At 54.9% G+C, this 137,977-nt stretch overlaps 3 protein-coding genes across 14 annotated transcripts; all 3 read left to right on the top strand.

The window, feature by feature from the left end:
- Positions 1–24,561: 24,561 nt before the first annotated feature.
- On the top strand, positions 24,562–102,302 carry TCF3 (transcription factor 3). 11 transcript variants are annotated; one of them, XM_084221145.1, is made up of 20 exons: positions 24,562–24,774; positions 26,845–26,946; positions 33,945–34,017; positions 68,175–68,248; positions 69,271–69,367; positions 78,697–78,764; positions 81,770–81,899; positions 83,480–83,529; positions 89,229–89,331; positions 89,873–90,012; positions 90,140–90,266; positions 91,034–91,092; positions 91,760–91,838; positions 92,668–92,741; positions 93,363–93,566; positions 94,958–95,081; positions 95,813–95,975; positions 96,858–97,096; positions 100,808–100,952; positions 101,870–102,302. In XM_084221145.1, the coding sequence occupies exons 2-19, from the start codon at positions 26,872–26,874 to the stop codon at positions 100,948–100,950; spliced, it is 2,022 nt and encodes a 673-aa protein (XP_084077271.1). In that variant the 5' UTR covers positions 24,562–24,774; positions 26,845–26,871; the 3' UTR covers positions 100,951–100,952; positions 101,870–102,302. The 11 variants fall into 11 exon arrangements, with proteins under 11 accessions (XP_084077271.1, XP_084077263.1, XP_084077272.1 ...); XM_084221137.1 differs by lacking the exon at positions 96,858–97,096 and adding an exon at positions 99,890–100,113 and having other exon boundaries at positions 83,459–83,529; positions 95,813–95,960; XM_084221146.1 differs by lacking the exon at positions 96,858–97,096 and adding an exon at positions 99,887–100,113 and having other exon boundaries at positions 83,459–83,529; positions 95,813–95,960.
- Positions 102,303–110,854: 8,552 nt separating this feature from the next.
- On the top strand, positions 110,855–114,529 carry UQCR11 (ubiquinol-cytochrome c reductase, complex III subunit XI). The gene is made up of 3 exons (XM_084221051.1): positions 110,855–110,958; positions 112,107–112,241; positions 114,292–114,529. The coding sequence occupies exons 1-2, from the start codon at positions 110,909–110,911 to the stop codon at positions 112,225–112,227; spliced, it is 171 nt and encodes a 56-aa protein (XP_084077177.1). The 5' UTR covers positions 110,855–110,908; the 3' UTR covers positions 112,228–112,241; positions 114,292–114,529.
- A 5,393-nt stretch (positions 114,530–119,922) lies between these two features.
- MBD3 (methyl-CpG binding domain protein 3) lies at positions 119,923–136,497 on the top strand. 2 transcript variants are annotated; one of them, XM_084220896.1, is made up of 8 exons: positions 119,923–120,140; positions 123,966–124,022; positions 125,999–126,158; positions 128,211–128,348; positions 130,975–131,065; positions 131,946–132,123; positions 133,383–133,580; positions 134,683–136,497. In XM_084220896.1, exons 1-7 carry the CDS (start codon positions 120,127–120,129, stop codon positions 133,573–133,575), a joined length of 831 nt encoding a protein of 276 aa, XP_084077022.1. In that variant the 5' UTR covers positions 119,923–120,126; the 3' UTR covers positions 133,576–133,580; positions 134,683–136,497. The 2 variants fall into 2 exon arrangements, with proteins under 2 accessions (XP_084077022.1, XP_084077023.1); XM_084220897.1 differs by lacking the exon at positions 123,966–124,022.
- Positions 136,498–137,977: the final 1,480 nt, after the last annotated feature.

Here is a 137,977-nt window from a genome sequence, read left to right as displayed (position 1 = left end):
GGGGGAGCTGGGAGGGCCCCGAGCCGGTGCTGCCGGCCCAGTACCGGTAAATGCCGGCAGTGCCCCGCGGGGCGGGGGAGCCTCTTCCCAGCAGCCCCCTCCCCTCCCCGGGGCAGTGTGGTTGTGCTGGAGACACCGAGTCTGTCCTCCGCAGGCTCCAGCCCCCGAGCAGCGCTGGGGGGAGCGCGGGGCTGGGGGAGCAGCGGCAGAGTTCTGGGGACAGCCCCTGCCCCCGCCCCAAAGCCATCCCCCAGCTCCGGGGGTCCCTCCGGGGCTCGGGTTGGGGGACAGGGGGTGGCAGTGCAGGGCCCGAGCAGCCTCTGCCGTGACCTGGTGGCATTTTGGGCTGGGACCTCGTCCGGGGGTGGCTGCACCCCTGAGCCATGGAGCATCCTGAGATGGGAATTGCACACGAAGTCGGGGTTTCCATCCCGCTGGCCTCTCTGAGGGGTGCCCCCTGCCATGGCAGCCCGGGGACTTCCCCAGGATCAGCAGCCGGCTGGGGAAGGTTTGGGTGCCCCATCCCATCCTATTCCATCCCATCCCCCCGGCTCTGCTGTCCAGCTCAGCCCGGCCCAGCCCGGCCCGGCCCAGCCCGGTTCACCCGGCAGGGCGGGCAGGGATCCGCTGGGAGATGGCGCTGCTGGGCCCCGGGCAGCCGGGACGGCCCGCGGCCGGGATGAAACCCCAACCCACGGGGACACGGAGAGGGTGAGGAAGGTGAGGAAGGCTCAGAGCAGGGGGGGTGAGGAAGGTCGCCATCAGCTCCCCTGTTCAGCAGTCAGAGTCCCCATTTTGGGGGGCTGCGGGGCTGTCTGCCCCCCTCCCCTCCATGGCCGGGGGAGCTGCTGGGCTGCAGCAAAGCCCCCTCTCCCCCAGCCCTTGCTGACGTTGTCTGGCAGGACGTGGGGAGCCTGGGGGGAGTGCTGGTCACCCACATGGGCAGCGGGTTTGGGAATTGGAAGTCTTCCTACCCTGCCCAGGGACCCCCACCCCAGCACACCCCTCTGTGCTGAGGTCCCTGCAGGGCCCCGGAGGGACCCATCTCGGGGGACACTGGCACAGGCTTTGGGAAAACACCTCTGAGCTGCTTTTCTATCATTTTGCCCCTGTTTTGTTGCTTTTCCCCCCTTCCCGGGCTGCCAGCCCTGGCACTCTGGAGCTGAGGAAGGGCTCTGTGCATAGCAATGAGATTGATTGACCCCCTGACCCCGGCCAGGCCCGGGGCTCCCTCCAGGGCACCCGGGTCACCGGCTGCTGACCAGCTCCGGTTGCCACGGTGACACCAGGGGTCCCCAGGGAGGGGTGGGGGGCTCTGGGATGCAGGGGGCTGCTGGGGCGGGTCACAGTGTCAAGGCTGCTGCGTTAGTGGGATGCTGCTGGTTTGGGGAGGGCGAGGGTTAAATTGCCAGCCCAGGTGGGACCCGAGGCGTGCCAGATCACCTGTGAGGGTGGGTGTGGTGTTCTGTGGGGAAACTGAGGCAGAGAGGGACACCTGGGTGGCACAGCAGGAACCCAGGAGTGATGGGAGCCAGTGAGGAGAGGGGGGAAGGGAAGGGAAGGGAAGGGAAGAGGGGGAGCAGGGAGAGGTCAGGGGAGGAGGTTTGGGTGGGGAGTGTAGGATGGAAGGTGGAGGCGTGCAGGGCAGGATGGACGGTGCAGGGGTGCAGTGTGAGGGGTTCTGGGGCGCAGGAGCAGGAGTGGTGGGGTGCAGGGGTGCAGGATAAGAGTGCGGGGGGGACGACAGGAGGGAGGGGTGAAGTGCGCGGGGTTGTGGGGGGCGGTGTGAGAGTTGCAGGGGTGCCCGGGGAGGGGTGCAGGATGCAGGTCCCGCCCGGGGATCCCAATTCCTGGGCTCCGCTGCCCTCTAGCGGGCAGGGCCTGCCCCTCCCGGCTGCGCTGTCCCGCGCCGTCCCCGCGCTGTCCCCTCTCCTGGGGGTCCCTGCGCCCTGTCCCCAGGATCCCGCGTGGCACCACTTCCGTCCCCCGGGGGGACATGTTGGGGACAGGTCCCCGGGGTGAAGGGATGAGGGGAGCTGCGAGAGGCTCTGGAGCTAAAGCCACCCAAGCCATCCTCGGGGATCCCCCATGGGGGCCCGGGCCAGCGCGGGGTTCCCTGTGTCCCCCCGGTCCCTCCGCGCCCCCCGGGACCCCCCGGGCCCGCGGCCCTGCAATGCCCCCAGCGGCCGCCAGGTGGCGTCACGAGCCCTCCCCCGGCCGGCCGTATGCCTGTCCCTGTCCTGTCCGTGTGTCTGTCCCTGTGTACTGTCCGTGTGTCTGTCCCTGTCCTGTCCGTGTGTCTGTCCCTGTCCTGTCCGTGTGTCTGTCCCTGTGTACTGTCCGTGTGTCTGTCCCTGTCCTGTCCGTGTGTCTGTCCCTGTCCTGTCCGTGTGTCTGTCCCTGTGTACTGTCCGTGTGTCTGTCCCTGTCCTGTCCGTGTGTCTGTCCCTGTGTACTGTCCGTGTGTCTGTCCCCGTCCTGTCCGTGTGTCTGTCCCTGTCCTGTCCGTGTGTCTGTCCCTGTGTACTGTCCGTGTGTCTGTCCCGGTGTACTGTCCGTGATTGTCCCCGTGTCAGTCCTTGCTCTGTCCCTGTATTTCGGTTCCTGTGTCTGTGTGTCTGTCCCTGTGTCCTGTCCCTGTTCCCGTTCTGTAACTGTCCTTGTCCTTCTCATCAGCCCTGCTCTTGTGCACTGCCTTGTCCCCAGCCCTGCCCCTATCCCCGTGCCCATCCCTGTCCCTGTCCCCGTGCCCATCCCTGTCCCTGTCTCCGTCCCCAGACCCAATTCTGTCCTGTCCCTGTGTCCAGCCCTGTCCCCGACCTCGTGTCTGTCCCTGCGCCCTGTCCTGGACCCGTCCCTGTCTTCGGCCCCGACTCGATTCCTGTTCGGGTCCCCAGCCCCGTCCCCAGCGCTGTCCCTGTCCCCAACCCCATCTCCAAGCCTGTCCCCAGCCCCATTTCCAGCCCTGACCCTGTCCTGTCCCCGTCCCCGAGCCCAGCTCCGTCCCTTTCCCCGTGCCCAGTCCCGTTTCCAGCCCTGTCCCCAGCCCCGTCCCTGCCCTGTCCCTGCCCACCCGACCCCTGGCGCTGGTGCTGGCGCTGGGGGTGTGATCCCCCCCATCCCTCGGGGGGTGTCACAGCCCCAGCCCCTCTTGGTGGCACGGGCCAGGCTGAGTCACGCTGGGCAGCCCTGGCTTGGTGGCACCTGTGTCACCCGGCGGGCGGACACGCGGCCACACCTCGGCCCGGGGACGGGAAACTCTCGGTTCTGCTTCGGCCCCTGCGGCGTGGGTGAGACACGGGAAGGGAGCGGAGACCCCGCCAGGGGCTGGGGTCGGGGCACATCTGGGCACCACATCTGGGCGCCTTCGAGGGCTTAGCGGGATCCCGGCAGCCGGGACGGGCCCCAAACACCGCCCGGGACAGCGACAGAGGGGCGGGTGGAGCAGGGGCGCAGCGCCCCGAGGAGAGGCGGCAGAGGGCTCAGCATCCCCCACCCCCGGAGCCTTCCGGCTGCCGTCAGAGACTCCGGGGAGTGACCTCTGCACATCCCAGGGCCAGCGGGAGCCAGCGAGGCAGAGCCCCCGGCCCCTCCCCGAGCTGCGGTTGAAGCCATGGACTGGAAGTAACAGGCGGTGACACCGCTGCCCAAAAACCGCCACCAGAACAATGGGCGGGAGCGCGGAGGACGCAGGCGGCCACGCCGCCCCCAACGCTCGCCAAGAGCCGGGGACATCCTGGGGACACCGCACGGGCACCTGGCCTGGGCGTCCCAGCCGAGGGACACCCCAGCCACGGGGCTGGGTGGCCCAAAGGGGTGGCGGAGGCACCGCGGGGAAGGGCTGCATTTCCCGAGGGTGGCACTGGCACAGAGAGGGGACAGCGCACCGGGCACACGCCCGGGGACACCCGGCCAGCCCGGGGCTGAGCCGCCTCCGGCCCCAGCGGGGACAAAGTGAGGGAACAGAAAATGGCAGGAGAGACAACGGAGGAAAGAGGCTGCTTTGCCTTTAAAATAATGCAGCAAAATTAGCAGCTCTGCAGTCATTAATATGCAAAAATGCAAATGAGGAGGTAATTAAGCTGCAGTCCTCCGGAGGATATTTCCATCATAATGAATTCTATTGTCAGGGAAAGAGCAGCCAGGCAGATTTATGGTGCTTACATGAATAAAAAATATGAGTATCCAAGTGGTGTCCTTGCTGCTGGCTGTGTGTCCTGCCCCAGCTGAGGAGGGCACAGGGCACAATTCCGGGTCCCCAGCTGAGGAGGGCACGGGGCACTGAGGAGGTCTCCATCCCTTGTGCCATCCCTTGTGCCATCCCTGTCGCCGAGGCACAGCAGCAGCCGGGAACTTGGGTACCTGCAACAGGGCAGGGGAAAAACAACTCCTTCCCTTCCTTCCCTTCCCTTCCCTCCGTGCCACAGCCCCGGCAAACTCCCAGCGCCAGGGCCATGCCGGTTCCCCGGCGCCCACGGAGGGACTGGGGACACCCAAGCCAGGAGGTGACTCTTCCCTGCGGGGTCCCAGCGTGGTGGGGCTCTCCCAGGGACACCCTGGGCTGGCTGGTGACACGGCTCTGCCCGGAGCCGGGCTCTGAGCACAGCGGGATGCTGTCGTGCTGCTCCCCTGAGCGCTGGACCATCGCCTGCTCCATCCCTCTCCTCCCACCCCGCCCTGCGCTGGGGGCCTGGACCCGGTCAGGGCTGGCACAGGGACACAGGGACACCGGGAAGGTGGGGACTCCAAGTGGGGGGCGACCCACGGGTACCCCCAGGATTTGGGGAGCTCTCAGCCAGACCTGCGAGCCGCGCAGGTGATGCCCCAGCCCCAGAGCCGCCGGTCCTCGGCCGTGGGGTCAGCGCCCTCCCGAGCCGCCCCGGGCAGCCCCCAAACCTGGCGGGCGAGTGCTGGGGCTCAGCCTTCCCCTTTCATTCCCGCCAGCGGCGTCCGCCACGGAAAACAAACCGAAACCCACCCAAAACGAAATAGTTGGCGGCGTGCCAGGCTGCAGCTGCCGGCTCCGGCTCAGCCTGGCATTTTTCAAATGTCAAGGCAAAAGGCTGCGGGGCCGCCCGGCTCGGGGGGCTCGGCACCGGCGGGGGGCTGGGGACGGGAGGGGGACGGGAAGGGGTGTGCGAGAGGGGGAAGGGACACCCGCCACCCTCGCAGCTGTCGTTGTCACCCCCGAGGTGCGGTGCGGGCTGGGGGAGGCGCGGGGAGCCGCGCCGGAGGGGAGGGAAGCGGCTCCATCTTAGCGTCGGTGCGGCCGAGGCGAGAGAAGATGATTAAAGAAAAAAGGGAATAAAAGCAGGAAAGGAGACAGGCAAACAGGAACAGCTGCTCCTGGGGATGCAGGGCTCTTTTTTTGCTTTCAAAGCCGCAGAAGTTGCTGCTCGCAGGCTCGGGACCCCCTCCCGTGGTCCCCCCGCACCATGCTGTGGTGGCGAGGGTGGCCCGGCAGCTGCGGCCGGGGGCTGGAGCCTCGCTGGCTCTCGGAGGATCCGGGGAGCCGGAGCCGAGCTCATCCCCAGCCCGGGCATCCCCCCGGCTCACTCACGGCCATGGGTCCTCGCAGCCCTGCACAGCGCTCGGGGCTGGCAGGGGACGCGGGGCTGGAGGAGCTGTCCCCAGCAGGACAAGCCTCATGCACAGCCGGGTGCCCTGCCCAGGGTGGCAGACACAGCCCCCGGTCCCCGTGTCCCCAGGGTGGCAGACACAGCCCCCCGATCCCCGTGTCCCCAGGGTGGCAGACACACCCCCCTGTCCCCGTGTCCCCAAGGTGGCAGACGCAGCCCCCCGTCCCCGTGTCCCCAGGGTGGCAGACACAGCCCCCCCGTCCCCGTGTCCCCAAGGTGGCAGACACAGCCCCCTGTCCCAGTGTCCCCATGGTGGCAGACACAGCCCCCTGTCCCCGTGTCCCCATGGTGGCAGACACACCCCCCTGTCCCCGTGTCCCCAGGATGGCAGACACAGCCCCCTGTCCCAGTGTCCCTAGGGTGGCAGACACAGCCCCCGATCCCCGTGTCCCCAGGGTGGCAGACACAGCCCCCTGTCCCCGTGTCTCCAAGGTGGCAGACACACCCCCCTGTCCCCGTGTCCCCAGGATGGCAGACACAGCCCCCTGTCCCCGTGTCCCTAGGGTGGCAGACACACCCCCCTGGTCCCTGTGCCCCCCCCGCCGGGTTCCCCGTCTCCCCCCAGCCAGCCCCACCTGCGGAACCACAGCCCCGCAGCTCCCGCTGGAGCCGGGCACGGGGGGCGGGCAGGGGGGCACGGGGAGCGGGCAGGGGGGCACGGGGGGCGGGCAGGGGGGCAGCACCGGCCGGGCCTCGGTTCCTGCACCCCCCTCTCTCCCTCTGGATGGCTAGCAGCGGGAAATCGCCGCCTTTTCCCGAGGGCAGCTCAAAGCCAGGCTGCTCCATGCCTGGGCGGGTGGGCGCTGTGGCTGCTCTGGGGACACCTGCGCAGGTGGGTGACAGCTCCACCGAGAGCATCGGAGCTGGGGGACCGCAGCGGGCACCGCCACCCCCTCCGCAGCATCCCCCCCCCCCCCCGAGCCCCGTTAGGGTCAGCGGGTGCCCGCGGGGCTCTGGGGGTGTTTCAGGAATTTAGGGGTGACTCGTGGCCCCCTCTTTGCTGTGCCCCAGCCCCACACCCGGGGTGTCGCAGACCCTGATGTGCTCTAGGGTCCCGGTCCGGCTTTCAGGGTTCCTGTGCCCCAGGTGGGCTGGGGAGGGATTCCTGGATTACGGATGAGAAGGAGGGATTTGTGGCGGTGATGGGCAATAAATGGGTATCAAAGCAACTCTCGAGGAGCCCAGAGGCAGAGAGGGCTGAGGGCAGAGCTGCCCCATTTATGTTCCCCTTCCCCAGGAGCTTGGGGGTTGCAGGGTCCCCACCCATGGTCCCAAAGCTCCCAAATCCATCTCCCGGTGGATTCGAGGGGCCGGGGCGCGGTGCAGACCCGAGAGGGGGGACACCCTCATGCCACCAGCCCAGAAGGAGCCCTGAGGGATCAGAACGTTTCCTCCAGACACGGAGCCCCCCAGCCCTGCCCAGGGCGGTGTCCCCACCCCGCTGGCCATGCCCTGCCCCCCGGGGGACTGCGCAAGGAGGCGGCTGGGAGAGGAGCGCCCGTGTTTACACTGAGTGCCTCGAAACCCCCTGCAGCATCCCGGCCACCCTCCCCCCGGCAGCAGCTCCTCTTGAGGTTTGAGGTGACATCCTGCCTTCTGCGTGTCGCTGTCACCCTGCCCGGGGGGCCCAGGAACCGCAGCGGCAGAGGAGGCAGGGCTGGGGGCGCGGCTCCCCCTGGGAAAATGGAAATTATTCACAGCAAAGCCCTGCTGGAGCCCCGGCTGCTGGGAATTTCAGACTCTCTGTGCTGCCAGGCACTGACCCCCAGGAGAACACTGCATTGACCTGAGGCTGTGGAGAAGGCTTTCAAAATGGAATGATAAAACTGAGATTATGGGTGTGGAGTTTGAATAGAAGTGTGTAACATCACATAGTAGAAAACTTGGAGTTTATAGTTTTAAAATACAGTAATATAGATGAAGCAAGATAGAAGCTTTGAGATAGAAGTTAATCCTTTCTCTTCACTTTCTTCATGAGTTTAAGTGATATTCTATAATTAGATTTAAAAGTCCACATTACAAGACACAGGTAGTTAGTTATTGGTAGTTAGTTATAAAAATAATTCAAGTGTCATTTCCTAATTAGACATTTTATCCTTTAAAAGCCTTACAAAGAAAAAGATAGATCTCCATTTTTTAGTTTAAGTACTGTAAAACTCACAGTTTGTGAGATTGTAATAGAAATAAAAACTAACAAACATCTAAGTCTGAACAAGAAATACCATCTCACACATTTAAACCCAGCCCTAACAAAAAAAGATTAGAACTCGACACCCACCCTTCTTGCACATCTTGGGGGGTGAAGGGCTCTCAGATTCCTTTCCTGAGAGCCCCATCCCTGTCTCCTGCCACTGTTCTGGGAAAACCACACCAACATTTGGGTTTATAAAGGAGCAGGCAAGGACAAGAGCAAGGTCTGAGTCCCAGAGGTGTCCTGCTGAGGAGAGGCTGCAGCCTTTTGCAGGGGGGTTTGTTCTGCTGGGGGGCAGGATCAGGGATAAACCCCAGGCTGTGCCCCACAGCTCAGCACCCAGAGGGACTGGGCACCTGCAGAGCTGCAGCACAGCCAAAAACCAGAGATGGGGGGAGCAGGACAGGGCTGGGGCTGGCAGCTCATCCTCATCCTCATCCTCATCCTCATCCTCATCCTCATCCTCATCCTCATCCTCATCCTCATCCTCGTCCTCGTCCTCGTCCTCGTCCTCGTCCTCGTCCTCATCCTCATCCTCATCCTCGTCCTCGTCCTCGTCCTCGTCCTCATCCTCATCCTCATCCTCATCCTCGTCCTCGTCCTCATCCTCATCCTCATCCTCATCCTCATCCTCATCCCTTCCTGGGGCGCTGGCAGCTCATCCTCTGGCTCCTGGGGGCTGGAGGAGGAGTTTGAGCCCTGGGAACATCCCTGCTCCCCTCTATGGAGCAGATGCTCCCCATATGTGTCTCCTGTCCCTGTGCTGAGCTCTGGGAGCTGTGCTTCAGTGGGGTGGGTGTCCCACGGGTGCTGGGGGTGTCACCTGGGGTGATTCGGGTGTCCCACGGGTGCTGGGGGTGTCACCCAGGGGTGCCATGGGTGTCCCACGGGTGCTGGGGGTGTCACCCAGGGGTGATTTGGGTGTCCCACGGGTGCCATGGATGTCCCATGGGTGCCGGGGGTGTCCCCCAGGGGTGCCATGGGTGTCCCACGGGTGCTGGGGGTGTCACCCAGGGTGATTTGGGTGTCCCAAGGGTGCTGGGGGTGTCCCCCAGGGGTGATTTGGGTGTCCCACGGGTGCTGGGGGTGTCCCCCAGAGGTGATTTGGGTGTCCCACGGGTGCTATGTGTGTCCCACGGGTGCTGGAGGTGTCCCCCAGGGGTGATTTGGGTGTCCCATGGGTGCCATGGGTGTCCCATGGGTGCCGGGGGTGTCACCCAAGGGTGATTTGGGTGTCCCACGGGTGCTGGAGGTGTCCCACGGGTGCTGGGGGTGTCCCCCAGGGATGCCATGGGTGTCCCCCAGGGGTGCCATGGGTGTCCCACGGGTGCCATGGGTGTCCCACGGGGGTGATTTGGGTGTCCCACGGGTGCTGGGGGTGTCCCCCAGGGGTGATTTGGGTGTCCCACGGGTGCTGGGGGTGTCACCTGGGGTGATGTGGGTGTCCCACGGGTGCCATGGGTGTCCCATGGGTGCCGGGGGTGTCACCCAAGGGTGATTTGGGTGTCCCACGGGTGCTGGGGGTGTCACCCAGAGGTGCCATGGGTGTCCCATGGGTGCCGGGGGTGTCACCCAAGGGTGATTTGGGTGTCCCACGGGTGCTGGGGGTGTCACCCAGGGGTGCCATGGGTGTCCCACGGGTGCCATGGGTGTCCCACAGGGGTGATTTGGGTGTCCCACGGGTGCCATGGGTGTCTCATGGGTGCCATGGGTGTCCCCCGGGGTGATTTGGGTGTCCCACGGGTGCTGGGGGTGTCACCTGGGGTGATTTGGGTGTCCCACGGGGGTGATTTGGGTGTCCCACGGGTGCTGGGGGTGTCCCCCGGGGTGATTTGGGTGCCCTGGCAGGCAGGAGCAGGGGAAGCCCAGGCCCTTGGCACTCTCGGTGCAGCACAGCTGGATGCAGAGATAAGATGATAAGATGATAAGATGAGATAAGATGAGATAAGATGAGATAAGATAAAGGTGTCTGAGGCTGCCGAGGTGAGCTGAGGTCACTGCAAACCCCGGCAGGTGAACACATCCCACAGCCCAGGCTGTGCACACAGAGCCCCAGACTGGTTTGGGTGGAAGGGACCCCAAAGCCCCTCTTGTCCCACCCCTGCCATGGGCAGAGACCCCTTCCAGCACCCCAAATTACCCCAAGCCCCGTCCAACCTCTCCAACACCTCCAGGGATGGGGCAGCCACAGCATCCCGAGCACTCTGTATCTCTGGGCAATATCCAGGTGTCTATTTTCATTTTCAGCTGATTTTTGTCCCTTCACTCATCTCCTGGCACCTTTTCCTACAGTGCCAAACCCTGAGCAGAGCCGATGGCAGGGCCAGGGGGTTCCAAGCTGCTTTTTTGCCTGGTTTTGCTCAAAATCTGAGCAGGATGCTCTGTCCCCAGCAGCCCCAGCACTGCCAGCCCAGGCACCGAGAGCAGCTCCAGAGCCGGCCCAGCAATGTACTTTTTCCTTCCTTAAACCCCTGTTTTTAAATAAAATTCTCCTGAAACCCCCTGACTCCTTCAGCTGCAGCTTTTGGGAGACCTCGAAAAAAATTTTTTGTTATAGAGTATTTTAAAAACTTTTTAGTTAATAGCGTGTTGCTAAAGTTTATAGATTGTTGTTTTGGCTCAATAATAAAAGTATATGCATATTTGTTTTATATAATGCTTCTGGTTTTATTAATAATACAAAATATATTATGTATAAGAGGAGGATATAAGATTATATAGACAGAAATCCTTATATATATATCTTAAATAGATGATAAATAGAATATATATGTATAAGAGGAGGATATAAGATTATATAGACATAAATTTTTATATATACACATCTTAAATATATAATAAATAGAATATATATGTATAAGAGGAGGATATAAGATTATGTAGACATAAATCTTAATATATATATCTTAAATATATAATAAATAGAACAAATTGAATATATATGTATAAGAGGAGGATGTAAGATTATGTAGACATAAATCTTTATATATCTATTAAATATATAATAAATAGAATAAATATAATATAATAAATATTATGTATAAGAGGAGGAGATCAGATTCTATAGAAATAATATTTTTATATATATCTTAAAGATAGAATATATAAATATGTATGTGTGTGTGTGTATGTATATTTATATATTTATTTATTAAGAGGAGGAAGCTCTTGGCTGCCCGAGCTCTGGGTTGGAGGTGAGCTGGGTGCCCAGGCCGGCTGGGAACGGGGGCACATCCAGGGCTCAGTGCAGGTAAAACCCCCCTGGCACCCCCCGTCCCCCCCGGATGTGGCTGGCAGGGTGGGGAGGGGCTGCGGGGGGGGGGGGGGAGGCCCCGCAGGCGGGAGCTGCCAGCTGGGGCTGCCCTACATTTCACATTTCGTTATTCTGCTTCCTGCACCTCCCCCAGCTCCCCTCTGCCGGGCAGGTGCCCCCTTGGGAACCCCCCAGCCCACGGGCACAGCACCCCCAAACCCTGAACATCCCTCGGGCACAGCCCAAACCCAGCCCCGGGGTGCCCATGGCCCCTCCTTGTGAGAAATGTTTAAAATTTAACAGAGTGATTACATTCTTAATTATTGAATTATTAAATTTAATAGCATTATTGAATGTTTAAAATTTAATAGAATTAAATATTATATTATATTATATTATATTATATTATATTATATTATATTATATTATATTATATTATATTATATTATATTATATTATATTATATTATATTATATTATATTATATTATATTATATTATATTATATTATATTATATTATATATCATATCATATCATATCAAACCATATTATATTATATCATACCATATTATATTATAATATAATAATTAAATAATAGAGAATATAATTAAATAATATACACTATATACTATATATTATATGTACTAGATATAAGATAAAATCTATTTTTATATTTGTATAGAATATATATGATGAATAATATATGATATTTTTAGGTAAATTTTAATATAAGAAATAGATTTAGAAATCTCATAGAATAAGATAGATATAATTAAGAGAAAAATAGAAATCGAAATGAGTTTTAAAAGACAGTTTTATGAAAAAGTTTAGATATTTTAGAAAAATAGAATTATAAGATATATTGCAGTAAGATTTAGAAAAGACTTACTCCAACACCTGCTGAGCCCCAGTGGCAAATCCTGGGCTCAGCTGGGGCACGGGGTTGTGCTGCTGGGTCCTTTGCATGCCCAGGGCTGAGAATCTCTTCAGCCTCCTCCTCTTCCTCCTTCAGCATCCCTTAACCCCATTTGGGTTTCGTGCCCCACCTTCCACAAAGCCCCGAGTCCAGGGGAGGGGCAGCACCCTAAAAAATGCCAGGGAGGGCACCCTGAGCTGGGGTGGTTATTTATTTATTTATGAAGGGGATGGGATTGTTGGGGTATGCTGGTTTGAGTTTTATTTGTGGTTAAAAAGGGGTTTATTACATGGTAAAGATAATAGGAAGATGGTAAAGTTTATGTATGGTTAGTGATAGTTAAAGGGTTTTTTGCTATATTTAAAAAACATTTTAGTTAATATTGTATTGTTAAAGTTTATAGATTATATTTTAGTTAATTATAAAAAATATATGTATATTTATTTTATATATTTTTGGGTTTTTTATTAATAATACATAATATATTAAGTTTAAATTTTTTACTGTTTTCTTAAGTATATTTTAGGTAGTTTTAAGCTTTACTTTAGTTAAGTTTAAAACATAAGTTATTGTTTAATGTTTTTGTTTGTTATATTATTGTATATTTTTATATATTGTTATATTATTGTATATTTTTTTATATTGTTATATTCTTGTATATTTTTTATATATTGTTATATTCTTGTATATTAGATTTTGTAGTTGTAGTTAATTTTGGGGGGTTTATTGCAATTTTTGTTTGTTATATTATTGTATTTTTTCTACTTTTAGATTCATAGTTGCTAGTTTTTTGAGTTTTATTGTAATTTTTATTTGTTATATCATTGCAATTTTTTCTATTTTTAGATTTTTTTATTGTAGTCAGGTTTTTGCCTTTTTTTGTTTTTAACGTTTGTTTTTTCAGCTTCCTAACAGGACCTTACAAATGGAGGACTGGTGTTCTGCTGAGGACAAACAAACCTGCACAAGCCGGACACGTACTCCGAAGCACGGGGAGGGTCTGCTGGGCTTGTCCTGGCACTTTGGCCCATTTCCTCCCTCTCCTGTCCCCCTGCCCTGGGACCTCCACAATGGCTTCAGTGCCACCCCCGTGTCCCCACACCGCTGCTGGGGGGGTGTGGGGGCTCCCTGCTCAACCCCCTCCCCCCGGCAGGGTTTAACTCTCCCTTGGCTTCCCAGTTGTGCCGGGCTCGGCTCCCCCCGCAGCATCCGAGCCTGGGGAAGTGAGAGCCGAGCGCCCAGACACGGCACAGACGCAGCTGCAGGGGCTGGGGAGCCACAGCACCCTGCGCCCAGCCCTGCCCGGACAGACGGACGGATCTGGGGCTGTCCTAAGGGGGATGCGGGGTTGTGTCCCCAGAGAAGCACAGCCAGCCCGGAGCCCCTTGCTGGGGAGATGAGCCCTGAATTTAGGGTCACTCAGGGGTGACACACCGGGAGTTTTCAGTTCTTCCCCCCGAGGCTGCTGGGCACTGCCCAGGCTCCCCAGGGAATGGTGCCAAGGCTGCCAGAGCTGCAGGAGCTCTCAGGGCTGCTCAGGGTGGGGGTGTTGGGGTGCCTGTGCAGGGACAGGGGCTGGGATCAAGGATCCCTGAGGGTGCCTTCCCACTCAGGATATTCCAGGATTCCACCCATGCCAGAGTCACACACAGTGGGACAAGGACATGGTGCAGTGTGGAACAGGACAGAGCCAGGGGATGTCCCCAAAGCCAGCAGGGCTGGATCCAGCAGAGGGACAATTCAGCAGATGGGGCAGGTGGTGCCCACAACACCCCTGGGCTGAGAGCATGAGAAAGAGAAGTGGGGCTGAGATGGGAAATGGGGCTGAGATGGGAAATGGGGCTGAGATGGAACATGGGGCTGAGATGGGAAAATGGGGCTGGGATGGGAAATGGGGCTGGGATGGGAAATGGGGCTGGGATGGAACATGGGGCTGGGATGGGAAATGAGGCTGAGATGGGAAATGGGGCTGGAATGGGAAATGGGGCTGAGATGGGAAATGGGGCTGGGATGGAACATGGGGCTGGGATGGAACATGGGGCTGGGATGGAACATGGGGCTGAGATGGGAACATGGGGCTGGGATGGAACATGGGGCTGGGATGGGAAATGGGGCTGAGATGGGAAATGGGGCTGGGATGGAACATGGGGCTGGGATGGGAAATGGGGCTGAGATGGGAAATGGGGCTGGGATGGAACATGGGGCTGAGATGGGAAATGGGGCTGGGATGGAACATGGGGCTGGGATGGAACATGGGGCTGAGATGGGAAATGGGGCTGGGATGGAACATGGGGCTGGGATGGAACATGGGGCTGGGATGGAACATGGGGCTGGGATGGAACATGGGGCTCCCCTTTCCTGGCTGAGCCCTCTCCTGCTGCAGCAGAGCGGTCCCTGGGATCTGGTGAGCCCCTGCCATGGACTGGGGACAGAGCCTGGAGCAGGGACTCACCTCACTGGGTGGTTTCTATTACTCCTCACATGAAGCTGAAACCTGACATCAGGTCACAAAACCCACTAAGTGAAGAAACAGGGGAGGGAGGGGAAATCCCCCACTGGGTCCCCAAGAGGCACCACTCTCCTTCCCCCTGAAGCAAAGGCACAAAGGCCATCGTGGGCGCAGCGTCCCAGGGCTTGGATCAGCTCCACTTCAGGGCACCTTTGCAGGCTGAAACCTCCTGATCCTCTCCCATGGGAACAACGGATTCAGTGAGCTGTTCTAGCTTGAAGAACCAGGAAAAGTGCCCCAAGAATGGCACATTCACATCCCAGTGACATCCAAAACTCCAACTCAGCCAGGCAAAAGCTCTCCTGTGCCTTCCTCACTGTGGGGCACCCATCCCTGCTGGGGGACTTGTCCAGCTGGCAGGGAATATATGGGCAGTCCTGGGTGCTGTCCCCTTCCCTGGGCAGTATTTACCCTCAGGTGTGACAGCTGCCTCAGCCCCTGCTGTTTCACCTGTCAAGGTGCTGGATGCCCCATCTGCCATCTTGGACAGCCTCTGTGGGCAAGGCTCCTGTCCCTGTCCCTGTCCCCTGCTCCATGCCTAACTCCGATGACAGCCATCTCCTTTGCTCCATCTCTCACTTTCCTCCTCCCCCCTTCCCTCCTCTCCTTCCCCCTGTCCCCATCCCCTTTTCCAGAGCCTGCTGCCTGTGCCCAGACCAGGTTCCCCCAACCCTTTCTGGGTTTCTCCCACCACACTGTGCCTCCGCCAGCCCTCGCCCCACACCCTGCTGGGGGAGCACGGCCCCACCGGGGCAGCCCTGGAGATCCCCCGGCCTCGGGGGTGGCGCTGAGATGGTTTCTGGGGGCGAGGGCGCCTTTCCTTTCCATTCAGAGGAGATTTCCCCGCGCCGTGAGCACGCACTGAGGGTTTCCTGCCCGTGGGCGGATTCTATCTTGGGCTGCAGCCGCGCCGGGGGACCCCACCTGGGGCCGGGGATGCCGCGTTTCCTCCTCCACCTCCACACCATTGCCGGGGCGCTCTCACCCGCCCAGCTCATTTCTTGCCGATTTTAAAGCGTTTTCCAAGCTCCCTTGGCAGGGTCGAGCTCCCAAAGCAGCTCCCCAAGGATCCCCAGGCTCTGTTGTGCCTGTGTGGGATGATATCCCACTGCTCTGTTATCCCACGGGGAAAATAGAGTTGAAGGACCTGGTCCTCACCTAGGTCACCTGGGGGAGATGGATCTGTAGAGAAATAAAATTTTAAAATTTTTTTAAAAATCAGACTTTGAAAATTCTCTACAAATCTATTTCCCACAGTCACCCAGGGTGGGATTTCTGTACAGCCAGATCATCTGAACGTGGCAATTTGGGGACCACTTTCCTTGAGCCCCGTGAGTGTCCCCAGGGCTGGGGTGTGCTCTGCCGTTCTCCATCAGCAGATGAAGGGATATGGGATGATCATGGTGGGGATGAGGAGGGTGAGCAGCCCCGTGGTGGCTGTGGGAGCTGGCTGGAGGGGTTTTGTCACAGCAGCAGCACAGCAAAGGAGCACTGCTCCATTTTTCAACACAGCACAAAACACGGGGCTTGCACTCAGAATTCCCCTGAGAACTTTCCAACGAGCTGCCCAGAGAGCCTGGTGTGGGGTGGAGGAATTTCCATTCCAGCTCTGCCCGGGCTGGGGGCTGGGTCCCAAGTGAGGATTCCAGGCCTGTCCCCTCACTGTGTCCCCTCCACCCCACGGAAGAGGACGTGGCCCTGCCTGGCAGGTGCCTGTGGATGCTCAGTGCCCATCCCCCTGCCCTTGCCTCAGTTTCCCCAGCTGTAAATGGGGCTGGGGGCTGTGCAAACCCCCGGGGCAGTTCACACCAGAGCTGTGCCCTGCCCAGCCCGGGTCCCTGGGCACACACGTGGCCCTGGCCATGTGCAGCCATCAGTCACACTGCCAGGAGCAGAGCCCAGCGGAGGGGGTGTCCTGGGGGTGACAGGGACCCCCAGGTGGTGGCAGTGGGGAAGCTGAGCCACTGGTGACCCTGCTCTATGCCGTGCCCAAAGGGAGAGAGGAAGAAGAGGGTCCCTGATGCCTCCTGGCAGGGAGGACAATGAGGATGACGATGCTCCCAGCATCGCTTCTGTCCCCACAGCTGGAAGGAAAGGAGTGAAAGAGGCTGGAGAGAGGGAACCGTCCCTGTCATCAATGTCCTAATGGATGTCACCATCCCTGTCACCAACATCCCGCAGGTGCCCTGTGGGGCAGCCCCAGCAGGCAGGGATGAACTGGACCTGTCGTTGTCTCCAGTGTCCCACGGGGGACAGTGACTGTCACCACTCAGCTGGCAGCTCGGAGCAGGGGCTGCTGGTGACAAACGGCACCCGGAGGGAGGACGGCAAGGGGAGCCGAGGGTGCTCCGAGGGAGCTGCTGTGGCCCGTGCTGGGCTCACCCTAAGGTGCAGGAGTCCCCGGGGGTGTCAGGAGGGTGTCCCAGCTCTGCGGGGGTGGCCAGGAAGGAGGGGACACCCTCGGGGGGGAGGGTGCAGTGTGGCCAAAGCAGCCAAGCCCAGAAGTCGCCCCCGCTGGGCTTGGCCCATCCCGGGGGCTGCTCCTCAGCACAGGGGCTGGGAGGGAGCTGGGGACAAAGTCGCTGTAATGTGAGAGATGGGCGGGCTTTAAAAAGAGGGGGGGAAAAAAAAGAATAAAAGGGTTTTGAGGCCTTTCTTCTCTCTCGCTGTTGTTGTTGTTATCCATAAATAATAATTAAACCACCATTTCCAGCCCAGGCCACTTGTTTTAAATTTCCTGGCTAAAGTGATGTAACAGCTGTGCGTGATGCAACGCCATGTGGAATGCATCATCCAGGAAACCAAAAACAAAATCGCCTTTCTGGCCAGGAGCTCGGCACGGCTCCTGCCCCCAGCCCCCGGTGCGGGGGTCCTGCAGCCCCCACGTCTGGCCTGGATACTTTGATGTCCCCGTGGGAGCCGGCTCTGGGTGCGGGGGGACAGCAAGGGGGGGACACAAGGGGGAGGCAGCTCCTGCTCCGAGCCTGCCGAGCTCCAGGTCAGTTTTAATTAAAAACTTTACAAATGGAGGACTGGTGTTTTGCTGAGGACAAACAAACCTGCACAAGCCTGACACGTACTCCGAAGCACAGGGGAGGGTCTGCTGGGCTTGTCCTGGCACTTTGTCCCATTTCCTCCCTCTCCTGCCCCTCAGTTTTGCCCTGCCCTGGGACCTCCACAATGGCCAGGGGAGCCAAAAGCTGCTGGTGGCTTCAGTGCCACCCCCGTGTCCCCCCACCGCTGCTGGAGGGGTGTGGGGGCTCCCTGCTCAACCCCCTCCCCCGGCAGGGTTTAACTCTCCCTTGGCTTCCCACTGCTCCAGGGAAGAATAAATCTGACGGGATGCCCCTGCCCACCCCTCTGCCCCATCCACCTGTGCCCTGTGCCAGTGACCTGCCTTTGAACTGGGGCTGGCCAGAAAGGTCAGAGAAAGGGAAGAGAAGGAAGAGAAAGAAGAGAAAGGGAAAGGAAAAGAGAAAAGAGGAGGGAAAAAAAAACCCAAACAAAAAGAAAATCAAAAACCAACCCAAGGCTGCAGTGGGAAATCAGAAGTCAGAGCTGAGGCATTTCGGCAGCCGGGGCTGGAATGTCTGACTCACACTGTGACTAAATGCAAATATGAACTCAAACCTGCTCCTTAAAGTCCTTGGGATCCAGCGAGGAGCCCCGGGCTTCCACCAGCCCCTTGCTGGCCCAGCCCGGCGGGACAGAGCCCTTCCAGGATGGGCCCTGCTCGAGCAGCGCCCCGCAGCCCCGCTCTGCTCCACCTCCCTGAGAGGGAGCCCGGGCAGCATGGGGCTGCCACACCTCGGCTCTGGGCAGGACACTCTGCTTGTGCCCCTCGCTGTCCCCACGCTGAGGGGACCTCCTCGGGCTGTCGGGGGCTCAGTGCAGCCACCGGCCCCGCTGGGAGGTCCTGGCCCATCTCCTCTGGACCAGGCACCAGGTCTCTGGTTCGGGGGGCTGTCACAGTGTCTGCAGTCACTAACAGAAGGAAAAAGGGTCTGGGTCCCTGGAGGGGGCAGTGCCATGGCCAGGGAATCACAGGGTGGGAACCCAGCCCAGCTCAAAGAAAATTCCAGCGAAATGGGGATTTTTCTCTAGTATATATATAATTTTTTCTAAAGCCCATTTTGTTGCCTGGCACTGACTTGTAATTTATTAATTCCCAGTTTTGTACGAGGGGGTGGGAGGCTCTGAGGGGAGTTGCTGGTGTCCCACAGCTCCCACTTGGGACACACTTCCCCCACCCATTTCCACTGTACAGAGGCTGGACCAGCTCAGCATTCCCAAGCTCTCCTGGCCAAGGCTTCCCCAGACCCTCATGAACCCCTGGAATGCACCCTGGGGACACTGACAGGCCAAGGTGGGGGGTCAGAGGCAACCTGCCCCAAAGCTGCCTTTGAACAATCCAATCCTCCATCCATCCATGGATCCATCCATGGATCCATCCATGGATCCATCCATGGATCTATCCATCATCCATCCATCCATCCATCCATCCATCCATCCATCCATCCATCCATCCATCCATCCATCCTCAGGTCTCAGCCTTTCCTTCTGCACCAGCAGCTCTGAAGACATAAATGGAACCTGCACCTTCCTGATCTCAGTGACCTCAACTGGTTTTTGGCTCTGGGAATGGGCCCAGGACACCTCATTCAGTCCCCCTGGGTCAGGCAGGTTCTGCCTGAGGCTTGTTCAGGGCTCCCCTGCCCAGGGATGCTGGGCTCACAGCCAACAGCACCTACAATGGTCTCCAATGGTTCCATGTGAGCAGAATGTGGCCTGGATGTCATCACACAGAGGGGAAACTGAGGCACAGAGACCAGGGATAGAGGTAAAAGCCCAGCCAGAGGAACTGCTCCTCTTGCAGCGGGGATCACAGAGTCCTGGGATGCTTTGGGTTGGGAGGAACCTCAAAGCCCATCCAGCTGCACCCCTTGACATGGGTAGGGGCACCTTCCACTATCCCAGGCTGCTCCAAGCCCCATCCAGCCTTCAGGGATCGAGGGGCAGCCACAGCTGCTCTGTGCAGCTGAGCTGAGGATGACATTGGGGAGGATGACCTGTCTGTGGAGGAAGCTCTCCATGCTCTCCTTTGGTCAGTGCTGCCTTTGGAGCCTCCACTCCACTTTTCTCCCCCGGCATTGCCAGCTCTGAGCATTGCAAGAGCTGCTGTGAAGCTGCTACATTTCAGTCACAGCTCCCAGCACTCAGACACAACCTCAGCATTATTTTCTTATTATCAGCTGTGTGTTATCAGCACAACCAATTGTGAAGATGGTGAAAACTGGTACCCCCATCCCAAAGGTCCAAGGGATGGAAACAATGAGAACTCGAGCTGTTCTTGGGGTTCTTGGGAGAATCTTGACAGTTCTTGGGGCTGTGCAAGGCCAGGAGCTGGACTCTGATGATCCTTCTGGGTCCCATCCCACTCAGGAGGTCCCAGGATTCTGTGGTTCTGTGTTGCCCATGCTGTGTTTTTTGCCCCTACCCCACATCACAAGGTGCCCAGGGGGTGCTGAAATTGCCCCTGTGCCTCAGCACTTCTCCAGGTGGGGAATGTCACTGGAGCCCCTCTGCTGTCACCTCTGGGTGGACATGTCTGCAGAGCATCCCCGTGGTGCCCCTTGTGCATCCCCTCATCCCCTCTGCTTCCTCCTGCCCGACCAAAATAGCCTGAAATGGGAAACTGAGGGTGCCATGCTGTGAACTGGAAGGGGGAACTTCTCAGCTTCAAGAAAAAACCCCACAATGTCCGAGGAGTTTTAAGCCTTCCTGGTCCCCACGAGCAGGCCTGGGGACACACTTTTTGCCATGATGCTGCCACCCACCAGGAAGGAGGCATTATTAATTATAGACTAATTAATCACAGGCTGCAGAGCTGGGTGGAGAGAAGCCTTAGGAGGTTCAACAGGGCCAAGTGCAGGGTCCTGCACCGGGGAGGAACAGCCCCAGGGGCCAGCAGGGGCTGGGGGTGACCCTCTGGAGAGCAGCTCTGCAGAGAAGGACCTGGGGGTGCTGGTGGATGGCAAACTGTCCCTGAGGCAGCAGAGTGTCCTGGGGCCAGGGGGGACCCTGGGGGCAGCGGGAAGAGCGTGGCCAGCAGGGCAGAGAGGGATCCTGCCCCGCTACTGGGGGGGGGCACATCTGGGCTGCTGTGTCCACTTCTGGGACAAGAAGGACAAGGAGTTACTGGGGAGGGTCCAGTGGAGGCCCCAAAGATGATTTGGGGTCTGGAGCTTCTCTCTGATGAGGAGAGACCATAGGAGCTGGGCTTGGTTAATCCAGAGAAGACTGAGAGGGGATCTCACCAATGCATACAAGTATCTCCAAGGGGTGTCAGAGGATGTTCCAGACTCTGTTCTGGTGCCCAGCAACAGGACAAGGAGCAGTGGCCATAAACTAAACCACCAGAAGTCCCACCTCAACATGAGGAAGAATTTCTTTCCGTGAGGGTGGCAGAGCCCTGGAACAGGCTGCACAAAGAGGCTGTGGAGTCTGCCCAAGAGAGGGAAACTGCAAAACCCACCTGGATGTGTTCCTGTGTCACCTCCTCTGGGTGACTCTGCCTTGACAGGGAGTTGAACTGGATCATCTCCAGAGGTCCCCTCCAAGCCCAACCATTCTGTGAAACACAAATTCTATTTTCAACATAGAGCAAGGGACCAAAACAGCTCAGAGCAGGAAAATCTCCTCTCAGCTTTTATCCCACACTGTCCTGGCCATGAATGCCTGTGGAAAACCAGTGAGGCCCGCCCCATCCCATCCCATCCCATCCCATCCCATCCCATCCCATCCCATCCCATCCCTCCATCACTTGGCTTTGCTGAGCCACCAGCAGCAGAGCGAAGCTCAAAGGTTTAATTACAATTGTTGACAGGGAAATTATGGCCACAGATGCAAAATTAGAATATAATTGTGTTAGGGAAATGTTTCATCTTCTCCCTGTCATCCCCGGGAGCGGAAGGCGGAGGGGGAGCAGCAGGAGAGGGATGAGGTTGGCAGGAGGCCTCACAGTGGGGGGAGTGACAGGGCTGGGGGTGCTGGGGGGAGATGCCACCCCCAAGGGCCACTGGGCCCAGAGGAAATGTGGCAGAAGGTGGTGAATGGCTCCTTTTTACAGAGCAGCAGCAATGAGGCAACGCTGGCCTTCCTTCACACAGAGCTGCAGAGGGACTGGGGACAAGGATGGAGGGACAGGACACAGGGAATGGCTGCCACTGCCAGAGGGCAGGGCTGGATGGGATCTTGGGCAGGAATTGTTCCCTGGCAGGGTGGGCAGGCCCTGGCACAGGGTGCCCAGAGCAGCTGTGGCTGCCCCTGGATCCCTGGCAGTGCCCAAGACCAGGCTGGACAGGGCTGGGAGCAGCCTGGGATAGTGAAAAATGTCCCTCCCCAGGGCATGAGGATGGAACAAGATGAAGTCTAAGGTCCTCTCCACCAAAACTGTTCCACGATTTTATGATTCCATGTACCTTGGACCAGCACCTCACTGCCAGCCCACATCCCCATCCTTGCTGAATTGGGGCAGGGGCTGTCCTCACCCCTGCAATGATCCATCCCTGATGACAGGAGATTACTTTGGTCAGTGACCCCATTTAAATGCAGGCAATTCTTTCCACTTTAAAAAAAAGAAAATAAAAGCCAAATGGCGCAAAGCTGCAGGTGACAGCTGGCCCCAGATCTGGCTGCAGAGGGGTCAGGCACAGGGAAACCCAAACCAGCACTGCTGACAGATGAGCCTGGAGCTGCCTGGACAGGGCAGGAGAAGCAGCTTTTGCCAGGGAGAACAGCCCAGCTTCTCCAAGATCCCCGTATTGGGATCCAGGGTGGATGCAGGGAGAGGAGGTGAACCCCTGCCCACACCTGCTGCACATGTTTGTGCCTCTGCTCCTGCACCTCCAGAACCTCATGTAACCCGGCAAAGCACCATCTCTCCACGCCCACACTGAATCCCAGCTCCTCAGCTAAAAACCCACTGGAGAGGAGGTGGGGGAAACAGCACCCAAGACTAGGGAATGATACAAACTCCCTCAGCCCAGAGAGCCAGGCAGACACACATTCCATGGTCCCATTGGCACCTTTGATCCCAAGCACCTGCCAGCTGCTTCCAAGTGCCAGCACTGGCTACAACAGCAAAGTGGGCAGGGAAATGGGTGGGGAGGTGTGGAGCTCTATGGGCGACATGAGCAGTGGGATATAGGGCACCTGGTGACACAGAGCTGTGTTGTGGGGTCATACGCTGGACAGAAGGGATGGGGAACCACAGGGGCCTAGATGGGCTGGAGAGGAGGGATTGTGCCAAATCATGAAGTTCAACAAGTTCAAGTGCAACGTTCTGCACATGGGTCAGGGCAATCCCAAGCAAAAGCACAGACTGGAAAAAGGATCAGGAGCAGCCCTGGAGGGAAGGACCTGGGGTGTTGGTGGGTGAGAGGCTCAGCCTGCCCCGGCCATGGGCACTGACCCAGAAACCCCCCCTGTGCTGGGCTGAGCCCCCAGCCTGGGCAGCAGGGGAGGGGGGGATTCTGCCCCTCTGCCCCTGTGCTCAGGTGAGACCCCACCTGCAGAGCTGCCCCAGCCCTGGGCAACAGCAGCAGGAGGACGTGGAGCTGCTGGAGCCAGGCCAGAGGAGCCACGGAGATGCTGCAAGGGCTGGAGCCCCTCTGCTCTGGAGCCAGGCTGGCAGAGCTGGGGCTGCTCACCTGGACAAGAGAAGGACACAGGGACACCTCAGAGCCCCTGGCAGGGCCTGAAGGGGCTCCAGGAGAGCTGGAGAGGGACTGGGGACAAGGCCTGGAGGGACAGGACACAGGGAATGGCTGCCAGTGGCAGAGGGCAGGGCTGGATGGGATCTTGGGCAGGAATTGTTCCCTGGCAGGGTGGGCAGGCCCTGGCACAGGGTGCCCAGAGCAGCTGTGGCTGCCCCTGGATCCCTGGCAGTGCCCAAGGCCAGGCTGGAGGGAGCTTACAGTGACCTGGGATGGTGAAAAGTGTCCCTGCCATGGCAGGGGATCGAACAAGACGAAATTTGAGGCCTCTCCCAACCCAGCCCACTCCGAGGCGACTCCAGGTGTCACACACGGACTCTCCATACAAGCCCCACGGCAGGGCCCGGCCGGGGCCGGGTGGCAGCCGCGCAGGCCGGTCCAGGTCTCGGCGCTCCCGGGAGCCCCCACAGCGGGGCTACGCCGGCCCCACCACCCCAGCGGCTGTGCTGTGCCAGGGGGACCGCCAGCCCCGGCGGCGCGGAAGGTGCTACCGGGGCCCCCGAGGGGGCGGCGCGGCCGGGCCACGGCCGCCACGCAGGTCCCGCGGGCACCTGCGGCCCCTCGGCGGCGGTCCTGGGGGGCGGCGGCTGCGAGGCAGCAGCTGCCGGGCGGGGGCTCCCGAGGCGGGACCCCCCGGGACCCCGGCCCTGCGCGCCCTGCCCCGCCGGGGGCCCCGTCGGCGGCGACGGCAACCAGCGGCCACCCCCGGCCTGCCGCCCCGCCCCCCGCTCGGTGGGCGGGGTGCGCGACAGCCCGCGCTCTGGTTGGCCGCACCAACTGCCAATCACTGCAACAGAGCATTATCATTGGTTGGGGCCCCGCTCCCTTATCAGTCCATCTCGCGGAGCTCCGGTGTCGTCATTGTCGCTTCTCCGCCGGCCGCCCGTCCCCCTCCGCTAGAAAATATAGTCCTCGCCACGGTGGTGCCCCCGCCGCCCCGCCGGGGCCCTGCTCCGCTCTCTTGGGCGCGGCCACACACGTGCCGGTTCCGCGAGGTCCGCGCGTGGCGGCATCACCCCCCCGGCTTCCCGCTGTTTGTGAGGGCGGCGGAGCGATACGGCGGGGGCGGGGCGTGCGGCCTCGAGTCGTGAGGGCGTGCGGGGGGGAAGCGGCAGAGGCGGGCGCGGGGGGGAGCCGCCGTCGCTGCTGCTGCCGCCGCCGCGCGGGGAACTATGCAGGGACCGCGGGGCGGGCGGGCGGAACAGCGGCGGGAGGCGGAGCGGCAGCGGCGGCCCCGGCGGCGGCAGCAGCAGCAGCAGCGTTAGGGCCCGGCCCGGCGCGGGGCGGGGCCGCGGGGCGGGCCGGGGCGCACGCGCCGCCCGGTGCGGGGCGATCGCGCCGCTTCGCTACATTGTATCCGCCGGCGGCGGAGAACAATAGGCGCCGCCGCCGCCCCCGGGCCTGGGCGCCGCGGCCGCCCCCGCCCCCGCCGCGACCCCCGACACCCTTCATGCGCTTCCCCTGCCCCGGGCGCGCCGGGCCTGGAACAGGTAAAAAATAAAATAAAATAAAATGTAGGAATAATAAAATAATAACCAAGCGAAGCCGGCCGCGCCGCCCTGGGGCTGCGCGGAGCGGGGGTCCCGGCGCAGCGGGCGCGGGGGTGCCGGCGCTGTGGGTGCCGGCGTGGCGGGGCTCGGAGCGCTCGGGGTGCGGGCGCGGAGCGGGACGGGACGGGCTCGGCGCTATTGTCCCCTCGGCAAAGTTTGCCGGGGCCGGGGGAAGGGGGGCGGCAGCGGCGGGGCGGGCTCGGGGGTCGTGCGGGCCACGGGGAGGGGGTGCGCGGTCCCCGTCGGGGAGGGGGGCCCGGTGCTCGGTCCTGCTGTGAACTTCAGCCGAGCACAGCCCTCCGGCCCGCCGCGGGCCCCCCCGGGGGTCCCGGAGCCCCTTCCCGGTTCGGGGGCTGCGGGACCCAGCGCGGGGGCGGCAGCTTTGGCTTCCCCCCGGCAGGGAGCGGGCTCCTGGGGGCCGCTTCGCCCTCCTGCGTTCCCGGTCTGGGCGGGGGCTGCCGGCCGGGACCCCCTCCCTACGGCACGGGGGTCGCGGGTAGGGGGCAGCGAACAACTTCATCCCCGGCCCGCGCCCGTCCCGAGGCAGCTGAGCCTTTGTCCCGGCTGGGGAGGGGACCCCGGGGGTGCGGAGACATCTGGGAGGGGGTCCTGGCCCGGCGCCCCGGCCCCGCGGGCTGCTTTGGGGTCAGAAAATGTGCGTGGAATAAATAAAAATAACCCTCCCAGCCTGGCTTTGGGGAGGCCAAGGGTTTTGTTCACGTTGTCCCCGGGTGCTTCGGGGGTGCAGGGTTTGGGGGGCTGGGAAGAGATGTACCCTCCTCCTTCCACGGGTTCCCCGGGGTCTCGTGTCCCCCAGCCCCACTTGAGGCACCGGGACAGAAGGTTGGGAAAGTGGCTTTAAAAACACTGACCAGATGCACTGATGACACTTTGAAAAAGGCTTTTCAAAGAAAATGAAAATAAGGAAAAAAAAAAAAAAATTCCCGGGCTGTTTTTATAGTGGTGAAGGCTTTACACGCTGGGCTGATTTCAGCCTTTTTAAATGAAACTTCATTGCAATGTAGTGGCTGAGCCTACAAACACTTTGGATTGTATGGAGTTTTCTTTTTTTTCTTTTTTTTTTTTCTTTTTTAACCTTACAATTAATGAGTTAAATTTATTGGCCAGCTGCCCTTTGTAACCATGAATGAGTTCCTAAAAAAAAGGCCAAAAAAAAAAAGGAATCTTTTATCTCATCCCAGGCCTCTCTTCTTCCCTCCCAAAGAAATATTTTTCTATCATAGCAAGCTGGCCAAAAAGATCAATCTCCCTTTTGAAAAAAAATAATCTGTAAAATTAGGAAGAATAATATTTACCTATCTTGCAAGGTTGCCTGGAGGGCTTCATTTTTGCAAAAACACTCCGAAAACAAAATTTTTTTGTTTCCAGCCCCTTTTGGGAGTGGAGAGGTTCAGTTCTCACTGAGCACGGCCTGGCTGGGCATCCCCAAACACAGCCCCTGAAAAAGCAGCTGCAGGTGCTCGGCGACCCGAAGGAAAGAGCTGTAACATCAGACTTTTTTTTTTTTCTGGTTTTTTTTTTTTTTTTTTTTTTAAACAAAACTCGGCAAGGACAAGAGAGCCTCCTGCGGGGAGCAAGTGTGGGGGAAGGCGAGGGGGCGAGCTGAGCCAGACAAGCGCCTGAGTGATAACTTGCCTGAACCCTTTGATAAATGAGTTCACTCTTTTTTCCCCCCCCTCCTTTTTTTTTTTCTCCTTTTCCCCCCTTCATTCGCCACACGCCAGGAACAGAATTGGCCTGAACTAGTGGAATTGGCAGCAAAAAACTAACATACAAGTGTGTCTGGTCAATAGAACGCTTGTTCCTGCCGCTGGGTGCTGTGTGAGGACTCCGACTGTGCTCTGGCCCCGGAGTTGGACGCTGCCGACACGCTCAGGGTTTTTCTTTTCTTGCCCCTCCACTCTGTCTTTTTAAAATATTCATCAGTGGGGTGGGTAGTTTGCTGTAGTCATTAAAATATCTCTCTCCCCTCCCCCTCGCTTTCTCCAGGACTGCCACTGTTGAGTCTGTGGGAATATGAATCAGCAGCAGCAGAGAATGGCTGCAGTTGGGACAGACAAAGAGCTCAGTGACCTGCTGGACTTCAGTATGGTGAGCGAGCGCGGCCGGGGGGCTGCACAGCCCCGGGGCTGGGAGCTGCACAGGGGAGGAAATGTGAGCCTGTAAATTGGACATGATGGGTTTCAGATGTGCCGTGTTTGTGTGCGTGCACATGTGCTGCAACTTGTTTATTTTCAAGTTAAAGCAAAGCCTCTGCCCCTCCTCTCCCCCTCTTCCCCTCAAACGTGTGTTGTTCCCTTGCAGGGAAGGCAGAGAGGTTTCTTTTCTGGATGGGAAATTTTGGGGGAATTAACAGAGTTGTGTGTTCTCTGTTTAAATGCTCACTGGGTGACTGTTTCTGCAGCCGTGCAGAGATGTAACTTCAGTAGCTGATTAATTGAGCTTTTTTCCTCTCCCTAGATCCAGACTATTAAACTTTTGCTCCCACAGGTTATTTTGTCACAGTTTGAAATGTGTCCAAGCTCTCCAGCGCGTTATTTTTGCAGGAGTTGGACACTTGTGCTCCCCATGCTCTGCTCTTCTGTATCCTGGAAACCTTGAGCTGCATTTAGGAGCTGTTTATTTTCAAAGAAACAGGACCTAAGAGTTCCCCATGAAGGGTGTGCACAGCTCGGAGGGAGGAGAAGTCCCTTTAGTCACACAGAGCGGGGTTAGTCCCTGGCACATCCCGCTGTGGCACTGGCAGCGGTGCTGCCTCTCCTTGGCAGGTGACTCGTGGAGGGCAGAGCTGGTGCTCAAAGGCAAATAACTGTCTGTTGGGTTCCTGTGTTGTGTGCTGCACCCTCATGGCACTCCAAGCGTGTGTCTTGCTGTCGAGATAAGCAAACGTGCTGCAGAGATAGAAACAACAGCTCCAGGAGGGGGAATGGCCATGAGAGCCACCCAGCCTGGGTCACCCAGCCCACAGCCCTGCTGGGCTGATGTTCCTGCCCTGTGCAGGAGAAGGGACAAGAAGTGGTGGCAGAGCTAGGGTCACCTGCTGTCCCGGTGGCTGTGGCACCTGGGGGTGTACTGAGGCTTATCTGCTTTTCTGCATCCGCACACTGAGGTTCAGCCCTGGGAAATAAACCTTTTTCTACAGCTGGGGGTTGTACCTGTCCTGTACTGGGGGTTGTACAGGGCTCTGTGCTGGAGGGGGCAGGGGAGTATCAGCCCCCCAAGAGCAATTCTCCTGCAGAAGAGGCCCAGTTCTCCCAGTTTCATACTTCTGCTGGGAGGCTGGTTCTATTAAATTACTGATAATGGGGCTTTTCTGGCAGAATGTTTTAAAGTGGGTACAGGGATTGCAGTGATGGTATCCCTGTAAAACCAGGAATCTGTTCCGGGCTTCCTGTTGTATTCTGTCCCTCTCAGAGATCCTGCAGGTTGGCAGGAGCCCTGGGGCTTTCTATCAACTGCACTTCGGATCAGTAACCCAGAATCTGCTCCTTGACAGGGGCTGCAGCTCCTGCTTTGCTTTTTCTCCTCCTTGGAAAAAAATCAAATGCCATTCACCATTTAGAGCTTAAAAAAAACCCCAAGACCTTATTTTCCAATGTAACCAGCCATCCTCATTTGCATGCCTAGAGCTGTATTCCCAGGAGGAGTCTTGACCTGGTCCCTCTGTCCATAAATGTTTCTGTCCTTGGAGGTGTATCCACACCAAAAAGCTAAAATTTGGGGTTGGATTCAGTGCTCTCTACTGGTGTAATTCCAGGAAGGACCAGAACTCATCTTGTGCCCTCCAAGGCTGGTGTGGAGGTGCTGGGGGTTGCTGCTCGCAGCAGCAGGGCCTGTGAATGTCATTTGCCAGCAAATGACTCGAAGACGTTCCCCGCAGGATCCGTTGGCCGATGGGCTCCGGCGCAGCCTGGACTGCAGCCAGCTCTGTTTCACAAACCCTCATCTCCACACACCCTTCTCCTCTCTTTGCATAAAGAGAATATTAACAGCTCTCCTCAAGAATGAGGAGCTGAAATGGAAAAGCTTCCTAGACAGTAGACGGGTCTGTTGAAGAGGTGCTCCATGGTTTGCTCTCTCTGTGTCCTTGGGATACAGGATTTTTGACCACAAAGCTCGCTCTTTCAAGTGTATTTATATTTTTCTTTGAATAAACAGGAGTGGAGCATTGGTTCAGTAATCCTCTCCAGGAGAGAAGAGGGGAGGGAAAAGTAGAGATACTCAGAGCAGCTGGAAGCATTTGCTTCAGATCAGTATTTTGATTCCTTTTTTCTAGGGAAAATGTGTTCAGCTCCACCAGTCTGTGGTCCAGCCCTGCAATGTGTTTTGCTGTGCAGGGAGAGAATTTTAAGGCCCTAAGGGGGTGGCATGGCCTGCCATGAGTTCCTGGGGTCAGTAAATGACAGGGTTGTGTGAGATGCTGCAAGCTGGGCTTGCAGTCCTGAAAAAAGAGACTCATCCTCTCTTTAATAGATTAATCTATTAGGTAGATATTGAACTCCAAAGCACTCTCCAAAAGCTTTGTGCCACTGTAATTTGCCAAAAAGGGCAAAAATCAAAGGAATATGTAAGTGAGGAGGAGTCAAAGGCAAGGCCCAGTGATGGTTTGGGGTGTGCATGGCAGCACACTTGCCTCTACCCCCAGATAAATTGCCTTTTCTAATTACCCCAAAGTGCAGGTAATTTGTAAGCTTGCCTTCACCACTGCTCCTTGGCAGCAGGCCCAGATGGGCTGCCAAATCTGGAGAGGAGCTTTCGAGAAAACACCCTGCCTATAGACCTGAGTGGACAGCTCAGCCTATTGATTAAGCTGGGCTTTGGTGGCTGCCAGGCTTTGCAGCTCTGCTTGATGGGCACAGGCTGGGTATGGGGGGAGCTGCCCTTGGCCTCTGCTGGTGGGAGATGCTCAACCAAAAGGACTTAGATATGAGGAAAAGGTTCTTCCCCCCGAGGGCGCTGCCCAGGCTCCCCAGGGAATGGTCCTGGCCCCAAGGCTGCCAGAGCTCCAGGAGCGTTTGGACAGCGCTCTCAGGGTGGAATTGTTGGGGTGGCTGTGCAGGGACAGGGGCTGGACTGATGATGATCCTTGTGGGTCCCTTCCAGCTCAGGGTATTCCAGGATTCTAGGACTTTTTGTGGTTACTGGTTATCCGAGGCAGTGTCTCAGCTGCGCCAGTGCTGGTGTGCAGTGGGAGGGTGCCACACAGGTGTCCTGGCTGGGCTGGGCTGCTCTGGAGGACAGGGACACCCCAGGCAGGGGACAGAGGTGCAGAGCAGCCCTGGGTGTGTTGGTGCCACCGAGCGCCAGCCGAGTTGGGAGCGGCCGTGTGCCAGTGCCAGCCGGGGGCTCTGGCAGGAGCGAGGTGCTGTTAACAGCCATGATTATTAGCAGAGTATTAACCATATGCTGCGGGGAGCTGCCTGGCAGAGGGGGTTTCTGGCTCACTGCAGGGTGGGCAGGGGCTTGAGCAGTCACACAGGACCTGCCGCTCATTGCTGTGCCCGCGGCTGCTCCCGCTGCGCCGTGACTCGCGCAGCTCCAGCCCCGGATCCGGGGGTGGGAGCCAAAGTGTTGGCAGCAAGCAGGGCTGGAGCAGCTCCTGCTGCTCCGCTGGAGGATGCTGAAGCCGTGCCCTGCTCCGGCCAAGGCCCAGCGCCTGCATTTCCATGGTAAAAGGAGTTTTGTTCAGAGTGAAGCAGCTGTGGAGTTTAAAGTTTAACTACACATACAGTGGGCATTTGGGACTGTAGTCAGGAAGGTCTGTCTTAAGTGAACATGTATAAAATGTCCTGCTGGCAATGTATTTTGATTGTCAATTCCCTCTTCTCCCCAAATTAACAGCTGGATGCTTTCTAAGCTGCAAAATAGATTTTGGGTTTGGAGTTCAGGCCCGAGGTTGGTTCAGCCTGAAGTTCATCAGGTGGGAGAGGAGAGAGAATGAGCACTGATTTAATTTGAATAGTAGTGCGCTTCTAGACGTGCACAATAAATGACATGCTGCTTGATGTTCCTCGTTTCTGACAAATTCCCTTTCTTTCTTAGGAGTTTGCTGTATGAAGTGTGGGGTTTCCTGGCTATAACCTCCTCAGGGGTTGGTGCAGGCATTTGGATCTTCTCATGTTCTGGATTTGCCTCTTTTACCCAAGGAGAAATGAAAGGAGAATAAATTCTTTGGAAGGGGTGGAAATTGAGCTAGGAGGGAACGAAGACGTTTTTGTCAGCTCTCAGGGAGGCTGGAGATAGGACTTGAAAAACCAAACACAGCAACTTAAGATAGGGGATTTTACATAACCGTTCAAATCTACATTATTCAAATCTAACAAAGGCCAAGTAATGACCCAATTCAACTCTTGAGAGCTCATGCCTAGGTCCCTCAATGCCTGGGTCCCCTGGTAGGTGCCAGCTCCGGTTCATCTCCTCCCTCCCCCCAGTTTATTTTTAAAGCAGCATTTAAAAGCAGAAAGGAAATTTGCAGTGGGTGGATGAACTTTGCCTCTGAGCAACACACGCCAGCGAAGGCACTTCACGTATGACTTGTGCCGGGCTCCTCGGGGCAGCTTCAGCCCACACCACAGTGGAAAAAGAGGCTGGGAGCAAGAAAAAAGGCCAAAACGCCTCCTGTGGTTGGCAAGTGATAGGTGTGGAGGGGTAACCTGGTGTTCTCTGCTCCCCATCACCCTTCTTTGACAGCATGAGGTTGTGCCAGGGCTTGGCATGGAGCTCAGGGAAAGGTTCTTCCCCCCGAGGCTGCTGGGCACTGCCCAGGCTCCCCAGGGAATGGTGCCAAGGCTGCCAGAGCTGCAGGAGCTCTCAGGGATGCTCAGGGTTGGGGTGGCTGTGCAGGGATGGGGGCTGGGCTGATGATCCCTGTGGGTCCCTTCCCACTCAGGATATTCTGGGATTCTTTCCTTTAGCATCTCTACTTGCCCTGCTGCAGGAAGGGGTCCATGACTCCTAAATCCCCAGGGGAGGGAGAGCAGGAAGGTGTTGCATCAGCCTCAAAATCTCTCTCCAGGCAGTTGGAGGAGGGGAGGGGTTCCCTGGGCTTTGTGGGGGTGTTTTGGGGGTGCTGTGCATTGCTGTCCTGAGGGGACACTCCTGTTCTGCAGAAGCAGAAGGTGCTGGGTGCAAAATGGAACACGGCTGTTCCTTTTCTCTGTTCGTTTGCTGCTCAAACCTTGTATTTTTCAGCCTCAGCGAGTGCTGAGCAGAAGTGCTCATGAAAAGAGCCAGCAGTGCCGTTTTTTGGGGGGGTTTATTTGTTTGGTTGGGGTTTTTTTTTTTTGTTTTTCTTGTGCGAGTGTGCTTTTTGCTAGTCGGTTCATGGTGCATCCCTTCCCCCCTGCTCGTGCATGCAGACCTGCCCCTTGCCACTTGGCAAAAAGAGAGTTTGATCTCAATCTTCCCTACCTTGAGAAGAGGGAGTGAGCACAGGCAGGGTGGGATCAGCCACCTAAGTTCAATTTTCAGCATGATTAGAGATGTTTGCAGAGACCCCCTCCTGCCCTGAAAGGGGGAGGGGATGCAGGGAAGCCCTGCAGCAGTGCAGAGGAAGGTGAGCTGCAATCTCTCTCTTTGGGGTTTGTTTTTATTTTCTAGCCCAACTTCCTGAGGAAACAAAGCTCATCTGATGGTGGGGCTGCTGGGCCACCCCAAACACCTCGGGAGCCCCTGGGGTGAGCAGCAGCCTCGGGGCACATCTGAGGGGGCCAGGGAGCCGTGTGCAGGCAGGTGAGGGCAGGTGTGTGCAGGCAGCTGGGATGAACACTAAACACTGTTTACACCTTCATTTAAATCCGTGTATAAAACATCTACACCCTGCACATGCATATATATGATCCCAAATTTGTGCTCTTTATGAATGGCAGTTGGTTCCTTAACTGCTCTCTTTGCATCTCTACCACATTTAACTGTTTTTTGTTGTTTTTTTTCTCTTCCCCAGCATTTGTGAAAACAAAGCTGGGCAGACGATTCTGTACAAAGGAATGTTTCTGACCACAGCCAGACATCAGCTATGTCAGGGCATGAAACGCTGCCTTTCTGTAGGCTCTTGTGCCATTACATTGTTTAATCTTCAAAGCATTAAACTTTTGAGTTATTCAGACATTACAAAGCTAAAAATAATAAAAATTCAAATGACTTGGTGGTGAAAGTATCTTGAGTAGAAAAAGGATATTAAAATGTTAATTCACTAAGCGTTTTCCCACCAGTTGTTTTATTGGCTGGAGCTCCATTTGTGTGCAGGAGAATTAGTTTTCTTTTCTGCTGCACGCAGGTGCATGTAAATTATTAAATAGCAGCCTCTGCAACTCTCCCAACTTTTATTAAAAATATTTATACAGGTTAGGTGGCGAGGTATGTTTTTGAGGAAGCTCCTGGCAGGAGAGGCTCGGTTGTGATAATGAAGCTGTAGTGTTAGAGCAAACAAGTCCCCAGAGCGAACAATTCTGTGAAATACATTAATTTTTTAAAATCATGAGTAACTGTATTTGCCCTTGGAGCAGCTTCCTCTCCCCAGGCCCTGGGGCCGTGTCAAGCCCTGGTGCTGCTGGAGCCCCCAAAGCAGCAGGGTGGGGGCTGCTCCATGAGGCTGGGGGCTCATCTGCGAGCCAGACCCACAGGCAGCCCTTGTCCTGCTCAGGCACTGCACGTGGCTGGAGGTGTGGGATGGGACCAGGACTCCTGTGGGAGCTGGGATAGTGAGGGATAAAACAGCTTTGCTGTCGTTATCCTGCTGGGCTTTTGTCATGGAGTCGGCCTTTCCCCAGGGCTCACCTGTAGCCGGGGTGAGCAGCTTTGGGGTGAAACTGGTGGTTTGGACCATGGCAGGGTTGCTCCTTGGCTGGTTTCCAGCTGCCCCTGCAGAAGCAGAGGTTGTTCATGTGGGGATGTGTGTGAGAGCAGGGCTGTGCCTCCCTCCTGCCCCTCCTGAGTGATGGAGCAGGGACACAAGGAAAGGTTTTTGCATCAATAATGGGCTGCCTTCCCCTTCCCCTCCCCCAGTGTGACCCCTTTGCAGCAGCACAGTAATACCAACATACTGAAATCTCTTTTCTCTTCTCTTCTCTCTCATCTCCTTGTTTTTCTAGATGTTTCCCTTGCCAGTGGCTAATGGAAAAAACAGACCCACGACCCTTGCGAGCACTCAGTTTGGAGGATCAGGTACTGTCATCTTGTTTTTCCCCTTATACCATAATGTTTCTTGCAATAAATTTGTGTTTGGTTCCAGAGATGCCGTAGGGGAGGGGGTTCTGTATTTTGGTGATGTATTTTTCGGGTGGTGCTCTGCTGCTCTTTCTCTGGATGGTTTCCTTGTTGCTCCATTGTCTCTGGGTGGGCAAAGCTGCTCTCGCTGAGCTGTCTCCCATTAGGACATTGCTGCCTGAGCTGGAGGTTGTTGTCCCGCTGCTCCATGAGCCCAGGAGCAGACAGGGCTGCTCTCTAAGCTGCTTAGATGTGTCTGCACTGCCCTGGAGGACTTTGCTGCTCCCCTCTGAAGACATGTGGTGGTGGCTCATTCCTGGCACACCTTGAGGGTCTGCTCCATGCAGCCCCTCCAGCAGCTCGCTGCTATTGGGTGGGATCTCAGCATTCCCAAAGGGATCTTGCAGAGCATTCCAGGGTGCCAAGAGGGGACCAAGGATGCCAGCATCCAAGGGCTTTTGGAGCAGGGCAGTGGGGAGTAGTGGCTGGAGAAGTGGCTGCAGTTGGAGGCTGAAAATGGGCTGGTTGGTTTGAGGCTCAGGGGGAGGATTGCTGGACAGTGCTGGGCCAGGGTTTTAATGCTCAGGGAAGCTGCTCTGTGCAGGGCTCACACAGCCCCTGGCATGAGGGAAGTTCAGCTAATCTGCCCTCCTTACTGAGTACTTTGTGGATGGTTAAAACTCAACCTTCCCTGCCCTGGGCTGCCTCCAGCTGTGCAGGGAAAACTCCTGGCTGTGCTGTGACACAGGGAGCATCCCAGAGAATGGGCTCGGATTTCTGGAGAGCAGCTTTGATGCCCCGGTGGGGCACTGGGAACCTGCAGCAGCAGGGTGGGAGCTCTGCCCTGCCTTGCCCTGCTCTGCTCCTGCCCTCCTGGAGCAGGCAAATGTGATGCTCTCCAACTGAGCTGTTTAGCTGCGTGTCAAGATGGTTTTGAGCAAACACTTTGGCAGGGAGGGAAGCTGTTGAGTGGGTGCTGGAGGAAATTGGAGGGGAGAAAACTCTCGGGTTAGCCCAGATGGAAGCTGATCTCTTCAGCGAGTGTTCCTTGTGTGCCTTCTGCTGTTAAAATAATCCACAAAAGACGTGCTGCACACTGGGGGGAGTAGAGCAGTGCAGGAGCTCCCATTAACCCGTTTCCTGCTCAGAGCCTGCCTTGGCTGCCAGCTCCATGGTGCTGGCCAGGAGCAGAGCTTGGAGCGAGGCCCTGCGGCACAGCCAGACCCCCCTCCAGCCCAAACGACACCAAATCTTTGATTCTCCCCCCAGCCCTTCTTTTCTTTCGGGTGAGTGAAAGGTAATGTTGACACCACCCTTCCTCTGGGCTGCTGCTCTCTGGGCCTGACTGGGAGCAGTTCATAAAAACAGAGCACTGGTGTTATACAACTGCACTGAGGGACATTGCACAATCTCTGCTGTCCCAGCCTCGGACACAGCAGATGCTCCCTCATCCTGCTATGGGCACCCTGCCTTGGGAATGCAGCTCAGGGCTGGGTGTAGGGCAAGAGCTTTGCCCCAGCAGCAGATTTATCCCTTGGTCCAGCCTTCCTTGGCCTCACCTGGAGTTCAGGGGACAAATTTCATCTGAGTGTCAGCTTTGGGACTTCGTGCTCCTGCATCTTTGGCTTTTTGCTGGTGCGTGAATAACTGCAGTAAGACATCAGCAAGCTGTGCCATGCAGAAGGCTGTGCCCTGCCTGTTAGAAGGATCCAAGGTGTCTAAACAAGGCCCTAGAAAATGGCAGGAGGCTGTTCTCAGAGATTGTTGGTTTGTTGGTTTAGCTTTATTCGCAGATGCAATCAGGTACTAGTTAGAATTGCAGAATCATGGAAGGCTTTGGGTTGGAAGGGATCTTAAAGCTCATCTTTTTCCACCTCCTGCCATGGGCAGGGACGCCTTCCACTAGACCAGGCTGCTCCAAGCCCCTTTCAACCTGGCCTTGGTCATCCCCCAAGGTAGTTCATCCCCCAAGAAACAGGCAGTCATCCAGCTCAAAATTTGATTTGAAGTGGAGTTATTATTAGCCTTGATGTGGTCAGAGGGTGAAGAGCAGATGGTCCTTGGATTTGGGGATCTGGACTTGCAGGGGGAGCAGAGCACCTCACAGCCACACCATAATCTGGACCTGGAGGTGATCACCCTAGATCTTGCCACACAGGGAGGCCTGGGCTTCTTCTTTATTGTACCACATGTGTTCCAAGTACTTCTCAGTCTGGGGCCTGGACCAGCAGTGAAGGCAGTGCAGCATTTCCCCTCTGCCTGCAAAGAAGAAGCAGACACTGATTTGTCTGAGTCTTAGCTTGGTGCTTTGCACCACAGCGCCAGGATCTCTTTATTTGGGCTTGTTGTGGTAACCTCAAGATAACAAACTGATGCTGTCTCGTGTGCCAAGAAATATTGGTGTTTTATCCTTCCCCCAGGATGGGAGCCAGTCACTGGGTTGGTGTAATTGGGTTGGACATGGGAATTCATGATCTCCCTCTTCCCATCTCCTTGTGGAAATGCTGGGGCAGTGTGCAGCTTTTATTCTTTTTCCCCTCCAAAAGAGCTGTTATCTCCAGGCTGTTTCCTCCCCAGGGAAGTGAGGAGGGAAGGAGGGAAGGGAGCAAAGCACTGACTGATCAGTCCTGGCCAAAATGAGATTTTTGCTTCCAAAGCCCAGCTGGTAAATAAAGGAACGGAAGAATTTGAAACAGGCAGTCCCAGTGATAAAATTGTCCCAAATTCAAATCCTTTTCAAATTCAAAATTTCTTTACCACAAGTGTTGTTAACCATTGGCTGCCCAGAGCAGGCATGGAATCACCATCTCTGGAAGTGTTCAGAACAGGTGTTGATGTGGCACTTGAGGACATGCTTTAGTGGTGAACATGGTGCTGGGCTGACAGTTGCACTTGAACATCCTAAAGATCTTTTCCCACTTTAACAATTCCATGTTTCTAATAACTGCCCTGCCCAAGCTGCTGGTGGCCTCTTTACCAAGGGAACCCCTTTTTCTCCCTGAGGCCAAAAAAATTCAAAGTGTTCATGCAAACCGTCCAGCTTTGACATCCCTTTGCTTTCCTATTTGCCTCCTGCTTTTATTTTAAGCCCTGCCACTGTTTCCCTCATTTCTGTCCTCAAATGCTCCGGGGAGGAACTGGTTTCGCTCCCCCGCCGCATGGACAATTCAGCACCTCCGCTTTGCCTTTTCTTGGCAAGGAGAGACCCAACAATTGCCACAAGGATGGAGCTGACGTCACCCAGCCCATGGCTGCAGCATTTATAGCACATATAGGTCACCGCGGGAAGTTGGTCTTCCTGGGGCTGGGAGCTGCAACCAGTGTTTTCCAGCATGGGCTCTTTTCTGCTGGGGTTTTATTTAGCCCATGCCTGTTGTCCTGCTCCTCAAAGGGGTTCACCTTCCCCTCCCCAAAGTGTGTTTGTTACTTGCAGTAGCAAAACATCTCTAAGCGTGTCCCCTGTCGTATCATAGTTCATAAATGACTAATCTGAGCTGCAGCAAGCTCCCTCCCAGTGCTTCATCGAGCCCTGCCTCAAGCAGGAAACCACTGGGGCTGAATTTCACATGGAAATGACCATTTTAATTGACATCGAGGCAGTGGGAGTGGCCGGAGGCAGCAGAGTTGTGCTGTGGCCTCGTGGCTGCTGAGTTTTCGGCCGGGTTGGTGCGTGCCGGCTGCACCTTTGCTCCAGCGAAGGGGTTTGGGCTCTGCACAGCAGGGAAATAAAGGCAAGGCATGTGGTTGTGTGTGAAGTAAAACATCTCCTGGAGCAGCACACAAGCAGCACTTCCACCTGTGGTAGTGTGGAGGGTGTGCAACCATCTCCCTTACAATCCCAAATGCTGTGGGGTGCCAGGACTGGGTCCTGATGGGACCGGAGCCATGGGGTCTCCTGCTGACAAATTATTCTGCTCTCAGCAAGAAAAACCTCTGTTATTTTTTTTTTTCTTTTCCTCCCCTTTTCAATAAGCGAATTCAGCATTAATGCCTTTTTCTTTATGCTTTGTTCCAAAGTGGGTTGGGCTCTTTGCTTGGGCTCTCAGGTGGGTTTGGGAGGGAGAGTCCCCTCCTGGCCAATGCTGTGATTCCCACCCCCAAAATTCATTGGGTGCTTCCTTGCTTGTGAGCTGAGGCTCCCTGTGAGGGAATTGCTTTGATCAGGGGAAGTTCATCAAGTCCATTTGAAGCTGGTGGAGCAGGGAGTTTTTCAAAGGCTTACAAGCTGGTGCATGTAACAAATTTTAAGTTATAGTCTGGTGAACAAAGCAAATGGATTCTCCCTGGAGGGAGGCGAGCCCGGATCCCCTTTGAAACTCTCTTTAAACAACGCACAAACTTGGATACCTGTGGCAACAGCACCAAGAGTCATAAATTCTCTGAAAGCTGGGGTTGTCTCTTTAATTGGTGCTATGGGGGAGCTGTTTGAAGGTTTAATTATTTAGAGTGTGCAGGCAGCCCTGCTTTGGGAAGTGCCGAGTGGGATGGGCAGGGTCTGGTACAGCAGGATGGTGCTGGGCTCCCCTCTGCCCCTGGAGCTGGGTGATTTGCTGGGACACCACAGCAGGCAGGGCTGGGAAGAGCCAAGCGCAGCGATTCTGTCACCGTGCTGTCAGCAGTCGAGTCCCAGGCTGCAGAAACCCATTTGCAACTGTTTTCCATAGTGAGGAAAGCAGGAGCTTTTATTAGCAAGGCTGTATCACGTTTTCCTACTAACTGCCTCGAGTTCCCACATGTTTTGCTTATGCTGAAGTGGGAGTGCTGGGCTCCGCTTGCTATTTTGATGGATGATGAAAGGCAGACATGAGGTGTGCAATATGGGACTTGATATTTAGAACTGGCACTTCCCGTTCGAGTTTGGGATCCGGGCTGCATGTTTTTGTGGCGTGCCCGTGCAAACTGTCACCAAACACACCAAACACAAAGCCACCACAACAGAAAAAGGCAAAGCAGGAAAATTCACTTGCCAGGCTGTTGGTGTGACCATTTGTTTCCGAGTAAATGTTATTGTTTAGCCATTATCAACTGAAATCAAAGGAGAGCTGGGAGTGTTCACCTGGAGAACAGAATGATCCAGGGAGAGCTCAGAGCCCCTGCCAGGGCCTGAAGGGGCTCCAGGAGAGCTGGAGAGGGACTGGGGACAAGGATGGAGGGACAGGACACAGGGAATGGCTGCCAGTGCCAGAGGGCAGGGCTGGATGGGATCTTGGGCAGGAATTGTTGCCTGGCAGGGTGGCAGGCCCTGGCACAGGGTGCCCAGAGCAGCTGTGGCTGCCCCTGGATCCCTGGCAGTGCCCAAGGCCAGGCTGGACAGGGCTGGGAGCAGCCTGGGACAGCGGAAGGTGAACCTGACCACAGCAGGTGTTTGGAAGGAGAAGAGCTTTAAGGTCTCTTCCAACCCAAAAACCATTCTGGGATTTCACGGAAAATCCTTGCCATGGGCACGTCCACCTTGCAAAGCCAAGCGGTCTCATTCCTCCAAGTACAGTCCCTGCCACCCCCTGCTCTCCACAGTGCTGGAGCCTTTCCATTGCTGCTGCTGGCAGAGCCCAATCCTGGGATGCAGGAGGATTCTCCAGCTATGGCAGGGACACACCTGTGTGCTGCTAGCAAAGCCTGGGCACTCTCAGTGAGTTCATGTCCTCTGTGCCAGTCGGGCTTTCTGCTTGGGTTTTGTCTTTGCCCTTGGGAAGCTCCTGTTCTCCTCCCTCTCCCTTTTCTGCTCTGTTTTTCCTGTGGGGCACATCCCATTTACCAGGATATGGAAAGCAAGCTCTGGAGGAAAAGAGTTGGAGGGCCCAAAAGCTGGGGCCAGGGAGTGCAGGTCAACAGGAAACAACATGTTTGGGGCAACAAATGGCAGGGGAAGGTCTTCACACCTGTGTGCCTTGATCCAGGGTCACACCCCATCTCTGATCCTCCTGTCCTGGGGTGCATGTTTCTGCTCCCAGGGATTCCCCACCTGCTCAGAGGCTTCTCCTGTGCTTTTGCAGTGACGTTGAAACACAAACCCAGAATGATTTGGACCGATCTCATTCCATCTCCTGCCATGGGCAGGGGCACCTTCCACTATCCCAGGCTGCTCCAAGCCTTGTCCAACCTGGCTTGAAATATGAAGGGCTCTCTCTTTCTTGCAATTAATTGCTTCCCCTTGAATTTTATTTTATTACTGGGAGTAAGGGTGTCCTGTCCTGCCAGAAGACAGCTGGTTTCTAATGGACACACAAGGAGCGAGTCTGGGAAGACCAGGAACGTGGTGACAGTGCTGTGGGGATGCTCAGGCAGCAACTCAGGGCTCCTCTAGCAGCTGGGGAGAGGCAAATACAACCTAGTCCCTGTCGTAGTGTGTGTTTAACTTGAGGGGTGAAGGGTACATGTTTTCAAGGGAAGGTTTTGGGGGGTTCTTTTGGGGTTTTTTTTGTTCATCTCCCACCTTGAGAAGAATTCTCCTGTCTGGGTTTAAGATCTTTAACTGGGAAAGAGTATAGAGAATGGATGTGCCAGAGCCAAAGCTGTACTGAGATAAGTGACAGCTTTTGTTTAGAAACTGCCAGTTTGCCACAGACCTTGTTTAAGCACAGTTTTAACTTTGCCAGAATTGCTGAGACAGTGCAGGGCTCTCTTCCCAGCAGAGCTCTTTCCTCCCATGGATGAGGCAGTTCTGGTGGGATCAGTGTGTCTTGTGTAAAAATCTGAGGGGCTGAGGGGAAGCTGGGCTTGTGTGCATCCTCTAAAAGAGCAGGTACAAGCTCCAGCACTGCCCTGTCTTTAACAAGAGGTCCTGGTGGGCAGCAATTAGTAAGTAAAGAGAGTAAGTTCAGCTTAGATATTGGGAAGAAATTCTGCCCTGTGAAGGTGTGAAGCTGTGGCTGCCCCTGGATCCCTGGCAGTGCCCAAGGCCAGGCTGGAAGGGGCTTGGAGCACCCTGGGGTAGTGGAAGGTGTCCCTGCCATGGCAGGGGTGGAACTGGATGGGTTTTAAGGTCTCTTCTAATCCAAACCATTCTGGGGTTCTGTGAATTCCCTCTGTCCCTGCCCTGTTCCTCAGGACTCTCATCTCCATTCTGAGCTCTTAGATGGTCTCATGGGGGACAGGACTCTGGGGTTTGGTGCAGCTCTGTCTGAGCTCACCTCCAATCCTGCCCCAACCTGGGGCTGCCTGAGCAGCGCACCTTGCCTCAGCCTTCCAGCTCCAGGCCTCCACGCTCCTTGTGCCCTTTCCAAAGGGGAGAGATGGCTTTGGAAGGGGCCCAGCAGGTCTGGCAAGTGTTACTGCTGGACCTGGCTGCTGCCAATTTGCAATTCCTCATGCCCTGTGGGGTGCCCTGCTGCAGCACGTGTCCCACGTGTGACCAGCTCCGCAGCCTGGTGCATCTCCATTGTTAATGGTTGTGTGCAGTGACACTCAAACTGCAATTATTAGTAGGATTTTTAATTAGAGGCAACAAATGGGTGTCTTCAGGAGGTGGATTTCATGCAAAGTGATATTTTGTTACTCTGGAGGGCCTTATCTCTCACCTGGCACTACATTCCCCAGTAAATACCTGACTGTTGTCTCTGTTGTCTTGGTGGCCTGGAGAAGATCCTCTTCACTCCTGCCCAGCCTGTGCTCCCTGCTCTGGGTGCAGGATGGAGGGATTCACCCAGGCCATTTCCATCATGGGTAGGGAGGGAGCCCAGAGGGAGCCAGTGCTGGATGTAGGGACAATAGAGCTGTCTCAGAGATGTCACAAAGTTTGCCCACCCACCCCGTGGAGAGGAGGCCACGGAGATACTCCAAGGGCTGGAGCCCCTCTGCTCTGGAGCCAGGCTGGCAGAGCTGGGGCTGCTCACCTGGACAAGAAAAGGCTCCAGGGAGAGCTCAGAGCCCCTGGCAGGGCCTGAAGGGGTTCCAGGAGAGCTGGAGAGGGACTGGGGACAAGGCCTGGAGGGACAGGACACAGGGAATGGCTGCCAGTGGCAGAGGGCAGGGCTGGATGGGATCTTGGGCAGGAATTGTTCCCTGGCAGGGTGGGCAGGCCCTGGCACAGGGTGCCCAGAGCAGCTGGGGCTGCCCCTGGATCCCTGGCAGTGCCCAAGGCCAGGCTGGCCAGGGCTGGGAGCAGCCTGGGACAGTGGGAGGTGTCCCTGCCATGGCAGGGGGTGGGAATGAGCTTTAAGGTCCTTTCCAACTCTAATCACTCTATGGTTCTCTCTGCCTGTTGGGTCCCCATCTGTCTGGGCTGGGGTATCCTGCCCTCTCCCAGCACCTCCAACAGCTGGGAGTGGGGGCACTGAATTGCCCACCAGTCCCTGTGTGGCCAGGACAAGGGACCTGGGCAGTGCCAGGGATGGGTGCCATGGTTTCCCTGGCATATCCCAAGCTCAGCTGGATCTGTGCAGCAGCCTCAATCTGATTAGCCTGGGAAGGCAGGATGGCAGTGATCCTCTGGGTGCCCCTTCTCCCCAGGGGAGGCATAGGGGCAGGGGCTGAGCTCTGCTCTGGGACAGGGACAGGGGGCCAGGAAGGGCTGGAGCTGTGCCAGGGCTTGGCATGGAGCTCAGGGAAAGGTTCTTCCCCCCGAGGCTGCTGGGCACTGCCCAGGCTCCCCAGGGAATGGTGCCAAGGCTGCCAGAGCTGCAGGAGCTCTCAGGGCTGCTCAGGGTGGGGGTGTTGGGGTGCCTGTGCAGGGACAGGGGCTGCACTGATGATCCCTGAGGGTCCCTTCCCACTCAGGATATTCTGGGATTCTGTAATTTCCAGCTAGTGGGCAGCTCCCACACCCTCAAAGCCCTGGGATGATGAGTTGGTCTCAGTGCAGGTGCCTGGTGCTGGTGGAGGAGGGCTTGTATTTTAGGAAATCTGAGCTCTTTCAGAGGCTGATGGCTTTCCCTGTGCTTGGACAGTCCCTGCTCCCCCCCAGGCAGAGCCCATCGTGTGCACACTTCAGAGCCCCCTCTGCCAGGAGGTCCCCAAGTACCTGGCAAGCTTTGATTAGCACATTAGCTTAAACAAATTGAGTTATACACCCACGGAGGGAAGAGGTGCTGCACTCCTTCAGTGGTGACTTAGAGTTTAATTAATTTTGTTGCCAAATGAGGCATGAAATACAGTTTGAAATACATTGTGGTGCTGAATGTGTAATTGTACAGGGGCCTGGGAGCACGGCTGAGGATCAGGGATCACCTGAGGCAAGCCAGGCACTGAGCTCTCGTGGCCCCAAAACGGGGCTGTTTGACAGCAGAGAGCCCATCTGGGGGACAGACAGAGGACAGAACCCCCATAATGCTCCCCAGTGGGGACCAGGCCAACTCCCCCATCACAGCAAAGATGTCATTGTGTCCACAGGTGTGGCACTGTTTGGGGTTTTCTGCCAGAAGATGCAACTCCTGGGCAGGATTCAAACTGGTGGCAGTGTCCCCTGGTGTGTGTCCCCAGGAGCAGCCACTGTGGCCATTCTGTCCTTGCCATCCAAACAGGGATTTGCCTCAGGTTTGGGGGAGGATGGAGGGTGGGGGTTTTGCCAATGGGTTGCAGGGATCCTGGTCTGTCTGTCCCTGTCTTGCAGGGTGGAAGTACGTCTGAACAAACATCAGAAAGGGAAAATCTGAGCCATGAGAGGAGATTTCTTGGTTCAGCTTTTGAGAGTTTCTGCAGTGGCTGTTTGGATGCTCTTCTCCCTGCCCTGATTAACGTTTTTGGTGAGAAGTTGCCTCCAGTGCCTCACTCCCCCAGTAAAGAAGGGAAAGAGGCAGTCCAGGACATCTGCCCTCATTTTTTAATCCTGAATTTTTCAATTAACTCACCAGGTAGGCCCAGCTCCAAAGCCAGCAGGGAGAAAAATCTAAAAAACACTGTCCATCTGCCTGTGAAACCTGGGAAGCACATCCCCACCTCCAAAGTGACCTCAGGCAATGTCTTCCTCTAAATTTAGCTGGGGATTGCGTCAGGAGTAAGAAGGAGGTGAAGTTAATGTGGCATAAGCTTTTTCTAGCAGGGGAGTTTGCCTGGTTAGACAGGGACTGAAAATAAATAAATGAGCTTTGGATCAGAGCCTCTGGGGCCAAGGCTGGGAAGGAGGGCAGCCTCCAGCACACAGGGACATGAGGAGGTGGCTTTTTTGGGACCAGGGAGGGCAAGGGACAGTCATCTATAAGCCTTGACTTGTCCTAGCTGGGAATAACCTTCCAGGACAGTGGGTGGGCACTGGCTGTGGCCAGCAAGCTCTGGGGTCACCTCTGGTGGTGGCACCTGCCTCTCCTGGGACAGGTTTGCTGGTTTGCTGGGCACTGCTCAAAGCAGAGCTGTTCCTCCCCTTGTCAGGGAGTTCTGAAGCATCTTCTGCCCGTCATTGCTCCATCCCTGGCCCCTGGGGTGAGGAGTTGGTGACATTTTCCTCCTCCAAAAGCCCTCCCAGATGTGTGTGTGTGGCACCCGGGGACAACCTGACCTGGAAGAAGCCAAAGTCCTTCAGGACAAGTCTTGGGGTCACTGCTGTTTCCAACTCCCTCTCTTACCTTTCTGCCTCTTCCTTGCCAAGCTGGGGGGACAAATCTCACTTTTGACAAGTGACAAAACCCATCTTGGTGGTGGTGAGTGCGTGACCTTCCCTGAGAGCGGGGGTGGCCTGGGCCCCTTCTGCTTTCTGGGACATTTTATTCTGCAGTGATGTGGTCTCCCTTGCAAAGGCTCCTCCTGCCCTGTTAACATTGTTATACAAAGCAGCAGTTTGCCATCTAATTAGGAAAAATAAGCACTAACCTCTACCATATGTTGCTCTCCTCCTCGGATTTGCATTTGAAAGTCCAGCTGAATTTCAATGTGAAACTGGATTTTATCCAAATAATGAATGGCCCAAAAAGCTGTGGGAAGGTGGATGTGCCTCCCCATCACATATGGTTGGTTGGTTTTCTTTTTTTCATTTTGAAGAAAAAATTTTAAAGCAGGGTTCCTTCATTTCTTGTCCCATGGTTCAAAGTGTTCACACCTTTCCTCCCAAACTGGATCTGTCTGGCTGGGTCATCATTGCAAGGCCCGTGAGGTGCTGGAGCTCCAGCCCCACGAGGGAGAGGGATTAGATTTACTCTTAGCAACTTGGTTTTTGTGACAACTCCACTCCTGGCTTGTCCTGGGCTGAGCCCCCAGCCTGGGCAGCAGGGGAGGGGGGGATTCTGCCCCTGTGCTCAGGTGAGACCCCACCTGCAGAGCTGCCCCAGCCCTGGGCAACAGCAGCAGGAGGACGTGGAGCTGCTGGAGCCAGGCCAGAGGAGCCACGGAGATGCTGCAAGGGCTGGAGCCCCTCTGCTCTGGAGCCAGGCTGGCACAGCTGGGGCTGCTCACCTGGACAAGAGAAGGACACAGGGACACCTCAGAGCCCCTGGCAGGGCCTGAAGGGGCTCCAGGAGAGCTGGAGAGGGACTGGGGACAAGGCCTGGAGGGACAGGACACAGGGAATGGCTGCCAGTGCCAGAGGGCAGGGCTGGATGGGATCTTGGGCAGGAATTGTTCCCTGGCAGGGTGGGCAGGCCCTGGCACAGGGTGCCCAGAGCAGCTGTGGCTGCCCCTGGATCCCTGGCAGTGCCCAAGGCCAGGCTGGACAGGGCTGGGAGCACCTGGGACAGTGGGAGGTGTCCCTGCCATGGCAGGAGCTGGGATGAGATGGGCTTTAAGGGCTTTGAGGTCCCTTCCAACCCAAACCAGGTGGCTTCAGTACATTTTCCCAGCCCATTGGGTGGGTTTGTGCAGGAGCCCCTCACGTTGCTCCTGCTGCTCCCTGCAAGGGCCCTGGCTGCAGCCCCAGGCTGGGGATTGAGGCTTTTTGGTTTTTCCCTTCAGTTGGAGCAGTGGCTGCTCCGAGCCCCTTCCCACACTGGGCTGTGGTTCGGGCAGTGCTCCCCAGGTACCCGAGATCAGGGCAGGGCTTTGCTGCTGCTGGGGCTGCTGAAGGCTTTGGGAGCCCAAGGATTGCTGAGCCAACTCTGCACATCCCCACAGTCCCTCAGAGCTGCCTGGACTTCCCACTTGGCTCGAGGCTGGATTTTTCCCCTTGGCTGAGGTCTGTTTAAGCTGAGTTAAGCTCTGTGACAAACTCAGCGTTACGTTGCTGAGCTGGGTGTGCTCACATGGCTCTTACTGACCTTTTACCTCACCTACCTGGCAAAAAGAGCTCTTAAAAATCACATCACATCCTGATTATTTCACATCCTCCATGAATCTGTTGTCAGACAGTATCTTGGGTGTCGGGCTGGCCATGGTACTCACAGGGGGAGCTGCTTGCTTTGGGTTTCTGACTTTTGTTCTCCTTTCTCTTCACTCCTTGGAGATCAATTCAATTTTTAAGACAGTTTTTGTTGGTTTTTTTTTTTTTTTGTTGTGTTAATGCAGCTGAACTAATATGATTACATTTCCAGATTTGGGTAATGGAATAACAAGTCAGGAAGCTTTTTTTTTTTTTTTTAAGAATGGAGAACTTATGTCACTTCCAAGTCCCCAGTTGGGAAGCCCTTTCCCTTTATCAGTAACTCAGAAAGCTTGGGGGCTGTCCATCCCTAGAAGTTTCCAAGACTAGGTTGGACAGGGCTTGGAGCACACTGGGTAGTGGAAGGGGTGGAATGAGGTGGGCTTTGAGGTCTCTTTCCACCCAAACCATTCCTTGATTCCATATTCTGCTCTTGACATAAGGGCTCCTGGGGGCTGTGGCCAAGCAGGGACACCCTGGTCCTGGGGGCTGCACTTTGTGCTCCGTGTCCTGGTCGGCCACAAACACAGAGAAGTGACAAAGATGTTCTGGGTGCCCAAAAAGATGCATCTTTCCTTTGCCCTGAGAGCTGCCAGGCCAGAGGAGCAGTGTCCCTCCAGCAGGGCTGTGCTTGGGGCAGAGGCCCTGGCACACCCGCCCTTCCTGGGGCAGCTCCACCAGCATCTTGAGGCATGATGGCTTTGCTCACCTCTGTGCTTGCTCTCAGGTTCATAGAGAGATCTGTAAAACAGCTCAGCCAAAGCATCTCACAATGGCAACTTCCTTTCTAAAAAGAGAAGGATGTTGTGGAGTTGGTGGCTTCCCATTATTTTCCCCAATTTGAGTTTTCTTGCCACTGATCCCGCAGTGTCAGAAGGATCCAGAGCTGGTGGAGAGTGCCCAAAGGAGGGACACGGAGCTGGGGAAGGGGCTGAGGAGCAGCTGAGGCCACTTGGCTGGTTCAGCTGGAGCACAGGAGACTGAGGGGAGGCTCCTCGGGGGCTGCAGCTCCTGCCCAGGGCAGGCACAGGGGCAGGGGCTGAGCTCTGCTCTGGGACAGGGACAGGGGGCCAGGAAGGGCTGGAGCTGTGCCAGGGCTTGGCATGGAGCTCAGGGAAAGGTTCTTCCCCCCGAGGCTGCTGGGCACTGCCCAGGCTCCCCAGGGAATGGTGCCAAGGCTGCCAGAGCTGCAGGAGCTCTCAGGGCTGCTCAGGGTGGGGGTGTTGGGATCTCCTGCTTAATGCCTGGATGATCCCTGAGGGTCCCTTCCCACTCAGGGGATTCCAGGATTCTGTGATTCTGTGAGCATCAGGTTGTGTGTCCTGCCCTGTTCTGGGCTCAGCCTCATTGCTGCTGGAGCTTGCTGTGGCTCAGGGTGTCACATGTTGTGTCACCACCTTGTGTCACCACCTTGTGTCACCGAGCTGCTCCTGCCCTCGGGATGGGGTCCTGGCCAGTGGAGCAGAGCAGGAATGGGGCCATGGTGTTTTCCCTTTTTGGGAATGCTGTAAGAAGGTAGTGACTCACTTTCCATGGAGCTGATAGTTACCCTGCTCCTGTCTTGGATTTGTGTTGTGTAGCCAGCAGGATTATTTATAACTTAGCCAGCATCCCGAGTCTATTGTTTCTGCAAAGAGCAGGAATGACTAGATGACTTCCTGAGATTTTTTTTTTTGCCACCCCCTCATTTTTTATTTTTTTAAAAATCTACTTTTCCTTCCAAGTATTATATTTGCCAGTTGGATGCTTTCCCCCCACATCTTCCCCTCCTGATTGTGCATTTGTGCTGCTGACAATCCCACTACCGGTGTTGCTTTAACTCTAAAATCTCTCCCAGGAAAGGCTGGGGGCTGTGCCCCAGGAGGGCTGGGGCACCTTCCCATGGCATGAGAGGCTCTCTGGCCCCATAGGTGCTGGGCACTGACTGAGGCAGGAGGCTCTGGCTGTGCCATTATTGGGAGGACTGTCACCTCTGTACCCTGTGGATGCTTTGGGATGGGAGGTGCATCCCAGGAGCAGGGTTGGTCTGGTCTGGGATGCCACTGTTGAGCTCTGGGTCAGCCTTGTTGTCTTTGCCTCTCTGAAGGGTCACTTGGGACATTCCAAAGGTATCCCCTGAGCCCAGGGACGTGCAGAGCAAAAGCCATCTCCATCCTGGCACAGCCAGCCTTGGGCATGTGGCGGGGGTGGGCATGGAAGGAGTGGGTTCTGAGCCCTGTCCTCAGTGTGTGGCTGCTCTCCCAGTGGCAGTGATCCCATCTGGGCAGTGTTTGCCCCAAGCCCTGGAGCTCTCCTCATTCTTCTCCCCCTTCTCTTTGCCCACCCACCTGATTCACTGTTGGTATCATGAAGTCCAGCAGCCATCACCACTTTAATTAATTAATTAAGCACTTCCATGGAAATCAGTGGGGAGTGACGGTGCAGGATGGAGAGAAAGGGCAGGGTGGGTTTGGCCAGCTGAGCTGATCTGAACCTTTGGGGGGGGGTCCTGCATGTTGAGCTTCCTTGGGGAGCACCCCCAGTGCCCCAAGGCTGCCATCCACAGCTTCTCCTCACCCAAACCGCTCCACTTTGCACCTTCTTGCTTGACCCTCACGCCTGAGACTCCAGATTTGGGTTTGGTGGAATCCAATTCCCTTTTGACCAAGTGTGGAGGCTCAGTGGTGCCCGTCCCAGCTGTGCTTCCTTCACTATCTGCAGCCTGGCTGTGATGTAAGGAGCAGCCTCTGAGGACAGGGCGGCTGCAGAAGCGACCGGGGGTGAAACAGCTGAAGGGGAAGGAGCCTGGGCTGCTTTGGGGGCAGCAGAGCCCCTGCTCAGGTCCTTTCAGTTTCCATCAGTTGAGAACTCAGAACCTGGGGCTTGTTGAATGTTAAGCTGCTGTTTCTGGCTGAGGTGCCTGGAGGTCTCTGCCCGGCCTCTCCCCATGGGTCACCAGGAGCTGCCTCCTGTCCCCTCCAGCCCCGGCTCCTTCCCAAGCTGCAGGGGAGCCCTGGAAGAGGCTGGCAGTTCTGGTGCTCCCTCTTTGCAGGGCTCATGGCACTGAGGTGTTGCTGTCCCTGTGCTGACTTTCCAGGAACTGCCTGGCTCTGCAGGGAAGCGTGAGGTTGATCCAAGTGGAGTTCTGTCATGCTGGAAACACCACTTGGATATGAGAAGCTTGGAGTGGAAAATGAGTCCTGAATTCTGTCCTGTGGGGTTTTTACATGCTCTTCACAGAATTCCAGACTGGTTTGGATGAAAGGGACCTCAAAGCTCATCCAGTGCCACCCCTGCCATGGCAGGGACACCTCCCACTGTCCCAGGCTGCTCCCAGCCCTGTCCAGCCTGGCCTTGGGCACTGCCAGGGATCCAGGGGCAGCCACAGCTGCTCTGGGCACCCTGTGCCAGGGCCTGCCCACCCTGCCAGGGAACAATTCCTGCCCAAGATCCCATCCAGCCCTACCCTCTGGCACTGGGAGCCATTCCCTGTGTCCTGTCTCTCCATGCCTTCCTCATGGCCAGTTTTGCTCTTCCAGGTTTCCTGTGCACAGACCACCAGGTGTAGGTCAGAAACTGGAGGAGTGTCTGTCACCTGAGATGCTGGGCTTGGGGGAGAGATGATGCTCTGAGAAGGGTCTGGGAATTGAGGCATCTCAGGGATGTGATGTCTGGAATCATGAGTTCACAGCAAACTTCTGGGGTTCTCTTTGGTTGCTGTTTTAGTCACCACTGGAGGTTCCTTAGGCCTGGCCCTTCACTTGCTTCCTGTGGGAGCTGCTCCTGACACCCTTGCAGCCCGAGCAGAGCAGGTTTGTGCATCCCAGAGGGTGCCTGTGCTGGGCTGCTCCTCCTGCTGCTTGTCTTCATTCCTGTGAGGTTTTCCAGCTGCCAGGGCACCCTTGTGCTGGCTCCTTCCCATCCCAGACACTCAGTGATTTGGGGTTTCTCCCTGAACTGGAGCTTACAGGCACTGAGTGATGTCCCAGGTGAAGGCTGGTACAGTTCATCCCATCTGGCTCACTGCAGGGTTTCCCTGCAGCACTGGGCAAAGTACTGGGTGGCACTGAATTCCCAATTCCTGCTGGCCCTCAGGTTCCTTTAAATTGAAATGCATGGGAAATAAAGCTGGGTGAAAAGATGGGGAGCTCCCTACAGCCCCCATGGCCAGCAGGACCTGAGAGCCAGGCAGGAGCATCTCCCCCAGCTCCCTGCCCTGCCCAGCACTCCTGGGTCAGCTCAGAAATAGAGAAGAGCCCTTCTCCCCCAGCTTGCTTTGTATTTTTAAAATCATTGTGGTTTTTTGTTCTGTATTCTTTAAATAATTTTCTAAAAAGCTGAAACTATAGAACTGGGGTTTTTTTTGAGTTGGTTTTTTTTGCCTTTTTTTTTTTTTTTAACCCAAAAAAAGAAAACTGAAAGATGGGTGAGACGTTGTGGTTTGGAGCACCAGTTGTAAATAAATTTTTGGGTGCTCCAGCATGGCAGGCTTTCCCACCTGGAGAATGAGTGCTTCTCCCAGGAGCTGTGTTTGTCCATGCAGCTCTTCCAGAGATAATGTGTGCCACTGTACTTTGTGCCAATAAAAAGCTGAACTGGCTCAGCTCTGGGCTCTGCTGCCTCCCTTAGCTCTGCCCTCATTTTTGGGCAAGTCTCTCCATCTGTACAATAGCAGAAAGAGTTTTGTTCCCTGGAGAGGCTTCAAGGTTTAACATTTACAAAATGCTTTGAGATTTGCAGATAAAGGAAAGCCAAACAATAACCAGTGCCCAGAGTTGTGCCAAAGGAGTCCCTGGATCACCGTGGCAGAGCTGTGTAGGGTTGGGCGGAGGTGGCTTTTGTGAGAGGGCAAAAACTGCTCCAGCTGCAGCACTGGTGCTTTTAGACCTGGCCTTTAAAGGGCTCCTGGCAAGGAGATAACGAGAACATTATGGGATCACAGAGTGCTTTGGGCTGGAAGAGACCTTAGGGATCATGCAGTGCCACTCCTGCCATGGCAGGGACACCTCCCACTGTCCCAGGCTGCTCCCAGCCCTGTCCAACCTGGCTTTGGACACTGCCAGGGATCCAGGAGCAGCCACAGCTGCTCTGGGCACCCTGTGCCAGGGCCTGCCCACCCTCATAAGTGGATCAGAGAAGACTGAAGCACTTGGGTGATTTTTTTTCCAGGGCTCCCTAGGAACAATCCTCCTCTGGAAGAGATGCTGTCCATTTGCTCTTTGCTCTCCAGACAGCGCTTCATAAACACCCTGGTAAACCTGATCCACCCCCTAAACGTCATTAACTTTCCTTTCCCTGCTCTGCCTGTCCCAGCAGTGAGCTCTCTGCAGTCCCCAGACAAAGGCAGGCGGTGGTGGGCAGGACAGGACAGCGGCACCGGGAGCTGCTCCTCCCTGCCGGGGCTGGGCTCCTGACTGCCGGCGGCGCGGGGACATGGCAGCCCAGAACAAGCTGGCCAGGGGTACGTGCTCCTGCCACACAGCTGGCAGGGTGTCTGGGTAAAGGCTGGAAGGATGGAGTGGGAAGGGGTGGTTTGTAGTGGGTCAGTTGGGAGTTGGACTCTCGAGGGATTGGGTGGGCTGTGGAGGGGCAGCTGGAATTGTGCAGGGATCTTCCTCGCGGTCTGGGTATTTTTTGGTGCTGTTGGGCAGGAACTGAGAGCTTTAAAGCTGCTTGATGACACCCAACCCTTTTTGGGAGCAGGAACAGCTCAGCTTTGTCTGCTGCCTCCCCTCTGTGTGTGCCCAAGTCCCCTAAAGCTGTTACAGCGGTGGGTGACGAGGGCAGGGCTGCAGGAGGAGAGGGGTCTGTAGGTTGGGGACACAGTACCAGGTTCAGGTGCCAGCTGAGGGTGTCCTGTGTAGGGTCACCCATGTGCCCCACCCCGTGAGCCCATCGCTGGCACAGTTAATTGCTGTATAGTTAATTGCTGTATTGTTAATTGCTGTATTGTTAATTGTTGTATTGTTAATTGCTGTGGGGACACGGCCTGGGTGTGGGGTTTCTTTGCCCTACAAGGGGTTTGTGGGGTGGTTTTTATTTCAGGTGGTTTTAGATACGAATCAAATAAGGGACTGCTTCCTGGAGGTGGTCTGGCTTTGATTGGAGTTTTCTGTGTGTGGAGTTGTAACTTAAGAGGAACCATTTAGTCTGAATCGCTGCTGCATGTGGTGCCTGCTTTGAACTGAGGTGGGGTACAGGGACACCTTGGGAAATCTGCACCTCTGAGTTTTAAATAAACATGGCTTGTGTGTAGGTGAGGCAGCATCCTGGGTGCAGACTGGGCTCTCTGGGGTGCCAGGGAGCAGCTGAGGCTTTGGGATGCTACAAAATCAGGGGGGATTGCAGGGTGGACAGAGCTATGCAAGCCCAGGAGCAGGTTCCCATGAGCACCCTGGGATAGTGAAAGGTGTCCCCACTCATGGGTAGGGACCAAGGGGTGGAACAAGATGAGCTTTAAGGTCCCTTCCAACCCAAACAATTGTGAGACTCTCTGAGAGAGTTCAAGCTCTGTGCCCGAGATGAGCAGAGGTTGGTGTGGGCTCCTCGCCCTGACCACAGCAGTGTGGGCAGAAGCTGGGTGAACAGCCCAGAGTGTGGAGGATCCTGGGCACCAGAGAGATTGATAACAGCTTGTTTCCCCTTGATTCTGTTGGGAGATGAGGGCTCTGGTGGGAGCAACCCGGCAGTTCATTTCCGCCAGCCTGTCCCTGCTCCCTGTGCCATGGTGGCACCAGCGCTGGGGCTCTGAGAGAATAAGGTGTGGGGCTGTGGTTTTGCAAACCAGCTGCCAGCTGAGATCTTCCTCTTCCCGTCCATCCTGGCCTGCCCCATCTTGGGGGCTTCTGGGGCACGTTGTGCTGCAAATGGGGAACTGATTTTCTTTGGGTTTCCTGCTGCCTTACGTGTTCAGCAGCCCCTGGAAAGTCCAGCAAGCCCAGAACTCACTCAAGAGAAATGCAGGGTGGGAAGGGCCCTTTCCTCCCACAGCAGCAGTGCTGCCGTGCCCTGAGCCACTCAGGAAACTGGTGCAGTGAGCATCTGGAGGGAGCTTTGTTGGGGCCAGCATGGCCCTGGGTGTCCCCGGAGCAGAGGTGGGAGCTGCCAGCAGAGCTCACATGCTGGAGGCAGTCCAGGGATTTGGGGATGACTTTGGTCTTTGTTTTCCTTGAAGCACTGGTCTGAGAATGGCGTGCTTTTTTTTTCCCATTCTCATTTTTATACATATAATTTTTAATTTTTTTTTGTTTCAAACTTGCATTTGCAAAATGCAGCCACTTTCCTTCAAAACAGCAGCTTCTCATCCACAGTGGTGATCTCAGCTCTCACCATCCCAGCAAACTGCAGTTCCAGGTTTTTAACTGCTGCAGCTCTTTTTGTTCATGTAGGAAAACATTTCTTTAAGCTTCTGATAGTTAAAAGAAAGCAATCTTTGAGCAAAATATCAGAGGAGCTTGTTAATGGTCAATTTTCCTAGACAGTTGTATTAGGATTCCTGATAAGGAGTGTTAGTGCTTGGCTTGACAAAAGCACCAGAAATCGAAGGCTCATGTAGAAGAGACACAGACAAGATAATCTAATGGGTGTCTTTTTGTCTCCAGCTCGTTCTGAGCAGCAGAGAGCCCTGGAGGGGCTGGGATGGGCTGTGAGGCCAGGCTGATGCTGCTGTGGGTTTGCCACGCTGGCTGTGGAGCAGGGAGAGGAAACTGCCTTCCCCCTTCCCTGGGTCAACTATCCACAACCCAAACAGTGATCACTATGTGCCCAGGGTAACGTGAGAGATGTCAATAAAAATCATGGAATCTGCTTTCCTGACATCTCTGGGGCTTCCAAGGGGCTGGGCAGTAGGGATTTTTCAGGGCATTTTTTGTTGCCCAGCACAAGGGATGAGACCAAGGAACACCAGCTCCTGCCAGCTGCTGTTGACTGCCAAAGCTGCACCCAGGAAATGGTTTGAAATGTGCAGGCAGGAGAAAGTTGCTGGTTAGTCCTGGGAAAGAGCAGGATCCGTGCTACTTATTGAGTGCCATCTACTGGCACCTCACCCATGGCACCGTTTGCCCAGGGGCAGTCGGTGCCCAGCCTGCAGGGATGGTGAGGGGGGGCTCCCTTTGCTCCTCCAGCCCTGCTCTCCCTGGCCCCGTAGGGCAGGAGGAGCCCGGCAGCGCCTGCTGAGGGTGGCAGGTGCCAGCCAGAGCTGGTGCCACCAGGATCCATCACACACAGGCTGGATCTAGGCTGCCCTTGGCTCTGTCCTGTCCTCCCTCTGGGGCTGCCCCAAGCACTTCTCTACATCTCAGGTGACACATGGACACTTATAAAACCTTCCTCCCCACCAGCTCCGTGCCTGAATCCCCCCACCAGTGTTTGGGCACTGCTTGGAGATGCGTGGTGGAGCTGGATTTAGGGACAAGGGGATGAGGGCACAAGGGGCTGGAGCAACTTTTTGGTGTCCCCTGTGCAGTGTGTGGCAGGCAAGGTCTGGAGGGCTGATTGGCAACCTAAACCCACAGTGCCATGCATCAGTGACTCCTGCCAAGGTCATGGGGGCTGGTGGCCCTGCCCCGTACACACCATAGGCCTTGGTAGCCTTAAAGCTGATGGGTTGGGATTTGTCTTCAGGTAAACTCTTCCTGTGTCTTGTCCTTTTGGCTTTAGGGCTACAAGAGGAATTTAGGGCATGGGGTATGGTTATACAAAGATGTAGATCCTTTCAGGGCAAGGGACAAGTGAACATCTTGAAGTGTTTATGTTTAAAGAGGGGGGAAAAGAGTTCTTCATGGAAATGGTGCTTTGTAGGAGCAAGTGGATTGAATTCAGCCCTTTTAAATGCTATTTAAATAATCAATGGTCTATTCAATTACAGAAATATTTGGCAGAGCTCTAAATAGGTCACATCTGCCTTTAAATTGTTCTTCAGGTAAATACCTCCCTGTGTGATGTCACATGGACCAGATTCTGTAAGAGCTGCTCTCTGGGAGGGAGAACTCCTTGGCTGTACATGCAGTTATCCCCAAAACTCTGCACCTGGTGTGCTCTGACCCATGGATTTACTTTAGGGATTCCTTAGGAAGCCTGGCTCGTATATTTTGGGTTCTCCAGCTCCTGAAGTTTGCAGCCCTGAGGTTGCTGGCTGTAACTGGACAAGGCCAGGGGCTTTGTTGGCAGATTCTGTGTTGCTCTTGGGGGCCAGGATGGAATCCTGAGCCCACTGTGCCCCAGGAACGCTCACCTCGGGAAAGGGGAAAACAAAAACACCAACTTTTGTTGTGGTGACCAGAGGCTCGAGGTTACTCGCGAGCAGGAGCCGGGCTGAGGGAGGGAGGCAGGTGGTGCTGAGAACGCTTTGTTTGGGAAAGTTTTCCTCATTGTGTCCAGCAATTCTTCTGAGATGATCCTTCCTGTGGGCTGAATCATCGTCTGGGCCAGTGCTGGCTCTCGGGGCCGCGGCCGCATCCTGCGCCCTGGGGGCATCCACAGAGGCTCAGCACCCCCCAGGATCACAGGATCACAGCCCCTGGGTTGGAATAACCACCCCTGGCTGTCTCCCTCACCCTCTGGGGTCTGTTTTCCCCGAGGAAGCTCACGGGGACTCGTGCATTAGTGCACAAGTCATTCCCCACCGTCGCTCTCCCCGCTGAGAGGAGGCTCACAAACAAACTGCCAAGGCCACCCTGGTGGGGTGTACGTGTGTTTGGCCACTTCCCCGCGTAATTTCCACATTATTTGGAAGCCATCCTTAATTTGTCTAATTTTTAACAGCCCCTGGCCTCCCTACCTGTGGGGCTGCAGCAGTGCAGGGCTGGGAGGGCTCACGTACACACGGCTGGCACTGCCTGCCTGTTTGATCTCAAATGCCTCTCTAGCAAACTTCTGGGGGTTTTTCTGGTCACTTGTAAGTAAACAAGCTTCTGTCCCCATTTGTCTTCTTGGTGAGTAATGGAAACCAAGTGGGAGAAGATTTCTGTTCCCCGGTATTCCGGTTGCATCTCTGTGGCTGTAATTCGATTTTACATTGCAAATTAAACAATACTTGGAAAGATGCAAATCACAGCGGAAGTAGAGGTGGCTGCTGCTAAGTGGAGTAAGTGGGGGTGTTGCAGCTCCTCTGTGCATCTGTGGGGGTGTGCAAAACACCCCATGGCTGGAGGAACATGAGAGGTCACTGGGAGTGTCCCAGGGGACTCAGTGTGTTTCAGTCCTCGCTGCCTTCAGGCTGCTGATTTCCCTTGTTCACTCAGCAGAATGAGTTTTGTCTCTTTGGACAGCAATCCATGTGTGAGTGTGCAGTGTCTGCCCTGCCATGAGTGTGCAACTCTGTGTACAATAAATGACCTGGAAAAACCAGGATGTGGATTTACACTCAGCCTTCTCCCTGAAGCTTGCTGTTTAATGGAATATAACCCCTGGCTTTGGGAATTACCCCATATCTCCTGAATTTCAATTGTTTTGTGATAGCAAATGTGTTGATGTTATTGAGTGCGTGTGAGGCAGAAATGAGGAAGATTCTCCATGGGGCTGTCTGTGTGTTTATGGGAGAATGGATCAGGAGCAGCCCTGGAGGGAAGGACCTGGGGTGTTGGTGGGTGAGAGGCTCAGCCTGCCCCAGCCATGGGCACTGACCCAGAAACCCCCCCTGTGCTGGGCTGAGCCCCCGGCCTGGGCAGCAGGGGAGGGGGGGATTCTGCCCCTCTGCCCCTGTGCTCAGGTGAGACCCCACCTGCAGAGCTGCCCCAGCCCTGGGCAACAACAGCAGGAGGACGTGGAGCTGCTGGAGCCAGGCCAGAGGAGCCACGGAGATGCTGCCAGGGCTGGAGCCCCTCTGCTCTGGAGCCAGGCTGGCAGAGCTGGGGCTGCTCACCTGGACAGGAGAAGGCTCCAGGGACACCTCAGAGCCCCTGGCAGGGCCTGGAGGGGCTCCAGGAGAGCTGGAGAGGGACTGGGGACAAGGATGGAGAGACAGGACACAGGGAATGGCTGCCAGTGCCAGAGGGCAGGGCTGGATGGGATCTTGGGCAGGAATTGTTCCCTGGCAGGGTGGGCAGGCCCTGGCACAGGGTGCCCAGAGCAGCTGTGGCTGCCCCTGGATCCCTGGCAGTGCCCAAGGCCAGGCTGGACAGGGCTGGGAGCAGCCTGGGACAGTGGGAGGTGTCCCTGCCAAGGCAGGGGGTGGCACTGGATGATCTTTAGCCTCCCTTCCAACCCAAACCTCTCCATGATTCTGCAATGACAGACATTGTGCTGTGCGACACCTGTGGTAAAGGGGGTACCGCAGGTTTGGGTCTGGCCACCTCCTTGTGGAGGAGCTGCTTTCAGAGCTTGTGCCCTCCCAGCCTCTCTGGTCCCTGTCACCCTATCACAGTGCAGGGCTGGCCAGCCTGGCTGTGGTCCCCACTGTCATCTTACCCTGGGTCTCTGTGTCCATTGCACGGCAGGAGCAGAGCTGCCTCTCCAGAACTCAACTGATCTGAGGGGCAGTGAGGAACAGCGACTCCTCTGACACCTGTTTTGGGTCTGACTTGGCCCAGTGTTATTCTTGGTCTGTTTCCCTGCACTATTGTCTCTTGGACCCTCGTTGACATCCTGCTTCTTGCAGGGCTGTCAGGCTTGGATGGAGGCTGGGGATGAGGGACAGGGATAGGTTTGTCCTGAAGAGGCTGGGGACAAGGGGCACGGTGGGTTCGTCCCGCAGGCTGATGACCTTTAGAAAGCCCTGACTGTGTTATCCTCCATCCCCTTCTCCTGCCTCTCCTTTGTGCTCATGTTTGGTCACTGCTGGCCTTTGTTTTTACAGCTGGGGGAAGTGTTTTGAGCTTTAAAGTTTATTTTCTTCCCTCTGGTTGTCGTCACAGGTTTGTTTTCTTTCTCCGTGTGGCATCTTGCTGGCTCTCCCAGGGGCTGGGAGAGGGACTGGCTGCTGCTCTCGGGGCTTTCCTGCTGAAGGGAGCAGGATCTTCCCTGCATCTGGGAGGCCCAAAAGCCTCTCTGCCTTCACTTCTCTTACTGAATTTTTATCACAGAATCCCAGAATGGCTTGGGCTGGAAGGGACCTCAAAACCCATCCCATTCCACCCCTGCCATGGCAGGGACACCTCCCACTGTCCCAGGCTGCTCCCAGCCCTGTCCAGCCTGGCCTTGGGCACTGCCAGGGATCCAGGGGCAGCCACAGCTGCTCTGGGCACCCTGTGCCAGGGCCTGCCCACCCTGCCAGGGAACAATTCCTGCCCAAGATCCCATCCAGCCCTGCCCTCTGGCAGTGGGAGCCATTCCCTGTGTCCTGTCCCTCCATCCTTGTCCCCAGTCCCTCTCCAGCTCTCCTGGAGCCCCTCCAGGCCCTGCCAGGGGCTCTGAGGTGTCCCTGTGTCCTTCTCTTGCCCAGGTGAGCAGCCCCAGCTCTGCCAGCCTGGCTCCAGAGCAGAGGGGCTCCAGCCCTTGCAGCATCTCCGTGGCTCCTCTGGCCTGGCTCCAGCAGCTCCACGTCCTCCTGCTGCTGTTGCCCAGGGCTGGGGCAGCTCTGCAGGTGGGGTCTCACCTGAGCACAGGGGCAGAGGGGCAGAATCCCCCCCTCCCCTGCTGCCCAGGCTGGGGGCTCAGCCCAGCACAGGGGGGGTTTCTGGGTCAGTGCCCATGGCTGGGGCAGGCTGAGCCTCTCACCCACCAACACCCCAGGTCCTTCCCCCAGGGCTGCTCCCATCCATCCATCCATCCATCCATCCATCCATCCATCCATCCATCCATCCATCCATCCATCCATCCATCCATCCATCCATCCATCCATCCACCCACCCACCCACCCACCCCTGTTTTTTGAGTTTAACAAATCCTGTCCAGTCTGACCCATTCTCCAGGAGGAGCACAGCCCAACAATTCCCTGCTGGTGAACCTTGGCACCCTGAGTCAGGTCCTTGGCCATGTTCTGGACACAGGGAATGGTGGCTGTGACCCAGTGCCACCATGGGCACCCTCTGCAGTCATTTTGCAAGGCCTTGATGAGACTTGGACTGGCCCAAGTCATTAATTTCCTTAATGATGACTTAAATAAAGTCAAGCTTTTATTTTGATTACCATAAAATCACTCTGTGAAATGCAGTGGGGACCTTCCTTTACATCTGCAAATTTGATTCATGTCTAAAGTGAGGGATGGCCAAATTTGCTGGTTGGGTTTTGTTGGTTTTTCCAAAACTTCCTCACCCCTGTGCTGGGCACTGGTTTGTACATTTATTATTGCATGTAATTATTACTGGTTTTGCACATGGTAGGATTGTTGGGGTGTCCTGAGCAGGGACAGGAGTTGGAGTTAGTGATCCTTGTGGGGCTCAGGACATTCCAGGATTCTGTTTCTGGGATGCCACACCAGCACCCCCAAAACCAGCCCAGGGGCTGCCATGGAGCCTGCCCTGTCATTTGAGAGCAGGTTCAGTGATGCCAGAGCATCTTCAAAAAAAGCAGGAGCTGCTAAAGAGCTTCTTTGACTCTTTTCTCCTCTTTCTGTCTTTGTTTGGTTTTGGTGTAGGTTCACTTTTTCCCCATAGTTATCCCTCATGGAAAGCCAATGGGGAATAGATAATTTTCCCCCACTCCATCCCTGGTTCTCTCCTATTTTTCCCCAGCCCCAAACATTTCCTGAACCCCATCTGTGTGTGCAGAAACTGCTGAACTGGAATACAGTGCAGGAGATGCTGAGCAGATGCTGAGCAGAGGAATTAACAATCACCAAAGTGGTGGCATCAGCTTTTTGAAGTCAAAAATTATCCCTGAGTGCACATTTGGGGAGGGGGTGGCAGCAGCAGGTGCTTCCCTGGATCAGGGCTGTGTGTGGGGCGGATGGGCCTGCCATGGTTTGGGTGCTGGGCTGATTGATCATCACAAAGATAAAGGGGCAGAATCTGCCCCAGAAATCCTGCAGGGATCTGTGAGGTTCATGTGGGTGCTGTGTGTCCCCCCTGGGGTGCCTGCTCCGGGGGATGATGTCACTGGGCTCTCCTGGGCCAGAGCATCTGTTTATGGAATCCTGGAATGTCCTGAGCTGGAAGGGACCCTCGGGGATCATCAGTGTCTGTCCCAGCACAGCCACCCCAACACCCCCACCCTGAGCAGCCCTGAGAGCTCCTGCAGCTCTGGCAGCCTTGGCACCATTCCCTGGGGAGCCTGGGCAGTGCCCAGCAGCCTCGGGGGGAAGAACCTTTCCCTGAGCTCCATGCCAAGCCCTGGCACAGCTCCAGCCCTTCCTGGCCCCCTGTCCCAGAGGGAAATGCCACCTGGCCCGTTTGGTGCCCCTGGACAGGTCAGGAAGGGGCAGTGCATTCCAGCCCCTGCCATGGCAGGGACACCTTCCAGTGTGCCAGGCTGCTCCAAGCCCCATCCAGGCTGGCCCAGGACGCTTCCAGGGCAGCAGAACAGCTGAGCCTCGCTGTCCCAACAGCCAGCTCTGGTCCAACCTCACATTTCACAGCAGTGAAGGGGATAAAACATCCCTTGACCTGCCCCATGAGCGGAGCCCTCCAGGGTGGCATTGCCAGGGACCTCGTGCTGCCCTCCAGGTGTTCAGGGTGGGTTTTTTTTTATCCAGCCCCCCCTTATTTTTATTTTAATTGTTTTGTCGTGCACCGGGAAAAGGAAGTGAACAAATTGTATGGTCCCCTCTACAATCGACGTCCTGTAAACAGCTCCCGGCTGCCTTCCACTCACAGCTGTTTTTTCCTATTTGGGGTGGATGGGGCTGGTAAATAAACAGGAATTCTGGGAGCTGCTTCCAGCATCCCCTTCTCCCTCGCAGGGGCTGTGCCAGCACCTCAGAGCTGTTCCTGGGGGGTGCCAGGCTGGGTTGTTCCTCACCGAGTGGAGCAAACTCTCCTCAGGAAAAACAACTTTGCTGGTTTTCCTGAGACTAAAGCTAATTACTAGTCAACTAATTTTATTGATTTCCAATCCCTTTTAGCAGAGATTTTGCTGTGGGGCTGATTGCCAGAGCGATTAGCACACAAAGCTGCTTAATTTGGAAGTGTTTATCAAGCAGCCTTCTGTCACCTCTGCTTCAAATCAAATTACAGTGGCACCGGTGGCCCTGTCTGTGGTGGCTTGTGCTGTCCCAGCCCTGAGGGAGGCAGGTGGGGAGTAGGGCTTCTCTGCCTTCAGTAACCATGGCAGGGTGTTTGGAGCTAGGTGGTCTTTAAGGCTCCTTCCAACCCAAACCATTCCATGGATCTGAGTATTCCATGAGCTGGAAAAGCTGCTGGCTATGGGCTTTTTACTCCCAGCTGCCACCACATCCTTGTCCTGCTCCAACCCTCAGGCACTGCTGTGGCTGCAGAGCTGGAATTTCCCTCCTGGCCCTCAAATCCCCACCATGGGCATTGTGTGGTCTCTCTTGAGGATGGAAGATGCACCTTCATGGCAGCCACAGCTGCTTCCAAACCTCCTCCAGCCACAGGAGGGATTTGGCCTAAATATTTTTAATAGAATTTAAAAACAAAACAAAACAAAAAAGCAAGCCTGGCCCAGTGGTTTTGCTGGAATCAGATTACAGAGGGCAGATTGTGGAGGCCAGGGGGAGGGAGAGGCTGAGCCTGGCTCAGTCACAGCTCCAGGAGCACACAGACCCCAGCAGTGTCCCCCAGTGTCACCCCTGGGGCTGCTGGGAGGGTCCCTCGCTGCCTGCTCCTCCTGACAAGTGAAAACAAGGTGCCTTTGAGACATTTTGAGTCACAAGAAGAAATCCCAGAAATTCCTCCCTGGGAGGGTGGGCAGGCCCTGGCACAGGGTGCCCAGAGCAGCTGTGGCTGCCCCTGGATCCCTGGCAGTGCCCAAGGCCAGGCTGGATGGGGCTGGGGACAGTGGAAGGTGTCCCTGGCCATGGCAGGGGTGGTTCTGGGTGGGCTTTGAGGTCCCTTCCCACCCAACCATTCCAGGATTTGAGCCTGCAGCACTGCAGCTTTCCAGCACTGCATGTTCTCCTCAGGGTACCTCTTGGTACAGGATTTAGGAGCAAAAACTCTGTATTTGCTTTACAAATGGTATCTGAGAGGGTTCAGGAGCAAAACATGCCATTCTCCATCCCTGCATGTCCTCTGGATCCAGAGAGATGGCTGCACACCCCTTGAGCTTTGCTTTGAGCAAGGCAATTGTTAGAGCTGAGCTTGTTCTAAAAGACCTTTCAGAGAATCCTGGAATATCCTGAGCTGGGAGGGTCACACAAGGACCATCCAGTCCAACTCCTGACCCTGTTCCATTCACACAAAGGTTGTGGGGTCCTTGCCTGTGTCCAGGTGGTCAGAGCTGCCTCCAGAGCCACATTCCCTCCCACAGCATCTCCAAGTGCTGTGCTCAGACTGGGGTTCAGAGCTCAGGGCTCAAGGACCAGCACCTCTGCCCAGGTGGGATTGGGGGATCTCGTTGTTGAAACCAGGGCAGCCTCTCCAGGGCAGCTGGAAGGCACAGGCTGGGAACTGAGCTGGAAGGATGTAGGATTTGGGATAGGTCACAAAACCCTCCCCCCTTTTAATGCTTTTACATGGAACCCTGGAATAGTTTGAGGTGGAGGGACCCCAAAGCCCATCCAGTGCCACCCCTGCCATGGCAGGGACACCTCCCACTGTCCCAGGCTGCTCCCAGCCCTGTCCAGCCTGGCCTTGGGCACTGCCAGGGATCCAGGGGCAGCCACAGCTGCTCTGGGCACCCTGTGCCAGGGCCTGCCCACCCTGCCAGGGGAGAATTTCCTCCCAGTATCTGAAATAAATCTGTCCTCCTTTAGGTAAAACAGGTCCCCTTTCCTGTCACTCTCCTGTGCTTTCTTGTCGGAGCTGTGTGTCCAAAGTGGTTCCGTTCCTCCTGGATGGGAACAGCTGTCATGGCTCTGTGTCACTGGACACTTGTCCATAGCCTTTACTGGGGCTCATTGCTGCACTAAGGATGCTTTTTCTGAGCCTAAATGTGGTTAAATTATTTTTATCCCTGCTGAAGCTTAGGACAGCTCTTGTCTATCAGCTCTTCTTGGCTGTGGCAGGAAAACCGTGAGGAAAAAAAAATTACTGTCTGACAGCTACATCTTATTCTATTAGTATGTTTTAATTAGAACATGAGCAAGAAATGTGTTATGAATATTCATGCTCAGGGTTATTAAAATGCACAATTAATCTGTACTCAGTTTAATAACTGTATTAATGGAGAGAGGAGGTAGCTCCTATTTTTGTCATTTCTCAATTGGAAAGTGTGCCTTAACTTGGGTAGCTGGGAAATGGGGTTATTTTAAAATCAGCTTGGCTCCTGCTAGCAGCATGGGCACGTGGGTGTCTCCAAAACTCACACACCTCAGGGTGGGAGAGCACTGGAAGGGTGGCAAAGCCAAGCCCTGCCAGGATGGAGCTCCCTCATGCAGACAGAATTCAGCTCAGTGCCATGGGAGTTTTCAGCCACAGAATCACAAAATCCCAGAAAGGTTTGGGTTGGGAAAGACCTCAGAGCCCATCCAGTGCCACCCCTGCCATGGCAGGGACACCTCCCACTGTCCCAGGCTGCTCCCAGCCCTGCCCAGCCTGGCCTTGGGCACTGCCAGGGATCCAGGGGCAGCCACAGCTGCTCTGGGCACCCTGTGCCAGGGCCTGCCCACCCTGCCAGGGAACAATTCCTGCCCAAGATCCCATCCAGCCCTGCCCTCTGGCAGTGGGAGCCATTCCCTGTGTCCTGTCCCTCCATCCTTGTCCCCAGTCCCTCTCCAGCTCTCCTGGAGCCCCTCCAGGCCCTGCCAGGGGCTCTGAGGTGTCCCTGTGTCCTTCTCTTGTCCAGGTGAGCAGCCCCAGCTCTGCCAGCCTGGCTCCAGAGCAGAGGGGCTCCAGCTCTCAGAGCATCTCTGTGGCCATGGTCTCTCTTTGGTGACTTGGATTTATGGGTTTTTTGCCAGTCCTGTGGGTGTTTTAAGACAGCAGATGTGTCCACAAGTATGGAGCAGTTGGGGTCCAGAAGATTCTCAGGGGATCTCCATTTCATCTGGGGCAGCTCCTGGGCAATGCCCAGAGGCAGGAAACACATTCCCAGGTGCCCCAAGGTGCCTCTGACCCTTCCTGGGCGCCTGGGTCACCTCTACAGCTGCTGGGATGCCCTTGGATGAGCCCTGGGGCTGCTGAGCCCTGTCCTTCCCACCCCAACTTCCTTCTCTTCCCCTTCCTCTCCATCCAGCCTGGCTGCCCCGTGCTCCCAGAGCCAGGGGTGGGACTGTGTTTGGGTGACATTGTGCCCAGGGGCTTTGTGAGTGGAGCAAACCCTGCTGATGGGAGCTTTGCCAGACACACCTGCCCATGGCCAGACACTGGGGTTTTGCAGGGCTGGCTGAGGGCATTTGCTGCCAAATTGTAGATCCTTAGGAATATGAAGGGAGGGGAGAGTGAGCTGGCAGGGAATGTAGGACAGATGCCAGACATTGAAAGAGGGCAGTCTGCTTTTTCCTGGCTCCATCCCAGAAATCCCTGAATTCCTAAAACACCTGCAGGTGCTGAAAATAGGGAGATTTTTTTGCTGTCACTTTTCGAGCCAGTAACTGCAGCTTGGGGAAGGTGCAAGACTTTATTTTCCAGGAGACATCAGACAGAGCTGGCATGGGCACCTTGAGAGGTGCTTCCAGAACCTTAGGATGCTCTTTGCTGTTTTGTGGGAGAGTAGAACCTCACTTCACCTTGGCAGCCACGGGAACTGGAGGCTTTTGTACCCCTGGAGGGTGCAAAAAACCTTTTGAGTTTCCTTGGGAATTATAGAATCCAGACTGGTTTTGGTTGGGAGGGACCTTAAATCCCACTCAGTGCCACCCCTGCCGTGGCAGGGACACCTCCCACTGTGCCAGGCTGCTCCCAGCCCTGTCCAGCCTGGCCTTGGGCACTGCCAGGGATCCAGAGGCAGCCCCAGCTGCTCTGGGCACCCTGTGCCAGGGCCTGCCCACCTTCACAGAGAGGAATTTCTTCCTGAAAGAAAGGCTTGGTTTGCTGTGACCCCATTTGGGGTCAGAAAGGGGCCAAGGAGGGGCTGGGGACCTGCCCTTGCTCCGGATGAGGGGCTCATCCTCTGCTGTTGCTGTTGGAGCACTCAGGGTTTTCCCCTCTCCAGGCTCTGTGCCATGGTGGTGGCACCGTAGGGTGCAGCAGCTCGTGCCAGGGACGTGTCCTTGTCGAGGGGATGTGTGACCCTCAGCCTTCACCCCCTGTGCCACTCGTTGTCTCCTCTCCTTCCCTCCCTGGGGACACCAGGCAAGGGTTTACTTTTATTTTTCAGGAATTTAGGCACAGAATCCCAGAAGGGGGGAGGTTGGAAGGACCACAGTGGCTCATCTGGGCCCATCTCACAGGGCACAGGATTGTGTCCAGACTCTTTTGGCATACCTGAAGAGAATATCTGAAGGGACATTCAAGGGAGGAAGACTCCACAACATGAGGAAAATTTCCCTGGTCTTCCAGGCCCCCTATCTCTCTCCAGAGCCTCCTGAGCATCCTCTGCAGGCATACTCTGGCCTGGGAATGCTGCTCTGCTGTTGGTGGGGGGGTGGCAGGACCGAGGGCAGTGGGAGGGTCAGGGTGATCCAGGGTGACCCCCAAAGCCCATCCTGCATGGGGCAGGGGTGGGAGTGAGGGTCTGGACCCCCACGCCTTGGCTTCCCCTCTGCCTCTGAGGCTCCTGGGGTTCCTCATGGGGACTGTGGTGCTGCAGTCCTTGTCCTTCCAGCCCAAAGGGACCATTTTTCCAACCATGTCCAAGGCTGCTGATCCTGTTCATGTCTTCTCCCCGACCCTTGGGGAGCTTTAAAATCACCCGTGACAGCAAAATGATTCAAAGGAGCGTTTCTGCCTCCTGCCTCGCCAGGGTTTGCAGGGATTGCAGATGAATTGCTTTGGAAAAACACATTAGCAAAGCAAAAGTTTATTCTAGGAAGTAGGAGGTGGGAGAATTGGCAGTAATTCTCCCTAGTATCCAAGGTATTATTAGAGGCTTATCCCTGCTCTGCACAGTAATCACATTGGAAATTTTTGATTAGAAAACAAAATCTAAATGAGAATTATGAATATTCATTAGGTGTAGAGATTAATATGCATAATTATGCAAATTAGACAGCAATTAAACACCAATTCTCTGGGGAAATGATTAACACAAAGGCACAGAAATAGAAGGATGTAATTTGAAAGAAGTTTCTGGTTAAATGAACAGTGAGGGGAGCGGAGGAGACAAATCTGAGGCATGTTTGCCATAATAATCAGCTTTGCCAAGTGAAATGGGAGTGAGGCCTGACCCCCTGCCCCCCTGTCCTTGCTGCCACTCAGCTCCCTGCTCCCAAAAGGGCATCCTGAGGCACCTGGAGGTGCCATCCCCGTTGGAAGAACCAGCACAGGACGGGTCCCCAGAGAGCCACAGGGCCGTGGTGCTGCCGCAGGGCGATGCTGCTGGGAGAGCCTGGTGTCACTCCAGTATGCCCCTGGTGGGGACAGGGGGTGTCCCTGGGTTGGGAGGTGTCCATGGCTGGTCCACCCTCACTCTCAGCCTTCTGCAGATCTGGAATTTCTTCTGTCCAACCCAGCAGAGTTCACAGTGTTTGTGCAGCACCTCAGAAGATGATGGATGGCCCCACCCTGCCCAGCCCCTCTCAAATCCCTGGATTTACCCCCTTAGAACACAAACTGCTGCTCCCCAGCCCCTGGTCACCCACTGGAGGAGGAGATGTAGCAGCACAGTCAGGGATCCTGCAGCGAGTCAGGTTGAGGCTGTTTTCCAGAAGGTTCCTTCTGTGTGGTTGTGGTATCAGCTGGAACTGTGGGAGCTGTGCTGATGCAACATCCCAAGGATTTTGTGTCATGGTGGACATTCCCTTACTGAAGGGGCTCCAGGAGAGCTGGAGAGGGACTGGAGACAAGGCCTGGAGGGACAGGACACAGGGAATGGCTGCCAGTGCCAGAGGGCAGGGCTGGGTGGGATCTTGGGCAGGAATTGTTCCCTGGCAGGGTGGGCAGGCCCTGGCACAGGGTGCCCAGAGCAGCTGTGGCTGCCCCTGGATCCCTGGCAGTGCCCAAGGCCAGGCTGGACAGGGCTGGGAGCAGCCTGGGACAGTGGGAGGTGTCCCTGCCATGGCAGGGGTGGAATGGGATGAGCTGGGTGAGGTCCCTCCCGGCCCAAACCATTCCGTGTTCTCCGAGTGCCCTGGGTGCAGCCCCGGAGGTGCCGCCTGCGTGCGCCTGGCAGGGGATGAAAGGAGCCGATCTCCCACCGCAGCCTGGGCAGAAACATCCAAACCCTTCTGCCTGCTCCTCTGCTGGGTTGGGCTGGATCCCTTCCCTCTGAGGATACTCTGGGGAGGGCTAAAGCTGAGAAGGCTGGGGGTGTGCTCTGATGGCCCCACTTCCCCAGGGGGACCTTGGGGGGCTGAAAGAGCATCCCCGGACAGGTGACTCTGTAATGTTGGACCCCCAGCAATTCCCACCTGAGGATTTCACCTCTGGGCACTCTTTCACTCTGCCCAGGTTGAATAGAGTGTGGCCCATGATCTTGCACCACCATGGGCAAAATTCAAGTCCCTGCTGGAGCAATCAAATTGATGCAATGTGGTTTTGATTTATAGTTCAGTCCCTTTCACTGCCGCTCTCCGGGGGAAGGAGGTTCGTGGGTGCTCTCTGGAATAAAGGAGTTAAAATACTTGTTTCTCCTCTTCCCACTGTCCCATGTTTTGAACCATTTCCAGGCTGTGGTGGGATGTGCTTTGAAGTTTGTGGAATAACTCCCAGTGGGAGTGGGAAGGTGAGGAGGCAGAGGGGAGGCTCGGTCACGCCAAGTGGAAGTGGTTTATTAATGAAAATATTGTTTTGTTTGTAGAAGGAAGAGTTAATTTTATGAGAACACCTTTGAGGCTTTGCTGATAAAGCAAAGAGTAACCTTTGTTCTTCCTGTTTTTCGGTAGGCTTGGATGAAAGGCCGGGATCAGGTTCCTGGGGAACGGCAGATCAAAACAGCTCCACGTTTGACCAAGGAAGGGTAAGGACAAAGCACAAACACCAAGCTCCAACCAAAACAAATGGGGTCTTTCCCAGGCCTTTCAGAGCCAGCTCTAACCCTGGAACAGCTTTTCTTGCCCCATTTTGGACATGGGTTCTGTGAACTCTGGGGTTTCTCCCATCCCATTCTCCCCAGGCTTTGCTGCCTTGAAGTTTCCCCTCCAAAAACCCCTCCCAGACCTGCACTAGGATGGGCTCCTGTGGCTGCTCAGGCATCTCCCTCCCTGCACCCAGTGCTGGTGTGGAGAGAGGGGACCCAGGGGGTGGGACAGGTCCCTGCAGGAGACACAGATGGGTGGGTCAAGGGATCTCAGTGGGTTGAGGGATCTCATCTGATGGCAAAGCTTCCTGAGCATCCACCCCACAAGACTTTGGGAACCTGAGGAGGGAATCCCTGCAATCCACCACATTGTCTGGCCATGGCACCCTTGGTGGGGATGGAGAACTTGGGAAGGTTTTGCAGGGAAGGAGTTGAGGCTGCAACACTCCTAACTGGGGCCTGAGTATGGGAAGAGAGAAATGCCACAAGCTTCATGGAAATTGTGTAATTTTTGTTTTAATGGGTTTGTGTGATTCGTTTTTGCAGTGGCACCTTGCCCTCCTCTCCCATCAGCAGCAGAGCTGGGGCTGTCATGTCAACTCTCATTTGTATATTTAGAATTTATGTATTTATATAAATATATCTAAAAATATACATTTATATTTATCCAACCTTTTTCTTGCCTCTTCACCCCACTGGTTCAGGGAGGGGCTCCCTGGCTCTTACCTGGTGGGTGCCAAAGAGCTGCCAGCATGGGGCAAAGCATGGTTCTGTGTCCCCAGCTGCCATGTTCCCTCCCAACGGCCTCTGCACTGCCCAGCTCTCCCTGGCACGAGGATAAAATCCTTCCCGTGCCCTTTTCACAAGGAGCCCTTGGCCTTGCTCCTTCCTGGGTGAGGCTGGGCCTTGCCAGCCTTGTGTTTTGTCCCCCTGCTGTGTGTGACTGTCCCCTGTTGTCCCAGCAGAGCTATGGTGAAGGCCCCCACTACGGAGAGCACCGGGAGCTGCCATCCCACAACAGCATCTCCTCGTCGCCGTTCCTGGGAGCTGGACTCGTGGGTGAGTGCCTGCAGCTGCCTGCCAGCTCCCCAGGCCAGGGGACACGTGCTGGGGGAGTTGCTGTTCCCTGTGCTGGACCTGCTCCAGGTGTTCTCCAGGCTGTGGTCCAGGGAGGTGGTACCCAGAGGGCTCCATCAGTGCCAGCTGTGCCAGCTGTTTTTTGTGTATGGTAGCACCCTGAGGCAGGGGTGCCCCCTCCAGGTCAATGCCCTCCAGGATAGGCTGAGTGTGCCCCTGGGAGCTGGGAATTAGGGGTGGAAGAGATGCTTATTGTTAAGGATTCATTAAGGACTCGGGATGACCCTGCTTGAGTGGGGAGCTGGCGCCAGATGATCCCACCATGGTCACTTCCAACCAGACCCCCTGGGTGACTGTGACATGCAAGGGGCTGGTGGCTGTGTCACTTCCCAGAGACCTGGGGGTGCTCCCTTTGCTGCAGTGGGGCTTGGGGTGGCCTCTTCCCATATCCTGCCATGCTCCAGCAGCCTTGTCTGGCCCCTCCATCCCCAGCTCCAGACAGGCAGTGAGCGTGAGGAGCTCAGGGATGGTGATCCTGCATGACCGGATGCGTGTGACCATTCACCCTGTCACCTGTCCCAGCTCAGGGGTGGGAGGGGAGATTAAGAGCAGAAAATATCCCTCCTGGAGGGCTTAGAGAGCTCTAATGGCATTAGGTCGGGAATTGGGGTTAGTCCTCCCCATCTTTGCCCACGGAGGGGTGGTTAAAATGCTCCAGCACATGTGGAAGGAGTGGGGCTGGGGCAGGGCTTGCTTGTGGTTAAAAGGGAGGGGTAAGAAAAGGGAATTGTGTTTGAAACAGAAAATCTCCCCAACACAAAATCCCCCCTGTGGATATGGTGGCAAAGGGGAAGAGCAGAGCAGGGTTGTGCTGGGACAGGAGCAGCCACACGTTGGCCCCTCCTGACCTGGGTCGGGGCTTGGGGCTCGCTGTGAGCTCTGCCTCCCCCTTTCACCCCTTGTGCTGCTGGGGAAAATGTTTGGGTGTGTCTTGGGGATCTGTGCAGGGAAAAGCCTTTCTGAGCAGCTCCCCCTTCCCCTCTGCAAGGGAGGATCTTCCTTCTCCCTCTGCTCCCCAGGAGGATGTAAGTGGAGCACAGAGGAGTTTTTGGGTAGCACAGGGGAGCCTTGCTGCAGCTCAGCGGGGCTTGGGGGGATGCTTGGGGGGAGCCATCCCATCCCATCCCCATCCCATCCCATCCATCCCATCCCATCCCATCCCATCCCATCCCATCCCATCCCATCCCATCCCATCCCATCCCATCCCATCCCATCCCATCCCATCCCATCCCATCCCATCCCATCCCATCCCATCCCATCCCATTCCACACCTGGGGCCAAGGCAGCCCTGAGAGTTTCCAGCTGAGAAGGAGCTGCCTGGGGAGGAACAGGGAGGTTTCCCCTTTGATGTGTGCAGGGAAGACGCCTCTGGCTGCCTCTGCAAGCCGGGGCTCCCTGCGAGCCCAGCCCGTCCCTGGCACCTGGGGCCTCCCTGGGGGATTCCAGTGGCTCTGGGGCCCAGGGTGAGCGCTGGCCCTGTGACCAGCAGGACTGTGGCCACACTCTGAGCCCAGGCTCAAGGGCTCTGTCTCCCCAGGTGGGTCAGGGCCAGCACCAGGAGCTCCACCACTGAGATAGGGAACAAGCAGGGGGGAAGGGTTCCTCACATTTCCAAGTCCCTTTTGTTTATAAAATTGAATGTGGTTAAAGTAGAAAGCATTGATTCTGGGAGCAGGTTCCAAAATACATCAATCAATTTTCAGAGTGCTTTGGGTGGGAAGGGACCTCAGAGCCCATCCAGTGCCACCCTGCCATGGCAGGGACACCTCCCACTGTCCCAGGCTGCTCCCAGCCCTGTCCAGCCTGGCCTTGGGCACTGCCAGGGATCCAGGGGCAGCCACAGCTGCTCTGGGCACCCTGTGCCAGGCCTGCCCACCCTCAGAGCCAGCAATTTCTTCCCAATATCCAATCTAAACCTACCTCTTTGCTCATGTGCTGGGAAGGAAGGGCATGGGGAAGTGCAGGAGTGGGATTTTCTCTTCCTCTTTTCCAAGCTGCTTCTGAAAACTTTTAGAGCAGCAAAATGCAAAGGGATAAGGGAGAGGACAGGCAGGAAAATAAAATAATGCTTCTGTAAAAGCAGAGGAAAAATGGGAGGCAAAGGGGAGTTTTGGAAATGTGTCCTCCTGTCTTCCAAGCCCTGGTTACCAGCAAGGTGCCCCTCAGGGAGGGAGGTTCATGTTAATGGAGTGGTTGAGTGGAACCAGGGAATTTCAAAATCTGAGGAGGTGGAGGGAGCAGATGAGGATGAACATGTTGTGGCTGTTGATGGATGAAAGATGTGTGAAACATCTAAGCCCTTCTCCAAGACCAGAATTTTTATCTCTATCCCAGTCAACCTCTACTTCTTCAAGGAGGATCAGGAGCTGTGGGAAGAACCATTTTGGGAGCAGCCTGGATGCTCTGTGTTGGCAATAGTGGGTTGGGCCAGTAGAGAGGGAGGCTGAGCTGGGGCTCTGAGCACTCAGGGTGCTGATGGCTCCTCCTGGGACCCCCATGCTCTGGATTTTGTGTTCCTGCAGTCTGTGCATGTCCCAGGGCCAGGCTACAGCCCCCTGTGCTCTGGGGATGGGCTTTAGGGACAGGGAGCACCTTTCCCCAGCAAAGGGACACTACAGCAGGCAGCACTTGCTGGAGAAATTGAGCAAGTGGTGATTTTTTGCCTCAATTTTCCATATGGAAAAGGAGGCTGTGCTCTGACTAGTCTTTGGTGGGCTGAGGAGCTCCTGCCAGCCTGAGCTTTGAAGCTGTGATCACATCCCTTCCAGGGTGGAGTCTGTCCCTGCAGGCTGGTGGTGTTTTGGGGCCCTGGAGATCCTGAGGGGGATCCCAGATTCAGCCATTGCTCACCCTCCTGCACAAGTTCTGTCACCACTCAGACTGATCTGACAGGAGCAGGGAGCAAGGAGAGAAACTGGCAGGCTGCAGGGTGGAGTGGCCCTTTGGGTAAGGGAGCAGTGGAATGTGTCCATCCAGATTTCTGTGGGGGAGCTGCTGTCACAAACTCCATGATAGGCAGCAAACTCTGTGCCATAGACAGGGCTGGAGGGATCTGCTTGGCCCAGGAGAGAAGGAAAGCAGGTCTGAGTTTGAGGGCAGCAGGACGCTCCCAGCAGATCCCTGAAACCCCTGCAGGCTGCTTGCCTGCCCTTTGGTGTCACCCCAGCCCAAACCCTCTTCCCCTGTTCAGGGTCCCCCTCCCCAGCCCGAGTCCCCTCCCAGGGCAGTGAGGAAGGGGCTGCTCAGCCCCTGGGGTGGAGCTGGGGGCGTACAAAGCTCTGATTTAATCCCTGTTGTTCCCTACAGTGGCCCCAGGGAGAGACTGTCCCTGCTCCTCACCCCAGCCCAGCCCAGTCTCAGAGTGGTGACCTTGTGGGTCGCAGGGTGCACACCTGATCCAGAAGCAGTCTGAAAGGAAAAGCACTGAATTCTGTTCAGCTGTTGAGTTTAAGCTCATGGATGTTCTTTGGATGAACATGGGGCACGCTGGGATCCTTCAGCACAGAGCCAGGAGGGGCTGCACTGACCCAGCTCCTGGGGGAGATGCTCCCCCCAGCCAGGGCTGCCACAGGCTGTGGGTGATGCCCCTCCTGCTCTCATGAAAGGCACAGTGTGAGGGGAACCTTCAGTTACTGCCCTCAGCCACAGCTTCAGCTCCACAGGTGATGGGGAAAATCAGAGCCCCTCAGGATGGACTGGGCAGGGACCTCTGGGCTGTGTCACACTGGATGGAATAACCTAAATTTGTCAAAACAACAAGAAAATAAATTAGAAATTGTTCAAAGGAGGGACACGGAGCTGGGGAAGGGGCTGAGGAGCAGCTGAGGGCACTTGGCTGGTTCAGCTGGAGCACAGGAGACTGAGGGGAGGCTCCTCGGGGGCTGCAGCTCCTGCCCAGGGCAGGCACAGGGGCAGGGGCTGAGCTCTGCTCTGGGACAGGGACAGGGGGCCAGGAAGGGCTGGAGCTGTGCCAGGGCTTGGCATGGAGCTCAGGGAAAGGTTCTTCCCCCCGAGGCTGCTGGGCACTGCCCAGGCTCCCCAGGGAATGGTGCCAAGGCTGCCAGAGCTGCAGGAGCTCTCAGGGCTGCTCAGGGTGGGGGTGTTGGGGTGGCTGTGCAGGGACAGGGGCTGCACTGATCATCCCTGTGGGTCCCTTCCAGCTCAGGATATTCCAGGATTCCATGATTCTAAACCCCTGAATGGAAACACCATCAGTGCTCTGAATGAGAGCATCCCAGGCTGCTGGGTGGGGGGCACTGAGCCAGGTGAGCAGGTGCAGGACCAATGTCTGAGCCCTCCATTGCTCTCTCCTCCAAGTTTCCCAGCTTTGAGCCTTTGGTGCTGCTCCTGGAGGACAGGAAACCTCCTGGGGAGTTCTGAGCTGCCCAGCCTGGGGCGGGGAGAGGTGGCAGGAGCATCCCTGGCTGTCACAGGTCGGTGCCAGGACACCACACAGTGCCAAACCAGCTCAGCTCATCCCAGAGGATGAGGAGGGTGAAGAGGGCTTTTCTAAGTCACCAATTTCACAATTTACCATTCATCTTCAGCAGGGACAGGCGGGGAGTGGGGGGGTTAAACAGCAAGGAAACTGATAAGCCGTAAGAGATTTCTTTCTAGTAATTATTTCTAGTAATTAGCTGCCTTTCAGAGCAGTGTTCCTAATCGGGTGGCTATTGTCAGTGCCTGTAGATTGGGGTCTTCCTGGACAATGGGTTTAATCAGGGGGTGGTCGCTGCTCCTGGTTTTTTAACTTCTTTTTTTCCTCCCCGTTTTTAATCCCTGGCTGTGTTTTGCCTCCCCTTTTCCCCCAGGCCAGAATTCTAATGGAATTCTAATGGAATTAGCAGTGTGGGGCTGGGGGAGGTGCATGGTGGGTGGTGGCTGTGCTGGGGCTGGGGTGATGTGGGGGCACTGGTTCTGCCAGTGGGTGCTGGAAAAACTTGTAGGCAGCATTTAAATAGTTTTTCTTGGCCTGTCAAATGCAGGGCCAGGAGTTGGACTTCGATGATCCCTGTGGATCCCTTCCAACTCAGGCTGTTCTGTGATTCTGTGGTCTGTGAGAGAAATGGCAAACCCATGATTTATTATTATTTAAAAGCAGTTTGCTCTAGTGGAGGTGAGATGCTGCCCCGATCCAGGGTGCTAAAGCCAATCCCTGACACTGCCAGAGTGGGTGGGAGCCTCTGGGGAGAGCAGTTTATATTTTTCCACCTCCTCTCCAAGCTCAGAAGCAGATGTGCACTGGAGGAGTGGCACAAACAGCGTGGGGGGTTCCTCTGGAAAAGCCCTGGGTGAAGGCAGGGAATCTTCCCAGAGCCCCACACAGCCAGATCCTGCAAGAGGGAACATGCTGGGAGAGGAGAGAGGCTGGGAAAGGCTCCTTAGGCAGGGCTGGAGGCAGCACGAGCAGATGGGGGGCAGGAGAAGGAGCTGGCAGGGGGAAAGGCAGGAGGGGGGTGCCAGGAAGATCTGGAAATGCTGAATGCTCTCAGCCAGTGTGTGGGTGCACTGAGTCAAGGTGCCTCGACTGTGCTTCACCTCCTTTCCAAAGGAAACCCCTTTCCTCTTTGAGGATTTATTCCCATTTCTTCTCTTCCTCCTCCCACAAGATCCCTTCACGTCCATCTGCAGGATTTCAGTAATTCTGCTGGGAGCAAAGTGGGCTTTGGGGACATTCCTGGTGGGTTTCTCCCAACTTACTGAGACTTGTCTCCATCCTGGTCTTTGCCTCCTTCCTGGGACTTTGCCACCTTTCCTGGTTGGTGCCCTGGGTTGTAGCTGCCAAGGGGTGACAGGGTGGGTCTGGGCTTGCCACCTGTGCCATCTGCATGCCCACAGAAACAGCTCCTTCTGCTGGCAAGGTCAGCCTTTCCTTGCCCAGCTTGTGCACCTTTTGAATTTCAGCAGGCTTGGGTACATTCCAATCCAGAGAAGTGCCATTCTTCCTTCTGCCTTGTTTTCATAGACAGTTAAATGTAAAATCTCTTGTACTGCTTTTTTCCCTTGTTATGTGATGATGGAGGGTGCAGGAGCTGGGGCTGGCCAGGGCTGCCCTCTCTTTGCCCATGTCCCCCATCCCATGGGGCACCCACAGACCCAAGGGTGCAGCAGATGCTGACTGAGGAAGGAGAGACATCCAGAGAAGGTTGTGGGTTTGGAGCAGGGCAGAGCTGGCAGTGGGTTCACAAAATCCTGGAATATCCTGAGCTGGAAGGGACCCACAGGGATGATCAGCCCAGCCCCTGTCCCTGCACAGCCACCCCAACACCCCCACCCTAAGCAGCCCTGAGAGCTCCTGCAGCTCTGGCAGCCTTGGCACCATTCCCTGGGGAGCCTGGGCAGTGCCCAGCAGCCTCGGGGGGAAGAACCTTTCCCTGAGCTCCATGCCAAGCCCTGGCACAGCTCCAGCCCTTCCTGGCCCCCTGTCCCTGTCCCAGAGCAGAGCTCAGCCCCTGCCCCTGTGCCTGCCCTGGGCAGGAGCTGCAGCCCCCGAGGAGCCTCCCCTCAGTCTCCTGTGCTCCAGCTGAACCAGCCAAGTGCCCTCAGCTGCTCCTCAGCCCCTTCCCCAGCTCCGTGTCCCTCCTTTGGGCACTCTCCAACAGCTCTGGATCCTTCTGATCCTGTGGTGCCCAAAGTGCCCCCAGCACTGGAGGTGAGGCTGCCCCAGGGCAGAGCAGAGTGGGACAATCCCTCCCTGGGCCTGGTGCCCCCAGGACAGGGTGGCCCTTTGGGCTGCCAGGACCCAGCAGTGACTCAGATCCAACTTGCCACTGACCAGGACCCCCAGGTCCCCTCCCATGGCGCTGCTCTCCAGCCTCTCATTCCCAGTCTGTCCCTGCATCCAGGGCTGCTCCATCCCTGGGCAGGATCTGACACTTGCCCTGTCAAACTTCACATGGTTGGGGATTGCCCAGTGTCCCTTCAGCTTCCCACACACATCCAGGAGCCCCCTGGTTCAGCCCAAGTTCTCTGGTGATGGCAGAGGCTGCTGGATGGGGTTTGGAGCAGCCTGGGACAGTGGAAGGTGTCCCTGCCCATGGCAGGGGTGGAACTGAATGAGCTTTAAGGTCCCTTCCAACCCAAACCATTCTGTGATTCTGTGATTCCCCACTGCAGTCACACATGAAAGCTGCAGTGTGTTATCAGATGGGAGGCCTGGCTGCTGCTGTCCAGCCAACCCCCCCAGCATTACCCTGCTTTTCCTCTGCTTTAGGAGTAATCAGAACCTGCCTGATGCTGCAACCTGCTGTGTCCTTTGTGCCTGTGCCTGGTGCTGCAGTGGATCGAGCTCTTAAGCTCTTTTAGAAATTAGGTCATTTAGGAGATCCATCCTCTGACATTCTGACCTTTGTTTACTTAACGTTTAAGCCTCTGAAAGGAAATGGCAGCAGCACCCAGAGCCTCCTGCTGTCACTGCATGGAGGGAGGGGAGGCTGAGCTGTGCCAGGACCTTCCCAGCAGGAATGGGGTCTGGGGCTTGGGGGTCATAGTGGGGGAATCCACTCTAAAATTTTTGGGTTGAGTTCATGACCTCCATGGTAAGGTTGCAAAATGGGCAGCCTCCTCTCTCTTCCCATCTGGCACAGGAATGATAGAATCCTGGAATATCTGTGCTGGAAGGGACCCACGGGTCCATGAGTCCAGCCCCTGTCCAGGGGGTCCAGCTGTGGCTGCCCCTGGATGCCTGGAAGTGTCCAAGGCCAGGCTGGATGGGGCTTGGAGGAACCTGGGATGGTGGAAGGTGTCCCTGCCATGGCAGGGGCTGGAATGAAATGGGCTTTAAAATCCCTTTCAACCCAAATTACTCTGGCCTTCTCTGGTCTCTGGGCCCTGTGCTTCAGGGGGGATGGTTTGAGGCATTTTGCTTCCCCTCCCCTGTTCATCTGCTCCCCAAAACCTCTTAGTGCCATGGGGAGGGTCCTGCCAGCTCAGCGTCGCCCCAGTGCATTAACCTGCATCTTAGTGGCCTCGGGGCTGGCTTTAGGCTAAGCAGATTGACAAAATCCTGCCCCTCCCAATTTTGCTCACTAAGCCAGACCAGAGGCAGGATGTGATCTGTGATCCCCTTTTCAGGAAGGGTCTGGGGGTGAAGGCTGGTGGAGTGCCTGTTCCCCACTAGAAGAGTGTCTGGTTTTGCTTTAGGGGGATGGAGAGAATCCCCAGGGACACTGTTGTACCTCCAGCTGCTGCAGGCACAGCACAGAACCATTCCCTTCTCCCTTCCTCGTGTGCTTTGCTGCCCTGGCACCCCTGGGTGCTGCTGGCTGGGGCCATGCTGTGCCCAGGGCAGTGACCATGAGGCAGGAGAGTGCCAGGATGTTTTGGAGAGGGAACATCCCAGCTGGTGTCTGGGCTCCTTTTTTTTAGCCCTTCAAAACTTTATTTTCAGCTGCAAGTGTGCAGGGTGAGGTGGTTGTGAGAGAAGCCCTCATTGATTCTGAATGCCAGGACAAGGCAGAATGGCTTCCACTGCCAGAGGGCAGGGCTGGATGGGATCTTGGGCAGGAATTGTTCCCTGGCAGGGTGGGCAGGCCCTGGCACAGGGTGCCCAGAGCAGCTGGGGCTGCCCCTGGATCCCTGGCAGTGCCCAAGGCCAGGCTGGACAGGGCTGGGAGCAGCCTGGCACAGTGGGAGGTGTCCCTGCCATGGCAGGGGTTGGCACTGGATGGGCTTTAGGGTCCTTTTCAACCCACATCCTTCTGGGAATCTGTAACTTCACAGGGACACTGGTGGCACGGGGCTGGGCACACACAGATCCCAGCTGGCTGTGAGGAGCTGCAGGTTTTGGGAAGTTGAACCTCCCCCAGGAGAGGGGCAGAAGGTGCCCAGTGCCCTGTGCAGAGCTGGGATTGCATTTCCTGCTGTCTGGAAAGCAGCCCCAGGGTCTGTCACTTGTCCTGGCCCTTGGTGTGCTCCAGCCCTGCCCCTGCCCCTGCCAATCCAGCTGGGCCTCGCTGTCTGCAGGGAGCTTTTGGCTGGGGGCTGACACTGCCAGTTTCCATGGCCAAAACACTCTCCTGTGCCACTGCAGCTCTGGGATTTTGGTGGTTTTGGACCTGCTCTGTGTGAACTTAAAGCAGCTCCTGCTTTAGCAAAAGCTTTTCAGGCTGTCCCTTGATGGGAGGGCAGGGTGAGCTGCCTTATGGGAACAGGATTTGTCCCTTGGTAGGATCCAGGTGCCTGGGGGCAAAAAAAAACCCCTCCACTTCCTTCTTACCCCAAACCTTGTCTTTTCTCTTCTCCTTCTGCAGGGAAGAGCAGTGAAAGAGCCTCATACTCCACGTTTGGAAGAGACACAGGGATGCCAGGACTAAACCAGGTAATGATAAAATGCAGTGAGATTTTCTGCTTCATTTACTGGCTCCCAAGAGTGGGAGTCTGGTAATGAAACCAGACTGGATTTCCATCTCATCTCCATACACGGGGTGCTGGGAAGCCTCTGCTCTGCTCCAAAACCTCTGTGGAGTGTTGGGGGCTCATATTGTTGTGGGCTGATGGCTCAGAGGAGTTGTCAGAGGTTGGAAAATGTTGGCTGTAGCACCCTCTCGCTTCTTTCCCAATCTTCTTCAGCCTCGCTCATTTTGTTATTGTTACTCCTGGTTTGTATTTGATCAGCCATGACCCAGCCACTGCCTTGCTGTGGAGTTCCAGGCAGTCAGATCCAAGCAGCACCTTCCCCTGTGCCAGGCTGGCCATGGGCAGCCCTCTTCAGCAGCATCTCCCAGCTCCCTGGGCAGTGGCCACTGTCCCAGTTCTGGGGAGGGTCTCTGAGGTGGTTTCTGTGCTGCTGCAGCATCATTTGAGTGACTGTCAGGTGGAGCTTTGGTTTTATGGTGGGGCTGTTGGAGCAGGACCTGCAGCAGGAGCTCTGTCCAGCCCTGGGGCCAGCATCAGGGCGTGGAGCTGCTGGAGCCAGGCCAGAGGAGCCACGGAGATGCTGCAAGGGCTGGAGCCCCTCTGCTCTGGAGCCAGGCTGGCAGAGCTGGGGCTGCTCACCTGGGCAAGAGAAGGACACAGGGACACCTCAGAGCCCCTGGCAGGGCCTGAAGGGGCTCCAGGAGAGCTGGAGAGGGACTGGGGACAAGGCCTGGAGGGACAGGACACAGGGAATGGCTGCCAGTGCCAGAGGGCAGGGCTGGATGGGATCTTGGGCAGGAATTGTTCCCTGGCAGGGTGGGCAGGCCCTGGCACAGGGTGCCCAGAGCAGCTGTGGCTGCCCCTGGATCCCTGGCAGTGCCCAAGGGCAGGCTGGACAGGGCTGGGAGCAGCCTGGGACAGTGGGAGGTGTCCCTGCCATGGCAGGGGTGGCACTGGGTGAACTTTAAGGTCTCTCCCAACACAAATCCTTCTGGCACTCCATGATCTCCACAATCCTGGAAGGGACCCAGCACACCAGAGCCACCTCTTGCAGACACAGCCCAGCCCTCTTGGGTCACCCCATGTGAACCCCAGGGCTCTGCTGGGGGAAACAGCTTTGCTTCCTGTAGGGAATACCAGAGGTGTCAATCTGAGCTTGGAACACAGCAGAGCAGCCCTAAGATAACCTCCCCTGCTGCCAGCAGCATCCAGAAATAGTTTTTTGGGAAGGAGTGAGCACCTCCCTTTGATGTGTGGCTCCAAGTGCCCCCTCAGTGCCCGGCCTGGCCCTGGGGAAGCAGTCCCAGCACTGGAGCCAAGGGAGGAGCTTTTGGCCGGACAGCTTTTATTTTATCCATGTACACACACACATATTACATGTTTTAATTTTACACAAATTTGTCATAATTTCCTCCTCTCTGAAGTGAGGATGTTTCCTTTGCTGGAGCAGCTGTGCTGGCTGTGCCAGAGTGGATTTCATTTACCACTGAAGCTGCTCAAAGAAAACTGGGCCCGGTGCCAAGTGTTGCTTTTGGATGTGATGGTTTTGCTGGGCTTTCGTGGAGGAGGGGGAATATAAGGTAACAGAAATGGGGGGGCAAATGGCCGGGAGAGGCCCCGGGAGAGGCAGGCACAGGGCTCGGGATCGGGTGGCAAATCCCACTTGAGGTGGAGAGGAGACAAAACCCCCTTATGGGGGGTGGGGGGAGGCCAATGGAGCCTCTGTGGCCCCCAGAGCAGTTGTTGCTTCTGGCTCCAGTTTGGGGGAGTGAGGGGGGTTGACTTCTCTTTTTTTTTTTGTTTGTTTTTGAAAAGATGAAAAATTGTCTGGTGGAGATGCCCTGGATGGGGATCAGGTTCTTGCCCAAAAATGCCCTGCTCTGGTAGGGTAGAGCTGGCAGGGTATTTCCCCTTTGTTTAACCCTGAACCACCTCTTGGGACATCCCCAGGCAGAGGAAATGGGAAGAAAACCCCTTTCTCTGGGAAATTGCCTCAAAGTCCCAGTGTGTCTCCTGGCTGCAGGAGGAGCAGGGCAGCAGCTCCCGGGATCCCTCCGGGTGCTTTCCTTGGCCACGCACAGAGCGGCTCCGGAGCAGAGGAAACCTGAGCAGTGGAACAGATTACAGGAATGTCACCAGCTGTGAACACACAAGCTCCTCTTTCCCTCCCTGACCCCTTTCTGGAGGAGACAGAGTTTGAAAGCAAAGGGGTTTTTTTCCAGTTTCTCAAAAGCCTGAAATCCTCCTTTATTTCCATGTGTTGCCCTCGGAAGATGGGTCAAAGCTGAGCTTTTGGGACTTGAGGGCCCTTTGGCAACCCTGTGCAATTCCATGTAAATACACTGAACTTCCTCCTGAGGTGAGAGGGGCAGTGCTGGAGGAGAGGCTCCATCCCAGGAGGGAGCACCCTGGGCTCTGGCTCTGCTGCTTCCCAGCGTGCCCAAGGTCAGCCGGGATAAATAGAGGGAGGAGTTTCCTGGCTTTACAAAGAGGGATTTGGCTTTTCCCTGATAAACTCAGGAGAAAACCACCCTGAGCAGTGGCAGCGCCGTTCCACGGCACTGGCCATGACATGGGCTGGTGACATGGGGCTCATGCTGTCCTCCTGGACATCAGGGTGAGCATGGGGCCACGCTGGTCCTACCATGGCACCTGCAAGGTGACCGTGGGACTACAATGTCCCCCACCATGGCACCTGCTGGTTTGCATCCTTGGTTTGCAGAGGTTCCTTGCTGGGGTCCAGCAGGAAAGCACAAGCTGAAAGCCTCTTTTGTTCCTCCACACCTATTCCCCCACCTCCACCCCCATATTTACGGATTTGCTTTCCCTCCTGGCCCCTTGGCTCGTGTTTATTTTTCCCCTCAGCTGAATTGGTGTGAAGGTGGCTCAAAGCAGCTCTGTTCTCTCCCAGTGAGTCGTTTTCCAGTGTAATTCCATGGAAGGGCTTTTCTCTCTCCTTGTTTGCAGCCTGGTTTCCTGCCCAGCGAGATGGGAATCGCCAGCCCGAGCACGCTTTCCCCCACCGGGGGCAAAGGGGGGTCTCAGTATTTTTCTTACCCCAACAATCCTCGCAGGAGAGGTGCTGAGAGCAGCATAGGTGAGTGACCGCGTGTCCCCCGGGTGCCACCGTGCCACCTGGGCAGGTGCCCTCGTCAGACCTGCCTTTGGGAATGAGGACATTGATGCTGGCAATGAGGGACTGATGCTGCCATGTGTGCCCCTGGCATGAATCTGGTGTTTGCTCTTTTTTGGGAGGGAATGCATATAAATATCTCTTTTTTATATATAGAGACAGATATCTAACCTCAGAAAAGGGGAGCTCACAGTCAGGTACAATTTCCCTCTTTCTGAATAATGCCAGATTAGCTGAAAGCAGCAAATGGCTTGAGGTTCTTGTAAAAACACCTCCAGCCACACTGCACATCACTCGTCCTTCCTGGCAAACCCTGGGCTGCCGTGGAGGCTGTTCCTGTGGCTGTTGGCTCTCCTGGAGCTGCAGCAGGCAGGACTGGCAGGAGCAGGGTGTAGGAGGCAGCAGGAGGTGCTGGAGCTGTGCCTGGGACCCAGGGAATGTTTGCTCCAGGAGCTCTCCCTGCCCGCTCCGCTGTTCCCAAGCAAGCAGAGCTTGCCCGTGTCTGGATGGACCTGGGAATAAGCTTTTACCAAAGGCTGGGGTCAGGTGTGAGTTTAACTTCAGAGAAACACAAGCTCCAGTTCCCCAGAACTGGTGTTTCTTGTCACAGTTCCCCCTGCACCCTCCAGAGCCACTTTCCTGCTGCTATTTTGGGCTTTCCCCAATGAGTGAAACCAGAAGTGACCCAATGATGGGTGCATTTTTCAGTGCTTTTCAGAAAAAGGCACCTACTTTGGTGCTGCCAATTCAGCCTGGAAAATGATTCTGTAGCATTCTGTGGGGTGAATTTCTGCTCTGGAGATACATCCCAGCAGAGTCCCTGGCTTGGCAGGTTGCTGTGTTAGCACCCTGAACCTCCAGCCAGGGCTTTCCTTAATTATGAACATTTTTTTAAATAAATTATGAAAAATAATAAAAATTAATTATGGAAAAATAGTTATAAAAATAATAATTATGAAAAAATAGAAGGTTTTAAAAAATTAAGCCAGTGCTTCCCTTGAGCCATTTCTGGATGTTTCCCAACATCTCCCTGAACTGTCCCCTTCCCCCAGGACAGTGTGTCCCCTCCAGAGCTGTATCTGGAGGCATGGGCTGGGGTCTGTCTGTTCCTGCCTCCTGCAGCAGTAAAGCTTTCTCAAGTCTATCCCTGTGTAGGAAGCAAATGAAAATACAGCCCAGCCCTGTATGTGTTCCCTTTCTGCATCTTCTCGCCACAAACCCACTTCAAGTTAAAAGTGTTTCCAAAAAAAAACCCCAATGAGGGGTTATAACATTAAATGTCATTATATTTATGGGCTCAGTCTCTCCCAACAATCCCTTCCTGTCCTGGGATCTCTGTGAAACCTGCCCCCAAAGGGAGCAGACAAGATTTGGAGAGGCTCATCCTTGGATATTTTCACTGTTGATGCTTCCTCAGCCATGGGACATTCGGGATCTCAGCCCTGTCTGTACCTGCAGTTTCCAACCCCGGAGACTTTTGCTGCAGCTTGTTTCCCCACCCTCTAACCCCCTTGAAAACTCAGGTCCTCTCTTGTCTGACGCAGATGGACAGCCCAAAAAGGTTCGGAAGGTGCCTCCTGGACTCCCCTCCTCGGTAAGTGGCAGCAGCGCGTTCCCATTCCCCGTGCCCTGGCAGCCATCCCTGCTCCCTGTGCCCCAAAACTGCTGGGTACCTGCAGCCCCACACTGGCCAACAGTGGGGTGCTGATGTCAACATTTGCAGACTTTGCAGGATTTCTCCCAAACCAAAGCTGCCAGCAGCCAGGACCCTGCCTGCTGTTAGAGCCCCAGAGGCCACCTCTGAGCTGATACCCAGACCCTGGGGAAATGATTCTTTTTCCCATGGAAAATGGCCTCATTTGGGGGCCACTCGCCCTGGCCCACGCTGGGGTGCCAATCTAAAAATTCACAAGCTTTGCAGGATTTCTCCCAAAAAAGCCACCAGCAAGCGGGACCCTGCTTGCCCTGCGTGCATCGTGGGCTGGGATTGCAGGGATGGGGAAGGGAATTCCCGGGCGGGAGAAGGGGAAGCGATGGGCAGCTCCCGGGAAGGAGCCGTGTGTTTGCCGCTATGTCCGGCCGAAAGGCGACACCGCGGGCTCGGGTTTCGCACTTGCGCTGGGGGCAGGCAGCTGAGCCCGCTCCAGGTGTGCGCTGCTTTATAGGAAAGCTGAGCAGCCTGCAGGAATACGCTATCCCCGCTCCCGCGGCTGTTCCAGGGGAATAAACTGAACAATGTCTTTGTGGCTGCGAGTAATGGGATCTCCAGGAAAGCTAATTGGAGCGGGCTGCAGGGTTCCTGCAGGAACACGGGAGCTGTCTGGCGGCCGGGGCTGCATTCCTGGCTTGCAGGGGGACGGCTCTGTCCCACTGGGCTCTGTCCCCGGCCGGCGCTGTGCTGGAGACGTGCCCTCAGTCTCTGCCAAAGCCGGCGTGAGGCTGCCCCGTTCCCTGGGGAACACCCCCATCCCTGGGGAAATCCCTGCTGTGGCATTCCCTGGCTGCTGGTGCACAGCTGTAACCTGCACCACAGGCTCTGCCTTTGGGATCGGACCCCGGCGTGCTGGTTCTGGGGGACAGAGGGAGGGGAGGGCACTGAGGCCTTGCCAGCTTGGGCTCACAGACCTGGGAGTGTTGGAGGGTCCGTGTGGATCCACGTGAGGCAGAAACCAGCTCCAAGAGTGTGTGTTTTGACAGGGAAAACCTGCTTGAGTCACAATCTGTGTCGCTGCCTCGAGTTTCTGTGGGAAATTTGGAGCTTTAAACCCCAGTCGACATGTGGGGAAAACATCGCCCCAACAAATGGCCTTTATTGGCCTCGAATTTCAAAGTGCTGGGGCTTGGCCCATCCTGCTGGCAGAGCCCTGGAGGGCCCTGATTCCCACAGGAAGAGCTGCTTGGCATTTGCCACAGCTCAGCCCCTTCCCTGTGTCTGAGTGACACCTGCACTCCAGCCTTTCATAGGATCGTGGAATGGTTTGGTTTGGCAGGGACATTAAAGTTCATCCAGTGCCGCCTCTGCCATGGCCAGGGGCACCCTCCACTCTCCGAGGGTGTTCAAAGCCCCATCCAGCCTGGCCTTGGACACTTCCAGGGATCCGGGGGCACCCACAGCTTCTCTGGGAAACCTGTGCCAGGAAGGAATTTTTCCCCAACATCCAACCTAAATCTCTGTCTCTGCCCTGGCTGTTGCCTCAGCTGCCCCTTGATGCCAAAGCTCCAGTTTTCAGAGCACGGGCTGGTTCTGCCTCTTTCCCTCACCCTCCCTGTGCTGGGAGCTCCAGCTTCCTGGTTTGTTTTTGAACTTCCACACCTGGGGAGACAGATCTGTGCCTAGGCAGCAGGAGAAGTGTGAGGCAGGAGTGGCCTCAAAGGCAGCGGATCAAAGGCTCTTTCTTGTCTGACTCGCCCATGCAGGAGCCCGCCCCGTGTTATCGCTGGACCCCGTGCAAAATAAATAGGTTAATCAGCATCTTATTCAAATGAAGTGCTTTAATCTGGAATTCCCGAGCTGCTTTGAAAACTCGCCGAGGTCAGCGGCTGCAGGAGCTGAGGGTGGGTGGGTGAGCAGGGAGTGATGCCAAAGGCAGCGAGAGGGGTTCAGGGGGCGTGAGCAGCGATGCCAGGCGGGGACGGGCACAGAGGAGCTGTGCTGGGAGCCCAGGGCCCTTGGGCTCAGTGCTTCTGTCCCAAGGAGGCCACGGAGCTGCTCCGAGGGCTGGAGCCCCTCTGCTCTGGAGCCAGGCTGGGAGAGCTGAGAGTGCTCACCTGGACAAGAGAAGGCTCCAGGGAGAGCTCAGAGCCCCTGGCAGGGCCTGGAGGGGCTCCAGGGCAGGGAGGGGATCTTGGGTAGGAATTGTTCCCTGGCAGGGTGGGCAGGCCCTGGCACAGGGTGCCCAGAGCAGCTGTGGCTGCCCCTGGATCCCTGGCAGTGCCCAAGGCCAGGCTGGACAGGGCTGGGAGCAGCCTGGGACAGTGGGAGGTGTCCCTGCCATGGCAGGGGTGGCACTGGATGGGCTTTGAGGTCCCTCTGAACCCAAGCCCATGATTCTATGCAGTAGGTACTGGCTTGGGACTGCCCTCAGGGCATGGAGCCCCTTGGAGCCTCCCTGCAGCTCTCGAGCTCCTGACCACGGGCTGCTGTGTCTGGGCACAGGATCCAGGGCTGGATGTGGCCCCACATCGGCTGCGGTGCCAGAGGAACCTGGGCAGGGATTTTGTGCAAGTTGATTCCTGCAGGATTTTGTTGCCACAGCGAGTTCAGTGCCTGGGAGCTGTTTCAGGCTGTGCATTCCCAGTCTGGTCACTGCTCTGTTTAGCCTCAGTCTGCCCAAAGTCCCACCCCAGCTCCTGCATTTAAGCAAGAAAAACAGGGAGGGAAAAACAACCCCAGACCACAAAGCGCTGCGAATCCCAGCGCTGGGGCTTTTCGAGCGGCTCTCGCCGCGCTGGCAAATTTTCACTGGAGGAAATGACCTCACCTGGAGGTCCCCGGGGCCGCCGGCCGGAGGGCTGGGGCCGGGGGCTGGGGGCTGGGGCTGGGGAGCGGGGCCTGGCTCTGATTTCCAGCTGCCTGCAGCGCCCGGCCCGGCCCCGCCGTGCCCGCACACGGCTCCTGGCTCCGCGCACAGAATTGGCTTTTCACAGCCTCCCCTGTGCCGAACAGCCAAAGGAACAATCAGCAGGGGTCAGGGCCAGGAGTGTGCTGAAACTTGGCCCCCCAGCATCCAGCAGGAGATGTTCCAGGGGTGCTGGAGCAGGGTGCGCACGCAGCAAGGGGAATTTCTCCTGCTTTGCAGCCCTGGTCCCTCCATCCCTGCCATTTTCTGGCCGTTGTTTTCTCCGTGCGTTCCTGGCTGGGCTGTTGGTGCAGCTGCCGGGCGCTGGCCCCGAGCCAGCCCCTGCCAGATGGCGCGGGGCTCTCAGACGTGCTGCACTCCATTCCCTGTCCCGCTCCCGCTATTTAATCAAATTATAGGAAAAGTCAATTTGCTGGATTCCCGTTCTGCAGTGCCTCCCCCACCCCCCCAGCCCACGCATGGCTCCCTCTGCCCACAGCACCCGGCAGCATCCTGGGGACCAGGGCCTGGAATTCTCCTTTTTGAGCAAGGGACAAAGGGCAGCTGCCAGTGTCTGTCAGGCTTCGCCCTTCCCCCTCTCTCTTTTTTTTTGTCTTTATTTTACGAGTTCTCTGTAGAGTCACAGAGTCATTAAGGTTGGAAAAGCCCTCTAAGGGTCACACAGTCCAACTGTTCCCCAGCACTGCCAAGGCCACTGCTGACCCATGTCCCCAAGTGCCACATTCACACGTTTTTGAGCACTTCCAGGGATGGTGACTCTACTCCTACCCTGGGCAGTCTGTTCCAATGCTTCACAACACTTTCTGTGTAGAAATTTCCCCAATATCCCACCTAAATCTCCCCTGGCCCAGCCTGAGGCTGTTCCCTCTCCTCCTGTCCCTGTTCCCTGGAGCAGAGCCCGACCCCTGGGCTGTCCCCTCCTGTCAGGAGCTGTGCAGAGCCACAAGGTTCCCTCTGAGCCTCCTCTGCTCCAGGCTGAGCCCCTTCCCAGCTCCCTCAGCCTCTCCTGGTGCTCCAGACCCTTCCCCAGCTCCACTGACCCTTGTTGGATTTCTGGGGGGCTTTGGCATTGTTTTTTTAAACAAAAAGAAGTCTGGCACAGGCTGTCCAGGGCTGTGGTGGAGTCACCATCTTGGAATTGTTCAAAAAACATGTGGATGTGGCACTTGAGGACAAGGGTTAGTGGTGAACATGGTGGTGCTGCAGCTTTCATGGCTGGACTTGATCTTAAAGGTCTCTTCCAACCTTAAGGATTCTCTGATTGTGTCTTTTATTCCCCACCATCAATTTTGTCCCTTTTTACTGGTGAGGACGAGGGCTGGAAGGGAGCAGCTGGCTGTGGGGAAAAAGAAACTCAGGCAAGTTTCCTTCCCAAAGAGAATTGTGTGTGCCAGGCAGAGTCTGGCCCCTGCCCCACCTCTGCTTTCGTCTGGATTAAAAAAAAAAGATTATCGGTTTCAGAATGAATCAAAGAAGATGAAAATAACCTGTGACCAAAGTTCTCACATCATCTGAGAGCTATTTCAGTTTCTTTGAATGCCATTTCGGTTTCTTTGCATGTCGAATTTCTGCTTTAAAAAAAGAAAAGTCTGTTTTTGTCCTGGCAGAAGCTGGTTTTCGGTCAGGGCTTTCTAGGATGGGTTTGGTTAATTTAGAAGGGAAGGAAAAGCTTTTTCTTCTGTTTAATGTGCTGTTAAATCACAGAGCTGAGCAGTGCTGCAGAAATCTGACCCAGGAGCTGTGTGAGGGCTGTCTGAGATTTGTCCCTCCCCTGTGACAATGGCTGTGAGAGGCTGCTCAGCCCCACGTGCCTCAGTTTCCCCTCAGCCTGGTTTTCCTGAGGGCTTTGAGTAGGAGCTGTGCCAACCCTGCCTGGCACAGGGCAGGGTTGGCACAGGGGGGTCCCAAGGCCACACAGGTGCTTGCTGCCACTGTCCAGCCTGTTCCCCCCAGTGAGGGGTCACTGCAGCAGTGGTGGCTTTTGTGGTTACCCAGAAAAACTTATAACCATGGAAAACGGAACTGGAGCAGAGTCGAAACTTCTGCTGGAGCTGAGCAGGTTCTGGGGACCAAGGAAGGTGACAGGAGCAAGCAGAGAAGAGCCCTGTGCCCTGTCCTTTGTGTCCTCTGTGCCCTCTGCCCTGTCCTTTGTGCCCCCTTCCCTGCTCTGCTCCAGTGGGGCTGTGCCCTTTGAGGACTTTGGCTGAACTGCTCCAGTTCCCCCCCGCAGATCTGCTGTGGGATGAATCAAAGCAAAGCTCCTGGACTCATCAGATGGTTTTGGGATGGAAGGGACCTTAAAGCCCATCCAGTGCTACCCCTGCCATGGCAGGGACACCTCCCACTGTCCCAGGCTGCTCCCAGCCCTGTCCAGCCTGGCCTTGGGCACTGCCAGGGATCCAGGGGCAGCCACAGCTGCTCTGGGCACCCTGTGCCAGGGCCTGCCCACCCTGCCAGGGAACAATTCCTGCCCAAGATCCCATCCAGCCCTGCCCTCTGGCACTGGGAGCCATTCCCTGTGTCCTGTCCCTCCATCCTTGAAAGGTCAGTTGAGGGAAGCACTTGCTGCTCTGTTGCCTTGGAAGATGGTGGTCAAACCCTGCTGAAGTTTCAGATTTGAAGCTTAAGCTGTGCAGGGTTGGGGGCAGCCACGGTGAGGATGTGGGGCCGTGGACTGACCAAAGGCTTCTCTTCAACCCCTTCTGCCCCACAGGTGTATCCATCCAACTCAGGTGATGACTACAGCAGGGATCCAGCTGGATATACTCCCTCGAAACCTCCCAGCACTGTGTATCCTGGAGCCTTTTACATGACAGGTGAGTTATTCCCAGCCCTGTGATCCCACAAGCTGGGCAGAGCAGGGGCAGCCTTGCCCCTTATGGACCATGGGAGGGATTGCACATCTGGAGGGAGCTCAGGGCAGGAGTGCATGAGACACAATTCAACTCCAAAATCATCCAATATCCTGTGTGGGAAGGGACCCTCAGGGATGATCAGTGCAGCCCCTGTCCCTGCACAGCCACCCCAGCACCCCCACCCTGAGCAGCCCTGAGAGCTCCTGCAGCTCTGGCAGCCTTGGCACCATTCCCTGGGGAGCCTGGGCAGTGCCCAGCAGCCTCGGGGGGAAGAACCTTTCCCTGAGCTCCATGCTAAGCCCTGGCACAGCTCCAGCCCTTCCTGGCCCCCTGTCCCTGTCCCAGAGAGTTTGTCCTGGTTTGCTCAGTGAGTGATGCTCTGCACAGGCAGGACATGGTGGGGACAGTCCCAGCCCCTCAGCCAGGGCTGACCCGTTCCCCCCTGGGAGCTGGGGGCTGCCTGCTGCTGTCCCTGCCTCACTCAGCTCTGGGTTCCTTGCAGATGGACTCCATAACTCTGCAGACCTGTGGAGTTCCCCGGGTGCCATGAGCCAGTCGAGTTACGGTGCCATGCTGGGCAGCTCCTCGTCCCCGCTCCCGCAGTCCAGCGGCTTCAACAGTTTACACCAGCACGAACGCATGGTAATGTGTCCCCGTGGCCGTGTCACCTCCCTGGCACCTTCTCCCCTGGCTGTGGGCCCAGGCCCCAGCTGCTGAACCCCCCCAGCTTTTCCAGAGCCCCTCTCACCCCGCTCCCCCTCCCTGCCAGAACTACCAGCTGCATTCAGGAGAGGTGAATGGCGGACTCCCCTCCGTGTCCGGCTTCTCCTCGGCCCCCACGGCGTACGGAGTGTCCAGTCACACCCCCCCGATCAGCGGCACGGACACCATCATGGGTATGGCAGTCACACCGTCACCCCTCGCCCCACAGGCGGGCACAGGCTCACCTGGAGTCCCTGCCTGGGGAAGAGACACAGGGAGGCTCTGGGTGCTGGTCTGGGGGTTTACACCTCGTGGGGTGGGTCTGGGAGGAGCCCAGCAGCTCTGGTGTTATCTCCTGGAGGTGCTGTGGCTTAGATGAGTTGTGGGATGGATTTACAACTGTGAGAAGCTGCTCCTCTAGATCCAGAATGGGAATGTTCGTGCTGGGTTTGGGTACCACATTAACCCCTGAGTGCTTTAATCTCTGACCCTGCTGAAGCTGTTACTGAACGAGCTCATGCTCCCCGGGAAATGAGGATCCTGACACAGATTTGTAGAAAAAAACTTGTTTTTCTGTGGAGAAGGAAGTTTGGGATTCATAGAATGAAAGTATCGTTAAGGCTGGAAGAGACCTCTGGGCTCATCCAGTGCATTGGTGGTTGTTGGGGTTTGAGATGCCCCGTGGCAATGGCTGTGCTGCAGCAGAGATGTCTGACTGCTGTTGGTGGCACTACACCTCCAGCCCAGGGCTTGGAGAGATGTCCCTGCAGCCCCTTGACGGCTTCCAAGGCAAGGTGCCCCATGTCCAAGCTGCTCTGGACAAACATTTAATTTTCAAGCAAAGCACTAAAAGCAGAAAATTTCCACCCCAGAGCAGGTGACCCCAAAGAAGGTTCTGTAGGGTGCTGTGTCCTGCTGGGGTCTGAGGCCTTGGCAGTGGCATCTGTGTCTCTCTTGGCAGGTAACAGAGGAACCACAGCCGGGAGCTCCGGAGACGCGCTTGGGAAGGCTCTGGCCTCGGTAAGAGTTTGGGATGGTCCTGACCCAATCCCAGTCCTGCTGCTGCAGGGACCCTCTACCCAGCAGGGAGCATGCTCACATTTGGTGAACGCACCCCAAATCCACAGCAGCCTCTGAGGGAGGGTTTTCCCCTCTCCATGTGCTGTCATCTCAGTCCTGGCACCTTTTGGTGGATGGGGAAACTGAGGCACTGCAGGCTGGGTGGCCCTGCAGCCCCATCTGCTCCTCTGTGCCCTCCCAGCCTGGTGGCTGCTCTGCCAAGACCACCCTACACAGACCTTGTGACAGGACTTGCAGGTCTCAGTAGTCCTTGCCCTGTGTGTGCTGGTTCAAACTGGAGGGCACTGGTTTCACTGGGTCACCAGAGAGTTTCCTCTGTCCCGTTCAGTGATCTTTGCATGGTGCCAGAGGGGTGCTGACAGTGACTCTGCAACAATTCCCGAGAGCTCCTGCTTCCTCCTGAGAGGGGTCCTGAAGAGCAGAGGCTGCACTCAGGGGTGGTGACAGTGGGGGCAGAGAGAGACCCTGGGGTTAATGGGGGAGCGGGGCTTGGTCATTGTGCTGGCTGTGGGTTTGGGAAGGGATATCCCAGCAGGTGGTGGGTGCCACTGGGAGGGGACAGCTAGCTCAGGTGGCATTGCTGACCATCCCCCTTCTGTCCCTGCAGATTTACTCCCCCGACCACTCTAGCAATAACTTCTCCTCCAACCCCTCCACCCCGGTCGGGTCCCCGCAGGGCCTTGCAGGTGAGTGACAATGTGAAGGGTAAGGGGGTGGGGTTTGCTCTGGGGAGCTGCCAGGCAGTGAATTTCCCAGGTCAGCCCCAAAACCTCAGCCCAGGGCTGGCAGCAACCCCAGGAGCTTCTCCTGCCCTTCCTGACCCTGTCCCTGTGTGTCCCATCTCAGAGAGGCTGTGTCTGGATTTGCCTCCCGTGGGAGAAGTGCACTGGGATCCGGGAAGCAGCCAGTGGTTCAAACCCATGTTCAGCACCTGCTGAAAGCCCTTTCCTGGTCCCCTCAGGCAGGAAGGTCCCTTGTGCCCAGCAGAGCTGGTACCCAGGCTCCCTGTGCCCAGGGTGCAGCATAACCTGGCTCTGAGGTCACAGCAAGTCACTGAGCCAGGGACATTGGGGACACCTCTCGAGGCCTAAAGGGCTGAGCCGGAGCAGAGCTCGTAGTGCCACGCAGTGCCACAGTGTCCATGCAGTGCCACACAGCCCTGTGGTAGCCCATGAGGTGCTGCAGTGGCCCATGTGGTGCCACGCAGTGCCGAGTGGCCGGTGCAGTGCCATGGTAGCCCGTGCAGTGCCCTGTGGTGCCCCAGTGGCCGGTGCAGGGCCATGGTAGCCCGTGCAGTGCCCTGTGGTGCCCCAGTGGCCGGTGCAGTGCCATGGTAGCCCGTGCAGTGCCCTGTGGTGCCCCAGTGGCCGGTGCAGGGCCGGCTGTCGCTGCTGTGGCCCGGGCAGTGCGGTGCGTGGCTCGGTGGCCGGTGCGCTGCCGCGGTGGCCCGGCTTCCAGCCCCATCTAGTGGCTGCCGTGGCCATGGCCGGTCCCCAACTCTGCGTTTGTCCCCAGGCTCGTCGCAGTGGCCGCGGGCGGGCGGAGCGGGTGCCTTATCTCCCAGTTATGAAGGGAGCCTCCACACTTTGGTGAGTGGCACCAAAAATTCTGGGTTCTCCTTTTCTCTCTCTTCCTTCTGGGCTTGGAGTGAAGGGTTTTTGGGTGGCACCCTCTCCCCTGAATGCCTGGAATCAGCTGGGTGGCCAGGGATGGATATTTGGGTAGCAGCAGCTGAGCAGAGCCAAGTGCTGCATCCCTGACCTCGAGTCCCCCGGCAGCCTGGCCCCCTCCCCTGCCCCAGCCCAGGCCCATTCCCGGGGTCTGGCCCAGCCCAAGGGATTCCTGGCAGGTTTCTCCCTGCCCTGAGCAGTTCCACTCATGTAACCCATCGTGCCTTTGGGGAGTGGCACTGCCTGGGGGGGTTATTTCTCCCCATCCCTGCTCTGTGGCACCTGAGTCCAGGATTGCCACCAGCCATTCTGTAGTGCAGAGCAGCAGGGGGCTGCTGGCTTTATGGGATTGCAGTCATAGAATTGGATTGGAATCATGGAATTGTTTGGGTTTGGAGAGATCTTAAAGCTCATACAGTTCCACCCCCTGCCATGGGCAGGGACACCTGCTAGACCAGGGTGCTCCAAGCCCCATCCAACCTTGGACACTTCCAGGGATGGGGCACTTAACACAGACCTGTCTCTGTCCTGCCCTTCCAGCAAAACAAAATGGAAGACAGGTTGGATGAAGCCATCCACGTGCTGAGGAACCACGCCGTGGGCCAGACCTCTGCCATGCCCAGCAACCACGGGGACATGCACGGGCTGCTGGGCTCAGCACCAGCACACACTGCTGCTGTGGGCAGCCTGGGCCAGGCCTTCCCTGCCTCAGTCATGGCCCTGGGGAACAGGCACCCGAGTCTGGTGAGTGTGGGAGCAGTGTGGCAGCTGGCAGGGACACGCTGGGGACACGTGTCACATGTGGTGTGACGTGGCATTCAGGGGGACGTCGCCTTTGGTGCAGGAATAGCTCAGTGGGGTCCAGCCTGGGTCAGGTGCTGGCAGCGTTGCATGGGTGACAGGCACAGAAATCACTTCCCATGTTCCTGCAAGGGAGAGCTGAGTCATAGAATGCCAGAGTGGTTTGGGTTGGAGGGACCTCAAAGCTCATCTTGTTCTACCCCCTGCCATGGCAGGGACACCTCCCACTGTCCCAGGCTGCTCCCGGCCCCATCCAGCCTGGCCTTGGACACTTCCAGGGGATCCAGGGGCAGCCACAGCTGCTCTGGGGACATTGAGTTCAGCCTTGGCACGAGCTCTGCTTGCCCTTCCCTTGTGCCCCTTCTCAGAGCAGGCAGAGGGGGTGAGAGAGCTGCTCTTCTTTCCCTGCAACATGATTGAAAATCCCTCAAAACAACTTCAAGGCATCCCTGGGATATGCAGGGAGAAGAGGGATCCAGTGGGTACAGGAGTGCCCAGGTGTCACCAGGAACTCAGAATGGTTTGGGCAGGCACCACATCCCTCTGTGGTGTGTGAGGGCTCATTCCAGTTCCAGGGAATGTGATGGATCCAGAGCACCCTGGCCAGGTTGATGCTGGGGTACCATGCAGGCTTGCCTGGGTCCCCCCTTGTCTAGAGGTTGGTGACCACAGCAGCACATTTTTGGCAGAGCTGCTTGCCTGCTGCAGCAAACAGTGACACATTTCCAGTCTCCAGAGAAGCAGCTGTGATCCCCTTCCAGGCTCCCTGGGTTCTGCTCTTGAGCAGGGAATGAGATGTGTAAGCTGCTGCCAGCCGGGGAGCCAGCGGGGCTGGCTCTGTCCTGTCAGTCCCCAGCCTGTGTGGCACTGCCTCGGGGCTGTGGGCTCAGAAGGGCCCCTCACCCTTTGCCTCCAGCCCCTTTGGAGCCAAGTTCATGTTGCTGGCATGTCCCTTGCCTCGGTGGCACTGGGGAGGTGGCAGACCCAGTGGTGGTCAATGACACAGGACACGTGTCCTCTGTGCTGTGCTGGCCTTGCCCCCCCTGGGCACAGAGGGGCTTTCCTGGGGGTGGGGGACAGCAGTGACAGGGGCTCTGTGCTGGGAGCTGCAGTGGCCCCAGCACGGTCCCAGAGAGCTGCTGCAGCTGCTGCTGGCTCTTCCTTCCTGCTTTCCAGAGCTCCAGGGGTGGGAGGGCGAGGGGAGCACCCAGCTGTGCCTCAGCTTAGTCCACAGAGCCCGGGGCTGGCCTGGGGTGACAGCTCAGGTGAATGTCCCCACTGCCTGCTGGCTGTGACACATCCCTCCCTGAAGCTCACTGCTCCTTGTGCTGCAGGTGGGAGGAGGCCACCCTGAAGATGGGCTGTCCAGCAACCCCAGCTTGCTCCACAACCATGTCACACTTCCATCGCAGCCCAGCTCACTGCCAGACCTCAGCAGGCAGCAGGACACGTACAGTGGTAAGGCAGCTCTGCACAGGTGCAGATGGGGCTCACCTGTTCACAGGGCTCACCTGTGCTCAGGGTCACCTGCTGGGGGCTGTGGGGAGTCACCTGTGGGGCTTGGGCCCAGGCCTGTGCAGCCTGGGAGGAGATGGATGTCTGCAAGGCTGGTGCTTCCTTGCAGCATTCACAGGGCAGTTTCTATCTGGAGCCTTTTCCAGAGGTTTCACAGAGTCCCAGAATGGTCTGGCTTGGAAGGGACGTTAAAGCTCATCCCCTTTCATCCCTTCCCATGGGCAGGGACACCTTCCACTGTCCCAGGCTGCTCCCAGCCCAGTGTCCAGCCTGGCCTTGGGCACTGCCAGGGATCCAGGGGCAGCCCCAGCTGCTCTGGGCACCCTGTGCCAGGACCTGCCCACCCTCCCAGGGAACCATTCCAATATCTCAATATCCCAATATCCCATCTAACCCTACATGTCTGACCTGTATTTTCCCATTCTCCCTGCCACGTGTGGGTGCACTGTTCCCACCTGTGTAGGTTGGGTTCCCAAATTGGAAGTAAGGGAAGTAAGAGGGAACACAGGGAGCATCAGCATGGCAGTGGCAGCACCCTCACATCTTCCCCAAGTGTGGAGCAGCAATGCAGGATGAGTTTGGAATGCCACTGCAGGAGCAGAGCCTGGGGACCCCCCCAGCCTCCTCTGTGGGTCAGGCCCCTCAAGCTCTGCATGTGGCTCTGCTCTCTGCAGGTTTGTCCGGGGGGCTGGGCCGGAGCAGCGTCTCCTCAGGAACGAGCGAGATAAAGAGGGAAGAGAAGGAGGATGAGGAGAACACGTCAGTGGCAGATAACTCAGAAGAGGAGAAGAAGGAACTGAAACCCTCCCGGAACAGAACAAGGTGCTCTTTGAACAGGTCTCTCCCTTCACTTTCTCTGTTCCCAGGCCAGGGGTGTTTGGGCTGGGGTCCAGCTGCCAGGACCCACCAAGCACTGGGCTCGGCCCAGTTTGGCCTGGGGTCATCCTATGGCACAGACCCCCCAGCCCCTGCCCACCCTGGAGCCTGGTGTGGTCTCACAGAGCCTGGGCTCCTGCTACTGCCCCAGAGGGAAGGGTCCCTGCCACCCTCCTGCCGGCTCCTGTCCCTGTGGCCTCAGGGCATTCTCATGCTCCTAAAGCAGAGGGATGCACCTCATCCCCCACCTGCCTGTGTGGGCACTTGGGGCTGTGCAGGGAAGGAGCCAGTGCTCAGCCCCAGTCAGACACAGTTTGACCCCTTCCCTGATTTGGGGCATCTCTGCTGTCTGCTTTGGGCTCCTGTATCCTCTGTCACATCCAGCCAGAGTGGCAGTGGCTCAGGTGAAGTCCTTCAGCGTGTTGGCTGCTCTGTGGCCTTGCCACCAGCTCGGAGACCTCAGCAGGGTGATGGTGCCCAGAGAGGCAGCACCAGCCCCACTCCTGCCTTGGAGGCAGAGGGCTACATCTTCCCAAATTCCAGCTGGCGATTCCAGTGTTGGCCTTCACCTTGTCTGGGCCGCCCTGCACGCTCCTGGCAACAAGCTCAGGCCTTAATCACATTGTGGTTTCTTTCTTTGCTGTTTAAAATCAAAAGAAAACAAAAAAGAGGCAGAAGAAGAGCCTTAACTGGTTGTCTCCGAAGCCCCTGTGTGTCCCTGGCAGGGCACACGGGGGGCTCGGCATCTCGGTGCGTCACCGTGTGTTTCTTGTCTGTGAGTTGACCAGTGCTGAGAGTGCACACGAGGAATGTCCCTGTCTCGTTCTTATTTTAAACCATTAGTCAAGATGAGGATGAGGAGGACGATCTTCTTCCCCCAGAGCAAAAAGCCGAGAGAGAGAGAGAAAGGAGGGTCGCCAATAATGCCCGTGAGCGCCTGCGGGTTCGTGACATCAACGAGGCCTTTAAGGAGCTCGGACGCATGTGCCAGCTGCACCTAAACAGCGAAAAACCGCAGACCAAACTGCTAATCCTACACCAGGCCGTATCAGTCATACTGAACCTGGAGCAACAAGTTAGAGGTCAGTGAGGGTCCCGGAGTGGTGATATTTTACGTACCTGATCGGCACGGGGCTGTCTGTCTGTCTGTCTCCTGTGACGTGCTGTGGTGCCTCGCACTGTCTCTCTCCCCTGTGGTCTTGGGGACCAACCCAAGGCTGTCGATGTCCTTTTAATTTTTTTTTTTTTTTCCTTTTTTGCATCCATCCCTGCTGTTCTCTCCTTTGTCCCCCGCTGCCACTGCGTGTGCTGCATGCTGGTCCCCATGGGGACGCCTATGCCATGTCCTGCTTCCCCGCAGCCAGGAGTGCTCCGTGCTTGGCCAGCAAAGTGACAGAAACCCCAGCAGAGACTCTCCCAGAGGGGTCCAGCTCTGCCGTCTCCAAGGGCTGCTCTGAGCACAGAGCCCGTTCCTTTCCCCTCGGTGTGCCTGATGGGGCTCTGTGCTCCTGTCCCCCAGTGTGGCGCCTGGCAAAGCCCTGGGGCCACGGGGGCTGTGCGAGGGCAAGGGATGCCTGGGCTGGGCTGCCTGCGCTGGTGTCCAACACAGGCTGGGAGCACCGTGCATTCTGAGCCTGGAGCTGCCAGCGGGATCCTGCAGCCTCTGCCCTCACCGGGACACCCTCAGGGCACGCTCGCTCCCTTCCACGCGTGTGCAGCACGGTGTGCGTGCACCCATCGCAGGGAGGGAAGCAGGGTGGCTGTCCCGGCTGTCCCGCCCCAGGCCCTGGCTGCTTTGTCCCGCATCCCGCAGTGCATGTGCTCCTGCCCCGCCCCTGCTCCGCCTGCAGCGCGGTCCGGGCAGGTTAACCCCTTTCTCTCTGCAGAGCTGTGTAACACGCGTCGGGGGCTGTGCCTGCCTGTGCTCCTCTCTGCTGGCCTTGCTGTGCCTTGATGTTGGAGTCCTTTGTGCCTCTCTTCAGTTTGTAATTTTTTGCCTTTCATAACATGTATATTTTTTCCTGTCTTCTTTTTTAATTTCCCCTTCCTTTTGATTTTTTTTTTTTATTTCAAGTTTTTACTTTTTGGTTCTGTTCTTTCCAATCTCCTACAGACATGCCCCAGCCGTGACCTCTCGGTGGTCCCACTCTACCTTGTACTTGCTGCTCACGGATCCCAGGCAGGACCGAGGGTGGGGCAGGGCTTAGGCAGAGTTGGCACCGTGTTCACTTTGGTCTCCCACGCTTGTCCCTTTTTAAAACCTTCCTGGAGGCAGCCAGAGGTGGCTGAGCTCTGCAGGCTCCCTCAGCAGATAGTGTAGACAGGCAGTGTCCCCTCCCTGAGTTGGTGCTGCTTTCCAGGAGAGAATCCCACCCTCACACCCCCTCTGGCAGCACTGCCATCAGGTCCCCGTGTGCCCAGGGGGGCTGCCAGGATCCTCCCACTGCCACAGCAGCTGCAGGAAGGGAAAGGAGGAGACTGAGGAGTTTTAGGCTGGCTGGTGACCCCCAGGGGCACAAGGCAGCCAAAGCATCCCATCCTCACACAGTGCAAGCTGCCAGTGGTACATGCTGGTGCTGGGGACACGGCTCTGTCCTGCCCAGGTGTGACATCCAAGCCTTGTCCCTGCTGGGGGAGCCACCAGACAGGACTGGCCACCAGCAAGGACCTGCAGCCACCAGCCTGTGCAGGAGGAAGGATCTGGGGTCCTTTGTGGGGGCACAGGTGCCAGGATGGCCCCGTCCCCCCACCTGTGCTGGGCGTGCGGAGAGGAGGTGGCAGTGCCAGCTGGGGCAGTGAGGAGGGGACACAGGCAGGGACAAGGCAGTGAGGAGAGGGTGCAGCAGGGCCAGTGGGCAGCCCTCTGTCCCACACAGGCAGTGCTTGCCTGGGGAGCCCCTGCTCCCCCTTCACATGGCCCTGCACTGTCCAGAGGCTCTCCAGGAGGGCTCTGACTCTTTGCTAAAGGCTTATCCCCACATGGCTCCCTGGGAGCCCGAGGCCACCGGCTGTCCCAGTGTCAGGTCTCACCCAAGGACCCTCCTCAGATAGGTGTCTTCCTGCAAGGAGTTTTGCTCTGGGGGAGAAGGTCGTCTTTATTTAAATTGGGGCTTTTGAGGGGATGGGCAAGGCCACGGTTCAAGATGCTGCCAGCACAACTTTGCTTCCCCCATCCCTGCCTGTGTCAGGCATCCCTGGGGTGCTGTCAGCAGTGGGGGCTCTCCCTGAGCTTCTGACTGTGCCTGGAAAAAAAATCACCCCTTCTGGCAGGCTTTTGGCTGTGTGGAAAGATCTGGATTCAGTGTCTGCATCAGAGTCTGATCCTCAGAGCAGCCCTGGCTCCTGTTCCAAATGCTGCCCTGGCCCCTAGAGGGTGCCAGGCCAGGCTGCTCCTGCTGCTGCAGCACCACTGCTCCAAACACCAGCACTGGAAGCTGCAGATGGAATTTGGGAAGGAAATCTTACAAAGAAGGATTTGCTTCCTGACAAAATCTTTTCATGGGGGACAAACCTGATGTTTTTGGCAGAGAGCCTCCCCCAGTCTTCCAAGTTTTCGGTTGAAAACAAACAGGAAGGCAAAATTTTGCAGAGGGTAGAAGGTGTTGGTGGGTGATGCTGCATCAATGCCCACCCTTGCCCCCAGTGGCCCCTCCAGCCCCCTGGGCACCTGGCCCTGTGCTGGCAGCACCTTCCCTGGGCTTGCAGAGGTGACACAGCCTGGGCTGCTCTGGGAAGCACCCGGAGGAATTGGCTTTGCAAAGTGAGGCCGTTTGGGCCGTTTCCAGTGGACACCCGGAGCACTTCCAGCACGGCAACATAGAGCCCCCCTCGGTGGCACCCCCTGACTAACCCCTGTGGTGCTGTGAACCCAGCAGTACAGACGAGGCCTTGTCACTGGAGGACAAAGATCTGAGGGACCGGGAGAGGCGAATGGCCAATAACGCCAGGGAAAGGGTGCGAGTGCGGGACATTAACGAGGCCTTTAAAGAGCTGGGACGCATGTGCCAGATGCACTTAAAAACGGACAAAGCACAGACCAAACTGATCATCCTGCAGCAGGCCGTGCAGGTCATTCTGGGCCTGGAGCAGCAAGTACGAGGTATGGTACCGCTGGCAGGTGCATTTCGGGGCCTGTCTCTCTCCCCCTGTCTCTGCATGCTCCTGCTGCTCTGTCCTGACTCTGCTTTCAGTCTGAGCTGTGTGTTTGCAGCACCAGCAGCACCTCTGGCTGCTGAGCTTTCCCCAGCCGTGGCCTGGGGTGGATTTGAGGCTGCTCTCTCTCTCTGCTCATGCTTAATATAATTTTGCACCTGGATCCCATTAAGCAGCTTTGGAAAATTCAGTCCTCAACTCTGAGCGCTGGCTGAGGCACTTGGGGGTTCCTGTAACAAGCACATGGAGATGCCCTGGCACTGGGTGCCCAGAGCAGCTGTGGCTGCCCCTGGGAGTGTCCAAGGCCAGGTTGGCCGGGGCTTGGAGCAGTCTGGGATAGTAAGATATGTCCCTGTCCATGGCAGGGGGTTGGAACAATGGACTTTAATATTCCTTCCAACCCAAACCATTCCGTGATTCCACGTTGAAGTCGGGGTGCAGCTGGGCCTGGGGTTCTGCTCGAGCAGGGGCCTGGCAGGATCCTGCAGGGACTGCGGGCAGCAGCGAGCGCTGCACGGAGCTCATCTCCTCACACAGGCCTGCCTGGCATGGTCCCCACTGCCCCTCTGGGATGCTGCTGCCAGGGGTGATGCTGTTGCCCAGACTGAGGTTGCTCCCCTCCCTTGCTGTTTTGGGCACAGAGCGCAATCTGAACCCAAAAGCGGCCTGCTTGAAGCGTCGGGAAGAGGAGAAAGTGTCCGGAGTGGTAGGAGACCCCCAGATGACACTGTCAGCTTCCCATCCTGGTCTAGGAGACGGTCACAACCCTGTTGGACACATGTAAAGGTACTGTTCCCCACCTTTGATCCCACATCCCAGGGTGGGTCCAGTCCTGTGCCCATGCCCTGCTCTGCTCTGGCTGGTCAGCCCGCTCCCCCAGCAGCAGCCTTGCTTCATTTCCCTGAAATTAATGACTTGGATGTGTGCAAGGCCTGGCACAGGGTGCCCAGAGCAGCTGTCTGCCCCGAGCAGCTGTGTCTGCCCCATCCCTGAAGCATCCAAGGCCAGGTTGGAGGGGCTTGGAGCAACCTAAGATGGTGGGAGGTGTCCCTGCCCATGGCAGGGGGTGGAATAAAATGAGCTTTAAGGTCCCTTCCAGCCCAACCCATTCCATGATTTTCTCTCTGTGTGTGTCACTTGCTTCATGGACACCCAGAGCCTCTGGCCCACAGGAGAGTGCAGCCCCATAGCTGGGAGGGGGGGTTTGGAGCTCTCTGGGTGGGCTCAGCTCTGCTCTGCACCTCCCAGTTCTGCCCCAGTTGCTACTGGAAACCAGCAGTTCCTTTCCTTGTGGCTCTATGAGAGGGAATGGGCAGGTCCCGGAAATGCCGAGAGTCAGAGAAGGTGAAAATCCCCTGGTGAGGCTGTGGCAGGCACAGGCTCCAGTGGGCTGTTCCCACTTTTAAGGGAGCATCTGAGCAGTGCAGAGATGGTGGGGGGATTGAGCAGATCCAGGAGTGGTAGGTCAGGAGCTGATCCCATGCAGTGCAGGGAGGACACAGTCCCTTGGTGTCCCCTGCCCCAGTGGGTGCCTGGGGATGGCCTGACCAAAACAAAGGCAAAGCTCAGCTGCAGCCCTGCCCAGCCCTGCAGGGGCAAGCTGCAGCAGGACCCCTGGGGCCCCTGTGCAAAGAGCACAGTTTTATTCTCATTTGGGCTTCTATGGCTTCAGACTTTTCTTTTTGATTTTATTTTATTTGTAGATCTTTTGGTTCCTCTGGATATGGAGATCTGTAGGAAGAAAACCCTCGGTGTGACCTGCAACCCTGTTGAACCATAAACTGTAGTACTGCTCATACTGACACACGCAGCCGGATCCTGGCGTGACGTAAGGGGTGGAAAAAACACTTTGTCAGAAACAAAACGGAAACAAAAAATTGCCTTAAGTATAAAGTGCAGAACAGTCAATACATATCACTCAGTTAGGAGGGGGTGGCGTGTTCTCTTGGCTTGTTCACAAGCAGCCAGCAGCAAAATTGTGCCTAAGCTTGATATTTCTTTTTTTAAAAAAAAGAACATTAGTTATGAGATTTTTTATGTAGAACAAATAGCAATGCCTTTTGGTTTTTTTAGCTTCTTTTGCATATGTTTTGTAAGCAACGAAAATTTTTTTTTTGTATAAAAACATGTCTTGTACCCTCCGCTTTTCTGCTGCTGTTTCTATAGTTAACGTTGCATCTTTAGGATCAACCAGAATATTAAAATTGTATTAAGAGAGACTGGATATAAAGAGAGGAATTCTCAGATTCGGCTCAGAAAGCCACTAAAAGCGAATGTAGCCACAGTGAGGGAATGTTCTTCCTTGCCTGGCTTGTACCTTCCATGACAACAAACTCATGTGCTGAATTCACCATCTCTTTTCTTCGGCCACTTCTGATTTGGGAAAAGGAAGTTAAACAGCAAAGTGAGTGGCAGCAGTGCTCCTGCTCCCCGGGCAGTGACTGAGGACTGAGGTGCTCGGTGAGGTTGCTTTGTTCCAGAGATGCCCCCGGGGCAGAGGATCCGTGGCTGTTCAGAGCAGCCCCGGGTGGAGGAGAACCAAGGACTGAGGTGCTGCCAGGTGAGCAGAGCAGCAAGGGATGCACAAGGAAAGTGCCTGTTCCCACAGGCCAGAGCTGCCAGTGGCACTTCCAGGAGCAGCACTGAACAAAGACCAAGTGAACAAAGCTGGAGCACTGGGAAGAAGCAGAGGCAGCTGGAGCAGCAGTGGGACGCAGGGCCGGGAAGCCAGGCAGCAGCAGCAGAGAGTGCTGGAGGCAGAGAAGGAGCAGCCACTCCAGCCTGGGCAAAGCCCTGAGCAGCTGCAGGATCCCTTCTGGCACTGGAGCCATCGAAATTGCAAAATGCTGGCTCGGGAAGAGGGGTGGCTTCACTCCCCGCTGTCACCTGCTGTCACATCTCCCAGGCATCCTTGGAGGCAGACTGAACTCAGCACTGCCACAGGATGGGAGTGGCCACCTCACCTGCACATGGGCTCCTCTCTTGGCACTGGGAAGGAGGGCAGCAGGAGCTCCTGTCCGTGTGCTACAGCAGCCAAGCTGGGCCAGCTATCCCTTCACTCCAAGGGATTCCCAGTCACTCCAGACCACTCAGGTGTGCCCAGCAGGAGGAGGATCCCTGGCAGCCCCTCTGGGTGCCCTGGAGGTGTGGAGCAAACAAAGAGGTGCTGGACAGTGCTGAGCTGCAGCAGCCAGTCTGGAGATGGCCATGGAAAAAAATCCACCAGGAATTTACTCTTGTTTCTTCCCTCTCCTTCCCCTTGTGAAAGATTTTGTGCCTGGTTCTTCCCAGCTCTGCAGAGCCCAGTCAGGCATGATGGTGCACGAGACATGGCTGTTGGTCTGGGGGGGATGTGGGGAACTCCCCTCTCCCCTGCAGGCTCCATCTCTCCCTGTGCTGCTCCAGCCTGGGCTCCCAGGGAAGCTGTGTTGCTTTGGCACGGGGAAAGGGAGGACTGGCAAACAGGATTAGGTCCTGTGGCGCTTCCCAGCAACCCCAGGCTCTTGGCATAACCTGGTGCTCCTCCACATGCTTTGTGCTCTGGCAAGCCCTGCTGGAAGTGCTCAGGGCAGTGCTTATCTCCCAGCCACACCTGGGCACTGTGGCCTCAGCCCCTGTGGCAGCTCCAAGCTGAGCCACTCCAAGTGCCAGGGCAGGATGGGACTGTCCCTGCTGCCCCTGGCCCTGCCCTGGGGCTCCCCGTCATTCAGCCGTGACTCTGAAGCTTTTGGGTGCTCCCGCCATTCCTTCTGCATGGTGAGACCTCAGCAGCGCCAGCTCTGTCCCTGGGAAGGGCAGGAAACTCGGTGGTTCCAGTAACCCAGGTGCTTCTTGCCTGTGTCAACAGACACATTTTAGCCTAATCAGCTCATCAGGTTACAACACTTCCCTCCCTGGGGCTCTTCTGGGTGCTGAAGCAGTGGGCAGGGAGATGGATGAGGTTTTCCTCCCTGTGTGACAGCCTTGACTCCCATTCAAGCTCTGAGTGCAAACTGGAGGGCTCAGCAGCTGCTTTCTGTTTCATCCATGAGACTTCCTGCTCCACTGGTGAGAGTGCTGGGGCTGCAAAGTACCCACTGCTCAGGGGTCTTGGCTGGCTCAGTGCCCCTGTCCCAGGGCCAGGAGGGCTGGAGCAGTCTCCTAGCCCTGAAAAGCTTGAAACCCTTCAAAAAAATATTTAAAAGTAGTTCACAAACCCTTTGATTTTGCCCCAAGAATTGGAGGTGGCAGTAATGGACAGCTGGACTTAAAGGAACTAGTCAAGAAAAATCCATAAATTCAACAAAATTGGAAACCTGAGAAGATTTATGAGTTGTTCACAAATTTGCTGAACTTCTTTATCCCTCCGAATCCTGCAGGCCAAGGAGGAATCCTGATGAGCCAGAGCCTTTCTCACCATCCCTGAATCCCCAGGCATTGCAACAAAAATGGGGCTTTTCAGCTGCATTTAGCTGGTTTTAAGTGTTCTTTTGACAGCAAATCCAGCCAACGTCCTTCCATGGCAAGGCTTGAGTGAAGATCCTTGAGCATAAGCCCTCAGAGCCAGGGTTTGGAGAAATCATCTCAAAAGCACAATGTAGGGGTGGCAGTGCTGTCCCTGGAGCTGCCTTGATGGCACAGGGTGACAGCTTTGTGTGCCAGCCCAGCGTGGCCTCAGTGGCATCTCTGCTTTCAGGTGCTCAGGGAACAATTGGGAAGAGCAGCAATGAAAAATTCCTTTGTCTTGCCAGTGTGTTTGGCTCAGTGTGAACATGGTGCCTGTAACCTGCCAGGGAAAGTGGCTTTTCTAAAAACAACCACTGCCAGGTGCTGTCCCCAAAATACCACCAGCCCTGAAATGTCACCCTCTAGCAATGAAACTCTTGTCTTCAGGTGTTGTGGTCAGCGAGGGCCAGGTCTGCACCCTCCCCAGCCCACAGCTCTGCTCCATTCCACTTGGGATCTTACAGATCCCCAGACCTGCTCCTCTGCTTGTTTGTGTGTCCCTCACAGCAGTGGTCTGCCAGGAGAGGTGTCACAGGGGGTGACATGCTGTATGGTGCCATTTATTCCATTTTCTCCTTCCTCTCTCAGCCTTTGCTTGCATGGCTGCCCCTGGGGGCACGTGCCCTCCTCTTTGGGGGCCACTGAGCCCCCCCAAAGCTTCCTTCATCAGATGGGGGAGCTACCTTCCCTTCTGTGCAGCTTCTAGTTCCTCTTTCCCCAGGCTGCATCGGTGAAGCAGCAGAACTGGGACACTGCCATGGGACATCTGTGTCCCCAGCCCAGGGGCCTCCTGTTGTCCCACTCAGCCAGCCCTCTGCCTCCCTGCACACAAGCTGCACATGCCACAGGACTGGGGAGCATCTGGAACCCAGTCTATGAACAGCAAAATTGCAGATTGTTGTTTTTTCTCCCTTTTCACCTGCTTTTTCCCCAGGGCAAAGCAGCTGCAGCCTCCCATGGGTTGGTGCTCAGGCAGTGGTGGCTGCTCCTGCTCACAGCCCAGGGAGCAGAATTCCAGCTGTGTGGCATCACCCCTGCCCTGACCCCTCAGATCCCCTCACAGCCCCAGCCAGCAGCTCTCGGGGCTCTCTGCTCCCCTGTTTTCACAGCTACCCCCCAGAGCTGTGCTGCAGGAAGGATGGACTCAAGCTGTGGTTGACTCAGGAGGCTGTAATTCCAGAGTCAGGGCAGAAACTGCTCTCCAAGGTCCTTTGTGTCTCACCAGTGTCCCCACTGAAGCCAGCAGAGCCTTTGGGCCCTTGCTGGGTGGTTCCAGTTGTGGGGGCTCGAGAAACAGGAGGCTTTGGAAACCCCCAATCCCCTCCACCCCTTGAGCTTCGCTGCCAACTTTGTCGCCAGTGGAACCCGAGTCCTTCTTGCAGGCCCTGCTGTGCTGTAGTGAGGAGTCTGGGCCAGCTCCAGTTCCATCCCTGGGCTCTGGGAGGTGAAGCAAAGCTGGGCCAGAAGAAGCCTTCAGCCCCCGCCTGCAGTGCTGGCAAACCCAGAGCAAGCCCTGGCCACTGGACTCCCCCATTCCTGCCCAACACCAGCAATAGCAAGGCCTGTTTTCTGTACCCCGAGCTTGCACGAGGTCCTTGCCCTGTTAAAAATCCTATGCAAATCTTATCCTCCCTTCTCCCAGGGCTCTGCAGGTCCCCGCCCAGCCCATTCTCTCTGCTCTTGTCCGTGATTCCTGCTCCCTGCTGCCCTCAGGGTCCAGCTTCATTCCTGGCAGCTCCAAAAGCATTTTGAGACCTGTGCTCTGGAGCTGGGAGGGGGCAGATGAGACTGTAGGAGCACCCAGCTCATACTGAGCCCTGAACTGGAGAGGGCAGGGCCTGGTCCTGCAGCTCCTCCATGCACCCTTCATCCTCCTGTGCCTTCTGCTCGATGCTGGTGGGGCTCTGCCAGCATCTCTCATCCCCCAGCCCCCTGAAAGGAGAAGCTCTGTTCCACCTTGCTGCTGCCCAGACTGCCCTGTCCTAACACCTGAGCCTCAGGCTTGGTTGGGGCTGCTCTTCCTTCAGCCACCCCAAACCTGAAGGGGTGTTTCCCTTCCCCCCATGCTCCCCAGTCTCTCCAGCCAGCATCTCTGAGCTGTTTCCCTTTGCAGAGGGGCAGCCCATGCCAGCAGCTGCCCATCAGCTGGGGTGCAGGCAGGATGATTTGGGGAGTGGGTGCTGCCAGTGTCCCACAGCACAGCTGCCTCTCCCTGCCCTTGGGGACCTGGTGGTCTGTACTTTGATTTCCAGGACAATTCAGCCCTTTTGGGGAGCCAGCACTGCTGTGCCTTGGCCTGCAGGACTCCCATGTGGAGGAAGGCTCTGGTTAGGAGGGTGGTGCAGGCTCCTTGTGACCTTCTGCCAAACTTTGTGTGTCCATCTGCAGCCCAGCTCCGGGCTGGGCTCTCGTGTCGTGGGTGTCCACATTGGTATCTCTGTTCCCCTGCTTTTGTACCCCTCCTGCTCCTCAGGGCTCCCCATTCCCGCCCTGGCCCGCCCAAGCCCATGCTGTGGTGGAGGGCAAGGCTCAAAAACTCAGCCTGGGACATCTCAGCTCAGCCTGGCTGCAACACCAGCCCGGGAGAGCAAAGGGGTTTCTGCTTCCAAAGGGGATGTCCTGGTACCGAGGCCTTTGGCCAAAGAGCATCCCCGTGCCCTGCACCCCTGGGCTGTGCCCTGCACCCCTGGGATGTGCCCAGGGAGCTGTGGAGTTCTGGAGGCAGCAAGCTGGGGACACCAGGGGTCCCCCTTGCCAGGGCCACGTCTTCCCAAACCACCAGAAGCCACCAGCTTTTGAGCAAACCTTGTACCATGGAGGCACTGGGAGGGAAAGAGCCTTGGAAGCCGCGCAGCAGCCACTGCTCCTGTGCCAGGAGAGGGGACGGAGGCAGGACAGGGAGGATCCCAGCGCTGGGAATGACCTGTTGGGTGCAGAGGGCTCCAGCTCTCTGGGGAAACAAAGCATTCCTGGGATGTTCTTTATATTTTTGTAGGAATGGGGGGTGGGAGAGCAGATGGGAGATGCCTGCGGAAGTTGTTTATTTTTAACCCTGTAGAAAGTGATGGGTTGTTTTTGGTTTTTGGCCTTTAAAATAAAAAATGGTCCTTGCTTTTGATGTTTATGCTGCCTACCTGTAAATCCAGATGTACTTAAGTGGCTGAAATCCTTGTTCTTAAATCAGATACACATTATAGTTTTGAACTATATATATAGTAAATATATATATATATATGCCTAACCCAGCAAAAAAAAAAAAAAAATAAAGTATTTGGGGGTGGGAAATGCGTTGCTCTTTGAAATGAATCACAATTGGGGGATGAAATTGTGTTTCTGAGTGCCTCAAGATATGAATTGTTTTCATTTTTTTAAATAATTTTATACAAGTGTCAAAACAGCTGGCTGGATTATTTGGAATTTTTAAATAATCCTAACTTTTTTAAAGTAGATTTTGAGAACTGTCCTGTATATAACAGTAATGTAGCAATAAATGTGACATTTTATAACAATATTACTTTTTTTATCCCCATGTGTGTCCTTCAGATGTTGTATCCCTAGGAATGAAAAGTTGTAATAAAGGCTTTGCCTTGTACTAAAAAACAAAAAACAAAAGAAAACACCAGACAGGTTTTCAGACACTTGCCCTGGGTGTGGATCTGCCCCCTGCATCACTGTTGTTTCCTTGCCTCTGCCCCTGGGGAGCGCCCACAAAAAATCCATTTAAATCCAGTTAAATGCCCCCAGCCCATCCAGGAGCCCAGCACAGACTGGTGATGGGAGAAATTCATCAAATCAGAGTTGTTACAGTTGAAAAAGACCTTTCAGGTCATCAAGTCCAACAGTCAGTTCAGCACTAACCCATGGCCCAAGCACCACATCAGGTTTGAACACTTGCAGGGATAGTGACTTCACCCTTCTGCCCCAGGCAGCCTGTGCCAGTACCTGGCAACCCTCTTTGGGAAGAAATTATTCCTAATATCCAACCTAAACCTTCCCTGGCACAACCTGGGGCCATTTCCTCTTGTCCTGTTCCTTGCTCCCTGGGAGCAGAGCCTGACCCCCGCCTGGCTCCATTCTCCTGCCCTCCAGGCTCCAAGGTCCCCCAGGACTGTCACAGAATTACAGATTGATTTGGGCTGAAAAGGACCACAAAGCCCATCTCATTCCACTCCCTGCCACAAGTGGGAACACCTTCCACTGGACCACAAGCTCCATCCAACCTGGCCTTGGACGCTTCCAGAGCCGAGACCTCTGCCTGGAAGCAGCCTTCCTTCCCCAGGTTTGCTGCCTGTGCTTTCACTGTGCTGCTCCAGCTCAAGGTTTGTCCGTACAGAGCAGGACAAACAGTCCAGACTAAATGAGAAGAGGCTCTGGCAGTGCCTGGATAAATCTCCCTTAGCCTTGGGTGCATTCTCTCAGCAGTGAGGCAGCTCTGCCCTTTCTGAGCTCCTCTGGGTGACAGTCCTTCCTTAGACTGCATCATAAAACCACAGAAGCATTAAAATTGGGAAAGACTTTGAAGATCACCCAGTCCAACCATTAACCCAGCAGCACTGCCATGTCCACCACTAAAAATGACCTCAAGAGCCACATGCACGCATTTTTTCAATGCTTCTAGGGATGGTGACTCCACCACTGCCCTGGGCAGCCTGTGCCAGCTGTTTGCAGCTCAGATCCAGGCGAGGGAGAAGTGTGTGCTTAGGAGCAGCCTGGAAGATGGATGCTCAACAAATGCACAAGGTGGAGCATAAAGCAGGTGAGTGTCCAAGCTTGGGCTGGAAGAGCCGGTGAGGACAGGAGCAAGGAGCAGCAGAGAGGAGCTGCTGAGAGCATACAGCTTCTTCCCAAGATCTGAGCAGTGGCCACCAAGTGAGCTCCTGCCAGCACTCGCTCCCTGGAGATGAGTCAGTACCAGCTGGAGATGAGCTGGGATGAGACTACCAGATCCTGTGGCAAATGTCATGTCATGCTCACACTGCCAGACAATCACAGAATCATGGAATTGTTTGGGTTCTAAGGGATCTTAAAGCTCATCCCATGGGCAGGAACACCTTTCATCATCCCAGGCTGCTCCAAGCCTGGTCCAGCCTGGCCTTGGGCACTTCCAGGGATCCAGGGGCTGCCACAGCTGCTCTGGGGTGTTTGTTCCAGAGTTCCTCCTGCATGTTCACAAGAGGCTGGGCAGGCTCTGAGAAGAGCCTGGGGACATTATGGAATTGATGGTGATTTTATGACCCTCTCCTGTTGGGGGAGACTGAGCGGCCATGACAGGAGGGTTTGCAGGGGCACTGATGGGCTCTGGGCACACCACTTTGGGAAGGGGGCACTTCCCTCCAGCACAAGAGGCTGGGAAACAGTCCCAGCTCAGTGCGGGGACACTGCCACCCCTCAGGGCCCGTGTCCCCTCTCTGGTGTGAAGACAGGCCTCATGTCCCCTCTGCAGTACAGGGGCAGCTGGTTCCCCCAGGGCAGCTGCTGTCCTCCCTCCGCTGTGGGGACAGCCCGTCCCTTCAGCCCGTGTCCCCTCAGGGCTCATGTCCTCTCAGGGCTGGCTCTTGTCAAGGCTCTTGTCCCTCCCCAGCAAAGGAACAGACCTTCTCTTCAGGGCTCTTGTCCCCTGTCCGGTGTGGGGACAGCCTGTCCATCCATCTCACCTCTCCATCCATCCCACCTGTCCATCCATCCCACCTGTCCATCCATCCCACCTGTCCATCCATCCCACCTGTCCACCCATCCATCCCACCTGTCCACCTGCCCGTCCCCTCGGTCCATGTCTCCTCAGGGCTCGCATCCTCCTCCAGCACAGAGACAAGCCCATCCTCTCAGGGCCCATGTCCCATCCCCGTATCCCATCTGGGCTGGCGCCCTCTCAGCTGGTGTTTCCTTAGTGCTCGTGTCCCTTCAGTGCCCGTGTCCCCTCAGAGTGGGTCGGGTCCCCTCAGGGTGGCCCGTGTCCCATCTGGGCTGGTGTCTCCTCTCCAGCCTGGCGACGGTCCGTCCCCTCGGCTGGTGTTTCCTTAGTGCCGGTGTTCCCTCAGAGTGGCCCGTGTCCCCTCAGGGTGGCCCGTGTCCCCTCAGGACCCGTGTCCCCTCAGCGTGGCTCGTGTCCCCCTCACGGCCGCCCGTGCCCCCTCACGGCCGGTACAGCCCCGCGCGGGGCCGGTTCGGCCGCAGCCCCGCCCCGCTGCAGCCCCGCGCGTGCTCGGAGCGGCTCCGCCGCCGCTCGGGGTCACTTTGAGTGAGGCGGCGCCATCGCCATGTTGGGCCAGATGCTGGGGCCGCGATACGCCGAACTGCTGCGGACCTGGTGAGGAGCTGCCGGCTGCCCACGCCGCGCTGGGGCTGCCCCGGCCTGCCCGGGCCTGCCCACTTCCACCCGGGGCTCTCTGTCCGCTCCGAGCCGGGCTCTGCTCGCCCCGCCTGGGTCTGTCCGCCCGGCCCGGGGCTCCGCGCTCCCCTCACCGCGTCCTCGGGGCACGGCCGCGCACTCAGCGGCTCTGTGGGAGCCTGAAGGGCATCCCGGCCCCTGCCCGAGGCCTTCCCGCTCCCTCCGCGCCCTGTGAGGGTCTCTGGGGACGGTGCTGGGGTGCGGAGTAGCGCTCGGGCCGGGCTGAGAGGCCGAAGAGCCGGGGAAAGGGCTTGCGGCCCACCCGGCGCTGGCTGTTTCACGTACGGTAATACGGCAGTGTCGTGGAGGCCCTTTGCAGGGCTGTGGGAGGCAAAACGACTGGGCATAACCGACGGGATATGGCGGCAACCATGTATGGCAGTGTGTCTTCTCTTTGTGTGCAGTAGTCCTTTTAAGTAAAAGACTATGAGCTTTTTCCTGTCAAATATCTTGGCTGCCCTGAGGACTAATGCTGTCCTGTGTCTGTGAGGTTGTTTCAGTATTCCTGTGTCCAGGTTGGGCACCACAGGATCAGAAGGATCCAGAGCTGGTGGAGAGTGCCCAAAGGAGGGACATGGAGCTGGGGAAGGGGCTGAGGAGCAGCTGAGGGCACTTGGCTGGTTCAGCTGGAGCACAGGAGACTGAGGGGAGGCTCCTCGGGGGCTGCAGCTCCTGCCCAAGGCAGGCACAGGGGCAGGGGCTGAGCTCTGCTCAGGGACAGGGGGCCAGGAAGGGCTGGAGCTGTGCCAGGGCTTGGCATGGAGCTCAGGGAAAGGTTCTTCCCCCCGAGGCTGCTGGGCACTGCCCAGGCTCCCCAGGGAATGGTGCCAAGGCTGCCAGAGCTGCAGGAGCTCTCAGGGCTGCTCAGGGTGGGGGTGTTGGGGTGGCTGTGCAGGGACAGGGGCTGCACTGATAATCCCTGAGTGTCCCTTCCAGCTCAGGATATTCTGGAATTCTAAGCTCTTTTCCAGATTGAAGTGTCTTTCTCAGGTACCTCAGCCACGAGCATCTTGCCAGGCCTTTCACAGTGGTAATTTGTTGTTTCCCTGGTTGTGTCTCTCCTTCAGGACCCCCACCCTGGTGACATGGGGTAGTGTGGCTGGCGTTGGTGTGATCTGGGCCACAGACTGGAAGCTGGTCTTGCAGTACGTTCCCTACATCGGTGGCAAGTTCAAAACTGAAGACTGAGCTTCCCTCTAATGGTGAGTTTTGTTTGTGCATCTCTTGGCTTAATCAATAGAATTTTAAAATCACAGAATCCCAGATGGGTTTGGGTTGGAAGGACCTTTAAAGCTCACCCTGCTCAGCCCCTGCCACAGGCAGGGACACCTTCCTCTATCCCAGGTTGCTCCAAGCCCTGTCCAGGACAACCTAGCCTGGAACACAATAACCCTGTGTTGGTGTGACAGTGGGTATTTCCTCTTTGCCTGGGGCACAATCTTTTTTTTTTTTTTTCTGTTTTTTTAAATGGAGCTTCACTGAGCACCAGAAGGATGAAATATTCATTAGAATATGTTTTTCAAGTGATTATTTTGCAAGCAGCAGATTTTCCACAACATAATGCAGTTCTTAAGAGGTCAAATCAAGCTAATTTAGAATTTTTGACTTACCTGTTTACTTCTGTTCCTGAGCAGAAGAGCTACTAGCTCAGGGTTACTTTTGTGACTAGGCAAATTCAGACTCCTTTCTGCTCCTTGTAACTAATATTAAAAGTAAATTGAATTTTCAGAGCTGATTATTGTATTCCACAAATTCCTTGGAAGATTTGCTTTCTCAAGGTTTTGGTTCTTTTCCTTCTTTAAATGCATATCAGAAGTGCTGTTCCTGTGACCATTCCTAAAGCTGTAGTAGCAATTAGACAATCCTTCTGTAGGGGCTCTAACTGCATATTCTTTCTAGTAGGCAGGCTTTGGATTTCTTTATTCCTTGCTGCAGATAGAAGGGAGTCAGGAAGATTGTTCTATTCATTAAAGGATGCTAATGGAGAAACTCTGAGTCCAGAGGAAACTGTCCACCTCAGGGTTTGTTTCTTCTGGTCAGAATAACAGTTACATCTAAATGTTGGTTAATTGAAAGTCAGCTACTTGTGTTCCAGCTACACAGTATTTTGTAGGGAAGTCAGTCCTTTTGGAAAGCACAGAAAGTACTTTTTAAGTCCTTTTTCAGCAATAGTTGTTGCAGTTTAAACAATTTACTGTTTGCAAACTTTGTATTGCACAGATCCTTCTGTAACCAAGAGAGGAATGAAACTTGTCTTGGAAGTCAGCTGAACTGGAGGCTTTTTGGGTCATTGTGGTGTTTACAGTCAAGTCATAGAACCATAAAATCACCCAATGGTTTGGGTGGGGAGGATCCTTAAAGCCCATTCAGTCCCACCCCTGCCATGGGCAGAGACACCTTCCGCTGTCCCAGGCTGCTCCCAGCCCTGTCCAACCTGGATGAAGAAAATTTTTCAAGTGGAAAAGTTCTCAAGTTATGTAGAGGCAATTCAATTGCCTTTAAGGGCTTTCCTTCCTTAAAAATTGTCAGTAGTAGGAACACAGCTCTGTTCCTGAGCCAACAGGCAGTGTTTCCCATTTTGAATTAAGAACTTTGTGTGTCTGAGAAGAGGAGCAGAGAAAGGGGATGTGTCTGTGGTGGCCTGTGCTCCCTTCCAAAGCGACTCCAGGCCTCCCACCCACACCTGGATCAGCTCCTGTACCTGAAACTTCCTGCCTGGATCCTGGAGGATCCTGAAATCTCTCCCATTGGCTGCTGTATAGAAATGTGCCCTTTGTTGAGTGACAAAGCTATCTTTTGTCTCCTTAAAAAGGAAAAGAGTCTAGAAGTTTCTCTCTTCAATTAGGAGAAAAGACACCTCATAGGACTTAGGAGATTTCACCATAAACTTAAGGATAGCTAATTGGACAAAAGCCAAAAAGTCCAGCCTGAGCAATTAACTCGAAAGAGAAGAGAACAAAGAAACTAATCGCTTTTGTGGGGTGTTTTAGCAGGAGCAAGAACCTCTTGCACTTAGCTCGGTTTTTCTCCATAAAGAGTTTTGTTATTTTGCCATTTAATAAAACTTTTCTGTTTCCAACACTACCATAAAAGCCGTCCTGCTGATTTTATGCCTTCTGTGGTAGCTCAGCTGTCTTGGGTGAGAAATAGATCTCCAAGAGCTTATGAAACCTGGCTCGAGGAGACCCCTGTTTCGCTGCTGTGGCTCTGTGCAGGAAGCTCTGCTTAACCATTGCTCTGTGTTTGTTGTAGGATTCTATTGCTGGAGAGTGTCTGGAGCCATCCGTCCCTGAGACCCTGTTGGGGTGACCCTGAAATCAGTACAGATTCTGCAGCTGTGGTCTGTCTGTGTGTCTGTCTGTCTCTCCATGAACAGCTGTGGGCAAATTCACCCTCATTGACCACTTCCTCTGAGCACTTTCCCAGCACATCTTGCCTTGATGGGAGTAGGTTATAAACCTGGTGTACAAAATAAACCAAGTGAATGATCTGGGGGGCTTGGGTTTTTAGGATTTTGTGTGTGTGTGTGTGTCTTACCTTCTTAGTCCACATTCTTGAGACCAGACTGCTGGTTTGGTTTTGGGTTGTAGAATCATGGAATCACAGAGTGGTTTGGGTTGGGACACCTGGCACTATCCCAGGGTGCTCCAAGCCTTATCCAGCATGGCCTTGGACACTTCCAGGGATCCAGGCGCAGCTACAGCTGCTCTGGGCACTGTGTTATGTCTTCAGATTCTTGGACTGTGTGTCCTAAGGCAGGTCTGCCACATGTTTGCCTCTTTTCCTATGCAGGTTCCTCAGGAATCAAGCACTGGCTGCTAGGATACTGGGCTTGATGATTTATTTATATCAATTACAGCTCTTGAGCTACTCTTAGGGATGTGTTGATTTTAGGCTCGTCATTCCTGGATCACTGTGGCCTCATGGATGCAGTAAACTTTTCATAGCCAATATTGCAGGGTTTCATGTTAGCAGATTCCTCAAATTTGGATTAAAGAAAGGATTTGGGGTTTATAACATCAATTCATGGACACCTTAAATGGTCTTTTTTTTAAGCTTTTCTGGCGTAATCTAGATGCTTGAGGAAGGCAGGCCCCAAATCCTGGCTGTCTTTCTTTGTACCAGGGTGAAAACCAGGTGTTCCGAGAGCTGCTCAGTTCTTAATTTGGGGTTTAAGTAGAAAAATAATCTATATTATCAATTCATAGATCTGTTTTTTTGTGAACTTAAATTGGTGGTGAAACAACCCCCAAACACAAGCCTTTAGATGAGTTTTTAGCTGTTAGAAAAAGGAAGAACTAGGATTATTTTGCTCTGGTCTCTGCCATTCAGCCACAGATGACTCATACTCAGGGGGAAAAAGTTCATCCTTTTTCACAAAGACCAGAATTTACAAACAAACTTCCTCTGTGTGAGAACAGGGTCACTGTTTTCTCTCTGCTTAGTGCCCAATTTCATCTTACTAGAATGTTTGGCTGTAATGCAAGGTTTGAATCTTTTTAGGGGAGAATCCCAGTTGTAGCTGTGCTGCCCGTGTGTCACTGTCAGGGCTGTGTCACCCTCAGGGATGTTTCGATGGAAAACTGGTGGAAAACCTGCCCAAACAGTGGCAGTATGCAGGACACTTGGATTACTTAATTAACAGTAAAATTTCTTAGTGTTGCTTCTGCATCATCATTGTTAATTCATTGGGGGCAAAGAATATCATTTTCACACGCAAAAACTGCCTTTGCTGCTCTGCTGTGTTCCCTAAGATACAATCACAGAATCCTGGAATATCCGGAGTGGGAAGGGACTCACAGGAATCATCAGTGCAGCCCCTGTCCCTGCACAGCCACCCCAACAACCCCACCCTGAGCATCCCTGAGAGCTGCAGTTCTGGCAGCCTTGGGGCAGTTTCCCTGGATGTGGAAGAAGGGGATGACAGTGCTGATTCCTCAGGCTGTCCCATCCCTGCTCCAGCAGTGCTCCTGACTGACCTGCAGGAGGCCAGAGCCTCACCTTCACCTCAGGGTACTGAGAGTGCAGGTTTGACAGCAGCAGCCCTCTGCCTTATTAGGGGTGCTGATACTGATCCATTTCCAGCCAAATTGTGCCTGGAGAGTGGATACTCTTGGGAAGTGGATGTTCTGTCAGTCTGTCCTTGCACAGCAGCAGGATTGTAACCTCAGGTCTGGACAGCTCAGTCCCTGCTCTTACTTTACCTGTGTGACACACCTGGGCAGGATGGGTGCAACCTGCTGCTTCAGAAATTCCCTGGTTCCCATGGCTTGGAGATCTTTGGGAAGCCTGAAGCTGGGGATCTGTGGTGCCCATCCCCCTGAGAACCCCAGGGTCCTCAAGCTGCCAGTCAGTGCTGACTGTCACCTTTACACAGCCCCAGTGGCAGAGGTGTGCCCAGCAAGAGAGATGAGATACTGAAAGGAGAAAGACATATTTAAAATCCCAGCTGTATGCACAGGCAGCTCTGCAAGGAGTGTACAGACCTTGGATTTGTTTGGGGATTGTTCAGCTCCTTGTTCTTTGTGCAGCATTTCCAGTGATGGGTTTATTGCTAATTAACCCTAGAATTAGTGTATAGCTGATTTAATTGCTATATTTCTTTTGCTACAAGAACAAGAAACACACTCTTGAAAATACCTTCTGCATTCTTGGGCAAGTCTCTGTTAAAATTCAGGTAATTACTGTTCAAGTGGCATGGGTGATCTAATTTTTAATATCCTAGCGCTGCCTCTCTTCTAACAGTTAAATGTTTTCATAATGAGCTATGAGTGCCAGATATGTTAGGAACAAAATAAAAACAATGACCTGACAGAGGAGGAAAAAGCTTTCCCTTCCGAACCTGGAGAGGGCACAGAGGTAGCTTTGGATTTACAGCTGTGGGTTGATGATGTAACTTTGAAACAGCCCCTAAGAGAAGGGAGGCTTTGCATTCCTGCCTGCCTCTTCCAAGTGTTTGCCCTTGTGGTGGTGCCCCTACTTCATTTCCCTCCTGGAATGTGCAAGTGGAGGTGGGACAGGGTTTTTTCATTCACTGCAGCCACCTCAGCACTGGGAACCTGCACAGCTCCTGTTGGTCTCTGCTCCTGGAGGAGCCTCTGCTGGGGCTCCTGGGTTGGGAATTCCGTGGCCAGTCCTGCCCTGGAGTGAGCTCCTCAGTTGGCTCTGGGAATGCAGAGTAGGAAGTTTCAAACCAGGGGTACCTGCAGAGTGAAATCAAGAGTTTTTCTGTCAGGATATCCTGTTGCTTCCTTCCATGTCTGACAACTGATTCTGGTGATTTTTGGGATTATCTGCTCATCCTGGGGCAACACAGAGTCTCTGGCAGCTGAATCCACTTTCAGTTGGTGGTTCTACCTGCAAATACCTCACCTTGGCAGTGTTCCCAGAGGAACACTGGAATATTTTCTCTTCAGCCCAAGAGTTCATTTCTACCCAAACATTTCACGCAGACCTAGGAGAGAGTAAATGTTTCCCTTCCACAAACCAGTGCCAGCTGCCAGTGAAAACTGATTTTCTACCTCCTCAGCTCGAGGTCTAGAGGACATGCAGGGATCCTCCCACAGACTAGCTGTGACACTCTTCCGCATCCAAACCCACAGCTCCACTTGCTCCCAGCTCTGCCAGTTCATTCTTAAAAAACAGCACTGAAGGTTTCACCGGGCTTCAGTTCCCTTTTGCACTCCAGAGCTCCGCATCAGGACAAGTTTTTGGTTGCAACAGTATATATTGAGCTGGATTTGAGGTTTGGGGTGTTTTTATTACAAAAAAACAGGGCAGTGCATTTATGGAAAATAGTGCGGGTTTGGTCAATAGTGGGAATTGGAAGTTTTCCATCTCTTTTGTGCAAGATTACAGGAAGTACCTGTGAGCCCAGAGGAGACAACATAAACTACCACACCCCGGTCTGGGGAGCCGGAATGCCTTCAGGCAAAGCTCAGCATCGATCACATTAAAGACACCACCTCCAGCCGCACGGATCTTAAACCTTTTAAACAAAGTAAATGTAACCCAGCACCTACAGGCGCACCTGGCTCTTGAAAATTGTTTCTAGTTTCTACTCCCGAGTCTGGACAATTTGCAGCCCGTTGTGGGGGTGTGGGCTTCCCTCGCATCCCTTACAAGTCTCACATCCTCCCTCAATATCCTGCTGCTTTTCAAACAGGGAGTTTGAAACTAGTGAGCCCCGACTTAAAAAAAAAAAAAAGGCAGTAAGTAATCCCCAACCATGTGATGTTTAACGATGGCCAGTGCTGGTTCCTGCCCTTGGGACAGACTGGGAATGAGAGGCTGGAGAGCAGCGCCGTGGGAGGGGACCTGGGGGTCCTGGTCAGTGGCAAGTTGGATCTGAGTCACTGCTGTGTCCTGGCAGCCCAAAGGGCCACCCTGTCCTGGGGGCACCAGGCCCAGGGAGGGATTGTCCCACTCTGCTCTGCCCTGGGGCAGCCTCACCTCCAGTGCTGGGGGCACTTTGGGCACCACAGGATCAGAAGGATCCAGAGCTGGTGGAGGCTGCCAAAAGGTGGGACACGGAGCTGGGGAAGGGGCTGAGGAGCAGCTGAGGGCACTTGGCTGGTTCAGCTGGAGCACAGGAGACTGAGGGGAGGCTCCTCGGGGGCTGCAGCTCCTGCCCAGGGCAGGCACAGGGGCAGGGGCTGAGCTCTGCTCTGGGACAGGGACAGGGGGCCAGGAAGGGCTGGAGCTGTGCCAGGGCTTGGCATGGAGCTCAGGGAAAGGTTCTTCCCCCCGAGGCTGCTGGGCACTGCCCAGGCTCCCCAGGGAATGGTGCCAAGGCTGCCAGAGCTGCAGGAGCTCTCAGGGCTGCTCAGGGTGGGGGTGTTGGGGTGGCCGTGCAGGGACAGGGGCTGCACTGATAATCCCTGAGTGTCCCTTCCAGCTCAGGATATTCCAGGATTCTAAGTTACTTCCAGCTGAGGACTGGAGGAAGCACAGGTTATTGATACAAATAGAGTTTGATGTCAGACCAGAGCAGTGGCCAGAGAGAGTGGACACACTGCTGTGGACACCCCTGCTGTAGTGTCGACACTGATCCCTTCCAACTGCTGCTCCAAGCAGGATTCTTAACAAAAAGCTAATACATCATTCATTAAAGGAAAATTGATTTCTCTGACTTGCTTTGGGAAGGAGGCTGCCTTGTGGTGTTTCTCAGCACGTGGAGACTGGAATGGAACGGCGAGGAACACAGCAGCTGGAATTCAGGTGCTGGGTGGTGTCTCATTCCCAAAGCCGGGGTTCCCAGGTGGCTGTTCCTCGGCAGCGGGAGGCAGACACCTCTCCTGGCGGTACCACAGCCGGGAATTTGCCACTGCAGCTGCAGTAGGTGTTGGTTTACACGCTTTCCTGAAAAACTTTTCACTGCTTTGTCTTCACTCCAGTTCCTCGTGTGCAGATTCTCTCCCCACCCCCCCCCTTTTTTTTTTTTTGGTTGTGTTTTTTGTTGTTGTTGTTGTTGTTGGGGTTTTTTTGAGCGGGTTTTTTTGCATGCTTCTGTTGCACAGAACGAACCCCCGAGCCCCGCCGGGGGCAGCCCCACGGCGAGGGGCCGCTTCTCCCCGGGGGTCCGGGCGGGTCCGCGTCCCCGGGGCGCGGGGCGGGGCCGGGGGTCGCGGGGCCGCCAGTGCGACCGGGGCGGGCGCGGGGGAAGATGCCCAAAGCGGCGCTGCCGGGACACCGGGGGGGTCCGCGGCGCTCGGCGCTGGGGTAAGGCCGGGACCGTGGGGGTTCGCCGGGGGGAGCGGGGCTGGGACGGGGGGGGCACCACGCGGGGGCGGCGGGGGGAGGGACTATATGCGGGCGGAGGGATCCGGGCGCGGCGGGCGGTGGGAGGCGGCTCGGTGGGTGGAAGGGGCGGGCGGAGGGAGCGGCGCGCATCGGACGGCGGGAGCGGGGCCAGGGCCGGGACCGGCACCGGGAGCGCAGCGGGAGCGGGGCGAGCCGGGCCGCGGCGCCGCCTCCCGGGGGCAGCGGGAGCGCGGAAGGGCCGGCGGCGGCAGGAGAGCGCGGCGGCCGGGAGGAGCCGGCGGGAGGCGGCCGGAGCCAGCCGGGAGCGGGCCGGGAGGAGCCGCCATGGAGCGGAAGAGGTGGGAGCGCTCGGCGGGGCCGCCCCGGGCGCGGGGGGGCCGGGCCGGGGCTGCAGCCACAGGTGGAGGGGAAGGGAGCGGGGAGCTGGCCCGGGGCGAGCGCGGGGGGTCGGGGATGCTCGGCCCCCCTCAGGGAGCGGGGAGCGCCGTGAGGAGCCCCCGCGTCCCCTCAGAGCGGCTCCTGCCCTGCGAGCGCTCGGGGTTCTTTATTCTCGAAGGAGCAGCGCGGGGGGTGTTCCTCCTTCCTCGGGGCTCGCTCGGCTGCCTTTTGGGTGTACTTAGGAATTGTGGGGAGGGAGCCTCGGCTGCTCGGGATGCGCCTTCCCGGGAGTGTGGCTGCGGGGGGAGCACATGGCCCGGGAGCTGGAGGGTTTCTATTTATAGCCGTGCATGGCTCATATGGCTGTAGGTGGCCATATGGATCCTCCCCGCACCCACGAGGCACCCGCGGGCTGAGGTGTGAAACTCGGGTCCAGCGGGAGCTGGGAACGCAGCAGGAGCTGTCCCTGTGTCCTCACCTGGCCCTGCCTGTCGGGAAAATCCATACCATCAACTTCTGCCTCTGACACAGAATCCTCACAGGATGGTTTGGGTTGGGAGGGACCTTAAAGCCCATCTCAATCCACCCCCCCATTGCAATGGGGCAGGGACACCTTCCACTGGACCAAGTGGCTCCCAGCCCCGTCCAACCTGGCCTTGAACACTTCCAGGGATGGGACAGACACAGCTTTAGCTCCAGGTTTCATTTTTAGAATCAGGTTATGGTTGTGAGAAAAGAGGGAGTGAACCAGAAAGTGCCATCCTCGAGAACATGAAGCCGATTCTGCTGCTGCAGCTCAGAGGCTGAGGGCAGGATGAGACCACCAGCAGCAGCTGAAAGCTTCAGAGATTCTGTTTTTCCCAGAACTTGTTTGTTAAGTTGCAGTGTCGGAGATGAACTTTAAAAAAAGGGGGAGAGAGGAAAAGTAGCATATTTTTATTCCCAAATTATTACGGGTTTTCCCTTTGTATCAATTTGGACAGAGATCAAAGGTAGAATTGAGCTTTGTTGCGCTAATTTTTGGTTTCTGTTGCATTTTGCATTACCTCAGAGTGGCAAATACAGGTGTGGCAGTTCAGTAATACCTGTGAGAGTTCTGCCTGTTGTTTACCCGGGTGATTGTTCTGTCCAGCTTCCAGGCACGTACAGATGCAGGGAGGGTTTGTGGAAAACCCCTTGTGAGATCTGTGTGTGAGCCAGTCTCTGGCTGGAAACTCCATCTTCCTCGAGGTCTGAGTACCTGGGCAGATTTTTACAGCCAGTCCTCGAACCTCATCCTTAGGAGGGTTTCTGGCTGATAGGGTGGGACTTGTGGGCTGGATACGGAGTGAGCAGGAGAAGTGCAGGGATGGAGGATTTCAGGAAGAAAATAGTGTCAGGGATTTTGTCAAAGTGGCAGGTTGTCTTTGAGAGTTCTGGCTCTCTTCAAACTCAGGGTTCTCACATGGGGGAAGAAGAATTTAGTGCTGCTTTGTGGGACTTTTTTCTTCAGAGTGTTTTTCTCCTGAAGGTTTGATGACCAAGTGTCAGAAATTTGGGATCACTGTTCGTCTGTGCCTCAGAAGTTTCCCAGCACAGTGGTGCCACAGACATCACTGTACTGGGAAACTTCACACTCTTGTGTGAAGCTTATTTTGTTGAGAATTCCTTACCTTTGCAGCACAAATGTAAGAAGTTGGAAGTGAATGTTTTTAACACTCCTCGGTACAGTCTTTTCCAAAAAAAATTATGGAGAAAAATGCTTTCACTGAGTCTGTGCTTTGCTTTTCCTCTGCTGCTCTGGTTTGCCTGCAGGGAACATCATAATTTCTCACATGAGAAGGAAACAGCCTCAAAGTTGCACCAGGGGACGTTTAGGTTGGGTATTAGGGAGATTTTTTTTTTTTAATGGAAAGGGTTGTAAAGGATTAGAACAGGCTGCCCAGGGCAGTGGTGGCATCATCATCCCTGGAAATATTCAAAAAACATGTGGATGTGACACTTGGGACATGGTTTAATGGTGAGCATGGTGGTGGTGCTGGCGTGACAGTTGGGTCTGATGTTCTTAAAGGTCTTTTCCATCCTTAACAATTCCATGATGCCTGAGTTGAGCCCTTAAAAATCATCTGGTTGTAATTGTGTTTGTCCCAAGCTCTTCTTTAGGGATGTGATGCTTCTGGAAATTTGGGAGATTTTGTGTGTCTCCAAGTGCTTTGTTTGGGTTTTTTTTGGGGGGGTTTATTTTGGTATGGTTGGAGTCCAAGTTGCTGAATGAAGACCCCCCCTGTTCCCCTGTGGGACAGGGGACATCATCCCTTGGGAGCATCATCCCTTGGGACAGCCCCACGGGGACAGGGACAGGTCTGATCCCCGAGGCTGCTCCCTGGGGTGGGGCTGTAGGGGTGTGGGGTGTGGCAGCTGGAGGTGTCGCCCACCTGGCCTGGCGTGGTGTTCATGGCCATGCCAGCCCATCCCAGGATGGCCCAGCTGGAGTGTGGGACCCCAGGGCAGGGCTGGGTGTGGATGCTGTGACTGAGGTGCTGGCACTGGTGGTTGTGCGGTGTCTTGGGGTTCCCATCTCCCTGCGAGGACATGGGGAGCTCCTACAGCCCTCCGGGAGCCCCTGCTGCCGGGATTTGCCTGGAACAGAGCTCGGGAGCGGAGTGAGGGAGGGAGCACGATGGAAAGCAAGAAGGAGAATCGTTTGGTGTTCTTCCCTTGCCCCCTCCAGCAAGGACACAAGGCTCTGAGTGTCTGCTTTCAGTGACCCCTTTTCCCTGGGCTGTTCCTGCCTCCATTCCTTCCAGAGGCAGGCTGTGGCTGGGTTTGCTCAGGGATTTTTTTTTTTTTTTTTTTTTTTTTTTCCTTTTGTCCCTTGCTTCCCAAGTTGTGCAGATCCTGTGCAGGCTAAATGGGAGAGCGGAGGGGAGGAGACTCTGATGAGGGAGGAGGGGAGAGGGCCTGGGCAGCTGCTCTCTCCTTAAGGATATAAGGCAGGAAACAAAGGGTGAGCTGCACATGGAGAGCAGGGGCACCTGGCAGGCCTGGCCCTTCAGTAGGCTGCCCCGAACGCGGCTTAATCTGCCCGGAAAAGTCTGGGAATGAGAGCCGGGGGTGGCTCGGGTGGCTCCCAGCAGCCAGGTCTGTTTTGTTAGTGGGAGCCAGGCGGCCCAAGCGAATAAAGCCCCGGAGATGGTGATGGACGAGCGTGGAAAATCCTTTGCAACTTGTAAACTCCTTTGCAACTCGGCCGTGTCGTTGCCTTTCACACAGGGGGAACTGTGGCAGAGCCTAATTCGGGAGCCCGGGATCAATCGGGGCTCTCAGCGTCGCTGCCCGGGGGGGTGTTGCAGAGCAGAGGTTGGGTTTTGCAGCTTTGTACCAAAATGTCTCTTTTCTGGGCCTCTTTGTGCAAAACCAGGAGTGCAGGAGGAGCAAAAGGAGGTAAATTCTGTATTTTGTGACATTTAAAGAGCACTTCAACAGGGCTCAGAGTTCTGTGGTGCTGGGGGAGTTTCTGTGTGTCCTGGTGTGCATCAGGAATCCCGCTCAGGTTTTGGTTTCCTTTGGCTCATCCTCACACCTCTGACCCTCCCAGGTGTGTGGAGGTGACCCAATGTCCTGCATGGTCCTACCAGAGGGTCCCCAGGAGCTCCAGGGCACCCCATCCCTTCCTTTCTCAGTTCACTCTCACCTTTTGGTCATAGCTTTGCTCCCTGGTCTGCTGTTGTCCCAGAGAGCCTGGGGATGATCCTGCCTTTTGCAAGACCTAATCAGAATAAAAGTTTTTCTTCTGAACATTTCAGTGCTTTTCCTTTGGGCCAAGCTTCCCCAGGAAGAGACAGGACTCTCAGTCATTTCAGGTGGGTTTTTTGAGACTCTGAGCAGCTTTTCAGTTCTTCCTTGCAAAATGACCACAGCACATACTAAACACACAGAGATGAAGGGCTCTGTTCACTTAAAATCCTGTGTTTGACTGTACTGACTGTTCTGGAAGTTACTCTGCACTTTAATGCATTATTTTTAAACCTGCTAAGACACTAAACCCTAAATTAGAGCAGCAGATCTTGGAAGAGGAAGCAGTGCCATGTTCTTCATGTAGCAGAGTTTTTCTTCCTGGCTTCACTGGCAGCAACAGCTCTGCCCTAAAGCTGCTGGAGTTGGTTATTCCTCTCTCTGGGTTGAGGCAAATAACTCCCTTTATAGTTTGAAAAAGTGATTCACAACTTTGGGGCTGGGGACAGGCTCTGTTCCTTGGTTCTACCCTGTGTTGTCTCCTGGCCCAAGTGCAGCTCCTCAGGGAGCTGGTCCAGCTGAGGAATAACCAGTGGGGGAGTGTTTCCTCCTCCTCCCCTGCCCTCCAAAGATGGATTATTTTCCTCAGCTGGTTCATTTGCATGAACACTGGGCTGTGTGAGCAGTGGTGGTGGCAGGGAGGAGATCCAGGCAGGATAAGCAGCCTGGGAGCAGTTGGAGCCAGGAGCTTCCTAAGCAGATGCTGTGTGGGATCACCACAACTTTTCAGTCTTAACTCCCTTCAAGAGACTTTTTCTAATTTCAGTTTTAGTGTAACTTGTATTAAATTGATCTCAGTTTTTGGAGACCTTATAATACTTTGGTGCTTTCTGGTTTGGGGTTTTTTTAATCTATTTTTTTCATGCACAGCCTGACTTAACCTAATTGCTTCATCACTGTCCTATACTAGAAATTCTCTGCTTATGCTGGTTTTTCCCTAATAAAGCTTCAGGGCAGGAGACAATATGTGAAAATAAACTTTTCCTTTTGTTTTGTTTTGTTGTTGTTAAGACCTTGGTAAGGTTATCAGTATCTCACCAGTGTGAGATAAGGTGGTAACTGGCATGTTTGGTCTTAATATGCCTTCTAGCCCATTAGCCTGTGATTCTGGGATGGATATACAGGGAATGAGCTTCTCCTGGATGTGAACTAGGATTGAATATGCAAGTTGCAAAGTGGAGAAAACCAGAAGTGAGAGTAATTGACAGAATAAAGAGGTGTTGTTTTGATGCTCAGTGAGCAGGTGAAGAATACTTGGTGCTTATTGTCTTTACAGTCCTACTCTGCAGCCATAACACACTGGGTTATTTTTGCTTTATGAATAAAAAAATAGCTTATGTTGGATTATTTTAAAAAAACCCACAAAACCCAAAAAAAAACCCCAAAGAAAACATCAGTAAAGATTTGGAATAATTTGTGCCTGCTCTCCTGGCTGAGTCTTTGTGGAAACCGAGGTGTTATAGAATAATCTCTCTTCTCTTTTGCCATTAATGGAAAGTTTTACAAGGTTTTGACATTTATCTTTCCATCACTTTGTGATTCTTTGTTTTGCTGCTTGTCAGTAGTTAACTTCTGGTTTTCTCTTTTTCTGAAGTCTTCAGGATGCTACAAAAGACATAGAATCAAACCTAAATGTGCTGTTCCAGGGGCAGGGAGAGGAGACAAGGAGCATTTTGGTGCTGGTCAAATGCAACAGTCCTAGGAGAAGAAATTATACTTGAAAATGTGCATTTACTATGAGAGACAGCTGAATGAAAAGTGCATCTGTGCTGAGATCTCCCTTGATGGTTATTGTGTGCATTATGCTACATTTGTTTATCTGATCTGAATCTTCCTCTTGACATACAAAAACATTTTAACTTAATTTGTGTGTTCCACATGAGAAGCAGTCAATATCAAAACATTTTAGAGTTGAACGCGAGTTTCATTCTGGAAAGTCCAGCATGTGTTTTTCAGGATGGCAATAAAAATTCTCCCTCCTGAGTTGCAGAGGAGGGGCAGAGGGTGGAGGTGTCCCTGCATGTGCCTGGTGTGTTTTTTGCAGCCCCAGTGGGAAGAAGTTCCGCAGCAAGCCGCAGCTGGCGCGGTACCTGGGCAGCTCCATGGACCTGGGCACCTTCGACTTCCGCACGGGGAAGATGCTGATGAACAAAATGAACAAGAACAGGCAGAGGATGCGCTACGACTGCTCCAACCAAGCCAAAGTAAGAGTGAGAGGCACTGCTGCTCCCCCTCCCTGCTTGTGAGCTGCCAGAGCAGTCTGGGAGAGAGGGAAAATGCAGCAGTTCATAGCTGGAGTGTGAATTGGAGCTGTGTCAGAACAGCTCTGGTGGTGGGGGTTGGACAAATGCTGCTCCCAGGGGGTTGGTGCTGTGGAGGAGAGTTGTGTCACTGCTCAGTCTTCTGTGGAGGAGGGCAGGGAAGAGACTCTCACCTTCCTCAATTCCCAGCACAAGAAAGGCATTGCCCTGTGGGAATGAGTGCAGAGGAGCCCCTCTGCTCTGGAGCCAGGCTGGCAGAGCTGGGGCTGCTCACCTGGACAAGAGAAGGCTCCAGGGACACCTCAGAGCCCCTGGCAGGGCCTGGAGGGGCTCCAGGAGAGCTGGAGAGGGACTGGGGACAAGGCCTGGAGGGACAGGACACAGGGAATGGCTGCCAGTGCCAGAGGGCAGGGCTGGATGGGATCTTGGGCAGGAATTGTTCCCTGGCAGGGTGGGCAGGCCCTGGCACAGGGTGCCCAGAGCAGCTGTGGCTGCCCCTGGATCCCTGGCAGTGCCCAAGGCCAGGCTGGGCAGGGCTGGGAGCAGCCTGGGACAGTGGGAGACGTGTCTCTGCCATGGCAGGGGTGGGATGAGATGGGCTTTAGGGTCCCTTCCAATCTAAACCATTCCAGGATTGTGTGAGCTCACCTCCTCCAGCACAATCTGCTCCAGAGCCCCACATTTCCTGGAGCTGTGCAGCAGCTCTGCCTTGCCCTTGCCTTTAGTTTGAGAGGAGAGGAGGGATTTGGCTCCACAGGGATAAGGAGATGCTGCAGCTCCTGCCAGTGCTGTGCTGCTGACCCAGCTTTGGCACTGATGGAAGGGGAGGTGGCATTTGGGGCAAAAAGTGTGAGAGGGAGGAGGACTGTGAGGCCTATTTGTGGAACAAAATGAAAGATTCTCTAGCTGCTAATTCAGATTGTTGAGGTGTCAGGATGGCAGTGACAGGCTCCCTGTCTGGATTGATTGTCCCAAGTCATTCCTAAGGATCTGCATCAGATGCTAAAATCTTTCCCAGAACCCAACAGCTGCTGTGTATGCACCTAAACACTGAATGTGGAAAAGGCACAATGCTCATTTTTGAAATACATCAGCCAGTCAAAGATCATCATCACGAGAGTGCTGGGAACATTTCTTACAGTCCTGGTGCTGCAGTGATATTTTGAAACCTGCCTTGAGGCAGAGACCAGAAGCTCACACACCTCTCAAGCTAAAAATTCTGCCCAAAACTCTCAATAAATGTACAAATGTTATCACTGGCTTCTGAAAGGATTAGCACCCAGATGGTTCAGAATTATATTTGTCCTGAATACATCTTTTCTACATCTCATGAATAAATCTGTGAAGCAGACACAGTGTTTGCATCCCTGAGAACAAAGCGTGTCCTACAGCCATTCCAAGAGTGGGGTGTTGGATTTTGGGAATGAGGAACAGCCTTCCTATGCTTCCCCTAACAGAAAATGCAGTCATGTAGTGCAGAACTGATTATGAGCTTCATTTAAAAGCTGAGCTTTGTTCAGAACCAAAGGTAAAAAAAGGGATTCAGCTTTCAGTGGTGTTGGTTTGATTATTGGTCACAACTAGATTTAGAAGGAGTGGTTTGGAGTGGTTTCTGGATTCAGAAACCAGCCTAAAGCCCTGCTTGTAATTTTTTTATTTATTATAAATATTGCATTGTAATCCTCTCTTTTAGTGATTGCACGTGGTTTGTTCTGACTCCTAAAATCATTAAAAATGAGAGTAAAACTGATGTGTGTGAACTCACAAGGGAGGAGGCTGCTATGTTAAACAGAATGAGTGGAAAACTTTGATAGGTCTAAGGCAAGATTTGAATTTAGTTATGTATTTTTAGCAGCTGAACTTGTATAACTTGAGATTAGACAACATTTGAAGCCCAGGAACTGTTCCCTGCTGCACTTCTTTGTGGCTGTAGGAGCATTTTAGCAAACTGAAAATATTTTTGTGGGTTTTTCCTTTTCTTTTTGTGTGAAACAGGGCAAGCCTGATTTGAACACAGCCCTGCCCGTGAGACAGACAGCCTCGATCTTCAAACAGCCTGTCACCAAGATCACAAACCACCCCAGCAACAAGGTGAAGAGTGACCCCCAGAAAGCTGTGGACCAGCCCAGGCAGGTAAGGCTGAGAAACTCCTGGATTTCCTGCTGGGAGGATCCCAAAATAATCTGCTTTAATTTTGTGATGCTGAATAAATACTCGCTGGCAATTCCTGATCTCTGGCACTTCAGAATTCAGAAAAATGTGATTTTTCAGAAGCAGTGGCTTGCAGTGCTCCCAGCTCTTAAAATCAGAACAAATCCCATTCCCAGTCTCTAGTTATGGACTCTGCACGCTGGGATTTACAAACTCCAGCCTTTGGTTAGATCCTAATTCTGTTGTAGCTAAACCTGAATTTCCTTCATGCTGAAATTAAGCATTATGTACAAAACTAATCAGACATTGTAGCTGCTTCAGAGGACACTTGGGTTCAGAGTCACTGTCAAATGTTGCAGTTGTGTAAGAATTCCATGTTCCATGAGATCCTTGTTCCTGCAGGGATCACATCCACTGTGGTGTTTGCTGCAGTGCAAGGCTGTGCATTAGTAGGAGTAAACTCTGCCAGTATAAGATCATAAATTCACTTAGAATGTTATTGTCAATGCAAAATCCAAGTGTTTTTCTTACCATAATGTGTATATGCAAGCAAGAGAACACACCAAAATTAAAGGAAAGGGTGCTCAGGACAAGGGAAGGTAAAATAAGCTGTACCTGTTGGAACACTGAAAACCTTTTCTGAAAACTTCAAAAACCACTTTTTGAAGGCAGATTTTAAGAATTTAATAAACCCAGTTCAACTAGAACCTCCAGGTGTGAGATAGAACTTATCTGAAATGGGTGGTTTTTTTTGGTGGTTGGGGTGGTTTTTTTGTTTTTTAAGCAGGTTGGCAGGGTCTTACCATGGTTTTCTGGGGGAGCAGATCCTGTATGTTTATAGTGTTGTTGCTATTCCTGCAGCTTTTATAGTTAAGGCAATAAAAGAGAACACTAAAGATAAAATGCTCTCTTCCAGTTCTGAGCTGGATTTGTGTTCCTGTGTAAGATATTTTACTGGATTGCAGAATATTTTGACTTTTCCTCAGCAGACTCCAGATGTTTCTGCAAAATTTGAAAGCAGTGCCAAGTCCCATCATGCACTGACTTAAAAATCCCAGAATCCCAGAATTCTTGGAGGCTGGAAGGGATCTTAAAGATGATCCCATTCCACCCTCCTCTCATGGTAGGGACACCTTGCACTATCCAGGGTTGCTCCAAGTCCCATCCAACCTGGCCTTGGACAATTCCAGGACTGGGGCAACCACAGCTTTTCTGGGTAAGACACACTCATAAAAATCACCTATTTGAAAGGCTAGGGAATATCCAGCCTGTATTTGGGCTGTGACTGCCTCATTCCCCTTTTTGGAAAAGTCACGTGGGGTCAGTTGCACTTGGATTTGGACTGGCAGGAAAAAGGGGTGGGATATGCTGGACTGTTTGAGGTGAGTTCTTGATTTCTCAAAACCTTGATAAAAATGTGATTTTTTTGCAAGATAGTTGATCATCCAACTAGGCATTGCTATCTTCCTGATATCTCTCCTGCACCAGGTGCAAAGTTAAAGGTGTATCAGGGTGATGTATTCGAATTTCTACCTGACCACACATTCAGCCTTTTAAGCCTGGGGTGAGCCTGTGACTCAAAATCTGGTAAAGGAGAGACATGGGGGAAAGGAACAAACTGCTGGACGGGAAGTAAATCATACTTACCTAGAATACAGTTCTTGCATTCCTTAACTTTCTGTGTGATACATAGGAGAGGAATAGGATGCAAACAAGGCTGTCTCACACTGTGGGCTTGTAGCTGAAAGTCAGCAAGCCTGGCCTTGCTGCTGCAGCTCAGAGCTGTGAAAGTTCCAGGCCCTGGAAGAAAAGAGAATCTTCCAAGGCAGCAAATTGGGAGAGAGGGGTTGTGGGGCTGTGTTGGAACCCTGGCTGCTGAGAATTTCAGACTCTCTGTGCTGCCAGGCACTGACCCCCAAGAGAACAACTGCCTTGACCTGAGGCTGTGGAGAAGCTTCCAGAATGGAATGATAGAATTGGGATTGTGGGTGTGGAGTTTGAATAGAAATGTGTGATATCACAGGGTGGGAAACTTCGAGTTGAATGTTTTAGAATACAGGAATAGATATAAAGCAAGATGGAGGTTTTAAGGTGGAGGCTGATCCTTCTTCACATTCTGCTCCATGGGTTTGGGTGGTTTTGTGTAATTGGATAAAAAAGTCCACACTGTGGGCCACTGGTAGTTGGTTATTGGGTAAAATGTAAAAAATTTTGGTGTCACATCGTAATTGGACAGTTTATCCTTAAAGGTCCTTGTAGAGAGAGAGATGGGGCTCCATTTTTAGTTTGTTGAAGTGATGTAGAACTCAGGGTTTGTGAGACTGTAACATAGATAAGAACTGATAAACATCTGAGTCCCAACAAGAAATACCATCTCACACTTTAATCCCAGCCCTGGCAAAAAGAAGTTAAGACTGGGCAGGGCTGATTGGCAGTGAGGATTGTTCCTGCTGTTGGAGGTGGCAGATCCCTTCTGTGGTAAATCCACATTAAAGTGTCCTCAGCCCTGCTGTTCCCTGTCTGCACAGGAAGCAGGGGTTTTGTGGAGCTGTCAGTTCCATTCCTGGTTGTGCCAGTAAGCACCAATAACCACCTGCTTTGACTGCAGCTCTTCTGGGAGAAGAAATTGAGTGGACTGAATGCCTTTGACATTGCAGAGGAGCTGGTGAAGACAATGGACCTTCCCAAAGGGCTGCAAGGTAATCAGAGGGTGCCCTTCACTCAGGGCTGGCATTTGGCACCTGGCAGCAAGGAGTGAAGGTGCTGGGGGTGAGCTCCCTGTCCCCAGAGCCTGGCAGGGCTGTGGCCATTCCTGCTGTAGTGCTTGCCTGGGGTGCCAGGGCCCTTTGTTCTGAGGGGACACTGAGGCAAAGCCTCTCAGCCTTTTGGGGAACTCATTTTCCAGAAACAGCAGAGCATCTCAGATTGCTGTTTGGGTTTGGGTTGGAAGGGGCCTTAAAGGTCATCCCATTCCACCCTCTACCATGGCAGGGACACTTCCCACTGTCCCAGGCTGCTCCAAGCCCCGTCCAGCCTGGCCTTGGGCACTGCCAGGGATCCAGGGGCAGCCACAGCTGCTCTGGGCACCCTGTGCCAGGGCCTGCCCACCCTGCCAGGGAACAATTCCGAATTCCCAGTATCCCATCCATCCCTGCTCTCTGGCAGTGGAAGCCATTCCCTGTGTCCTGTCCCTCCATCACTTGTCCAAAGGCCTTTTCCAGCTTTCCTGGAGCCCCTTTAGGCCCTGCCAGGGGCTCTAAGGTGTCCCTGTGTCCTTCTCTTGTTCAGATGAGCACCCCCAGCTCTCTGAACCTTGTTCAAGCAGAATGGAAACATCTTCCTTTCCCAGTTTGGTGATTTTTATTATCTTTTTGGTTCTAATACTGAGGAACTGCTAAGTTTCAATACCCTCAGAGAGCTGCAAAGGTGCTCTTAGAAGCATTTAGGTCTGAGATTTATGTCATGTGAGCTTTCCAACTGACAGCCTGTGCTTTGCCATTAAAATTTAATTCCCATTGTCCTGATTTCCTGCTCCCTGCCTGGGGCAGTGCTGCTCATGGATTTCCCTCCCCCTTGCAGGGGTTGGCCCCGGCTGCACGGACGAGACTCTGCTCTCTGCCATCGCCAGTGCCCTGCACACCAGCACCATGCCCATCACTGGCCAGCTCTCTGCAGCTGTGGAGAAGAACCCTGGGGTCTGGCTGAACACCTCCCAGCCTCTCTGCAAAGCCTTCATGGTGACAGATGAAGATATCAGGTAGGAGCTGGAAATAGCACTTGCTGTTCTGGAATGAGGTTCCTTGTGCTCAAACAGTGCTTTGCTTTTCTTTCTGAATGTCTGATGGAACACTGTGCCTTGGGAATTAATTGGAATGGCTCTCTAGGAAGAGAGTAGACAAAAGTAGTTACATTCAGTTCTGTCGTGTGCTTAAAGCCCACTGTTTTTTATTTTGGCCATGCTCAGTTACTCTGCAGTTTCAGGTTCATGTTTGTTTTTCATGTCAAGTTTCCTTTTATTACAGAAGTGTCTGAGTTGTGGGAACCTTGATTGAGGCACCTCTGAGCAGAGATGGCATTGGAGAAATCCTATACAGGAGGATTGGATTCTCTTCACCTTCCCCTGTGTCAGTAAATGAAGTAAATAGAATTTGTGGATTGACCAAACCCAAGCCATGCCTGCTGTGGTGACCGGGAACAAGGAAGCAGCTTATTCTGCTATAGGTTGCTTTAGTAATGAAATCTTGTTAAATTAGGATTGGTCAAACTCAGCTTTAAGCTTTTGATGAGAACTGAATATACCAAAGCCCTGCAGCATGCAATTTGCATTCATTAAGATTTTAAAGGCAATCCTTACTTAGCTTGATAAATCTTTTGGAATTGCAGGATGACTTTTCTGAGCTTGATTGAGACATAAATGACCAGGAAAAACAGTCTGTTTGTAACTTTGATGTCCTGTGGCTGAGCTGAAATAGGAGCCCCATGAGCCACTGATTGGTGATCACTTCTTTGCTGTGCTTTGACTTCTTAGGGTTGGGACTCAAAAGGAAAATGAGCAGAAAGAAATGGCCTGAAACTTAATTTTCTCCAGTCATATTTTTGAAAGTCTGTGCAGGGTATGCTGGCTTGTTAGATAATAGTAGTAGGAGTTAAAAATCAGTATTAGACTAAAAAAAAAGTTAGCTGCTAGGTTAGCCAAATTTCAGCCAGAAATGAACAGGTGCAGGGCACATAATATAAATACTGGAGAAATTCTGAAAATGTTTTTCATCTTCACTCAGAGTACAATGCCAGGTGGGGGGTTTTTTTGGTGGTGTTTTTTTTTTGTTTTTTTTTTTGTTTTTTTTTTTGTGTTTTTTTTTTTTTTTTTTTGGTTTTTTTTTTTTTTTTTCTTATGCCCTGGAGTTCTTAGAGGGCTTTTCCAGTCCATGCTTGTCTCACGTTGGAGGGATTGGAGCCTCTTTTCCCTTGACAGGGGCAGCCCTGGGGGCTGATGTTGGGTGTCCTTGTGTTGGGCAGGAAGCAGGAGGAGCTGGTGCAGCAGGTGAGGAAGCGGCTGGAGGAGGCTCTGATGGCTGACATGCTGGCCCACGTGGAGGAGATCGCCAGGGATGGGGAGCCTCCCTCGGAGAAAGAAGGAGCAGAGGAGGAAGGAGAAGAAGAAGAGGAGGAGGAGGAGCAGGACCATGACCAGGAGATGGAAAATGTATAGTCCAGGTAGGATGATTTGCTGTGGCTCACCTTAAACACTGGGGACAGGAAGGTTTTCAGGAGGAACCTTAAATATTGATGAATCTTCACTTTTTAGCCTGGGCTTTGAAAGATGTGGGGGCCTTGGGTCAGGAATGGGGGAGGTGGGCATGGGACCCCACCCAGCCCTGGACAACAGCAGCAGGAGGACGTGGAGCTGCTGGAGCCAGGCCAGAGGAGCCACGGAGATGCTGCAAGGGCTGGAGCCCCTCTGCTCTGGAGCCAGGCTGGCAGAGCTGGGGCTGCTCACCTGGACAAGAGAAGGCTCCAGGGACACCTCAGAGCCCCTGGCAGGGCCTGAAGGGGCTCCAGGAGAGCTGGAGAGGGACTGGGGACAAGGCCTGGAGGGACAGGACACAGGGAATGGCTGCCACTGCCAGAGGGCAGGGCTGGATGGGATCTTGGGCAGGAATTGTTCCCTGGCAGGGTGGGCAGGCCCTGGCAAAGGGTGCCCAGAGCAGTGTCCTTGGCCAGGCTGGACAGGGCTGGGAAGGCTGTGGAGCACCAGGAGGGGCTGAGGGACCTGGGGGGGTCAGCCTGGAAAAAAGGAGGCTCAGGGTTCAGCCCCAGTTGTCTCAGCCTGTCTCCATAGGAACGGGTTTTCCAGCCTTAAGATCAACTTAGTGGCCTCCTCTGGAGCTCTGAGACAAGAATCAAGAGCGTGGTGGGGAAAAAAGGGACTTTTTAGGATGAATAGCAGAGGAGCTCCTTTGGAGGGAATGGGGATTTCAGGTGGGAGGAATATTGATTTTGTTAAGCAATCCTTGAAGCTTGAGGATTGATTATAATGTGCAATCTGCTTGGCCTTTGGGAGATCCCATCTTTTATCTGGGCTCTTTTTTCCCATTTTCCCCTATCACCAGCAGTAACTGTATTTGGACAGTGAATACCTTGAATTCCTTTCTGCTACAGAGGTCTGGCAACAGGCAGGAGCCAGAACAAACTCACTGCTGCAGGTGAAACCCAGGAGATAAAGACATGAGTGTGTTTAGACAGTGGGATTTTTCCTTTTAAGAAAAGATACAAAAATTCTTTTAGAGTTACAAGGTCTTTGTTTTTCCTCTTTCAGGGAGTTCCACCTAAGAATTCCCAGTATAAACCCATTCAGCAGGGTCAGCACAACCAATCACAGAGCCAAGAGTGCACCATCAGTCCAGCTGTACCCCAGAGCCTTTGGATGGACTTCAGGAAACGTGAAAGCTGATGGTTCATTCACTGCAGAGGAGTTCTGCAGATGGAACTTGACTAAACTCTACTCCCCTTCCTTTTTCTAAAGGGGTAGGGTGATTGGGAATGCAAAAGTGGGAGGGGATAAGGAATATCACATGGTGGGAGGGAAAATCCTAGGAACTGAATTTGCTGGCTCTTTTTGGGTTTTTTTTTTTTTTGGTATTACTTTTTGTGGGTCAGTGCTGGGTAAAACATTTTTAAGCTTTTCTATCAAAGTACTTTTAATGACCCACAGAAACAATTTTCTCTCCAACCCAAGGGAGGGAGATGCTGTTTCACTCCTTGGCTACTCTGCTGTGGGCTACCTGTTTGTACCTGACTGTAGGGAGGTCATTTCATGTTGTGAATGGTTCATTCCATGTGTGAATTGCTGTTTCCTCACAAGACCACATTGGTCTTGGAATTGTTTGGAAGTGTAGTCTCAGAGCTGAGCTGCCAGTGCCTCTCCCACCTGAGCTGGGGTGAGGAGGGGAAGCTGCACTCGAGGACTTGGGCTGCCAGCTCTGGGAATTTGGGTATTTGGTTATTCCACACCACAGTCTGGATCCAGAGCTCTGTGTGTCCAGACATTTGCCTCCAAGACTCTGTTCAGAATATACCCAGCCTGAGGTATATTCTACTTTGGTTTAAGTCCAGTCAGAAGGACTTTCTCAACTGGGGATGGAAGGATGACTCATTTCTGACTGATAATGAGGAAAACTTCCTCCTTTTTCTCTTCTGGTGCCAAGAACCTGCCCTCTGTTCCTCAGTGTGGAGGGAAGGGGATCCATTCCAACAGGTGTGGCTACACACCTGCTTTTGTGTGCAGTAATGTTCTGACCTCTTTAAAAAAAAAAAAAAAAAAAGGTAAAAGGTTGATTTTTCTATAATTGATATCTAAAAAAGGAATTTAAAGCTTTTTATTAAGTATTGAATCTTTCTTATTTGCATGTGCAGTGAAGTGACCAGCATTTTGTGTCAACAATTGGAAATTGGACTGATGTGAAAACTGCCTTAATGTGTTTATAAGTATTGGGCTTCACCATGGGTACCTTGATTGATCCCTCAGTCTCTTCCAGTACATCTTTGAGCATATTGGGGTAACTTGTGGCTAAAAATAGATTTCTCTGTGAAGGGAGACAAGGAGAGGGGAGGAAGATGAGAGTTGATAGCTTGGGGAATGTGTTGACTGGGTTGCAGAATTATTTTTGTCTTAGGGTATCCATTGCATAACCGTGCGTGGACGTCTCGGCTGAGAGAACACTACAAAGTGGTGCATTAAATATTGTGGCACCAACCAATTGTACAAGTTGTTGGTATCCCAAAACTTGGGGAAGAAAGTAGCTCCCAGAGCCTTTATTGTGTGAGAAAGATTAGCAGGGACAGCCAGGGGCCAGGGAATTGCCTTTGGGAGTAGGGCAGCTTAGTGATCCCTGAAAAATATCCCATGCCAAAGTAAATGATCCTTTATTCACTCTTTTCTTAAAGGTTTGAAAACACAAAATTGGTTGATATTGCTCATTTGAGTACTGCAAGGAGACTGAATTGTACTTTGCTGATGCTCTGCCAGGTGCTGCTTTGGGGAGCTTTACCTGGCACTGCAGGCAGCGACCATTATTTTCCTTTCTGAACAGTCTGTTACAGTTACTACTCTGTAAATCTGTCCTCTTGTAAGTCATGGTGTTGAATTAAATGTTTCTCACAAAGAAGAGGTTCTTCTAGTCTGCCTCAAGCCCCTTCCTGGAGTTTTGTGCTCTGCCCTTTCCACTTCTCCCAGTGGAGGTGCTCTGGGGGTTCAGTTGGGGGCTCCAGTCTGAGATTTGGCTCTGGACATCTGGAGCCTGGCAGAGGGGAACGTGGAGGGAAACTTGTGGAAAGCAGTTCAACCTTGTTGCAGAATCCTCTCCTGTGTCCCCACCAAGGAAGAGGCAGCCAGGGTGTCCCATCTCTTGGGCAGGTTGGTGACAGAGTCACAGAATTGTTAAGGTGGGAAAAGATCTTTAAGATAAGTGAAAGCATCAGCCCAGCACCGCCGCATTCACCACTAACCCCCGTCCCCAGGTGTCACATGCACACTGCTTTTGAACACTCCCAGGGATGATGGCTCCACCACTGCCTTGGGCAGTCTGTGCCAGGGCTGGACAGCCCTTTCTGTGGGGAAAAAACCAAAATATCCCTAATATCCAATCTAAACCTTCCTGGCTCAACTTGAGTCTATTCCCATATGGCCCTTTGAATCTCAGCTCCAGCAGTTCATGTCCCACCCCAGAGGTGTCCTTGTGACCAGAGCAATCTTATTCTGACATTGGCTTTTTGAAAACCTGTTTAATATCTGGTGATGTCTTTACCTACTTTTACTTGGATTTAAACATACCATTGAGGCACCATACCACAGGTGATTGAGATGTTGACACTTATATTTTGATGCACTGAATATCAATTAAAATTGCTGCCAACTCTCTTGTTTCATCCCCCCCACCCCTTTTCCAGTTCAGCTCTTTCCATCAGTTTACAAAGTTTGATGTTTTCATTGATATGGAGGAGTTGCTTGTGCAAAGTGCCAAAAAGGGACACAGGACTCCCCTCACAGCCAGAGAAAGTGAAATAACTTTACCTGCTTAGCAAGGTGAGGAAATCAAGTGTTTGTTTTCACTGACCATGATGTCTGTTTCGTGTTGCTGCAATAACAACTGGATTAGTTTGTGTTATCTCAGCCCTGGACGTGACTGACGGGCATAAAGTGTCTGCCATCGTCAAATCTATCCTCAGGGTGGAGAAAGCAGCTGGTTTGAGGTACAACTTGTTAGGCATATGATTAGTAAATAATGTACTTAAGAGCAATTGAGTGGAATTGAGGCAATGCTTATACTTCATTCATTAATAGTCTCTGCTGCATAGGGTGTTGATGGCTACAGTATTTTCCTTTCCACTTTGCTTTACAAAACTTCAAGATTTAAAGGGAATGTCATTTTCCTGCTGTTTGGGGAGTGTTACTTTTCCTGAATTCTAGCTGGATTAAATTTTGTGCAAACCATAGAATGAATTGGAATGGATATTGGTGCAGTCTGGATTTGGCCAGCAGAGCTCTTGGAGGTGGTTCTGCCCAGGAAAAGTTGGCTCGGTTCACATCTGAAATTGAACTTGCTGAACTGGCT

Source organism: Fringilla coelebs (genome assembly GCF_963513975.1).
Source record: "Fringilla coelebs genome assembly, chromosome: 24".
NCBI lineage: Eukaryota > Metazoa > Chordata > Aves > Passeriformes > Fringillidae > Fringilla > Fringilla coelebs.
The sequence above is the reverse complement of the archived record's forward strand: the minus strand, read 5'-3'. Positions and strand labels throughout refer to the sequence as shown.

What these genes read in the sequence shown, in the direction of transcription:
- TCF3 (XM_084221136.1), top strand. Translation starts at nt 26,872, where the DNA reads ATGAATCAGCAGCAGCAGAGAATGGCTGCAGTTGGGACAGACAAAGAG. An exon ending in CACTCAGTTTGGAGGATCAG is followed by an intron (nt 34,018 to 68,174) that starts GTACTGTCATCT and finishes GTTTTTCGGTAG; the next exon opens with GCTTGGATGAAAGGCCGGGA. An exon ending in AAGGGAGCCTCCACACTTTG is followed by an intron (nt 92,742 to 93,362) that starts GTGAGTGGCACC and finishes CTGCCCTTCCAG; the next exon opens with CAAAACAAAATGGAAGACAG.
- UQCR11 (XM_084221051.1), top strand. Translation starts at nt 110,909, where the DNA reads ATGTTGGGCCAGATGCTGGGGCCGCGATACGCCGAACTGCTGCGGACC. An exon ending in GCCGAACTGCTGCGGACCTG is followed by an intron (nt 110,959 to 112,106) that starts GTGAGGAGCTGC and finishes TCTCTCCTTCAG; the next exon opens with GACCCCCACCCTGGTGACAT.
- MBD3 (XM_084220896.1), top strand. An exon ending in CTGTGGACCAGCCCAGGCAG is followed by an intron (nt 128,349 to 130,974) that starts GTAAGGCTGAGA and finishes CTTTGACTGCAG; the next exon opens with CTCTTCTGGGAGAAGAAATT. An exon ending in CCTTCCCAAAGGGCTGCAAG is followed by an intron (nt 131,066 to 131,945) that starts GTAATCAGAGGG and finishes TCCCCCTTGCAG; the next exon opens with GGGTTGGCCCCGGCTGCACG.